Genomic DNA, 107,863 nt, shown 5'->3' on the forward strand with positions numbered 1-107,863 from the left:
GACAAAATTATCCAAAATCCTTCCAAAGTTCAAATCGACTTAGGGAAAAGTTACTTGCTTTATAAAAAATGTCTTAATCTATCGGAGGAAAAAATGATAATTCGTCTTTTAAAGTTTCGTACAGTCGTGAGGATTTATGAAAATCTGATATTTCTTATAAATTTGTTTTTTAAAGGTTTTGAGTGTTGTAAAAGTGTTGGCGCTCAGTGAGGCAGCACTGGTCGACCATTTTGGGCCTTGATAAATGAGGTATGACATCTGATTGGGATCAGGAATAGAAATTATCCATCAAATTTTTGAGTCAACTGTGGCTGATGGATCTTGTCCCTTTTCCGGTTGCGGTTATCGTTCTGTTTATCGTTGTGATTAAAAGTTTGGTTCTGATCAGAATAGCCTCACCCGCACGTTTATAAAAGAGAAAAACTTAACCCCTTCGTCGTTCTCGACCAATCGATAGGTAATTCTTCGACAAGCTCTGCTTTCGAAAGTTCTGGAGTAAGAAAAGAACGTACAGTTGTACTGTAAGTTTGGCGTTTTAGGAAGACCATCTGCAAACGTTTGACTCGATGCAAACGAGTTGTGGAAACGCTTTGTTTGGAGTACGAAATTTCATTTACGACTGTGTTAATCCAGAGCGGCTTCAAAGTAATGACCATAAAATACTTCCGCTAGTTGAAATTTTTCAGTCCGGAAGCGAGGGCGAGTCAACTGCCGCCAGAAAATTGCGATTGCGAATATTCGACCTCGATTCCGATGCAGTATCGATTCGCAGCTACTGTCACTATCTCTGCTCAGTCCTCAATTAGCCCACTTCTGATTTATATCTCGCCCTGGGAGACCCCATTTTACGCAGGTGAACCATCGATTCAACAAATCCCGCCGCGTGACACCTCCATCAAGAAAACTTTGGAAATTCGTGGCCTTTTTTCTTGCTTTTGGAGAGTGACTGAGTTAAAAAGAGTGACTTGATATCAAAGTGCCGGCTCTGGGTCCAGTCAGAAGGTGCTCGAGCCGCTCTCAGGCATTACTTTGGTAGGTGCTTTAGTAAACAAAAGTTTGATTAAAAATTCAATTTTATTCAAGACTCGAGGAGCGAGTGGCGCCAGAAACACATTCTGGCTGATAAGATACTATTTTACTGCTGTGGCTCGTAACAGCAATCAAATCCAGCCCCTAATGTCGCCAATTAAACAAATGTCATAGCTGGATTAAAGAAATCCCGAAGCGCCTCACATCCCAGCGAATAATCGTTTTGAATATCGTCACTTTCTTCCATCGCAAAATTTCAAAGGCGCCCGACGCTTTTTAGTCCCCAAATACAACAAAAACAAGGATCAAAAAACATCATTTTCTTAACAACCAAAGAAAATTCTCATTTTATAAAAAATCAAAATTACTCATATTATTTAAAAATATTCAATAGAAAGAAACGGATAAGACAGTTGCAAGAAGATAGATTCATTAGAAAGTGTACATTTGATGCGGGAGTAATATCAAAGAAAGGAAGGCAGGGTTGATTCGGGATGTGTGCTCGTTGACGCCCATAATTTATAATTAGCCTCGATCGAGCTGCATCGCCGCTCGATTCCATCTCAGCAGACAAAGTGGCGAGTCGCTCGAGCTCCAGCCAACAATTTTTTTAAATTTTTGACATGGTCCAACCTTCGTCCACATCTTCCCCCAAGAGGGAGAAGCTCTCCAATAAAACGCTAGAAAAATGATCCTAATCAGAATTAAAATAGAACAGATATACTTTGTACTCCTTAGAATATATAAAAAAATGGTTATTTTTTATTCGAAAAGGGTGAGTTTTGAAAGAATGAATTATGAATTTTATGATTGTCGGGGCACATTGATATCTGGCATCAATATTTAGCGTTTGCAAACCTCTAATAAAATCATTGGCAGGATTGATTATTTAAAAATGCATTGTGGCGATCAAGTCTATCCAATTTGTTGGAATTAAGAGAGGACGAGAGATCGCATTATACATTTAAAAAACGCATTTAGAAGCATACTGAATAAAATTAAAGCATCTCAGAGCACTCTTATGGCATTTTTTAGTTTGTCAAGTTATAAGCGATTGTCTATGGAATCTGTTCCCTTTGCTGGAGTTGAGGAAATTAAATTAAAAGAAGTGAGTTTATATCGCTGAGTGAGTAAATTATCACGAGCGTCTTTGAATCGGCCGGTCAAAGAAGACGCTAATCATTGATTGTGTGTAAGTAGATTACCATTGCCGAATACAAATTATTGAAAGAGAAACTCAATTACAAAGACTTGCAGTTTGCTATAATTGCATCACGAGCGACCTTTATCTTCTTATCAAGGAGATCCCTTATGGCGTCCGCGCAAATTAACGCGAATCAAGGAAACCGTTAAGGGCATCTCATACCAAATTAAACGAATTAATAAGTTTAAAGTAAGCCGATAAAACCTGTCCTAAAATTTTTGGGCGATGAAAACAGCAAATTTCGAGCTTCCTGAAATGCCTCCTTGCTGTAAAATGGCTAAAAGACGCGAATCTAACGAATTTCGAAAATAAAAATTTGCTTTATATATGGACTTTATAAACCCCCGACAGTCTGAGTTACGCCTTGAGCACTGCACCAATCTGTGCGTATCAATAAGGTTCCCGCCCGTGAACCGAAGTCAAACTACGACGGGCGGGATTAGTAGCGCGCGCGCTGCAGGGTGGAGGGTGGACTCGGATTTTGTTACTCTCGAACTTTGGTTATTTTATGAAATAAATGAAAATGGATAAATAATTAAACTGCTCAATAATGATTTTAAAAACAGTTATTTTTCATCGATGAATATTTTTCCCCAAGAAAGTTTAGAGCATAATTGAACAAAACTTCGCTCAATAAGTTATTAGAAGTATCGAGGATCGTAATTCGTCGTTCCTTCCCCTTGATCTGGCGGCGGTTGAGGCGCGATTAGCCGCGACGAGCGCCAAAGTTCAGATGACTTGGGTAAATACCAGATCGCTCTCTAGATCAACGCAAAGACATTCCCATTCACTCCTCGCATAATCCCTGCTACTCCATCGAGACTCTTTTATTTGAAATGGCACCTTTCAAGCGCGGCTAAACATGTCCCCGTCTAAGCCTCCAAGATAGTATCAACTGCCACTGACTAAAAACAATCATCAAGCGTGAAATATACTCAAACAATTATCAATAAAATGTTACCAATTAAAATAAGCTTATTCTAACTGAGAATAGACAGAATTGACTTCTAAACAGAATCAAGAAGCCGCTTGCGGCTTCGAGCAAAAAAATCTTTCAAGAAATTATACTGACAAATTTTTCTTTTTATACGTATTTTTTAATTCTGAAAGGAGAGAAACGGGAAAGAGAGCGGAGACCTGCGTACGGCGCAACAGCGCCATCTCAGTTTAATCTCATTTTGATATTAAAAAGCGCAGCCAATGAGCAGGCGCACGGCGCTAAAGCGTTTTTGATATCAAAATTAGAAGCGCCATTGGCTCCTGTACGTTTCGTACTGCTATTTTTTTACGTCGTAAGTGCTCAAAATTATGATCTCAATTTGTCTAGCTTTTAGTTAGCCTTTTAGATGAGGCGAAAGAAAAAAAAAACAATTTTGGCATAAATTTGCGTGCGCTTTGGAATTTCCCGACTTTGGAAGCGCCTTTCAATCTCGGAAATAGTGACAGGTACTTGAATCACTTGTTTCTTGAGCAGATAGCACTAATGACGACATATAGCTTGAAAAGTCGCCGACGTGATTGCGGGCGCTCATCTGGAAACAAACAATTTCTGAAATTTCAAATTTCCTTGGCCCAAAGTGATCAAGTGCCAATCACTTGTGCCATGATTAATATTCAACAAAAAATAGTTAGCAGGGTGAACCCGCTGTTGTCGTGTTTGGGCTGGTGTTGCTTTGCGGCGCAAGTTCTGCTTGTTTGTTGTGTTGTTTTGGCGTTTTCATAAATTTGCGCTGGATCGTTAATGGACGAGGTCACAATGAGACTCCGGATTGCCGATCGCATTTGGGCGAATATGCAGCATCGCTATTTATTAAATATACAACGGCAATTGACAGCTTCGCATCCGAGCTCGTCAAGCTGGCGACCCGTTATAATTATGAGAGCGAGCGGGGTCAAATACCGAAGCGCCAAAACATTTTTGATTGTTTTACCAATTCCAATGGACAAGAAGTAGTCTGGCAGCAGCGCCAGTATCACCAGTAGATTGGGCAATATCGGCGGAATAAAATCCGATTGGGGCTGTTATACTACACAGCTTGACTATGCCAAACTACATATGAGCGGGATTAAATATTTAAACTGGTAATATCTCTTTTTCGTGTTGGATTTGCATATTAAAGGATCCGCCCGAGTGTGATTCAATTAGAAGCGCTACTTCCACTGAATTTCCGCACCCACAAAACGAGTCCACAATCGATTTTACAAGCGTATACAATTTTCCTCCCTCCCAATCCAAATAAAGCCCGAAATAAGAAACAAATGGCTAGTTTTGGTGCCTTCTTTGAAAGTTGCTAATTTGGAAAATTCGTCGTTAAAAAATTTGAATCACTATCTCGCCTTTGATGGGCTGAAAAAGCCGCCGCCTCTCGACATTAATTGTATCCGATATGCATAGGTCGCATCCGCCACTTCTTGAACTGGGAAAAGGTTAATCGAGCTGCCACCAATTGCTTTGTGATAAAGAATGACAAAATTCTTGAGCAAGGACAAACGCCCCGGAACCGTCTTTATTCACAAAACATTCGATTATTCTTTTTAGCAAGGAGTTAGAGTTCGGGTTAGTATAATGCAGAAGATGATACTTAAACGATAACGCAAAGCCTAATCTTACTACAGTAGCAATTACAGTAGTTGATTTAATTTGATTTGAATTTGATACTGGGACCAGATGGTGTCACTTTTGTTGATTGTTGGTGCACTGAATGGAAAATTGCGGGATCGGAAGTTGTTTTTTGAGTAACATTAGAGGAGGCAGCGGATCGGAAATATCTCCCTCTCGATTGCAGATAGATGGTGATTCTGCTGGGTGTTTGGGCAAACATCCGCATTTCGCCGAAAAGTCTTTTCAAAGCTAAATTGCACCTTCCAAATCGCAGCAGCATCAGTTCTGCATCGCCACACAGCCCAAACAAATCCCAATCGAAGATCTATTTATCTATTTGGAAAAAGACTTCCGCCAAAATCTTATCACTTTCTCAAATTAAGAAAAGAACAGTGGAATAACCCACGAAATTTCGATTCCACGATTTTGCCTAAAAATATATACGGCCGCATGCAGAGCGGTTTTCAGAACCTGACTCAGGTTTTCCACACATGCAGCCGAGTCTGCTGATAAGAAGTCTCTTTTGCTAAGAATAGAACAAATGGAATGGATTTTATTGGGCTGATTTCATTCGTTTTTTTCTTGTTTTGAGAATGCATGTGCAGCTCGGCGATAGATTTCTGCGCTAATGACATCTTGTTTCTGTCGCAGTTTGAAATTGATGGGATCGTGGCAGCAACAAAAGAAAATAAAATTTGTGGCTCGGCGACGGTGCCATTGTGCCTATTATTCGACTCTCACCGCCAATCGAATACCCATTCATCATTATTCGCGGGTGCAATTTTGAATGCACCGCCGCCTCACTCTCCAGAGCAGCGTTTTTCGCTCCTTGTTTTGTCCACTCTAGCCGCAGTTATTTGAATCTGACGGCCACAAGGGCCACCACAGCCTCTGATGGGCCACAGATCTGGTAGCCATTAATCCGGCGATTTGTAAATAGCCTGTTTTTAGCAATAATCAATCCAAACTTCTAAACTCCAAAATGTGGCGCCCGTTAAGTGCCTCGCAAGTCGGCTTACTGTAACTTTCCCCCTGTAAGTTTTCCAAAGCGAGAGAGAGAGAGAGCGAATCAATCAATGCTTCTCAAGGTGCATCCAAATCGCCGAATTCGCCTGCCCGCGAAATTTCTTTAAACCCTCGCGCTAAGCCCCTCATGAATAAAAATCCCATTTCACCCCTAAAATCGCGAAACGCTAATCAATTTACTACCGCTCCATGAAACAAACCAGCGCTGGAAAGAAACAAAAAGTTCTTCCTTTTTTAAAAGATTTTTTAGACTTCGACTCAGGTTTTCTATTCAGGTTGCCGAGCCCAAATCGTCATACTTTGGAAATAATCGGTGAACCCTTATTTTAGGTGGATATTTTGATTCCGCGCACGTGGGAAGAACAGTAGGCGATTTGGAATTCAAGTGGCAGATTTCCGTGTCTGTGTTTGCCTAATCGCGACCTTTTGGCAGCAGGCGCGCGCTAGAATTAGAATATCTCGACAACAGAGGCAGATACATTTAAACAATTCTCAGCCTGTTGACCTTATCAAAAACCAATAGTCAATCCTTTTCACCTGACTTTCCCATTCGCTCAAAAGCGATCAAGAGAAATTTTAAATAAAAAACAAGTATTTTTTTATGTAAAAAATGTTTTTTGTTATAAAAAATGGATTCTGCGCGGTGGTGATGAGTTTAGGAATAATATGCAGCGAGTAGTGTGGAGCTGTTTGGCAATTTGGCGGGTACTTGCAAAATGGAATTATCCCAAATTTTGAAATTTATGCTTTTCAAGTCACCACTCGAGTATTCATTAGCCTCGTGCATGTCGCAGAAATTAAAATTTTGGAAAGAAGAAAACACTTTTAATTCGCAAGGCAATTTATATGCGTGTTCGCGAGGGCCACTTTGTTCAATGGCCAGACTTGTGTATACTTTACCAATACACATGCCTATCATATTAACTTGCCGCCCGACAATCATTTATTCTTCCATTTGCAGAGATTTTTTTCTTGAGTTCAGCCTTTTTAAAGCTTCGATTTTTGCGATTTTCGCAAAAATGAGATTTGGATCGCGCGCGTGCGGCACGATTTAATTTTTTCCGATTTTTTGCTGTTCCCTTGGAGCGGTGAAGAAAAGGATTCTAGGATCTTCACGCTGCATTCTCCTCTCTATAATCGAGACTACTCATTAACAAGGCCACTGTCCTCTGATCAAGAAGAAACTCAACTCAAAAGATACATACTGTGCCACCTAAATTCAATAAACATTCTATTTTTCCATTCTTGTCTGGTGTGCTTCATTCCTTGCCCAATAGTGGTACCTAGCCCAATAGCGGCTCCCAAGCCCAATAGCGGCTAACTCCTAGCCCAAAAGAGGCTCTCCGTTGTGGAACCTGAGTCCTGATAACTTGAAAAACCATCTAAACGTGGCCTGCGGGCCCCTAGCTCTCAGATCTTGTCATCTCTGGATCACCATGCACTCGAACATCCATGTTACACCCTTCTCCAAGGACCAACTGTATCAATCCCCTAAACAGCGCAAAATCGTAGGTCGCAATGCAGGAAAGTGGACAATGAACTCCGATCGACCTCTCAGATACAACGGTCAAGGTAATGATGACGTAGCCACATCAGCCAATCAGCGAGAGGGGCGGAATAATTCGAATTTCTCACATCCCAACGGTTCCCGCGAAACAACAACCAACGGTCCAAATGAAGTAAACAAGGTCAAGAGAGTAAAAGAGAACATCAGAAGAAGGATTAGGAAGAAAATGAAAGATCTGGCCCAGCTTAGCCAAACCATTGTTTCTGTCGACAAAACCAATAACTTCGATCCTGAATCACTCTCTACAACAAATTACTCTAGTCACAAGCATTTCAATAAACAATGTAGCTTTAGACTCTCGACATCGGTTGAACCTGGGAAAATCCCCGAGAAGAACAAAACAAATGCATCTGGAGACACCCCGTTTAATGGCAGTTGCACGGAAAAGTTTTTCATTCCACCAGAGAACCAAACTAACAACAGTAAAAGCTGCAGAAAATCTTTAGCGGCTACGTTTGAAGGTATGTCACGACAATTCGGAGCAATTCCGAAGAACTCCAACCGCTTTGAACCATACAACAGAGGAGGCAATAGACGCAACGTGGGCAACACTACAGATGAATTTCTGGATACATTCAATGCCACTGCTCTCGGTCGCAAAAATGATGAAGGTAAGTTTAACAGCCAACCGGTTTTGCCCCAGAACCTTCTTAACCATTGTAAGGAAGTGCCACCATATAAAAACAACATAATTCGGCAAAACACAACACCGAAAATTGACAATTTAGGATTTGGCGAGGAGGAAGATCACATGCCTCTACTTGACGAGTCTGAACAGGTGGACACAGAAGTCATGCAACTCGCCGAGGGAATAGCCATCTCCACGAAAAAAGGCTCAGAAATTAACGGAGTCTCCTCCAAGGTCGTCAATCTGGAATTCTTCGAGGATAACTACCAAATCCCAGCGTCAAGAGAAATCAGAATAACATTGAGCAGCAACGAAAACAACTCCATCTACGTCAAGAATCAAGGGGATAACGTTCTTCAGCGATCTTATATGGGGGCCCTTAACCGACCAAGAGACTCCCTTAATTTCGCTGGCAAAATCTTCATCTCAAAAAACTTCCCTCGGGACCGCGCGTTTGAAAACTTCTGGGAACAAGATGACCTGCTTCACGGATACAAGTTTCCGGATGGTCTACCCCGCCCAATAATGTCGAAAGAACGAGGCCCCTTCGTGTGGAGAGGCAAAGAATGGAGAAATCATCTTCAGGTTAACACAACAACCAGTGTCCTGATTCACGCTCTTTTCATACTCGGGTTTGACTATCGGAACAATAGGCAGCGCATTCCAATGGAAATCATCCAGCTTTCTGACGATGGAACCGAGGAACTATGCATCGATGTGGAAGAAGAGGGGATCCAACTCGGGAAATACATTACCGGAGTCAGATTTAAATCAAACTTCATGACATACATATTCATGTACTTCTTCCCAAGCCTCCTCGCCCAATGGGAACCCCTAGGTCTTCTCATCAATTGCGAACTGTTTAACGCTAGCCTTGGATTGGTAGACGATCAGAGCATCCGAAATCAAGGCCAAGTTACTTGGCAATCCGTCATCCATCCAGCACTCATCTCGACAGTAATCAACCGGGTGCTGAACGTTGCTTATAAGATCCTGGACAACTTCCCCACGAGCGTCACTTTCGACTCCCCCCAATTTAACAAGGCGATTGGGGTTACTCCCATTTCAACCCTCCTTGGTCCAAATTCAGAGCTAATGGTAGGACTCCGAGTCCCAAATTCAATTTACCCAGGGCTGAAAAAGATGCTCCATACCTTCTCGAGCTCATTCAAGTCCACACTCAACCGCAATACCGGTCTCGAAAGCTTAAGCCGTGCGAAACAACCTCATCCCCGTTTCTCAATGGTCTGGACAAAGGAGCGTTACTTAGGCAAAGGAATCCCAATGAAAAGCATCATCATACGTGAGATCGAAAGGCTACGTAAAGAACGACGGGGAACGTCCGGACGAATCCCATACAGAACCATCGAAGAATTCCTGGAGATCGAAGAGAAGGAAACCAAACAAAAAGTTCAAGCTCATGCTTCTACTCACGTCAAGGCCCTGGACAACCTTAACGCCAAAAGCGAATTTCAGAACAATCAGCTAGCCTGGGTCGAACTCTCTAAGCAAAACGGCTACGAAACCCTAACTGCCGAACAAAAGAACACCCGAATCCGCGAGCTAATGGCTGAGTTAGGTAACGAAAAACTAGTCAAAATTAGAAACCTGAACGAGGCCCTACTCATAATCAACTGTTCAGAAAGCAAAGCGGCTCCCAACTGCAGCATTTCCGATCAGAACATGGAAACGAACAAGACCAAAACCTTGGGCGACCTTCCAGAAGGTATCTCCGTAATCGAAGAAGGGAGCGAACTCGGAAGTAGAGTCACCCTCGAGCGGCACAATGGCTGCTCCCCTTCTGAAATCTCGTCGGACCAACAAGGAATTGGGAACAACCAAGGCAACAACACTTCAGCACGGAAGTCTTCCTTCAACCAGTTCCGAGCCGACCATCCTGTGAGCACTTCGGAAATGCGGCAGGAAGCACTGCCAGCGGATTTGCCTCGTCCACTGGACCTGATGCCTCGAGATACCCCCAATGAAGATGCCGGAATGGAGTCTGAAGAACAATGCACGGAGTCGGAACAAGTATCTGCTAACTCAAAAAACTAATTCAGGAGCCTGACAGTGAAGCACAGTCAGGCTCCGCCTCTCTCTCCTCGTTGGCATGCCGCCTCAACGAAATGCAAACAAGCTCGGAACAATGGACTCCGACAAGAAAATCGGCTAGAATTAAGAATCGTAAGACACCGAAGCCAGGATCACCTGGACTCAAATCCATTCAAGAAGGACCTAAATGCCCCAGGGCTAAAAGAGCGGCTCCCGAAAGCACCGATGACAACGTCCACACTGAAAAGAGGAGCAAACTTATGGGTAACCCCAAAGAAGGTAGTTGTAAGTTCTCCATTCCTCCCTTAACACCTTTTGAATTAGGACGCCCGGAAAGGAATGTTCATACTGAAGTTAATCCCCAGATCCCTGACACTATAACAGCCCTCGACAACTCCAGGGCACCCAACGCTCATTCGGAAGTGACATTAACCGAAGCTGAAGCCCTACCATCTGCCGAAGACCTGGACGACTTTCTCTCGACCTCCGAAAGCGACCCCTCCATTTTAAGCACCATCAGCTCGAGGGACTTGGAAGATGTACAAAAAGAAATCCAAAGCAGAGCCAACTGCCTTAAGGCCTCGACGCCACTGAAAACAAGACAAAGCCGAACTTCGAAAGCGAAAGTGCTCCTGGTAAATGAGGCGGAAGTGGAGCAATTTATCAGAGATAAAGCCGTTGACAAAAATGGACAAGATGGCTCTCCAGGGAAAGCCGACCCATTCAACAACTCAATGGCGCTCCCATCTGAAGATGTTGAACAACTCTTAGCTCTCCTTGGCGAAATCAGAACTGTGGAGGAGGTCTGTGAGGACGATGGCAACTTGGTGATTGCTAAGTCCTATGATCTTTACAAAAGAAACCTGGCACACGCGCATAAAACTCGCAAAAGTGTCAGCCGATTCTTCAACCAAGTGGCGCAATTCGTAGACACGAGACGAAGATCTAGGTCGAACTGGTACATTGCATGCTTCCTGGCTGTAAACGACACTATCAAAGAACTGAAAGAGATTTGCAACCGAAAAGATGATGACCCCTTTTTCCCCGCCAACCAACTAGACCCAACCTTTGACAAGTTAGCGCTGAAAGATATACTGGAGAAGCTCAAGAGTATTCAAAAGGTGAAGGAGAATGCGCGGGCAGTGGTCGAATTCCACGTTGTCAATCCTGACCTCATCTTCAGCATGACGCCCATCCCCAAGTCAATTAGCGTTTTTAATCTTGTTGAACGGTCGGCGGTAAAAGCGAGAAATCGTTACGGCTGGAAAACGAAGGATATTTCCAAGGGTGAGGATGTTACAAAGATCTGGGCAGCGAACTTCAACTTGAATTTCCTGAAGAAGAACGGAATTCGCTGCGCGTTTGGCCGTTTCGACTCGGAACATAATAACTTTCACCTCCAACAGCGATTTTGCCTAAAGGTATGCCCCAAAAGGAAAGAAGGAGCATTTTCCAAACGAGAAAGCAGCCCTGCAATTAGTGATGCGCTAATAGTAGAAACAGTCAGAAGTAAACTCATAAAGGATTTTCACTGCCCCATCTCGTTAGACAATGTGAACCAAATCAATTCCTCTTTTCTGAGCGGTAAAATCTCCCAAGAAGGACTCGATTGGATCGAGTCCCTTGGTCAAAACCCCAAGAAATCACTGACAAAGCTCATCCTTTCCCCTGTTTCCAATATCTCTCACATAAATCTCATTAGGTCCGATCGGGAATCGAACAAGAAGGGGAGGGAAGTGAAGAAAAAGGAGAAACTACTGGAGGACATTAAGAAAGGTAAAATCCCCAATTGCATTTATCCAGAAAACTTAATCAGCCCTAGTGAATTCGCCAAAGCAACAGTCTCCAACGCCCTTTTCCAAAAAATTGATCAAGCGCTTCATCACCCAGCCCGACACCTCAAAAAGAGAAGAGTCGTGAAAGAAAAACCTCCACATGGATGTACACATTTCGAAAGCCCCTTTCTGCCCTGCATTGACAACCCGTCAAACTCTGACATTCATAAACTGAATTCTTACTGCAAGGAACTGAACACATTTAATAAAAATAATGCTCGCAAACTAAATCTAATCAACATAAACCCAGGCAAAGCAAAGAGCACAGGAGAAACGCTACGACTAATCAGCAGCCAAAGTGATGAGACTGATTTATTCATGATCAACGAAATCAGGCTCGAAATGGACATCCTACTCACATCCGATCTGTGGCCCGAAGGCTATACAGTCTATTCGCACAATGAAAACCCCCTGTACAGCACGGCCTACACGGCAATCATGACCAGGAACTACAGCCTCAGCGATAGGGTAATCAGGCATTTCAGTTTCGGAATCTTTACAGGAGTCCATATCAGGAATGAACTCGATCAAGAAGTACTGATTGTGAGTGTCTACAGACCGATTGCCAAACAAGATGACAGTTGCTTTTATAAAAAATATCATAACAATAACCAATTGATCTTTGTAGACTGGGTCAGAGAAGCGATCAAGACTGCTGGTGATTTGAACCTGCCACTGGTTATTGGAGGCGACTGGAACCTTGATTTTGATGGACGGCCTCAAGACGACTGTGAACTTGTGGACCAACTCAAGGAAATCCTCAGTGGCTACACAGACATCTGCTCGACTAACACATTCTTCAGAGGTAACAGCAACTCGAGAATTGACCACATCTTCACAAAATCTATTCGATTTCATAATTGCAGAAACTTACAGTGGCATAAAAAGCTATCCCTAGATGGCCACAGTGGACAAAGCTTCCAGTTCTACTTCCAAGTCCCGAAGCACAGGATGAAGGTCGTCTTCAACAGGAAGCTTGATGAACCGGAACTCATCAAGAAAAAAGCCCTGGGTAAGTTTGATGCAATCTGGGATAGAATAAGGCTAACTGAAGAGGCGGAGGAGAAGGTAAACCTCATTTTCAACGAAACCCGCAAACTACTAATGAGTTGCTCGAAACCACAGGCAAGAATAGTGGAAGACAAGTTAGAATTCACATACAAACAGAGCAAAGAGCAGGTTAGCTTCATTAATCTCAAAAACATCTGTAGGAATCTTCTCAAATCAGCGAACGACCGGGAAAAAGATGAACTCAAGAGGCTCCTTTCCAAAGTGGGAAGCGTAATCGCTAAAATCGAGGTGAGAGACAAAAAAAGAACAAGACAGAAATTATCTCTTAGAGCAACCGATGACAAAAATGCCGTATGGGACATCTTCAACAAAGAATGTAAACCGAATCAAGTATGGGATGTGGACAGGACCTACACCCCGAATGAACTAGCTGACAAAGTCACAAAACTACAGGAATCAACTGCCTCAGACAGATGGCTAAATGAGCCTCTAAATCGGAACCTACCAAGCGACATGATGGAATTCTTCCCCTACTGCTTTAATGGAGAAAACAAACACCCGTCAATTCTACACAAATTCAACAACCTAAAAGACTCGACAAAAGGCTGGTCTGGTGTAAACAAAACATTCTTGGACGCGCTACCACTGGCATTTCTCCGCATCTTCCTCTTGCTTCCGATCTCAACCTGCCTGGAGAATGGAATCTACCCAGAAAGCCTCAAAACGAGCCGCATCACTATCCTGCCGAAGAAGAACAAAGGAATTCGCCCAATAGCTATAGGGGAAGTTCTCACATCTGTACTTGAAAAAGTGATCAAAGGAAGCCTCAACCAATTCCTCGAATGTGTCGGTGCGTTACCTGATGCCCAAGCAGGATTTAGAAGTGCAATGAGCTGTGGCACAAGTCTCTTCGAGGTAATCAAATTCAACGAATGCGCTTATACGGAAGGCAACTCCTGCTCCACAACCTTCCTTGACGCGAAAAATGCTTTTGGATCCTTGGGGCATAAATCTCTAGTAAATATTTTAAAATTCTTTTTCAAGGGAAGAGCCCTAAAGCTCCTAAGCGATTCTCTTCATAGATTTTTCGTAGTAAATAGCAATGGGTTCTACTCAACCAGAAGAAGCGGCTCCCCGCACGGAGTACCGCAAGGTGGAAGCCTATCCCCTTCGCTTTTCTGCCTATATGTTTCGCAAATAACTTCCATTTTCAGTGATACTCCCGCAGTCAAGGTAATCCTCTTTGCTGACGATACCTGCGTCCTTTGCAAAGGAAAATCCCAATTAGAAATGGCCAGGATCACAAATGAAGCAATTAACAAGATATCGATAACCTTCAAATCAATGGGCCTGGAGCTGGTCCCACAAAAAACCCATATTCTAGTAACATCTCCAGCAAAAACAAGAAATTACGGGCGGGACTTAGAGTTCAACCTCAATGGCACTATTCTTAAACCCTGCTCGTCAGCAAAATACCTCGGCTCGACCATAGACACCATTAAAGGGCAACTCTCATTCGGAACCAACACTAAAAACATCCATAAACGAATGAAAATATTGAATAGCAAGGTAAGCTGCATCATCGATACAATTAACCTATCCCAAACCAGCGAATTACTGAGGGCCACCTCCATGGGCACCTTTCAACACAACCTTCAAGTCACGCCCCCCCTCTCCATTGCAGAAACCGCGAAACTTCAAAGAACATACCACAATGGTCTAAGCGCCAAAATGAGCAGACGGTATGGAAACGAAAATAATCCTTCAGCTGATAAAAGGTTCGGAATGGATAGTAATAAATACGAAAGTGTAGTAAAACTCCTTAAAGCAACAAAGCAGCCATCCTTAAGCGGAATCAAGATTAGATCGGTCCTTTGTCACATTAACAGCGTAATGACCAATGACAGATCCGAATCCCAATGCAACTTCCTTTGTGAAAACTCGATTTTTATAATTAATGGGAAAAACACGAACTTCAAACTCATTCCACTCTTTAGAGAACGAATGAAACTTAGGAAGGCCTCAACTCTCGACGGACTTAATCTTTCTTCGCTTAAAGCTGGAATCAAGGTGAATAGGAAGATGCTGTTTGCGGAGATTTTTCTAAGCCTGCTGTTCAACTTCAATCATATCTCTTATGCCATTAAACCAAATAGGAACACTGCCAAAGGTAGGTGTAAATCGATGATCTGGCCGCTGTTTGCAGCAGATTGGATAGCTGATCTGCCGGTGGATGTAAGAAACTGGACCCTTCTAGAGGGAAGAAAATCCGACATTAAGCGTTATCTTAAAGGTTTGCATCTGCATTTGGAAAGAATGGTCTTCTGCAACGATTGTCTCATCAAAAAGTACGAACCCTGCGTTCATAAAGCAAAAAGTATATATTCTATCTCCTGCGAAGCGCTGTTTCAATGTAACAAGCTACTCCCCAATCATATCTCTCCTCTTTCCAGACGCGAAGCTGGTATCAACGCCATCGTGCCATTCCATCATAACAGGGAACAACTGCTGGAGTTCATAAGTTCTCTTTGCATTTCCTTCTCTGAGCAAAGTCATTCTTTCGCTCTCTAACTGTCTCCAAGTCAATATCAACAACTGTACAACGAGACGCTTACTTTATCCAAGATGTTTTAGATGAGTTTATCGAAACTGGCGTTTGACGGCTGCGGCAGCTGGTCTAATGCCAAAAACTCCGAACCGAAGGTCTTCGGCTTCCTCAACTCGGTCCTGGATACAATCTATGCGAGGGACATTGATGAATTAATGGAGTCAGCGAACTCTGAGCTTCGGTTAGTACGATAAGAACTGTTAAAGAAAGCAGGAGCCGCTGGCAAGCCATGGCACCGAGCCTCACTCGCTGATCTAAAAATAAATAGTTGCCTGCCGAATTTCAAAAGCTTTTCAGACTGCTCGAGGATGTCTTGACAACCCTTGGGATTGAACAACTTCTGAATAACAACAATGTCGGGACACTATTTCGCATCATGTTGGTCGATCTCTGGGTACTTGCAGTCAAGAATTGTATTCCCCCTTGCATGATCTTCACGTATTTGAAGATCTCGCCTGCTGGTGCCAAGAAGCAATTCCTCAGCGAAATTTGTGTCAAAAACGACGGGTTACTTCCGACCGTCTCTGACCTTCGTTTTAAAACTAAACTCTTGGTCCCAAGTGGTCTCATTCACACCAATCTTTTCTCTGAAGACATAGGCTTACCATCCAGCGAAGCTGCGATCAAATTCGTCCACCAGCTTAAATCACGATGCTCATGGGGTGAACTAATCAGTTATGTTGCCAAATTCGGAAACGACAAGGACTCCATAACGGAAGACGAAGTAGAAGAAACGCTCTTGAGTTGGGTCAGTCAGCAGGAAAAGGATAACGTCCTACTCAGAAACATAGCTGACTGCATGACGAAAACTCTGGGAGGGGAAATTAACGATTCGAACTCCTTCGCTTTGTTCTCGGGCCCCTACTCTTACGCCAATGCATGCGCCTTCGACGGCTTGAAGAAGAGTGCTCCCTTCATGGCTGACGACGTAAAAGTGGAGCTAGTAAACGCAGCGGGGATCCCAGTCAATAACAGTATTCTGAACAAATGCAAAGCAAGGCATGGCCTCAGGGTCAACTGCCCTTTAATTTTCCATCCACTTCGAATGTTCCACTTCAAGAATGATCGGGAACTGGTTGGCGCGGCTACCACCATTTATAACCACCTGGTCAGATCTCTTGGAAATGCTCTAGCAACAGCTCAGCTAAACTTCAAAGACGCTTATCTTGGAAGTAGCGCTATTGAAAACGCTGCACCTTCGGTCATGGAATTCTCCCTGGCCAAACTCACAACCAATCTTCTAGAAGCTTCGATCCTCACCACCCAAAACTCATTAAACGGAACGCGAGATCTGGTTGCGAAAAAATTCTCCCTCTTACTCACGGAGCACTGCAAAGAAGAGGTAACAATCGAAAAACTCGAGGAAGCGGAGATGGCCGAAGGCATTTCCACATGCTGGGCAACTTTCCTGCTAAACACGCTGCAAATTGGGACAAAGGGCCTAAACTTTCTGGAAGTCATCGCGAATGAAAGAAACATCTCTCTGGCCAACTTACTACACAATTGTCTCGGAACATTCTTTTGGGGAAAAGGAAGCATCGGCCAACGACCCACTCCAGGCCCTCGTGGGATTCATCTGGAGAGGAATCAGGATGAACTTCAGGTTAACATCTACCTTGCCTTGAACCACCTGACTGCCAACGGCGAAGAGGTGGAAAATATTATCTCCAATCTCTTTGACATTACCCCAAGAATGATCTTGAAAGAATTCAAGCTCTCAAAGAAAAGAAAAAGACTTTCGAATGATTTGCTGCCACCCCTCTCCCCAGTGAAGACCAGCAAGTCCCTCAAATTTGCAGATGAAATGGACTCACTCATCCTAGCCGAACCGCTAGCACGAAATACCGCCGAGCAAGCTCCGATTGCTGGACGCAACAAGATTGGATCACCAAGGATGGGAATGTCAGAGACAACCAATTCGTCGCCACCAGGTCCATCAACCCAAAGCCTTCTCAAGCCAGACGCTAACAATGAGGAGGCGAGTGAATCAAAGAACTCCGTCTCAGCTGAAGATGAAAGCGCTGGACTCGAGGACACTCCTTCCTCGCATGATGACAGCTTCTTGGACGAAGAAGAGCCCACGGGCGGAGTAACCTTCCACAAAGAATCCGCAGAAAGTTTGAGGATTAACCTAGCCGCCCTTTGCGCCGAGGACAAAGAAGTACCATCCAGTGAAACCCTCGGAAACCAGCCAGATCCACTCGACAAGAACTAAAGCGAATGTTATGTCACGCTTCTCCCCATGTCAACTTCATCGGTAAAAGTTTCTAGCTAAGCAATTTCCCTCTTCTATCATGATATCACCCACGCAGTTCCTTCACCTGCAGTTCAAATACCAAATCAAGTCTTACTCACACACAGCTAAGTCAAATCATACTAATAAAAGTTGCGCTCGAAATCCTTTAACTAGAATCCCAGTAGTTCAAAACCATGATGCTTTCAAGCCGCCCCACTGTTTCAAATAAAGCGCCAAAATAAATTAACTGTAATTCTGTCCAACTCTTTTCCCGAACCCTCTGCACTGCAAATATTTAATCTTACTGCCAATAGACTCTAAAATCTCATTAAGCTCAGCCACCGGCATTAACCACAACACTTTTAGAAGCACCTGTGCACTATGGCGAATCTTGGACAAGGGACACGTAACTCGGTGACATGGTCGCGCGAGGAATTCCGCACGCTAGCCACTGGCAACGCGGACCCGATAAATTGGCCCGATTTCTGGGAGTCATTAATGATCGATTTGGATGAAAAAGAACGCGCAGCTCTCGCAAATAGTGGGGGCTCTGGCCAGCCAGCCTGCCCTCTCAAAGCTTGGCCTAATCAAGTAAATAAAGTCACCATCAATCTGACTAAAAGCACTGTCGAACTAATCGCCGACAAGGGCATGATCGCCTCTAAGGGTGATGAAGAGATCGTCTCCACAACTGTCTTTAGCAATGACAGCTTCCCACTTGTTGACCGAATCAACCTCAAGGATGCGAAAGACAATAACGCTTGGTGGAGAACCAAAGTCAGAGCAGTCATTGGCCAGGCTGAGCAGAATCTCCGTGAAAGGCTCACCCTAGTGAACCTAATAATAGAAGCCGAGGACAAGAAATGGTCCATCAAGAAACTCAATGATTTGGCTGGCACTATGAATGTCCTCCCAACGCGAATCTCACCCGATCAAGCTGCAATGCTCATGGATATCTCGAAAGCCCCTGGCCGGCCTCTTCAGGTAATCTTGCCTCACGAATCTGACCCAAATTGATTTGACATAGCCTCCCCAACCCCTAGATGTTGAGGCCCTCCATGCGAAATGGCGACAGTAGAAAGCTCCTCGAATCGACAAAAGGATCTGCACCACTAAAGTATTCTCATCTACCCCGAACACACTGCACTCTCCTCTAGCGACTAACTGGCGCAGCCTAACGAACATCTCCAACTGAAACTGAGTTAAATCCAACTGACCCCCTGTCCAAGTTTTACTGCATCTCGCATCGTCCGCTAGTCAAGCAAATTCACTTATTCTGGAGCATCTCATCAAGATAACCCTGACAATCTCCTATGCCTCCCTACCTACCCTTTAAATTTGAAACTGGAAGATCCACACCCCTGAACACCGACCTTAACATTCACTCTTTATAGATTTCTGACGTCCGGATTCCGGAACACAACGGGAGTAATGAGCGGAAACCTGTGCCAACTACTGAATCATATGCGATGTCGCATCTGCACATTCATCATGGACGATTCTCGGAGATCGGAAATTGCCATATTCCCGTGTGGCCACAGTAAAATCTGTAAGATATGCCTGGAAAAGCTGAGCAACTGCCCCATCTGCAGAGGCGAAGTGCAGGGCTCTCTCAAGCTGATAAATGATTTCGGAACACAAGGGGAGATGGGAAGAATTCTCGATGGACTCGAATTGGACTTGCTGAAGGATGAAACCAAAGAAAGAATCGGCGACAAGCATGGTCCAGGATTTTAACAACACCCACTTCAGAAACGGCCAACTCACCCGCTAGCGACTTTGAGCTCACCCAAATTCAATTCTCATCTACCCAGTCACGGCAAAAAAATCTTCCCCGCTCACCGACATCGTTAACAAACCCTCCTCCTGACTCTAATTTTGACCATCCAGAACGAACCCGTCAACTGTCCATCTCCTTCAATAAATCTGCACTGAATTAACAACTCCTGATAAGATGCTGACCTTACTCTAACCCTTTAGACTGAAATCAATCTGGACATGATCACAGAAAACATCTCACGCTCACCAGTTGAATTAAAGCTCTGGATCAGTGCCACGTGCCTCACTCTCTTTCACAATGGGGGCTGCAGCTTCTTACAAGAAATGAATTACCTCGCCAGCTATCTCCAGATGCAAGCAAGGGCAGAAGGCATTGTAGTCCCTCAAAGTCACCAGCTCGGGATAGTCTTCATGGTGCAAAACTTAAAACAGATCAACTCCTGCATCAATAATCTGCACTCACCTGACTACCTGGACAGAGTGATCATCTGTTTCCCGGCGGCTAAAGAATTCATGATCCTCAATGAAATGGAGCTGAATAGCCCAGATATCAAACACCGACTACACCACACGATGTTTATGCCAAGCGGTCTGATTCACACATTACGGAAACAACAACCGTTTAATCCGCCAGAAAGTGAAGTATCCTCTTGGGAGCACAGGTGGAAAATAATCCTTGAAGGCACCGACCCACTAGCGCGAGAGCTGTACTGGGAGTATTTCGGGCTAAATAGCCTCACTCAGGAAAACACTGAATCCGCCTTCAAATCGCTCCTCTGGGCGAGTGAACTCAACGTGAAAGCATTATGGAACCTAATTGAAAGTGGTCGCAAAGTGAAGGTAGTAACCACGACGGGAATGGAGTCACTTCAAACGGATCCCAAACCTTGCAAGGCTGAAGCCAACATCACCGGAACTAGCAAAATCAAAGCGCGAATCATCATCCCAGGTCAGTGTTCCTATGAGCTTTGTTGGAAGCCAAGAAGACCACTCCTTAAAAGAGACCATCAAATTGATGAATGGCTCGACCAAAAAGCCTTCATAAAGATGGAAGCATGGACGAACCGGAACTTTCTAACACACGAGCGGCTCCAATCACTAGACGCAGAGGTGCAGTCAATGGACATCAATGCCACTCCAATGCTGGGCCTAGAGAAACGCCCGAGAATGTTATCGTTTGATGAACTCAACCTCATCAAGGATGTCTGGTTCAGAAGATGGCAGAATGCTGATCTGTGGAACCCCAACTACTCTCTTACAAAGATTCTGGACACCTCAACTCTCAAATTGTGGAACTGTCTACATCGGATCCTAATTCTTGAGTTGGAGGAAGACCTCCAAAAGCGCGGCAATAGTTTGGCGACAATGATGAACCTGTACTCGATCTCCAAATGCTTGGAAGTCGTCAATGAATGCGGAAAAGAACTGAGAACAATTAGCGGCTCAGGCGGGAGTTCTAACTTGATTAACTTAACATCACATTTCCTGTCAGTCGTTTTCTAACAAACGTAGAGTTCTTGAGGAAAATTAATTCCTTAGAATTGTTATCTCTCGATAAGAGAAGTACCTTATCTTGCAGCTAATTCATTCAAGGTCCGAAAATGATCAACTCTGAAAAAGCAAGTCTGGGAAGACTAAACGAAGCGCCAAAACTCCATCTTGAAGCCGCAAAGATTTTGAAAAAAGCGATTTCCAAAACCAACAGCTCCAACTCCGACCTCCTGATTAACCAAATAGATGGTGGGGCGTCAACTCTAGCCATAGTCCAAAGAAGAAACCAATTAAAAGCCCTCTTTCCGGGTCGCATCAGCACCCAAACAAATGGCACTATCTCACCAGAAGTTAGTGAAACTAACCCAATAGAATGGGCTGCGAAAATCCTCACTAGACGGGGGAAACCCTTATGGAAAATCACTAAAGTGGAATCGACGACTATTCTCACCAAGCAATGTGGATTCCAATGCCGGAAGAACAAATTGGGATGTTTTGGTGCCTCACTAGCGCTGATATCTCCGGACCTGCGACTTGCACATAAAAGCTGTGAATCCTACTGCTCGACAGGTGAAGAGGAAATGGTCACGAAATTGGAGAACGATGAGTAACACACAATACGATAACGCTGCTGAAGCCGGGCTGGAACCCGAAAGATCGACCTAACTTACATTACTTCCTTAATTCCTGCATTTCCGCCTCTTTCAACTTACTATACTCTTACTACTTGTTTGCCCAGTTAATGTGGAACTAAGATTAAACTTTCTTGCGAACCGAATACACCACTCAAATGTCTTTACTCTTCCTATGGCTCGTGAACCTTGAGTTTGAAATGCTGAACTAATAGTGTCAAGAAAATGCATAATCCTACTCAATGTTAATGTTCTGGTTTGCTACTTGATCTTGCAAAGGCTTGGCTTGTTATATTTTCTTTCGAGTTTATTGGGTTCTTCTTAGCTTTTCAATAAAACGGCAGTTCTTGCATCAGGGAAACAGAGAACGCAAAAGAGGAGAAAGGTGAAGGGGGATTGGACTGTTGAGAGGTGCAGGGTTCAGGAATGTTGTTTCAGTAGTTTTCGTGCAGGGTAGCGGAGTTGTGAAGGCGAGGTGAGGCGGAAGGGATGAGTCAGCACTCGAGGTCGAAGGAGCGCAACTTGGCGAGGAGAGCAAGTCGTTCAGCAGGCGTCATTGGAAGGACCAAGTTGGCTTTGAGGATCGCCAAGCGTGTAGCTGAAAATCACTGGTCAACAATTGAATTACTTCGCAAGCGGAAAGCTCCATCAAAAGTTTAACTTACAGTACTGGGCGATTCGGGCACACTGCTTTTGGAAGTTGTAACGCTTCTCATGAGATTCGGGGGAGTACCAGGTGTTCCAGGAGTCGTCGCATTCTTGGATCTGCAGGTCGATTGGGCAGCTCAGCATCTCCAGACCAAAGTGATGAAGCTTGACCTGAGAGCGAATGGAGGACCACTCGTCGAAAGAGTTCACCCCAAGATAAGTCCATCTTGGATCAGTCTGATTCCTGAAGGAAGGATTGACCAGGGCGTCGATGAGGAGATCCAAGTCGAACTCCGCGTTTTCGCAGACTTCTTTCCAGCATTTATTGAAGAAAAGTCGGGATCGAGGGGAGGAGTAGCTGACCGGAGCCTGGCAAAGATGCTGGGATACGTTGGTGCGGTAATCGGCTCCACAAATGATGTTGACGTTGGGGTTGTTCTTGAGCCATCGTCGAAACTCACCCACAGTGAAAAGGTGACCCTTGCCGGTGCGGATGTTAATCGCACCATATTGTATGGCGAGCTCTGGGTTCACATTATTCTGAACCAGGGTGTTGATGTCCTCGGAGATGGCCAAGCCAAAAAGAGCGAAAACTCGCTGGCAAGGTGGAGGAGGAGGAGCAGCCGAGTTGGTGATCGTGACCAGTTCGCGCCAGATCGAAGTCATTTTGGCGGACATCTCAGCGAAGGTCTGGGCAGAGGTGTTGAGGAGGACGCTTTGTGAAGGGCTAAAGAGAAGGTGCCGGTAAAAGGGCGGGAGCTGGTTGTGCTCGAGGTCGTGATTCTGGAAGGGAGCGAGCTCCCCTTCGCGCCACTCCTCAGGGAAGTCACCGAGACAATTAGCATCGCCGAGAAGCTTGAAGTGAACCATTCCGAATCTAAAATATATGAGGGTTAGAACCTGAATACTTCCAATCTAAGGCTAAATAGAACTCAAGAATTGAATAGTTCCCATTTAGGGATACATCATAAAGGAACAGGTGAATTAAGAAACTTAGTAATCTGACAAGCGAAAGAGCGTCTGATGCAAAGGGAAACTGGTTAAAACATAAGCTAAAGGACCAAAATCAACGAGGAGCATTTGACGAAACTCAGGAAATTGAATGGCGAGGGAAGCGAGGAAACTCAGCAGCAGTGAGACGATAATCGATCGACTGGTCTGAATCAAATTCGTCAAAACAGCACTCTAGTGCTCTAACTAACCAGTATCCTATGGCGAAGCAGATTTAGCGGCGAGGTGAGCATCTCCGTTGGGTCTGAGTGCCTCGGGAACGTCGAACTCGAGAAGTAGGTAATGGCTGAGTAGTAACCGCACCTTGATAAGAATATCTGCGGGGACCTAAGTAATTAAAGATAAGTATGGAAACTCGGAAACTGTAGCTCTCACCGGTCTGGGTTGCCTGATCGAGGTAATAACGCTCCGGAAAGAATCGTAGGGGTGCACTTAATCGAGAACGTCTTGCATTTTCAGCCGATTGGAGTCGTAGGGCTCCGGGGGTGAATAACACCGTCTCTTCACGAGAATTCCTTGGTGTAGCTGATGCCCGGCCGGAAGCTGAACTTGACTCTTCCTCGTTGCTGTCGGAACAGGAAGAACTGGAAGAACTGGAAGAACTGGAAGAACTGGTAGAACTGGAAGAACTGGAAGAAGAAGACGAGGGCCTAAGTATCTGTTAAATTGGTGCTTCCCTTGACTGTACCGAATGGAAATCCAAGAGCCCCCACTAAAATAATATCCTCCAAACCCTCATCTCTACTCACATTTGATGTCGCCGTCGATGAGCTAGAGGCATAATGCTAGCCCAACCGTTTTGAGCTGCATACTCAATACGATCTTCCCGGACCGAGTGGTATGGGCTACCATCGTAATGGATGACTCCAGGTGCAATGGCAGGATATCGCTCTGGAACAGCGCTCATAATGCCATACTGGCGGGCATACTCGAATCTCTGGCGCTCTGGTAATCGCAAAGTATCGAAGTGTGGAACTTGAGTAGTGGCTCGCTCATCATCATCGTCAGAAAAACACATTTGATCTGTAAGTGTTTGCGGAGCAAGTGCGGAGCAAGTGCGATGATTCTGAAGGCTTCTGCCGATCCTGCTTTTCGTGGGCGCGTGGGCTGCTTAGCGCCACCGCTATGAGCCATTCAGAGTTGCGCGTGGACTCAGGTGAGAACTACTCACTGCTAATGATTCAGCTCATCTCGGTTCGATCCCTGCTCAACTCGGTACGACTTGCTAACTCATCTCAATGTCACAAAAACTCCCGGCCCTGCATTAACAACCTAAACCTGCTGAAAGAACGAGTTGACGGGGAGAACTGGAGCGGCTCAATCAGCAATAAGCTCTTTCACAGATCTCCTCGGATTCAATCAAATTAACGCAACATAAACTGTATTAGTATATTTCTTTTCGTAGTGGTCCAGAATCATATATGTATAACTTTATTAAAACTAATACAATCTATTCCTAAAGCGAACATAGTGGCATAATGAAGTCAAAAGGCACTCGCGATCCCCAATTCCTTCTTCAGTGCTGCGGCACTCCTCCTGCTCATTTGAAGCAAGGGTTAACTCTGCAAGGCCTGGTGCTAGGCAGAGTGGACTCACATTGCGGATTTGAGCTTTTTTCCTCCATGTCGGCGAGTGGTCTACGGACCCGACCCGCTTCTACGCTGCAGTCGGTCTGCTGTGGTGGTTGGATGGTTGGACTGGTATTTCTCCGCTCATTTCGCCTGGACCGGTCCACAATTCTGACGCCCTGTGCTTTAACACATTCCTTCTGTATCTTTTACTGCTCGTACATCGTTAATGGTTCTTTTTACCTGCAAATAAATTATAATGAATTGAAAAAATTGAAACGGAAAATGAGTTTGGCTATTGGTATTTATCAGGCGGCGCGTGCGCTTGATCTTATGGCGTTTTGTAACGAGAAACGCATTTCCCCAAACAGCCCCAGACTCGCCCTTTGATTATCATAGGCGTAGACTTTGACCCGTAAATTTCAAAGATTTCGATAAACACCCTTCCCAAACAAATATTTAAAAAGATCAGTACTAAACGCGCCGCCGGAAAATATACTAATTCGCAAGCAAACGCATTAATTAGGCGCCAAAAACAAAAATACGATTTCTGCGATTTGCTCCGCCGCCTGCATCAGAAAATTATTGGACGGGGGGCTCTGATCAATCATTCCGTGTCACTTACTCTTTCGTAAATCAAGAAGATGTGGCACATTGTCCAGCTGCAACAGAAAATTAGACCCCTAAATGAAATATCATCGCGCTGAATTCCCCTTTCAAACAGACACCTTTTCAATTATTCACACATCGGATTATTTTCGGCTCTAACTTATGAGCAGATGATGATCAACTATTTGGTAGCAAAATTACAATGCACCGATTTTTTAGCTTGAAGAAAAAACGGCAAGCCGCTTGCGGCTTCATGAAGAAATAAACACAGGAAAGCCGCGCTTTAACCTAACACTAACCCTAACCCTAATTTTCTGTAAAAAAAATGATTGATTTGACTTTAGAAAAGAAAGATGAATTATCGCAACTTTGGGTGCAACTAAGAAAGACCCGAATGTAATAATTAAAAAGATAATTGTAGAAATAAGAAATGGGAAACGAGTTGACTCGGGCTTGTCATACTTCTGACCGGTTAATGGTAGTATTTTGGCGAATTACGTGTCACGTGTTTGATTTATTTGCCGAAATTAGATGAAAGTAGCATCACGTGATCGCCCTTTCTCACCCGTTTTGATCTTTTTATGATTTTTGGATTTTCGCGATTTTCTTGAGGCCGGAAATTTCGACACCCTTTCTCACGTGTCCATAAAGCCAGCCGAAGCACCGCGACGTCCGATCGACAAATTTACCTTTGAAGTCGCCACGAATTACAAAAAAAAAACTACTTTTGCAATTTCAAGCTGCTTCGTTTCGAGCAAAGGCCATTGTGGGCAAATAAGGGCTTTATCCAGTTATGTATTTAATTGGTCTGTATTTGGCGGTGCAAAGGTGGTCGTATCATCTCAAGTTGAGGTGTAATTACTGGAGAGGCAGGTGATGATATTGTAAAATCACGCTGGCGGTGGCGGAGCCTCAAGAAATACTCACTCGGTGATAACCTTTTCCAGTGGCACCAAATTAAGCCGGACGACAGCCGCTGCATATTCGATAACGGATAATATTGCTCCACCGTCTGACACTGCCTCCAAAAACAATTTGTCATTATCTGTCAAAAATATTCTGCAAATTTGCATACACCAGGTGAAACCTTTTTGCAATAATCACCATCATTCTTACACCGCCGAAATTTTCTTGATATGATTTAATTCGAAGACGATACAAACAACTAATGAAGCGAAAGAAACAAAATAGAGTCAATCAGTTGACAGAAAAAAAGAATAATCAAGGAAGCGTATTTTGGAAGAAATTTGTTATTGAGTGTCTACTTAATCAAAAGTTGCGTTTTTCTAATTTTGAATATTTTTGGTCAAAGAGGCTGGATGTCCAGCGCGGGGCTGGGCCGACATTTTAATGCATATCCGAAAATGATTTTGCGATCGAGGCCCGCCCAGCTAAGAATGTCAATCAATGAATATACAATCCAGGGAGCTTCCACTCGCACAACAAATCGTCTAGGCTCAGTACAAGGGACATACATCGCCAAGCTGATTTTCCAACGGACTTTTCTTTCTTCCAACATTTTGATCTTATAAACATGCCCCTCTAATGTCTTCTTAGAAAATTTCATCGTCAGAAAGTCTGCTCGAAATTATACAAAATCAGCCTCATTTGAGCAAGTTTTAGAAGGGCATATTTCTAGTTGTGTTTTGTTGAGGGAGCGGATTTCCATTATATGTGTTTATATATTTGGCCTCGGTGGTTGATAAATTCAAATCTGCAACAATGTGCCTCGCAAAGCCGCTTATCTTCCATTTTGCATAAATCGTTTATTTGAGCCTTTTATATTATTTGTTTTATGCGAGTATTATGAATTATATTGGGAAAGTGTGAGATTCGAACTGCTGCGACAGATTGGCGGGCGGCGCGCAACTAATATTTAGCAGTTACTGAATTTAATAAGCTTAGTCCGTTTGTTGTGAGCCTCGATGCCAACTCAAGTCAATCGAGAATCAATCTTGAGAAAGAATAGATCCGGCTACTGTTCTAGCGGCGAGCGAGGAGCCGGCAAACAAGAAATCTTTGAATCGCCAGTTTATGTTCGATTACTTGCCTTCTGCTCGCCTCGCTAGAATTATGATTCAAGCTTATTTTCGACCTTTGATAGGTTCTTGTGACCTTTGAGTCTCATTCTCATCTTTTATCCTGAGCTAGCGTCTCAGCTGCGTTGTCGCGCCCGGCTATCGCCTAATTCGAACAAGCTCAGCTGCTTCCCACTCTCTGTAAAAGCACATTGACGACAAAACGGATAACACCATTTCTTCCGCTACACCTGCTTAGCCTTCCTCTAGCAAAAAAAAAGACAGAAAACGCGATAATTTCAAAAAGAAAATTTTCAATTTTGAAATCAACTGAATAAAAAAATAGTTGTTTTATTAGCATCTGATCCAGATAGTAATGTAGTAGCAAGCTTTCGCTTAACGAAGAGTTTGAGGTGCGTAACACAGCTGAAAATAAATGGTATAATTGATGACATGTTTCTATCAAGTGGGAATTTACCTCGTTTCTTTGCCTTTCGGACTTGCTACTTCCAAGAGCAAGAAGTGAATGAAACTTATTCAACAACATTGGCCGCTGAGGCCTAGTTCTAGAAGCGATTTGGATGTTACTGACTGTCTCTCGATGAGGAGGACAATAAAATGCGCTTTCTGAGAGCTGAGTTGTCGGTGTTAGTAAGCATGATGTGAAGCGACTCGTAAAGGTCGTATATTTGAATCAAAGGTCGGTTAATACGCGCATGTCACTCAATTCTTGAGATAGTAGGTAGATCAGCCTAAGACCTGCCGGTGACATTTAGCCTATATGGAATGCTACGACTGACACCGACACTCACCTTTCAAAATGCTGGCAAAAAGAGTTACTTACAAAAGTAGATTTACATCTGTTTTTTATTTGTTCTAGAAAAGTCATTACATACTGCAATATAACTTAGTTATAAATTAAACAAAGAAACGGAAATTTGTTGCGTTAGTAAATGTGCGACTATGATACGCTACATAGAAGGTAGCAATTAGGATGTTTCGCTAGTTAGACGAAGCACTAGCTTTATCGGCCACAAAGGGATTCAATCTCATAAGTGCCCTATCACGGAGGAATGTATTTTGAGGTTTTTGGAAAATGGGAAAAGGAATTTATTATCAAGCAAACAGGTGTGGATAACAGCTAGGGATGATTTTAGCCGAACATCTCAGTCGAAGCGTACGTCATGTAGAGGAAGTTGTCCTCGTCTTGAAATCTGTGGTAGAGCTCCGCCACGGACATTTGCATCGACGGCACTGGAAGACGCACAGTAAGAGAATTACAGTTGTATATCGAAACTAACCTTGTTTGCCGCCAACGATAAAGTGAAGACTCTGGCTCGGCCGGATCATCATGCGACTGCGAACAACAACGACAAATTGAGAGACGCTCAGCTCTGAGAACCGTTAATCACCGAAAGCAGCTATTTCTCACCTTGTGGGACTAGAAACTTAACACGATCTAGGCGGGGCAATTCTTTTTCTTTCTTGTAGCGTTCAACTATCACGGGTACTTTTGATGGAAACTGAAAAGCATGATTATTGCAAAAACCATAATATAAAGAATTGCTGTAATTTAAGATTGATCTTTTGAAGAAAAAGGATGATAAAAAGAGTCCGATCTTTTACCTTCACGGTCACAAATTACATGCGCGTCTTGCATATAAAATAAAGTACTCCTAATATCTTGCCACATATATGCATATAAATAAAGTAGGCCTTACTCTCTGCCTGATGTTAGAGGCTTCTTCTGCACGAACATCTGCAGGTCTCCTCTCTTTGAAGGGCACATAAGTAGCGACGGATGATATTTGCGTGTTTGTCCTGTTTCTCGCCATATCAACCGGCAAAATGCAGGCTCTCTTTTTTCTCGCCACCGATTTCAGATCTACTTTCGCGTCAACGGACTTTTTCTCAACAACAAATCTTTTTTCGTCGTCGCCCGCGCCAAACAGCCATTTTTCAAATTATAGGTCGCAGAAAAAGAGAACAACCGGTTATTCCTTCTTTTTACAATGCCCTACTTCAAGTTCAATTCAGTCAATCATTGATTTTTAATTAGCTTATTTATTGAAGAATGATTAGTCGAATCTTCCTTCGATCAGGCCGTCGAATGCAAAGTGTCTCTCCTCCAAAAAGCGGTGGCCAAGCGGGTCCGCTTTCCTGGCCGGCCAAGGTCACAGGCAATCCTGCGCCCAAAAAGTTCGTCACTTGCAAGTCGTCTTTTTCAATACATATATTTTTAGACCGGCGAAAAAAAGCGGTTTCTTCCCTTCGCTTCGAAAGAATCTCCTGGCTGACCAAGAAAAAAATCTTCTCAAGGCAGAGCAAAATCGATGGTTTCCATTTCTCAGGAACAGTTCTATGCAATCTTAAATATAAAGTGAACGAAATATTTTAAACTTAATTTTTAAATTTTAAATAGATTCGACATAAAAGTAACTTTTTCGAAGAAAATCTCAAGATGAGTCGCCTTCGCCCTCGAAAACGACCTATTCCGTCAAGACAAACCAAAAAGACAAAGAAGATGATCTTGTCGTTTGGTGAATATTTCAATATTTTAAGTTGCAGAATCTTTCCCATTTTAAACTGCCAATAAATTCAATAAACATACTGTCGTCGTCCGAGAAAACTCATTGATCTGAGATGCCAATTTACTGTTCAACTTGCAAAAAGTCATTTAGAAGAAATGCGAAATAATAGCAGAAACTGGGCAGTGGGATGATAAACATTATTCTTAATTCGCTGGGTCAATATTTAATCAGATATATTACACGATGCATAACTGACGAGGCTAAATTGTCATATTGCATAAAGGATTGTTATTTGTCAACTCTATCGAACAAGAAGTCCTGAATCTTTTATTTCTTGGAGCGTTCAGAAAGCTTCCAAAATTGCGGATTTCGAAAAACCACACTCAACGCTTTCCACAGCAATAAAGATGTTTTTGAGCTCGCTTGTAAAGAGAAGAGGCACCCAAGGACACTCTTTCCCATCAGGTGATACTTCAATACCTATATTTTCTGGTTAATGAAATTTGCTTTCATAAAATCTAATTCATAAAACATTTCTTTACAGAAAGAACGGTAAGTTATGAGCAGAGACGCACGCCGACAACAACGAAGAAGAATCGAGGACCAAAGATGCTCAACCCGTATGAAGTGAAACTTTCTCCGTGGCGTCGATTGTGGGTTACCATCCGGGTTTCTGGTCTAGAATAAGATACATAAATCACAGCTTAGATTTTCATTCGATGCCTTTTGAGAACCAGCGTATAGTCGCACGAGTCGAGCCAGATCATCATGGCTTCAACGATGACACTAACCATCTTTTCGATGATGTCTCTTATTTGGGTAAGTCGACATGTTTAGCAAGCGTAAAATGTCTGATTTCAGACATCTGTTACTGTCATTCCGTGGTATGTCTCGAGAGACTACGCGGAAGACTCCTGCAAACTCGTCTCTATTCAAGGCTGGCCGAAGCGCTGCGAAATTCCAAGGAATTCATCCCATCTCATAGGAAACCGTCTGCAATTATAATCACTTAGTTTGATTATAAGCAAAATAATAGCTGATTTCAGATACCATTTAATGAACGGGTAATAAGAAAGCCGAAAATGCTCGGAACACATTTGTCTGCAAGTTCACGTATCGAGTGCCAACTCATCCGATCATATCATCCTTGGCGACGAGCTAGAGCTGGCAGGCCTTTGTCAACCAAATTGCACCAAAGCCTTTGCAGGACGAACTAAATGCAAGACTTTTCTTTCAGAAGTAAGCAACACCTTATATTGAAAGATAAAAAATAAACAAACATCAATTCAGACGCTTCCGATGGTCAAGCAAATAACGGATACTCCCAGCTTCACTTGCTATACAAGCTTCCTGGAGAGCAAGTATGCACTCAAAAACAAAATTTACAAGAAGCCATTTCCTTGGAGGGTCATCTTCTCGATCGTTATTCCAGTTTCTGGAACAGTAGTAAGTGATCCTCGTCATCGAAATAAACAGAAATAACTCTACTTCTAGTGCGGAGTAGGAGGAATGCTGATCTTCATCTGTCAAAATAGAGGTTCACTCCTTTCCCTGACAAAACTTTGAATGCACAACTATTTATTTTAAACGAAATTTAAGGTTTCCACTTTTTTGTATGCTTGCTTTTCGCTGAAAAATTCAAAATAAACTCGCAAAACACATTTCGTAGCGGTACTACAAAAAACAAGTTTGCACGCTCAGGTTTATGGATGTTCATCCTAACAACTTCTTTCAACAGCATCTTTTCTTTGCTCTCCGATGTGAGATTTTCGACATTGGTTTTTTCATTGTGAGATTTAAAAAAAAAGAGAGAATATCTTAACACCCTAGTAAGGTACTCCTAAGTAAGGTAATTACTTAACCCTTTTTTGCGTATTTATAAAATATTCATCAATGTAAAGATAAGTTATGTTTCCCTCGCGAAATATCTGGCAATTTTTTGTGTTAATAAGATTATGCGATGATGGCTTCTCTTTTGATTAAGTAGGTTGATGGGGCAGAAGGTCGTTTTACTTCTAGTCAGATCTTACCTGTTTGCTCAGACTTTCAATCTCTCATTAATCAACGATTGACCAAACTTCATTGAAAGAGAAAGGATGTTTGAGCGTTTTAAAATTTTAAAATTGAAGTGATTCGCAATGCCTCGCAACTGGACATTCCTCCTTGTCCCATGCATCCAACTCTTCATGCACGGATTCGCTAAGCAACAAGCATTCGTAAAAATATGCACAAAGAGAATCCAAAGAAAAGAAACGCCGTTGTGGGAATAGATCCGTCAAGTGAATCATGTGATGGACTTCTAGGCAAGGATTTTAAATCATAACAATTTTGTTAAAAAACACTAAAAACCTTGTTTTCCGCCTTTCCATCACGTGGAATTGATCATTGTCGAGCAAGATGTGCAGCTTCAGCGTTTTGTTGCGTTTGGCAAATCGTTGGTGATGAATGTCGAATCAGTACTGGCGTAATTAAAAAGTGTCAAAAAAGAGAGCACCCGGTCAAAGCTGGTGCTATTTTAAGACCGTTGATTTACTGTGAAAAGGTCAGCAGCTTCGAATATAAAAGTAACAACTAAATAATTTGCAGCGCTCGAGAATGGTTGGAGCGATCGTGGTGACTCGGCGAACGTCTAACAGCGTAAAACTGCGCTGGAGTCCTCCAGGTGATTTTTAGTAAAATAAGTTTTATACTGTTTTCAAAGTGCGAGATAAAATAAAAAAGGGAGCATTTATAAATCTCGGGCTGTTTCACGATGACACTCTTTAGACATCCCTGCTGATGGGTACTTGATCAAATTCCAAGAGGTGGCCACACGACGGCGGCGGAGTCAGCGAGTGTCTTCGACTGAAGTAGTATACGGCGGTTTGAGGCCAGGGACGACGTACGAGTGCGAGGTCAAGTCGATTTACAACGATACTGGACTTGGGAAACTCTCCGCGAAAGCCAATGTCCAAACACAGCTACTTGACAAGGGTTCAACGCCGCTCTGAGTCCATTTTAACAAGTTCGCTTCTGAAAATTGATAAAAACGAAGACAGGAATAACCAGCAGTAACTTTCTTGAATGAAGTTGAACCCTTTTGATCGCGCCCACGATTGAAAACGTTTTCGTAAATATGACAAACCTCAATTTCTCGTGGATTTACAGACCATTGATCGAATCAGCTGAGGATGAACAAAATAGTTTCGTCATTACTCTGGGCCCGGTTCGCAAACCTTGTGGCCGATTTGACACCTCAGACATAAGGTTTGTAAATTATTCTGATTCCAGTTTGATTTGTATGCTTCAGGAGGAAAGTACTTGATTCTGAAGCAAGAAACACAACCTTTGATGATTTACGACCAGGAACAAGTTATTGGATCAACTTGCAGCTTCATCGTGGTCTTCGGAAATCAGCCGTTGTATCTGCTAATTTCACTACAAGTGAGCGAATTTTCGAATCCTTCCAACGCTGCGTCCAAGGGGTTATATCGTTTGTTCATTAATTTCGCGTTTTCTTTGATTAGGGGTTGAAAAATCGAGAGAAATTGCATTGATTGCGGCGCAATATCCATCTGCGCCTTTCTCATCCATCAAGAAGGCCCCCTAGCGGCGCGTGTCTAAATGTTTATCGTTTTAATTTTGTTGAACATTCCAGTTAAAATTATCGGATTGTCCCTTCCCCGTCCTTTTCAATTCGTGCTTTCCTTTTTTAGTGAGAGGAAACGGTGCCAAATTAAAGTTACCCGTGAGCCCTAATGTGACTGATGCGAATATGGGGCGGATTCCAAACCTCTAGCTAGTGTCTTTACTTTAAATAGCTTGCCAATTCGGGCCTTATTTCCAGCGTCAGCTCAAATGATAACACCATGATTTCATACCGACAAATATGTTTATATTTTTTGCCTTTTATAGGCGGAGAGATGGCGAAGATAGATTCAAACTATATCAACTACCCAGGTAACCTTGAGTAAACTATGGCTGAATACGCGTATTTCTACAGACATTTTCAACAAGAAGCTCGATCTCGTCGTTTTGATCGATAACAGCTGGTCGATGGGGAAAACGAACTTTTATTATCAGGAAATTTGTTATTTTGCTTTTATTTCTTTACATTTGATTCATCGTAAAAATCATTTTTTAACAAAATGCAAGAAAAAATTCCTCTGGGAGCTGACAAAAAAACTTGATATGGAAGCAGTACGCCTTTCAGTGTGGAGTTATTCGGGAAGACCGCGGCTAGAGTTTACTTTTGAAGAAAAGTATGTTCGCTCAGCACTGGGACGTTTGAAGTATCGAGGCGGCGAGTCCATGCTCGGCCGCGCACTCAATGTGCTTGATCGTTTTGGGTGGAAACGAGCGAGACAGGAACTGGTTCCCTTTTTTGCGTATTCAAAAGCATAGATAAAATTATACTTTTGAGCCAGTTTACAGAATACTAATCGAGCCTTGCTAGTTATTACGGATGACGGTTCTAAGGATGAGTTCCAAGCTGCAGCGACAACTTTGAAAGACAAAGGAGTGCAAGTCATCTCTGTAGGGCTGAATAGAGCTCGGCAAGATATGCTTATGCGTAAGTTTTTCCTACGAATCACAGAAAAACTGGTATTATAGAACTTGGAACTGAGAAAAACGCGTTTTACTCTCACAGTGGATATGGATTGACGCAGCTGGTCCCGAGTTTGATTCACAGACTTTTTGAGATTGAAGCCGAACACGAAAATGTACCGCTGAAGATTCACTGGCAATATGTGCAAGAAAAGCCAAAGACAATTCGTATTAGCTGGCACGGAGCAATCGCGGATGTAAATGCCTCCTACAATGACCGCGTCATCAAGACTATCCAACAAAGAAGTCCGCCGTTAACTTTCAGTCATCTCTCGCCATTTGCAATGTATCACTTTAGTGTAAATAGTGTTAATGCCTCCACGCCTGGTTTCGAGTTCCAGCTTTCTTACGACTGGTTCAAAACAGAACACGACATCGGCGTACTGCTTGATCAATCTTGGTCTGTCGGCGCCATCGATTTCTCACGCCAGCTTGACTTTGTAAAGCTGCTCTCTCTAGGAATCGACCCTCTCGCTCAAAAACTCATGGTGATGTCCTATTCGCACAAAGTTCGCATGCTGAAAACTTACGAGCAAGATATTTCCATTCTGGATATGGCGAAATACGAATCGGGAAAAAGATTGGCCGGCTCAGGAAGATGCTTGAACAATTTTCGCATTTTAAAATGATTTTTATGATCAAAATAAATTTTGAGCATTTTAAGGCGCGAAAAAAATTTTCAACTTGATGCGAAAGAAAGGAAGTAAAAAGATACCAAAGACGATTTTGATGATCAAATGCGGCCCGAGTCTGGATAAATTGGAGCCTGTGCTGAATCGACTGCAGAAACTCGGGATCCGAGTTATTCTAATCAGCGCCTGGCCAAGGTCCAATGAATCAACTTATAAAGACAACTTCATCCATCTAAAGTTCGACACGGTCGCAAAGATTTTGAATCTGCAGCCGAAAATACTCAAGCTTATTCTTTCTCAAGAAGACGACAAAAGAGTCAGTACAGAAACTCATACTGCTTCGGACATCGAAAACGATGAAAAAGATAAAGAAGAAGTCACGACTTTAAAGTCACCGAAGAAAACAACGAATCCGATTACGACGTTATCAACAATTGAGGACGGCGCAACCACAACAGTCTATAATATCGAAACGACAACCTTTTCGCCGACAGAATCAGACAAAAGTACAATATTTACAACTGAAAGAGAACTGACCACCAAATTAACGGACATAACGATTTCAGAGGATAACGACGGCATTGCTTCGAACAACATGTTCACAACTTTAGATGTATTTTCAACGACTACTGATAATTATGTCGCAAATACAACTGGTGATATCAACAAGATAAACTCTCAAACAACGGCAATGTTTTCTTCAAACGAAAAAGAATCCACTTCAAGAGAAACTGTGGATCCAGCAAACTCACAACCAATAACGCCAGTGATTACAAATTCAGAAGCCGAATTAACTAAGGAAATAAAAGCAACGATAACGTCAGTCGTATCAATAATCCCCACCGAAACTGGCATCTTGAAAGAAATGGAAGCTGCAACATATGGATCAGCAGTAACTACAGCTCAGACGACAATGTCGGAGATGTTTTTGACAACTGAAATAGCTACTGAAGAAACTTCTATGGCCTCAATTTCTTCAACCGCCTCACCAGACACAAATGAATCCATAGTATCGAATACAACATCGTCAATTATTTCTACAGCTTCAATAATGCCTGAAATATTACCAACTGAAATGTCCACAACAACTTCGACGAAAACATCAACGACAACATCAATGCCGACATCAACCAAAGCTTCAACAACAACTTTAACAAGGGATTCAACATCAACAACTACAACAACGACGAAGACAACAACTTCAACTTTCATTTCGACTACGCTACCAGTAACGCCGCCAACGATAATTCCAAGTACACAATCAACAGCACCGGCCACCTTATTCTCAATAACCCTACCGCCAATATCTACAATGATACCAGATAGAACAAGTACTGCATCTACCGATTTGGAGTCGCTTGTGCCAACAACGTATGCAACTGATGGGCCTGAGATGAAATTCGAGTACTCGACAAATATTTTTGAAACTTCTCAAGCAACGAATAGACTCAAGGATATAACCGAAACAAATCCAGAAGCATCCACGTCGCCGACGTTGGCACCATTAGAATATACCCTGACGGATGAAAATACGTACATTCAGTCTTCAACGAAAAATCAGTTCACCCATCCCTCAGAAACTACAACAGCTGCTAATACGATAGACAATAAAAAATATACTTCAACCTCAATAGATTATTCAACAACAGAATCTATTACAGCTAAGATAGGCGATACTACTACTGCTAGTGAACTCATTGGTAAAGAAACTCATGCTCCAACGGAAGGATCGATAATATCCAAGGCTGAATCGTCAACGGAATCTCTTTCGAATGAAATTACAAGTATGAAGACTCTATTAATTCAACCAGAAGACTCCACTATCAATTTTGATGATATCTTTGTTCCTGAGGTGGTATCAATCGGTAATGATCTTGACAGCAATGAAGCGTCCGGTTCTGGAGATACAAGTGGAGAATCAACTTCAAACAATTATGCAACGGAAGCGGCAGTTGTAAATTCTCAAACAACACATCTCCCAGCAACAACAGCGGCTAAAAGTAGTCAAGTAACGACTGCATTTTCGACAGTAGCTACAGATCATTTATCGAAAAGGTTTTCTTTAAATTATAGCTTTTTAGTCGAAACTAAAGAACTTAGAAAACTTAGAAAACCTTGACATAAGACAACAAGTGATTCGAAACTCAATACGATTGGAAGTGGTTGCGGCGAGGATGAAGACTGTGTTGACGACGACCTTTACTTGATCGATGAAGAAGTACTCTTGTTTGAGTCAAATTGTGGCCCTGGAATGGTTTGCTCCGAGAATGAAATTTGTACGGAAGGAAGATGCGTTTGTAAAGACGGCTTTGGCGGTGTAAAGTGTGCAGTAAAAGTTTCGTGTGCCAAGGATTGCTCCAGCCATGGGAAGTGTATTTTGCCACTTGGGAGAGAGTGTACACATGGAAACTGCGAGGGTAGCTGTGAATGTCAAGACGACTGGGGTGGTGAATCTTGCGATGTATCGATGAAAGATTCACCAAAATGCCAGCTTGACTGTGGCGATCATGGTGCGTAGCCTTAATAGTGCTTCAAAAAGCCAGAACTTGATCGATAGCCTGTCAATCACAATCGCTTGTTTAGGATCGTGCGAGATGTACTCTGACAGCGAATTCAAGTGTATGTGCCGCGAAGGGTTCACGGGTGCGCGCTGCGAGATAGAAACTACAGAAGCTGTGGATGCATTTTTAGACGTGAAGAAAGATATTAAAGAAATCCAATCAACAATTAGTTCAACGAGCACTCTGCAGTCTACGAATGGGTAATTGATTTTTGTCTCTGAAGGAGAAACAAAAACGGTTTAAGATTAAAGACAACGATGAGTACCTCAACTACTGCTTCGACGCTGCTTTACGACGAAAATTTGGAAGCATCCGGTTCGGGAGACTTTGAGTCATCTTCCGATCCGCTCTACGACCCAGTTGACGACACTGAAGATGACTCTGAGGACTTTGACGATCAGCTGTTTGAAGAAACGTTTCTTTTTACGACAAAGCCATCGAAACTGAAAGATGAAGATTTCGTGACTGAAGATCTTGTGATTCCAGGTATAGAGCAGGAGTGATTGCGGTGTTACCTTCTAAGTTAGATCGCGGCGATTGGGTTCCGATCCATTCGTCCGATTCGTCAAAAATGCTTTCGGAAATGTCGCCCGAAGATGAAATTCCAGAGCTAGAGCTTCCCGACATAGCTCGAGGAGACAGTGTTTCGAACAACTATGACACTGTCTATCTGGTTCCTCCAGAACAAGGTTATCATTAACCTGAAAATTTTTCAAACTAAAAATTTGCATGATTAACACATTTGAGTGTGGATTAATAAGCAATAAAACATCTTATCGAACATATTTGACGAATAAATTAAGGACCACAAGGCGCACAAGACTCTTTCAAGTTCATGGAGCTGGATCTACATTTCGAAGTCGATACGGAAAGCGCTCATGACTGGTCGGAAGCTGATATCCACCAGATCTGGAAAACAATTCTAAAGAAGATTAGCTTCCCAAACGTCGAGACTATAAAAATTTCTCCACCGAGAAAGGTTATTTTTAAACCAATATTCATCACTCAGATTCTTAGATATCTTTGCATTCAAACGCAATGTCAGCACAGTTGGACATTGAGTTCGAGAATGAGGTCAAGAATGGAAAGAAGATTTTTGACGCAATTCTAACGGAGCTCGGATTAGATTCGCTCAATCGAACTATCCGCGAGATTGACTCTGAAGTCTTCATTTATGTTAAAAAAAGAAGCTCGTCTTTTGAGCTTCTCAAAGAGCTTAAAAATATCGAGCCAGGTACAGTGTCAATCCATTTTTTCATAACGTGATTCGATAAGCTCCAAAAATGACTGAGATGAAGACGACTACAGCTTCTACAGATTTCTCAACCTACACAAGCGAGACAACAGCAGCAAAAAAAGATCGATTCAGTACATTATCACTTGCAGAGATGACAACAACTGCCCCTTTTTACAAAAAGAGTGAGCAATTTGACGTCATTATTGAAGGCAGCGGCGAAATGGAGGACACTTTTATCTCCGAAAATGATCCACTCGTATTCGATAATTTGGAAAACGATGGTCTCAGAACGACACAGATCACATTTTCAGACGATTTTGATCTTTTCGAAGATGATGGAGAGGTCGTTTTTAAAAAACTCGCTACGGAAGCCATAATCACCACAACAATTCCTACGACAACGACAATACGGTCTACAATCTTGGAAGAGATAACTACTCAAAAAGTCAGTGCGAACGATCCCTTAGGCTTCGTTGGAGAAGAAGAAGAAGTCGTTGATGATGCCTTTATCGAAGTGCCCGGTGTTTACGAAAGCGGGGATTCTAGTGGCGACTTTAGCGCTGATTTTAGTGGTGAATCAAGTGGGCAGGAAATCGACGATGTTGTTCTCATTGAAAACAGTGGTGAAGGCTCGGGACTGGTCGAAGAGATGGTGAGAGGTTTCCTGGAAACAATTTTTATTAACATTTTTCAGTTTTTAATCACGATGCAAGACACTGAAAACGACCAAATAACCACACCTCAACCTGGTGAGTCTTTTGAAACATCGTTGATTCCTGAGAATTCTCCATCAATAATTACGAACACGGCTAAAACAATCGAAACATCAAACACTACGAGTTCGCCATCGTCTAGCACGTCAACCAATTCTATGACAAATGATTACATAAACACTACTTCCGCTCCGAGGCACTCTTCATTTACGACTACAGTTGCTATGGCATCTCCATCGGAACAAGTGATATCTGAATTGGAGTCTTCTGGAGACATTTATTACGACGAGGTTTCAGATGACGACGAGATCTCTTCTTCTAAGGAATGCAGCTGCAAACCCCAGGATCTTCTCGAATCAAGTCTCTTTGTCGACTACATGGAGAAAATGCATGCTAGCTACAGAAAAGAGCTCAACTCTCTTGTAAATGGAATTAATTTGTTACATCAAGAGGTAGAATTATTCAAATTGAAAACAAAAATAAATAATTTTTTAAAGATTGACCATCTGAAGTTACAGCTGGAAGTAGCATCCAGCACTCCAGTCGATTCAAAGGCGGCTACGCTGGCGATCATGAGGGTAAGTTTCTCCAACTAAAAGCATAAAAATTATTTCTTCCAAAGCATCACGTGATGAAGTACCACGATCCAACGAAAGCACCTTACCCCTATCATAACATCGTCGGACCTCCAGGAATCCCAGGGCAGCCCGGTCCGCCTGGTCGTCAAGGACCCCGTGGATATCCTGGAGTTCAAGGTCCTCCTGGAAATCCTGGCCCTCAAGGACCAACTGGAGAAAAGTAAGATGTCAAATTAGGGGCGGAGTAAGCATTTCTTTTAGGGGTGATTTAGGCGATCCTGGCTTCGGAAACGTTCAAAACTTCCCGAAATCCGACTGGCCGACCTACAATGTATAATTTAAAAAGCTTGTTACATACTGTAAAGTTGCATTTTGTTCAGAAGTTACGTGCAGATTTCCGAGGGCCCTTTAGTAATAAATTGACGGATAGTCTCGTGTTTACGCTCAAAAAGGAAAATTAAATTGATGTTCCATAAGCTGAGCTTCCATCGCTCACAAATCAATGAGTCGTGACGATTTTTTTACGAAATGTGTGCGCTTCGCCGTTGCCTACGCTTGGCTGAATATTTTATCCTTTTGTAGCGCTCGAAAAACGAACAAACTTTGAAACGCACACGGGCACACTCGCCTCAGGCCCAAAATAACCCCCTTGGACGAAGTTTAGAGAGAATTAGAAAGAACTAGAATGAAACTTGAGCTGCGTGATGAGAGAATCTATCAAGGAACCGACAGGAAAGCGTTTTTTATTCTTCTCAATATGATTTAGTAAGTTCTCGAGAAAAAGTAAATATGTTGATGGCCAAAAACATCAAATAACATGATGCGTTTGCTTATCCAAAAACGCTCATATAGCACGATGCATGGATTTCTGGTGCGAGTGACGAAAGAAAAACCAAAGTTGGAGACTCATTTAATAGAATTTGAAGATGATACGTGTGTTCAGTTTTATGCCGGGACTCTTCGTCTTCACGAAGGTATAATTATTTTTTCATAAATAGAAATTATTATTCGCTAAATATACCCATAGAAAATTTATTTTCAAAAATAGAATTAAAATTAAGGCGAGGACAAAGCCTCAGTGATGATAAATTTAACCCTGGATCCGAAATTGAATAAGATCGGAATGGAAATGGTTACCTTGGAGCCCACAACGGTCGACATTGAGTTTGCCATCATCGTCGGACGCGCAATAAACAGCCGTCGAATAAAAGGTGTTACATTCTCAGGCGCCTTTTTGGAGAAAGAGCGCAGCCCGGAACCCACGCATGAGAAGTTCGAGACCTCCGCCGAAATGTATATAAAGCACAATTACTTGGTACGGAAAGGCGGGGTTAAAAATAGTATCGAATACATATTAAGAACTTGCTGGTAGAGCACTCGCACGGAGCACCGGGCGGAGGACATCTATCCCTGCTTCTAGGACGCGATTGTACAATTTCGAACGTAAAGGAAGAGATCGCCAGGAGAATTCTCGACTGCAACGGACCGAAAGAGTTTACTAACACTTCCTGTCAACGACTGATTCACGGCGGACAAATTCTGGCACGGGATAAATAATCAGAAACAAACGATCGGTTTTTTTTTTTAAATTCAGAACTTATTCATTGTTTGATTGCGTTTGTCTATTCCTCTTTATGGGCAGCTGATAATTGCAGACTTGACGACGCAATCGGACCTTCAGTGGAGAGACACATTCAAGAAGGGACCGTGGTCAACATTCTCATGCATTACAGGCAGATAACAGAAGCCAACAAAAACGAAGAGGACAATATGCCTCAAAATCTGCAATGCTCGCAAACTCACCAGCGCTTACGAAGCTGCAACATCCTACAGGTCAGTTTTGTCGCCAAACTTTTTATCTAATAATCGGCGTCAAGAGAAATTTCTCTGAATGCATCCGAAACGCGCAACTCAACAAGAGCCGCGAGCAACGTGAGCGCTACAACTCGGAGGAGCGTGATCAAGAAGTTCCTCAAATTCCAAAGCTCCACGACATGGGAAAGATGACGGAGAGATTGTCGAATGACCTTTTAAAATGGGCAAACCAGCTCGAACGACTTGGTGGGTATTGATTTCCGACAGCTTCTTATATCATTTTCAGGCGAATTGCTAAAAGAAGACAGACCCTTATCTGCCGGTTCTAGTCAGTTCAATTTTCATCAGAACCTAGTCCAGAACAACATGGACGGTGCGAAATACTTGGGCCATACTTGCGAGCACCTGGTCAAGCTAACGATACCTTTACACGAAGCGCCGCCTCGAGCTCTTTCCTCGCACCAGCCGCAGCCAAATGCTCCTAATCGACCCACCTAATAATTAGGTCGTAATTCGTTTAATCGCCAAATTCAATAAATCAACACTGATAAGCAAGTTTGCTCTTTATTTGAATCTATTTGAACCAGAGAGATTGAGTTTCTTTCGCTTCTTGAATTCAACTGGGCGACGAGGCAACACGCGAGCAATCAAAGACTTGTGGAAGAAAAGTAGGTTTGCTTCAGTTTTAACGCAATATTTCAAGTACAAATACTTTTAAATGATTTATCAAGTGATTAATTAAGTCATTTCCTCTGGTTTAATAGAATCATTTCCTTCGGAAGTCGAATCGTTGCGCAAAGTAGGAACCAACTGATCAGCAAAAGTTGGAAGAGGCCGCCGAGAAACGGTCCTCCTGGTAGATAATGATAGTCTTCGAGAACAACATCCAGCCGGCCATTAGTCCACACTGTATTGATATTGTGCTGGACATCCTGATACTTTTCAGTAAAAACAGCGATCAGGATATTGAGAAGTATAAGATTCGAGCAGAGCATGAAAAAGGCGGTCACCATTGTCGACAAAACTGTTGTTTCTGGACAGCGAGGTAGGTCGCTAGTGTCCTCGAGGACTCCGCGGCAATCGTCGGGATTCTCGTATTTGTCTATTGTAACTTCGGATAAAAAGGCCTCGCCATAAAGCATGAAATATGGCTTGAATGCAGCTTTTAACACGTACTTCAGCAAGCCCAGATTTCCGAAGCTCTGTCCATTGTTCGGTAAGATCAGATTTTCGAGAACAACTCCAATCGGCAGCAGGAAAACAAGGACAACGATGAAAAAGTGTCCAACGCTGACTATCGTTTTGTAAAGAGCCATCACCATCGGACCCAAATGCTTTGAGTACAAAAAGTATCGCATCAAAGTCAACGTTTGAAAAAACATTGTAAGGTTGATGAGAAAGTAGCTAAGAAAAGCAACCCATCGCAGATTTTCTTCGTAGCAAACTTCCTTGTCACAAGAAGAGGAAGGAACAGTGAAAAATTGTCTGAATCCATCGGAGAAGAAAGCCAAGGGATTTTCATGACTTGTAAAAGATGTTCAAAACTTCAGTGTTTTCCGAAAAAAACACACTTGTCGGATTCCAGAACGAGGACAACTTGAGTTGTTGTTATTAATAAATTCTTGAGCAAAGAAATGTCAAGGCTTGTTGTTAAGTTATGGTCTCGTGATGTGTTTAAAACTGTCTCTAGAATGTTGTTGAGGATCACTCAACAAGTAGCCATTTTCATTTTTTTGCTCATTCCACTCTGGGAATTCTCAGAGTCCGGACCCGCACAATTTCAAGGTAACTTTTTCGAATTTGAAAACTCGATACTAACGACAACTTTTTAGTCCTTCAAAAGGATTCAAAATCTACAATTGCCGAGGCAGTTGTAGTCAAAATGTATTTCCGAAAAGGGAGCTCTCTTCTTACTCAGGCTCCAAAGCCAGGGGCCTGAATAAAATCAATTTTCCTGAAAAGGAAACTGCATGCATCAAAATCAACCTGAATAAAATCAATTTACTGTACTAGAAAATCATTGGTTTAGAAGTCGAAACTTTCTTCTATACCTTGTTAGTGTTTTTTGTTCTTTTGCAGGCAACTTTTGTTAGAAAAAAAGGTCATTATGGCAGTACAAATTAGACAAAAATGCGTTTTAGATGAGGTTGTAGTTTAGAGGTGAAAATTGACCACAACAACTAGGGTGGTCCGCGTTCTAGAGAGTCTCTAGTAGAGACAGCTCAACTCGTAGTGTTTTAGGAAGACTGTTTTGAATTATCCGGCCTTTTGAGACTGTGGTTTGATCCATAAAAGTCTTGATATAGTTTTTGATATGAGTTGTTTGGAAAATAGATTTCTTCTGAAGTCGAAAGAGGTTCTCCTTCGAGAAATGACTCTGTGAAAACTTCGTCGGGAGTCCATTCAGTAAATATTTTACGGCAAAGTATTGCTGCCAGGTAAATGACGTAAGAGATGCCATAGAATATTGTAAAATATGATTTCGAGGTTCGTTTTAGATACATTTTTGTGGCGTTAATTTTCCTAGACAACGTTGGCCGCAGCTACAAAACAGGTTTGAATAGAACTTCGTCGCAATAATTATAAATCAAAACTGGTAAGTATACCTTTGAGAGAGTAACAAGAAGAAACAGGAAAAAAATCGCGGAGTCGAAAAACGTCCATCTGTATGAGGATGCGGCAGTGGAAGCATAGAGAGCGAGAATTAGGACGAAAATGACGTCGGAAAGGCAGTTGTAGGTAACCATGACGCGGTTTGAGAAGTGCCAGGTGTAGAAGCGGAACTGGATACGCTCGAAAAAGGTGCGCGTCATAAAATTATCGCGCTCCGCAAAGTCGAAGCATTTGAGGTCTATTTAAATTGCAATAGTTCCGCTGTGTCCCTTGAGTTTATGACTCACCTGTACGATGGAAACTCACTGAAGGATCAAACTCAAAGTAGCCAGGGCCAAACATATCGCCCCACATTTTCTGGTTATAGAATTTCAAAGAGTCCATTTTGAAATATCCGCTAAAGAAATATAACTTTTAACACTAGCTTTTTTGAAAAAAAAACCTGTATAAAGAGTCTCCGAAAAGAGCAGGAATGGTTCCAGCACTGACAATACCAAGCCAGAAGCGAAGTTGATCCCTAAACCTTGCGCTTCTTTTCAGCCCACCTCTGAAAATAAAGCCGAGCTGGCGTTGGATGACCTCGTCCCATACGAATCGACTTAGTTTGCCGATCTTGGCGATTTCCAAAATTGTAATCTGGTAAGTCTTCGTTATAGCGATCAGATCATTGGGAAGGAGTGAAGCTCTGTTTTCACTAGGCATGCCTGGTACAATTGATCCATGTCGATTTGCGGGCACTCCCTTTTTGTAGCTCGGATCAAGATGCGACTTCGAAATGATCTCAAAGGCTCGCGACGGTCGGCACTGTAGGAGCTCGATAGCGAGCTCCTCGTAAATATCGGAATAGTGAACACAGAATTTTTGAGCATTTTGAAAGCCTGTTTTGCCAAAGAACTTGGCATTGTCACGGAGCACGAATGCGCTCACCGCCGCCTCCTCCAGAAAGAGCTTCAACTTCTTCTGGTGCTCTTCGTCTCGCGTGTTCCATTCGTTCACCTTGCGACTCTGGTTTGTTTTGAAACTCTTTGCACAGTCGATTGTTTGTTTTATCGATGATGCCACTTTTGCGAATTGTGAAATATCATCGTCTTCTTCCAGAATAGTGGCCATTCCTGCTGGAGCTTGAGCAAAAGAAGCTCCCATAAATGATCGTCGGATTTTAGAGACCTAGAAGTAATATTAAAATGAGTAGCCATTTATATTCTGAGTATCTAACCCGCGTCTTACAAACTTGTCTCTTCCAAAAATAGCACCACTTGATTTAGAGTTTAAAACCAATAACGAACACTTAGATTATACCTGATATTGTCGTCTAACATCATCCTTGAAGTTGTTCATCTCCACTTCTTCGAATCCAAACGCGTCAATCATGATGTCCTTTGCCCGTTCACAGAGACTGGTCAGATGTTCTTGAGGATTAAGCAAAACATGAAACAAGTTTTGAGTAAATTGATATTCTCCGTCGTCATTCTTATCAAAGCTTTTAATATTCTGAAAAAACTAAGGAAGCTCTCCTTCAAAACAAGAAAGAAACTGTGAATTTTTGTATCTAAAAGCGCTGCCTGTGGGAGAATTAGGCTAATCTTGCTTTTGAGCTCTCCATGAATAAGATTTTCTAGGTGCTGACGTACAATGACATCTCTTTTCGATGGGTTTATAGTTCATACTCTTGCATACTAAACACATACTAAATATCTACCCATTGGCTAAGCTCGCCTTCTGGAGATTTTCGCTCGACATCGTTCGGATCAATCAAGGGAACATTTAGTGAGTCGGTATTCACGTCGTAGATGATAAAGTACAAGTTCGCCAAGTTGACCTCGCCGACTCCTTCGCGCGCCCTAAATTTCCTCTTTTAACAAGCTGCTAAAATGAGCTGTCACTTTTTGAGCAGACGAGTGCAACTGTTAGAAACAAGTTCTACAGTCGCGGGATCCAGCGCCGGGCGGAAAGGCTCTTGCTGATCTATAAGCGGAGTTCGCAGCGATAAAATACTTAGATTCTAGGATTGAATATATACTGCTTCAAAAATTATATTGTTATACGCAGAGGGAGATTTTTCTGAACTCGGGCCTCTATCACACTCGGCTAGCTCCATAATGGGCCGTAATGTTTCGCGCGTTCCGTTTGCAGAAGCTGCAGTGGATCGCCATAAACCTGTCTTGAAACTGTCACTTCTTACCGTGCTTCGAGTTGGCGCAGCCGCTGCTCCACTACAAGTGCGATTTGTTCCTCGTCCATCCAAAGGTAGCTATTTGTGGCTCATCTCTTTGTCGAGTTCGTATTCTGAACGCTTCCGCTATGTTTTGTGGTATCAGTTGAGCCGGCCGACTTTACGCCAGAATCACGCTCGTTAACCATCAATAATGACGCCTGTTTCTCTAAGACCAGTAGAAACTTTCAGACAAAACCAGCTGTAGCACCTCGACACCGCGACGGCTCAAGCGCTTTTATGGCGTCAATAGACTGAAGAGAAAGTAGAAATATGGCCTCCCTAAAGGTCTTCACAAATCCCACGTTGGGATCTCTCCTAGAGCGAAATTTCACTTTGATTGATTCTCTGGGAATTCATATGTGAAAAGATTGTATCTGTACCTTCTAACTTTAAGGCGTCTCTTTTTGAGAAAATTAACTCTTTCAAAAGAAAAAACGGAAAAGGCACAAAAAGATAGGTAGTATGTTCGCTGCAGGGATCAATCCTAAATTGCTCCATCTTAGGTTGCTCATTATTAGATTAAAGTCGAATTCTCCTGAATTGAATTTTGGCAGACTGAATTGAACTTGAATTTAACAGATTGAATGTCAGAAGACAGGGGACAAGTTGTTGATTGCGGTTTCAGCGGAGTAGCGGCCAGTCTACCCAAAGCATGCACCCGCTGAGAGAATACTGCTTTTGCATGAGGTGAGTTTTGAACATTCGACCAGAAATGAAGTTGATTTCTTACAAGTTGCTGTAGCACGAGAATTCGTAAAAACACGGAACCACTTTCTCCTCGCGCCGCTGTTCATGTTCGACGGAGGACTCTTCCAGCTCTTAGCTCTCCAGGAATGATAAGCTAAGTTTCCCTTTCTTCGTTGATTGCAGTTTACGCGAAGAACTTATCAACTTTGAGCAAGGAATTCGAAAGATATCCAACATGGCTGGAAAAATGCGTTCTTCTATTTTTATTCCTCGTTAGAGTTTTATGCTGTATTTTAAACCAATAAAATTGAAAATTTGAGAGTTGGCAGTTGCGCTGAATGTTTATTAATAGCTACCAATCAAAATGATATAGTAAATTTCTGACAAGTTTCCATGGTTGGAAGTTTTTAAACAGACAACGTGCGAGGTGCTGAAAGTCATGTCAAGAATTTTAAATTTGCGAATCTACCATTAACAGGGGAGCTCATTGACCTGAGACCCCTTTCAATGTCGAATTAGCACCTGACCACTCTTAAGCTCCACACGTACAAACTAAATCATTAGATTTGCTCCGAAGTCTGATACGTCATTCTTTTTAAAACATTGATTATTTCAAATTTTCAATTATCTTCTTCTTTTTTGCCGAGGAAGGCAAAAAAATATATGCTTTTCGTGTCGAGCGCAAGAACTTATTTATGGGCTCATAATCGCCATCCTCAACTTATAGACGTCAATTCAAGCATGTGTCCTCGAAAGTCACTTTCAGTAATTTTTTGTCTGATCGGCTCGATGCTACGCAATGAAAAGGTTTCTCTTTGAAGGTACTAATTATATCGCTATTTGAGTAGTTGTACCCTTCCAGCTCCACTCACTTTGTTTGGTCTTGTATCGCTCTGATAAGTCCCGGGTCCAGATCCTGGGCAAGGAGCCTAAATCTCATTCATCAACTTCCGAGAAACAATCTCAAAATGCCAAAAAGTAGCGTTTTCTATACAACAACATTATCAGAGAAACCGCTTAGTGAGTCGGAAAAATCTTCTCTTATAAATAGGTACAAAAAACATGAAATAAAACGAAGCCATCTAATCAATCCCGTTAATAGAACTAAAAGTTAGAATTATTGTAAGCATTTAAAAACCTCTTTATTGAAGTTATCCGACAGTTTCCTTTTAGTGACTCGATGGAATATGCCGCAAACATAAAGGCAGATCTTACCGGATGCCACCAGGGCGCGTTGAGCCCACCTCTGAGCACATGTAAAAGGTCGTTTTATATATCCGGGTAAGTGTGTATCTTACTTCTTGCAAGGAGAAACTACAAGTAGCAAAAATAATCTCACAATGATACTATGATTTTCATAAGAAAATGAACTTGAGACGAATTGAGATATCGTCATAAATAGAGGTCTAAATCGCTTACTTTATTCATTAACTTTCTGCTTCTACCAGTACATGAAAAGAGCAATAAGGAAAGCGAAATCGTCAGGAATTAGTGGTAGAATGACTGAGTAGATGATTTTCTGCGACAGTCACGATTTAGTCAGAGAACTAATCTTTGACTTCTGAGATGCTAAATAAGCGAAATGACTTATCACAGAACCCATGGTCATCCGGCGTGGAGTTGCCCAATCATTGATACAGTAGGGGAGGTAGTCCCAAGTGCCACTTTCAAGGAGTGCTATATAGATGTCGAGCTTTGGCAGCGTGCAAGGCCAAGAGAAGTAGATCAAGACCCAAAATTTGAATAGTTTTTCAAGGTGCCCATAATTTTAAAAGTGTTTGGATCATTGAACGGGGTACTAATCCGAGAGAAAAGCGCCACTCTTCGCACCCCGCCAAAAATGCTATATGCGCCCCTAGTCGAGATTTTTGACCATAATGATCGGCAGAGAGACAATTCACTACTTCTTGAGTCACACTGCCTCTGATTTCTGTTCTAATTGCGCCGGCCAGAAATTAGGGCCGATTTGGCGCGAATTAACCAGCTAGCTTCACCGACTTCAATTTTCAGTGTGCACAGTGCGTCAGAGAAGTCGAAGATGACCAAGAGCTACGAAGAGCGCGTTTCTTCCTACCGACGAACTTTTGGCCCCGAAGGTCCCGGCCAGGCCCAGGCCTCGCAACAGTCCACTCGCTCTGAGCACGTTTCCTACAGGTAACCATCAATCAACTACTTCCGAATCAGAAAGAACAAACTCGCGAGTAATGCCATTTCAGCACTTCCAATCTTCTCGGCTCATCAATGGGCGGTGGACGCACCACTCCAACTGGCACTTCCGGTACCAGACGAGTTCAGCGATCACATGAGCGAGCAAAGTCCTCCGGAGTCACTCGACGAGGTAATTTTTTTTTCTTATGAAACATTGATTACTTATAAGTAAGGAAAACACATTTCTTTCGAAATTTATTTCTTTCAACCGCTGCGACTGGAGTAACTTTAGTAGGGATAATTGATAACGACCTGTTGATGACGATCCCATAGATCGCTCTCTCTTTTCAATACACGCGAGCTGCCAGAGCTCTGTGAGGTCAAGTTCATTAGTAATCTTCAAAGAGCGTCAGTTCTGTTAAATACTTTTAGATCTCGAAAACTTGGCTGCTCCTATCGGTCCCCAGTTTGTCTCCCAGAGAACCAACGAGAAAGAAGAACTCAAGACCTTGAACAACCGATTCGCCCGATACCTCAAGCGAGTCCAGGATCTCGAACGAGAAAACAAAATTCTTGAAGCACAGCTCACTCAGGTAAGAGTTTTTCGTCAATTTCCGCCGTCAGTAATCAATCAAATCATCCGAATTATTGTCGGCAAATTAACTCAGAAATTGTATTCAATTTACTCTTAATTTTTCAAATAACGACTAAAAAAGTTTAATGTAAATCTAGCTCAAATCTCGAGGACCTTCCAACCTTGCTGAAAAGTATGAAGAAGAGCTCCGACGACTCCGCCAGATGGTCGACAAGCTCACTCATGAGCGAGCTAAGGCCGAGATGGAGCGAGACAACTTCGCCAACGAAGCCGAGCAGTACCACGAAAAATACGAGGAAGAACTTGTAAATCAATGATTTCTTGGCATTCTCTTACCAGTTTTTAGGCCCTCCGAAAGGACCTCGAAGCTGACCTCGCTCAGATGCGAAAGGATTGCGATGACGCCACCCTCGTCCGAGTTGACCTTGAGCGAAAGATCGAAACCATGGTCGAAGAGATGGAGTTCCTCAAGAAGATCCACGCCGATGTAAGTCAATAATCGAGGTCCAAGGTGCTCAATTAATATTCAGGAAGTCCGAGAACTCAAGGATCAGCTCAACTCTGTTGAAATCAAGATCGAGGCTGCTCCTGGACCAGATCTCATGGGCATGATTGACGAGATCCGAGCTCAATACGATAAGCTCGCTGGTAAGTCTGACTAAGATCGTAATTTATGACCTCGAGAGATTCTCTCTTCTGCTTTCTGCAATCGTGGTAATAAGTATATAGTTGCTGAAGTAATTACGTAAGCAGAAATTAGGATTTCCGTGAGGGTTAGTGCTAAGTATCTCGAGTGTTCTAGTTTTACTAACGATATAAATAGCTCAGAACAAGATGGAGGCCGAAGACATGATCAAGGCCCGCGTCGCAAAGGCCACCGAACAGTCGAAGAAGGACGCCGAGGCTATCCGAGAATACAAAGACCAAGTCGGCGAATACCGAAAGACCGTCCAGACCCTTCACATGGAGATCGACTCGCTCCGATCTGCGGTGAGCATTTAGCAAATTATCTATTGATACGTAGATTACACGCGGCCGGGTGGTAATCCACATTAGCAATCCACAGGGCGCTGTCAAAATGTACAGATTAGGAAATTTTCATAATTCGTCGTCTCACATTCAAACGCATATTTCGTTCAGAACGACTCTCTCAACAGAAACTACTCCGACTTGGAAGGACGAAGCCGACAAGATGCTAACAACTTTGAGGTTGACAGATTTATGTAACGAGCTGTTATATAACAACTATTCTAGGACCAGATCCGTGCTCTCCAGAACGAAATCGAGGACCTCAAGTCCCAGATGGCCAACCATCTCAGAAGCTACCAGGAATTGATGAATGTCAAGGCTGCTCTCGACTTGGAAATCAACACATACCGAAATCTCCTCGAAGGCGAAGAACAGAGGTTCGATCAAGCTCAGCAGAATGCTCAGCAATTTGCCCAGCAGTCTCAGTTTGACAAGCCCTTCTAAATTTGATTGTCCATCTATTGCAGAGACTGCTTAGTTAGCCCAATTAACCCCACTTCACCCGTTAACTGAAAAACTAACCTTCTAACTAAATATCGATAAAAATGAGCCAGGACGACCCTGTTCTTGGAACGGTCCGGCGGGCCAGAATGCGTTCCAACTCCAAAGTTCATATACGTATTTAAATGTCCCCTTTTACCTAAAAAATACGAAAAAAATCTACAAAAAGATAGAGAAGCTTCTGTTTAGATTGGATTCCCGACCCAACAATGCCGATCTTATGTCATACGCTCAGTCTACTCTCCAGGTAAGCTCAAATCAAATCGACAATAAGCAATCAAAATTATTAGCAGAGCCAACCTGTTGCACAGCCTGAAGAGCTCTCGACGGTGACGCACAAGCGAGTCGTTGTTCGAACTATTCAGACCCGAGATGGAGAGGTAAGCGCGAGATTAACCCTTGAATGTGGCTTGTTGATAACATAAAAGTGTAGCAGACCGAATCAACGGAATCGACCACGGTTAGCGCGGGTGAGGTAGAGCCAGTCTCAGCCTCACTGAAGCCTCCCATGTCCCCGAGTCCAGCGCGACGCGCGTCCGGGGAACAGGCAGGTCGAGACCGCACTAAAAAATCCAGAGTCGGAAAGAAGGGCTCGCAAAGTCCCCAAATCCCTCGCAAATTGCTCCAGCGCGCGCGCTCGAGCTCCCGGGATTCCCTTCACTCTCTTGACAGTGAAGAAGTCTTAGTCCGTCATTATTCTACCGAAGATCTTAGTGTAAGAACAAGTGCTAACAGTCACAAGACACGCGTTAAAATTAACTCACCCGCACCAGTGTCGAGCCTGTGATCCGGTCTTAAACATAGTACTTCCGTTTTGTAAAACTTCAATCAGCATGTTCGAGCCTGGTTCGGCTTTTTGTGCGTTGAACCGTTTATTTTGCATTTCGAAGAAGCCTTCGAAAATCTCACTCTCTTCTTAAGGTAATTGCTCAGTCAGAGGATGTCCGTGAATCCAATGAGTAAACCAAAACAACGCAGACAGAAGCCACCCTGATTGATACTTAAAAGAATGAACTATTCGTCAGTAAATATTACCCTTGTAAATCCATATTATTATCATTTATACCATTACTTGTATACATGTTCCTGATTTTTAAACGGCAGGACGATTGCCATGAAACTAACAAAGAATAAAGCGAATAAACTGCACTATGACTGGAATCAAATGAGATTGATTTATGTTATATTTAAAATTTACCTGGGCGTGCGTTCTTGAAATTGGTGGAAGCCGTTGTTGGTACGCTCCGTTCAGTTCCGCTACTAGTTATTTTCCGTTCGTAAAAAGTGTTTGATTGCACTCGGCAAACATCATGAAAATGAAATTTTCATTCTGCCAAGGACGCTTGAATCAATAGTTTAACTGAACTAAGGACAGAGATGAAAGTACTGTTGGCAATAATAGCTGCTGTTCGCGGGTAAGAATCAGAGGTGTTATGAAATCAAGGAGGACAACTAACTTTATTTTCTAACAAACATGAACTTTTGATAGTCTCACTTGCGAGGATGGTCAAGTGAAGACTTTTTTTAAAATGACGGAAGCGGAGCGAAATGCGAATTGGGACGATGTTTCCAAGGATCTTTTGAGAAACACCCTGACTAGTGCCTACAGGAAACACGTATGGCATATAGCAAGAGTTCGTTATCTATCTGTAGCTAGAACAACGACCAGAATGCGGAAATCGCTTGGGGCGAAGAGACAAGACGGGTTTCATTCTGTCTTCGAGTCAAGGATAACGTCAACAATGAATCTGCAAGAAAAATCCGCGAAGCCATCTACTACCTCAAACGTAATAGAACTTTGCATGAATTTTCTAAATAAAAATTCCAGCGAATATCTACGGAGCTATGCAAACAAATGAGAGTGTGCTTGTCTTCGACGGTGTCCCAAAGACATACGTTATCGAAGAGGAGTCCAGTAAGTTGTTTGGCGCGTCCAAAGTATTATTTCTGATTTAGGACAATGGCTCTACCCTTATTACGCGTTTATGGGACTTGGACTTATCGGTATTGCTGCTTCTCTCTACGCATCGGCGAAAGAAAACAAGGTCGACGAAGCGGAAGAAGAAGAGATGGAAGAAACAGAGAGAAAGTCATCCATCAGGTGCACTTATCCTATCTTGAAAAATTGAGAACAGCAATAATTTTAGCCCGTCCGACGTTAACACGAATTATCAGTCGATTGAAAAGGGCGATGGATTCGAAAGTCACGCTGATGATGGAGAAGCTGCTTTTTAAATCTATCGGACATTTGTATAGAATAAATCTAGTATAAACAACTTAATTTTGTAAATATCATTGGCATTTATTTGTTAATATTGCAGGTTAATTAATTTTTAGTATTTTGAGGAAAGAAGTGAAGTGATTTCTTTGACCCTCTTCGGGTCGATTTCGTTTTCCCAATATCCGTGTTCCTTGAACTCAGAGCCAATGATGAATCCATCAACCGACTCAGCATAGTGGAGAATATTCTTGGCGCTAGTACCAGAGCCGATAAAAACCTTCTGGTTCACTGATGCGCGCACTTGAGTGATATCGTTCTTCTCCACTGGTGTGCCTGTATGCTGCCTGTAATTTGACTTTGAAGAAGTTGAATGAGGAGTAAACCTTACCCGGTGACTATCAGGCCATCAGTTAGAAAGAAATCTGCAGCTACAGCTACGTCCGCTATTGAAAGATCTCCTGTTATAGCATGCGATGAGTGTTTCTTTTTGATGTCTTATTTTATGATTAAAAAGAATTATTTTCTAAATCAGTTGCATTTTTCTTTCTACAATCAAATTCCTGTGAAGATCTTAATATTGTCTGCTCCTATGTTGCGTCTATACCTAAGCAGTTCCGCTGCATCCGACTGCGCAAAGCCCTCGTCGCCGATATGTCCGAAGACAAACGATTCGCATCTAATGCGACGATTACCATCGACTAATCTCAACAAACGCGGTCAAATCACCTGATAAAATCTAGATCCGCGGCGAGGGCTATAGACAGAGCTTCTTTATTTCCGCAGCTTAGGACTTGCACTCCAGCGGTGACTGTGGGAAACTGGGATCTGAATTGCTGCGCGATCGCCGCTCAATTTGGGTTTTCTCTGTTTCTAATTTCAGTTCTCAATTTGTAAGATTGCTACTAATTGCGCTCAAAACCGGACCCATTATGGCAGTTACTTCCGGGTTCCGATGTTCCGGCCTCTGATATGGGACATCATGCATGTTCTCAATTATGATCCCATCGACCCCATTGTTTAGAAGGGTATCTACCTCTTGGAGCGCTTTGTCGGCTATCTGGCGGACGGTAAGTTTATTTCGGGGCGCACCTGGCAGCGCACGCTAAAGAGAACTGGGTCAATCATGCACACATCACCTATCACTAGGTATTTACCAGGTGTACCATGCCAAAGATAAGAGGACGCTGCATGATTGAAACCTGAAATGATCTTTGCTTATACTGGATCACAAAAAATGAAACTCCTCGCAGCAGAAGGAAAAATCTCATTTTGAATAAAATTGAAATGTTAAATTTCAGTATTATTATCTTCGAGGGCAGTGTTGCTTATGAGCAGACGCGATGTATAAATGCGATAAAATGACATTGCATGTCGTGCTACAAGCAAAAAGAAATGTACAAGATTTAAAGAAAGATAAAAATAGGGGAAATTTGGAAAATGGGACATTTGTAATTGAAAAAGTGAGGGTAAATTTGAAATAACGACGTAATTTGCCAGTTAGATTGATAAGGACGGTCTATCAGTAAGATGTGCCAGCTTCTTGTTTTTCTTCCTCGAGCACAACTTTGTTTTTCCGGTTCTCCTATAAAAATAATTAAGGAAAAAGTGAAAAAAGTGAATGTACCCAGAGAATTCGCTCCTCGTAGAACTGGAAGACCAAGTGAGGACATTTTGCCTTCGCTTCTTTTGCACTAACGATATCTGCAGTCTCGCTATTCTCCCTATATACCGCGTTTGTTTTCTAAGTCAAAAAGGATACTACTACCATTTAATCAAGAAGACAAGCTCTGCATCAGTACTAGCCTTCTTTCCATTTTCACCCTTTTCGTTGATCGTGGCCGCGCCGATAATTCTTTCTGGGACTAGCCCCCTTTCGAAGCCCTTCTTCTTGGTCAAGTCGACCATGTCCGTCAGTTTGCCCTCTGCACCTCGTTTCTTTCGGTTCTGCCACTTTGGATCGCTCTCCCTTTCCTTGCGCGCTTTGGCCAGCATCGCTTCTTCAGACTTTTTGGAATCTAAAAGTTATTCATTTGACTCCTTTGTTTGTTGAATTTGCGTTACCTTCCCAAGCTTTGATGATCCCAGGGCAATCGAGGTTCTCTACTGGTTCCCAAGTGTCATCCTCACTAAGAATATAATATTTTTCAAATATGAAAGGTAGATCATACGCATCATAACCGCGCCATCTGATGAGGTATTGCAGTTGGCCCTGATAAGTGCGCTGGTTGAGGATTTTCTCAACTTCGAATTCATCTTCTTTGAATTCTTCCTTAGGCTCAGTCTTGGATTGGGGCTTCGACATTCTAAAATGATTGCGACTAAGTTGTGGGTCCGGTAAAACTGTTGGAAGCGCGAATAGAAGGCCACTAACTCATGCTAATGGGCTGTAAACTTGGATCAGATACGGGTTTTTACAAGCTCCAATAAACACGGCGATTCTGCCTCCCCATCGCCACCTGGGAGCCTAATCATTACGCGAATAAATAGTCGACGCGCTCTCCTCCTTGGTGAGTAAATGAGCATGTTTAAAAAACAGCTAAAATACAGGGTCAGTTTGCCTGAAGAAAAGCCCATTCCCCCTCCCAGAGACTACGAAAACAACGACGACTCAATGCAGTACGACTATATTCCCTCTGAATCTTCAGAGAGTCTGAAAAGCTTCAGCAGCTCCTCAAGTAGCAGCATTAGCACCAGAGCACAAAGCAAACGGCTCAAGGTCAAACATTTTCTCTGCTTTCTCTAATACTAGTATTATCAAAAATGGTGTAAATAAAACGAAAAATTATCGAAAAGAGGTCGCTGTTTTGATCGATTTTTCTCAATCAAGCTCTATCCCGATTTAAAGAGTATTCTCACGATTTAGCAAGAGTTATTTTAATTTTGTTTACTATTTCAATACAGCAGAGTTTGAAATGCTCGCAAATGCTCGCGAGCGCAAAGAGCGAGAGCGAAAATATATTATTGCTCTGAGAGCAGGGGAGCGGGAGCATGAAAATGAATATGTTCGAGAGCCAAAAGAGCGAGAGCCCAAATTTGAAACCGCTCGCGAGCGCGGAGAGCACGAGCGCATTTGTCGGCAATGCTCGGGAGCTAGACGAGCGGGAGCGGCTGCTCTCGTGCTCGCCATGGAATCGACTCACGAGCGGCTCGCGAGCAAAATTAAAACAACAATTTTTTGCATTATTATTCACTTTGATGGATAAATTTCTCTTGTGGATCAATTTTTCGTTTTTCCGTTTTGTGCAAGCTTCATTAGATCCGTTATCTCGGCAGCAGAACGCGAAAAGCCGAGAGTAAACAGATAAAAGGTGCCCACCGCGAAGTGCTAACTCCTGTGAGAGGGACTCATTTGGAATTTGTTACGGGGTCGTCGAATCATTTTAGGTTCTTGAAAGCTGCTCGGGAGTCAGATTTTTCAGCTCGGGAGCCAATCGAGCGAGAGCAAAATTTGACCAGTGCTCGGGAGCCAGGAGAGCGAGAGCGCGAAATGAAATCCGCTCGGGAGCACAAAGAGCATCATGCTCGTGCTCGCTCGCTCTCAAGAGAGCCGCTCGCGAGTCACGAAAATTTCAAACTCTGCAATACAGTATGTTTTCCGTTTTTATATGGTAGGAGCAGGACAGAAATTATATATTCATAAATTTGGGAGTGGTTAGCTGAGGTTTTGCTTCACTTTGGGACCGTCCCAGAATGACTTCAATTCTTTGCGACAATAACCAACAAGAGCGACGCCAATGCATGTACTAGGGACGATGAAAGCAAGTGCAGGCTGTCCGGATTCTGATAAAAAGCTCTTTATTATTCACCACTGATTTTTCATCCGAGGATTTTCGAGCTGTTCCTGTAATGATCAGCGCAAGGAAAGTGAAGATCAACCCAAGTGCGTAACTTCCAACAAACGTCCAGAAAAACGGCATCCTCGTGTAGCCATTGGCCCGATCAAAGATCGCGCAGTAAGTGCCTTGAGTGATCGTTAATTCCTTGGAGAGGACAAAATTTGGTGTTACCTAGAACGCCTGGCAGAATGATGTCGCCATAGCCGAGCATTGACTCGCGCGTCCCGTCGGAACAGAGATCGTCGTAAATAGAAGGAACTATGTGCGGAACACGGAATAAAAAGGGAATCTTCTCTTTTGAAGCCGAATTCGAAGCGCCGCCAGTTGCAACGTCTAACATCACGGAATCGCCGTTCTTCGTGAAGAAAGGAGTAATGTATACCATGAAGATATCGTACAAACAGAAGGCGATCTTGAATCAGCTATTATTACTGTATGCTTGAAAAACCTACTTGAAGAAGGTAGACATTAGCTCCCTTGGAGACTCGAATTTCGGAAACGCACTCGATGCAGAAGCAAAAGCCAATGATATCCTGCAAAATCCAAGACCAAGGATAATGCCGACATACGGCCCAGGTGATACCAAGCCCCATCGAAACAATGATAGCGAATACAACTAAACTCGATTAGTTTTTACTCAGAAGCGATAAGGTTTATTCTTACGGGACCACGGTGCACCGCTTCGACATATTGCCTTGGGAATGCAATCTAGATAACGCCAGTGGACATCTTTGGTAGGCATTCTGTATGAATGGCTGCAATTGAATCGGAGTAAAATTTGATTGTACAGAACTAGAATAGGTTAAACATTCGATTCTGGATAGTAGGTACCTGAAAGAACAGCGAAACTGCCGCTTATTGTGAAAATGGCGATAGCGAACCAAACCATGTAATCGTAGAAAAAGTAAATTCCTAGAAGGGAGCAACTTGCGAGAAGAACAGCGACTAGTAGATTCAATATTTCTTGATCTGAATTGAGCGCTTCTACCTAAACTTTGACGGGCAGTGAATTGATCTTTCTCTTCGTCATCAGCGGGCAGGATGATTCTTGTTTCGTCGGAAGTCGTCGAACTTGTGCGTGCTAATTGTGGTCGATCTGACTGCGAGTCTGAAATTCTCGTTAGATTAAGGACGATAGGAAAGCTCAACAGATGATGCACAATCACGCACGCACGCACATTTACAGAAGCAACTACAAGCGAACAATCGAATTAAAACATGCTGGCGAATTCGCTGTCAGCCTCTTTTTTATTCAGAATGATCTCTGATTCTTTAGAAGAAATCGTAGATTCAACGCAGCACGAACTAATATGCGAAATTATACCTATAGTCGTACGCGAGGGCGGACCGGACTGCTCTGCAGCTAAAATTGGAGCGTTGCGAGTACCTGATCCACTGAGCCAGCCGCCGAGAGTGACAGAAGTGAGAGCGATGAGAAACATGGGCAGCAGAGTCCAGTCGACCAGTTTGTGCGCCGGTGCATACAAAAGTCCTTTCACAAGACTTCCATCAGCAACCAACTCGTGTATTTTCCGGTAACTATAATATGATTGGGAAAAAGCGCGATAGCGGGACGACATACCTTGAATTTGAAAGAGTAGCAACGAACATACCAAGGTGATCCGCGTTCGAAGTGTTACCTGGCGCAGATAAGGGCGTCGTATCGTTGTTTACCTATGAAAGTTAATTAACTTCTTTGTAGTGGATATGTTTAATTTACGCTGATAAGGCCGTATAAAGAGCCGCCAGCGGACTCTTTCGCATTACTGGATTTGTCCTGGAATGAGCACATTCCTCTTTCGACAAGTGTGGCTGTACCAGCTTCGGCTGTAGCCTCGGAACCATTACAAAACGCATTCTGACCGAGGGAGTATTTGTCGGAGAAATGAATGAAGTTGTTTCCCGTGGGCGTCTCGGGAAGCTCTTCAGAAAACCCGAACTGAAAAGTATTCTTACGATGATGAAAAGATGGACAATAGTACCGATCTTGCGAAAGACGTGCATATGTCTATTTGCGTCAAACCAGCGTCATTTGCGAGTCGTATAATCGCGTACTCCGCCACCACGGCAGGTATTAAAGACAGCTTCATTCACCGCTCCTCGATTTTTGGTCCGAAATCTGAAACCAGAGAGTTTTAAATTTGGATGATGAAGAATGAACGGGTTGAAGAATCAATGAACTGGTGAATAGTTGGAACAGAAAGGGATTTAGAATCAATTGAATGGGTTGTTGGCGTCGTTTTCGTCCTCGTCGTCGCCGAATGGGTTCCCTGCGTCTCCTGAATCGTCTTCGCCGAAAGGATTTCCTTCGCCTTATGTGAGGGGTCGTTTATACGGCATTATATTGAGATATTTCTTATAATTCTTGTTGACCTTTCCTGGACTTTCAGAATCATCATCGCCAAACGGATTCCCACTTGGTTCGCTTGGTGACTCGCCAAACGGATTACTGAATTCGAAGTTTTTCTTTTTCTCTGCAGTTGGCTCGGGCTCATCTGGCTCGCCGAAAGGATTCCCTTCGTTCTCTGAAGAAACTTCCTCTCCAAATGGATTCTCAGCGGGTGGAATCGTCGCTGGTTTGTTCAATTGGATATCGAAAGGTTTTTCCTCTGGCGGTACTTCCAAAATCGCTTTCACCGAGTTTGTCTTTGGACTTCTGGAGTCTTTGGAGAAGGATTTAGGCGTTTCTGGAGTCAGACCAAATTTAAGTTCGCTTGCTATCCGCGCTCTGTTCGCCAGGAGCTTGTTTGAGACGGGTTTGGACTCGGTTACAATTTCGTCTTTAGGCTTCTCAATTTTCCTCTTATGAGTTATAATTTCTCCACGCGCGAGCATGTCGATAATTGTCCCAAAGCTGTCCGAAGACTTGCTCACTTGCCCAAGAAACTTTTCGTCCGACATTTCGCCACTGCTGGCGAGTTTGAGCGACTGAAGGACCTGTCGGTTCTGCTGCGCGCAGATCGGACACTCGCCATCCTGATCAATGTAGGTAGTGAAGCAATGACGATGAAAGCTGTGGCCGCAGAGGAAGTGCACGCTTGGCAGTGAAAGGTCCTTCGCGCAGAGCTTACACTTGCTTAATTTGAAAATGCTCGCTTGTTGTAAAAGATTCTTGCGCTTCTCTTTCTGCTTTTCAATATTTGAGGAGAGTTTTGAAATGCGGCTTTCGCACTTTCGTATATCTTCGTCGTCCTTTTCCAGCTTCTTCAAAATCAGAGGCTTTAGAATCGAAATTGGAGCGGAGGAAGATTTCAGCATATTGATTAATGAGCTCAAATCTATGCATTCGGACGCAGCAGGTATCGCTTCGGTCAAGATTGCTTGAACTCCGTCGTAATTAGACCTACTCGACCAGTACAGGATCGCTTTTCTCCAAAGATCTGGCTCGTTTCGACCATTTTTCTTGCACAAATTGAGAGCCTGCTCGTTTTGTCCACTTTCCAGCAAGACGGAGAGTAAGTCCGTAAGATCGCCACCCGCTCCACTTTCTAGCAGTTTAACAAGTCCGGCTGTGAAATTGAATTGTCTACAGTAGACTAACGCTTGTTTGTACTCTAGCTTCTTGCTTTCAATCAAGCTGATTATGCTTTGCTCGAGGCGATGGATTTCTGCTTCATCGTTGGAAGAAGTAAGTCGACGAAGTTGCATTTCCATGAACCGCTGTGATAGAAATTTGAGGCCTTGGCATTTTCGTATAGATAGGCAGTACTCTGTGAATTCTAGTGCTAGCGAACTGTCTCCTTCGAGAATATCTAAGAGGTACTTGATCGATGGATATTTCTTTTTATTCTTTCTTGAAAGCTCTAAAAATGAAAACATCCATGCCTGAATATTCACTTCTGTCGACGGTGCCAAATCTAAATCATCTTTATCAATAAATTGAACTCTTCTGGGTGGAATTTCCTCGCCAGGCGATGTGACAACAATATTCTCCGCGTTGACGATTTCTTTCAGAGCGACCAGAAACGCTTTGCTGCAGTTTTGAACAAAATAAGGTCCATACTTTCGGAAAAGATTGAGTCTTTCCTCCAGAGAAAGGGATTTCACGTAGTTGAGCGCGTCGATAGGATTGGATATCTTTTCTGTCAAGATCATCATCACAAGGCTTTTAAAAAAGATGAAAACGGCTCATGCTTATAAATTTTGAGATGATTCGAAACGATTTCACCCTTTCCTGTGATTCTTCGATGCTTTGGCGAAGCTAAGGGCAGCTTCAGTAAGGCCTGATTGAAGCAGTACTCCCATCGCATTTTCAAGCGCATCTGAAGAAGGAAGCGAATCGAGCTCAAGAAGACGTTTCAGATTGTGCTCGTCTTTTTCTTTCGCGTAGCATGTGATGAGCAGACTTCTGTGTTCTGTGGCACCATTAACGATGTTGTGCTGCGAGTTATAGCTGACCAGGGCTTCGAGGTAGAGAGTAAGCGGTGGCAAGCGCTGAGCATCCATCAGTTTGTGCAGGACGTACGAAGGCTCTAGTTTGCCCAGCGTTTCGACATACTTCTCAGCTGCTTGCATCAGATCACCCTTTTCGAACAAGTAGTCTGCCCAGCGTTTGTTGACATCGGCCAGGCCACTCTCTCCGAATCCCTGCTCGTGGCAGATCGACTTCGCGATGTCAAAATGGTTTCGCTGGAAAAGCGTGTCCAGCTTCGCGTCAACATCGCACTCAATCAGTCGGGTCAGCTCTGAATTAAATTTTCTAACTGGAAAAGATAGCTTCGCTACCTAATTCTTCAGTGCCGCTGAGGATGCATATCGATGTCCATTCGCAGCAAATTGCGTGCACATCCGTGAAAACCGACGTAAATACAGAGAGACGATCTAAAAATTGAAAAAGAAAATAATTAATGATGATTGAAATTTATTTTTGGGACGCGTTTCGGTCTCAGTGGACCTTCGTCAGCCCTAAGTACAGATTTTAAATGAAAGTTCAAAAACAGGAAAAAACAGTCTCTCACCTAGAGTGGACAATTTCGAATGAAGGCAGAGATTGAAAACATAAAAACATAATTCGCTTTCGCGGGCAGATGTAATGGAGCGCCAGAAGAAAGCGAATTACAAATGCTCCATTACAGAAATTTAACTTCAGCGAATTTGATCTGCTTATTCAAGCAAGGATCATTTAACTTGATCGAAAACGCTTCACAAAGGACACGGTCTTTGTAGTACGGTTGGTTGGAGATAACAGAAATAAAGTTCTTTTCGAAACAGAATTTGGTTTTGATTAACGCTCTCGATGTAGTAGGCTTGTATTTTGGAGTGTCTGGCTCACTAAGATATTTATCATATTCCTCTCTGAATTTTGGACACTTCAAAGAGTGGAAAAACATAGGACTACGATAACGTGGCTCAAAATGTTCACGAATTCTAGTTCCAAGCTGTCTCTTTGTCTCCCCCTGGTAATCCGTTTTCCCACATGGACATTGGAAATGGTACACCACTCCACTTTTCTGCTCAATCGGTACCGGGCGCTTCCAGGTTGGGTGCAAACATTGTTCTATTCTCACTGTTTTCCAACAAAGTCTCAGAAAGAACTTCGGGGTAACTTTTTAAGAATAGCACGCATTTTGCCGCCAATACTGTCGCACCGGGGACCAGTAAAGCTTGCGCAAAAATTGTGAACTATTTCCCCTTCCACTTTGTTATCATTTTTGGGCTTCTCAAGGAGTTTTATTTTATCATCGACCAAACCTGGTGGATATCCATTGAGAATGAATTTCCTCTTGGCTTTTCGGAAACCTTCAGTTTTGGCCTCTTCGCAGGATGAAGCATTTTTCACCCTATGAAGATGCCCAACTAAGAGACTGATCTTTTGTGACTTAGGAGCTACATTTGTGCGAAAATTGGGAAGGAAATCCTTCGAGGATTTCTTTTCATAATGAAACATCTCAATTCCATTCTTATGAATTCTGAATTCAGTGTCTAAATATGCAAGTTTGCCATCAACCATCTCTTCCTTGGTAAATTGGATATTTTTGTGAAGTCTATTGGCCTTGTCAAAAATATACTGTATATCCGATTTTTGCACAATAAGGGCACAGTCGTCCACGTACCTCCGGATAAAAATGGCTCTACCTTCTCTTATCAATTGATCGAAAAACGGGGTCTCCAAAGTGTGCATGAAAATGTCTGCCAAAATAGGGGAAAGCTTCGACCCCATAGCTGATCCGTCTTTCTGTCTAAAGAATCCATCTGGCGTGCTAAAGCTTGTAAGCTTGAAAAGGACAGTATCTACTAAATTTTGAAAATCGGATCTTGCCGGGAACTCCGAAACATGTCCGTCTTCTAATTCCTCCGGACAAAAATATGACTGTGGGTTAGCATAAATAAGATCTACTACTATTTTGCTTATTTCTTTAATGGGAAGAGAAGGAAACATACTCTTTATGTCTAAAGAAATAATAGTATGTTTATCTAAATCAATTTTGTCACGAATTTTAAGAAAACTGTCTTTAAGCTCAGCAGTATTCTTTAAATTGTACTTGACATGATCTCTAAGCTTTTGTAAAATTGGTTGTAAGAAAATTTCCGCACCCTCGGCAATTGATCCCCTTGTCCCAATAATCATCCTACTTGGTTGACCAAACTTATGTGTTTTAGTCAAAGAATATGCTCTTTTGAGTGAATGTCTGGGACGGATAAGATTATAGGTAGCATTAGAGAGAGAAGATTTTAATGGTCGAATCGTCTTTTCATATTCGCTTATGTCTCTTTTTAATGGATCGACCTTCAATTTCTCAAATTTCGATACCGGTAGCTCATTTCTAATTTTCCGATTGTAAGTATCTTTGGTCCATATACAAACTTTCAACTCCTTGTCCGCTTTCGTGATAACTAAATTTTGACCATTTTCGGAATCAAGGAAATCTCTCAAAATTTTAACGGATGTGTCATTAGAGTGTACTTTGAGTAGGGAATTAAAACAACAAGCCAGCTCAGAATAGACTCGAAAAATCTCGAGCTTGGAAATATTTTCCGACTCTGCATGAATTTTCCAATTTTCAAAAAGCTTTTCAAATTCGACTAGAAGTTCGAGTGGCCGGGGCCTTCCACCAACACTCCTTTTCAATCCATGCTTTAATACATCTAGAACTTGAATCGGAATGGTAACATTAGTAAAATTACAGATTTCAACAATAGGACCAAGGTCTTTAGATTTGAATTTCAGTAATTTACGAAGTTTACGTTCACGTCTTTGGTCAGGTAAAAATTCGAGCCGGGAAACAGATTGATTTAAACGAGATAAATACTCGTTTTGTGATTTTGGAGACATAGAAGAGAATAACGAAACTTTTAAAGAGTCAAAAGAATTGGTGAGAGACCGTACTTTTTCAATTGAATCTTCATAAGCTCTGTTAAGCATTTCCATTCTTTTCGAAAAGATAGTTCTAGGACTCCAATTGACGTACCGAAGAACTCTTACTGGTATTTTAGTCCATTCGGGTGTGATTCGATTTAGTAATTCGATTTGTAATTCGCTTTCTTCTGGCGCTCCATTACATCTGCCCGCGAAAGCGAATTATGTTTTTATGTTTTCAATCTCTGCCTTCATTCGAAATTGTCCACTCTAGGTGAGAGACTGTTTTTTCCTGTTTTTGAACTTTCATTTAAAATCTGTACTTAGGGCTGACGAAGGTCCACTGAGACCGAAACGCGTCCCAAAAATAAATTTCAATCATCATTCATGAGAGGTCAACACCGACAATCTTGAAAATAATTAACTATTCTTTAATGATTTTTACCGTGAAGGCTAAAGATAGTGACGCGGAAAAGTTTCTTGTCTGCGGAGCTGGAGTTGTCTTTTGTCAAAACGACGAGATATATCCCAAAGGAGATGAGCTGGAATTTCTCTCCGGATATAGGATGAGACGTTACTCGCTTAGTTTCACGATCGTAGCTGAAAACATCGTCCGATCTGCCGACAATAAGCTCATTTGACGAAGACAAACACGCACAGTTCGGCGCGCAGCCCTTTTCGTCCAAGTGCTTTCTCCCCGGATTCTTCTCCTGCATTTCATAAAGTTGACTGTCTTTCACTGTAATCACATACAGCCTGTTTTGATCAAACGACAGGTTCGTGACTGGATAGGCCGAAGAATGAAGCTGCGATATTTTTGAATGCTTTTCCCGGAGAATATCGCCTTTTAAAAGCAGCACTTTTCCGCCAGTAAAGCCGATCTACAGAAACGTTCACTCATCATGAAATTCAAATCGAAAACAGAGACACTGTATTTTTTACTTACCGCAGCTTGTGTCAGAGCAGAGTTTACAGCCAAAGCGGAAACATCTCCAAGAAAATCCTGCGCCGTCAGAACCCGCGAATGGACGCATTTGGGTTGGTTCTGGGCGTCTTCCGCGAACTTCTCGTCGTAGGTCCACACTTTCAACGTGGGCTGCGAATCGTCGATGCCGACGGAAATGAAGATGTCCTTGGACGGCGAGGCCCATATTTGAAAGACTCGCCCTTCGTGAGCGCGGTACAGATTCGATTGATAGTGCCCGTTCAACAAGTGAATAGACCCTGTCCGTTCTCCGATGAATAAAAGTCCCTTTTTTCGACTGATAAATCATTCTTTTTCTGCATCTTTATACGCTTTATCATGATTCAGACCGATTTCCTTTGCAGAAGTAAGGGCGAAATCTACCGGATCAACAGCTGGTAAAGGAATAGAACTTGCGGACGAGAAAAAGGCGAATTTCCTCCAATCAAGCGACATCGTAAATTTCCAAATATCAATTCAAAGATGCATTCTAATATTTTCGATTTTGGATTTCAGAGAATTCTATATTTAGACAGAAGAGATGTATGAATGAGAGAGCTTCTCTGGGGAACATTGATGGGGGCATTCAAGTCGGAAAATCGGCTCCAATGGGCGGGCTCCCACGGAGAAAGGAGCCAATCAGCGCCACTGGCTCCGCACTAGCGCGAATGCTGCGTCTTCAACACTCCCTCCGAACGTTTTACAGGTAAAATTCACAACCTAAGAGTACCCATTGGCCCCTTTAACCCCTTGGCGCACAGATATCCGCGCGAATTCCGCCAGTGGAAAGCGCGCTAGAGAGGCTCCGCGCCGATAAACTTCCAGGGGCGATTTTTGAAGGAGAAACTAAAACAAGCTAAATTAGAGAAATGGGAAAGCCAAAAGTGTGTTTCGTTCTGGGCGGCCCAGGCGCGGGCAAAGGTACCGCCTGTGAGTTCCTCGTCAAGAAGCATGGCCTTGCTCACCTCTCCGCCGGCGACCTCCTTCGCGAAGAAAGAAAACGAGCCGGCTCCACTTATGGAGAACTTATCGAAAGCTGCATTGTTCAGGTAAACGCCTAACTATTCAATTTGGTTCCGTAAAAGAGAGTTTTTTTTTCAGATTAGAGTCGTCTACCTGAATTTTGCGTTGTTGCTAAAATTCTGGCTACTTAACTTATTTTAAAAATTCGTTTCTAGGAAGGACTTTTTCTAAGCAAAATTAGAGTTTTAAAAAGGGTCGTTTTGAAAATAATTTTACAGTGCATCATTTGCTTCTGTTTGCTCGCTGGAAAACGAGTAAACACTAGTTCAGATGGCTCTTGTCTTCCATTGTCGATTTCGAAATTGAAATCGCGTCAGATTCTCAGCATGAGACTACGCTTTCTTTGCGATTAGCTTTCGTGATATGCGTTTTCTCATGCTGTATCAAAATGAGGCAAAAGATGGGACATGGGAATTGTTTACTTTTTCCTTCTCAAATGTATCTTGTAAGAAATATTCATTAGGGAACGATTGTGCCTGTAGAAATCACATGCAAATTGCTCGAAAATGCGATGAACAAAATCATGACCGAGAGCAACGGCGAACAGGACAAATTCCTGATCGACGGATTCCCAAGGTTAGTGACCATGAATTCGCTGGTTTGATTGACGAGTTAAGAAATTTGGACAATCTGGAAGGATGGACAAAGCAAATGGATGGAAAAACCGATGATAGAATAGTTTTGTATCTGAACTGCCCCCTGGAAGTCTGTGAAGCGAGAATAATGGAAAGGGCAAAAACCTCCGGCAGATCGGATGACAACATAGGATCGTTATGAGCTTCATCTAAATAATCCAGATGCCACAGTAAGAAAACATCGTATGGCTACCTTTCCTCGTGAACGTAGTTAATGAAAGTTTGCTCATGGCGACTACAGAGGCCCTAAGAAAAAGGTTTAAGACATATGAAGAATCAACCAAAGGAATAATTGAACATTATCGTGGCATAGGAAAAGTCAGAGAAGTTGACTCAAGGTAAGATTTTTAATCCTCAACGAGATGCGATAAACCATCTGTAGTCAATCGAAAGAAGCTGTTGGAGACGCCGTCTCAAAATTGTGGAGCAGGACTTTAGCGATGTCCAGCAGCCATCTGTTTCTGGTGATCATTAGTTTGCTTTTACTGGTAGTTCTTAACTCTGTTCCAGTTGACACACTATGGACCCGTCCTTACTCACAGGACACAACCTGGTGACCTCTTTATGCTCATACCCCTCGCATTACACTTAGATAATTTCCAATTCTCCTATTTTCTGTGCTTCTTCCAGGTTGATGTTTCCGGTGGGTTCTAGCTCCTTCAGTGCAGCTAGTAGACGCGTCAATAGTTGAAATTCAAGAGTTGCAATCCTTAAAACATACCACCGTCTATGCACGTCTACTAAGTGCTCTGGCCAATCTTAGACAATGCTTTCTTTCGTAAACACTAATAATTAGCACGTGGATTCTCTCCAATAGCAGTCGTCAGTTGCTTAGCGGGAAAAATAAATCAAAATTCGCTTTCAAAACGATAGCACTTTTTTGCTTTAGGTGAAAGTCTTGCATCCGAAGGATTTAGTTCTTTAATGTAAACTGCAGACAACAACGATTTTATATCCTGCAGATAACTAGTAAGAGTAATTCGAAATAAGAAGCACTAGAAATTGATCACTAAAAATGAATGGCAAGGAAAAGAGCATCCGGCAACATCTAAAAGTTATCATAAAGTGGAGGAAAGTCCTGACGATCAAAAGAAGCAGAAATGCATGGAAAGTTTGCCTCAAGTCTGGATAGCATCAAGCCTTCTTCTTCATGCCTTCATCCTCACTACTGTACAATTACTATGACAAAGAAATACAAGCAACAAGAATTCACAGGGAGTTAGACTGAATTCCTTTCTTCTGCAACTTTCATTAAACATATCGTAATCGAGATACCCCTTTTGCTAGATTCGATTCTAGCAATCAAAAGTCCGTGTCAACACCTAACACTTCTGATATTTATGATAATTTCAGCCCCTAAATATCAAAAGGTTTTTCTCATTGCGAATTTATTTGTGTCCACAATCTTAGTTGTCAGAAAAACTTATCCGAGTCGGTTCTCTTTTTGTGGAGGAGAAGTAGGCTCGTCAGATGAATCTTCTGTATCAGCGTATGGATCAGCGCTGAAAAGCGGTTCAATTATCGGAGGAGCGAAGCTTTTTCCAAAGGCAAGCTGAGGGTGAGCCACAGAATGGGCGAGGAATTCCTCTCTTTAGTCAAGGTTTATTGCTTCCATAATTTACCTTTGATCCGTAGTTAATCATCACATCATTTTTCTAAAAATAAGAGAATCTTGCAAACCGATCCTTGCATTTTCATATTCCATTCTAGCCTTGATAAGATTAAATTCAGCCGTTCGTATGTTGTCAAATTTTTCTTCTTGTGTTTTCTTCAACGTTTCATAAACTTTGTTGAAATCTCCTTTGACTTTGAGGAGATAAAAGTAAACTAACTATCGGAACAAAGTAAAGTGTTTTAACTCTTCTCTTTCTCTTCACGGTTAGCCTTAGAAAACATGGATTGGAGTTTCTCTTCCGTTTCACGGCCAAATTTGCGAACAATATCTTCGATCACGAAATCATCGTAGGTTGCGTATTTATTCCCGGACATTATAAAAGAAAAGCCCTGGTTTCGAGAAATGAAGTCTGACTGAATTTTATGAAAGTAAAGCGTCGCTTCGCTGCAGCCTGCAGGTGAACCTGAAAAACACGGCATTTCCGTTGAAAACAAGATATTTTTTTCGATAAAAACTGTTCGATGCCATTTATCACTACACATTAGCAAACAGATTTTTTTAATCAGAAAAGCATTTTTGTCAAAAATATATAGCTAGAATATCAAGAATAGAACGCGTTTGTTATTTTTGGACGCCATTTATTTTAAAACACAAGACGGTAAAGTGGTTTTGTACTTGGTTTTTGGGTAGCCAAAGGTGTACGTTGAACTGGTGAAGAAATTCGTTACTTACTGTAGCCTGCTGAAATTCAAACAGCAGCAGTACTCAAGCAGTCGAGAAGAAGAAGAATAGAATTATGTACAGGAAGAGCTGGAACAAACAGATAGAAAAAGTGAGAGGTCAATGTTCGGTCAAGTTTTTTGACAGGGTTCATTTGTCTGATTTAAGTTAGGCAGTTGAAATATTTGAAGAAATTACGCGCGGACACTTGCCCATCGAGTTACATAAAATACTCCTTGTTGTTTTTTGACATATCTGATAGCGACGGCACGTCTTCTTCTTTTAACGTTTCAGTTTTATAGATGCCAGCTACAAAAAAATGTTATTCCAGGGTACCCTTCGTCGAGAATATCTTTTGATAGTTAGCCAGAAAAAGATAAAAAGAGGTTCTACTTACATCTACGTTGCTGAATCCAACGATTAAAGAGCATACAAAGCGCGACGATCATGACAACTCCGATGACTCCAACAAGAGCCCAGAGGAGACCCAGCGCCCCTGCCGCATTAGGAACATCTAAACAGGCTCGTGAGTTAACCGAATCATGTTCGAAGTGTGATTTCAAAGCAAATTGTAATTTGACCAAAGCAAAGCACTTAATAATAGTGCTCACATCGGGCAGCGCGACGAAAATACCATTTGCGATTTCTCGCCGGCCAAAATAATACGACTCACGTAAAGATCATGAGAAGCATTAAATATGCGCTGTTTACCTTCTACAAGTAGCCGAACATAGTCGGAAGTGACTGAGCCGTGTCGGTTGGTGGTGGAGCAGACGAACATGAAGTCCTCATCCGATTTCTTCAAGCTCGTGGTTGAAATGTATGTGCCTAAAGTCCACCGTCAAATAAGGAAGAGAAAAGGTCGCCCGGTTTCCGGTTTTGAGAAAAGCGGCGGAGCATGAAGCTATTTGAATATGATATTGTTCCTGGAGAGAAGGCAGAATAACATTCGACTTCCAGGGCTTATCTATCTTCGACCTCTATTGTCTTTATCACAAAAGTGGAATTATTTGTGTAGCGGAGGTTATCACCGCGGCGGGTCACTTTGAGCAGTGCGCACTCCGCTTCCGTCGCATTCCCACCTGGACAAGCTCGGGCCGAGGATGACCTCGCAATCGAGAAAGAATCTTACCGCTCTCAGTGGCTTCCTCCGTCCAGTGCGCGTACTCATCTGCTGTCTTGTTCGCGATACTCCAGGAAACTCTCGGCAGCGGGTTGCCAGTGCTTGCGCAAAGGAAACGCACGCTTGAGCCAACAGAATGCGTGAAGTTCGACTCCACGGGGATCTCCTTATTGGCATCGATTGAAAACGTCGAAATGGCCGTGATCTCGGGCAGGTACTCGACGTTCATCGCTTTCGAGAAGTTGGAAGTGTACATAACGGCGCCATCTTGTGATATTTTGCATCGATATCGCCGCTGAAAATTTTAAATAAGCTTTCAAAAGCAATAGCCAATTTCAAAAAATCTTTGTTGTAAAAGGTAGCTTCTTCATTCTATTACCTGTTGGTGCTGGCTCCTGCGAACAGTATCGATGCGAAGCTCGGACGAAGTTTCGGCGGTCAAGCCCGCTCTGGTGGTCTTTTCGATTGCGGTTACGGGCTTTCCTAAATTGATTTGAGTCCCCATTTTGCGCCGTTGCCAAAAACTTGACGCTTGAGTTATAGCACCCACTTGCCGCGAGAAACCAAAACGCATAAGTCAATTACGCGTCTTGGCGCAGTGTGAGAATTTATGGGAAGGTACCTTTATCATCTTCCCACGTTATGCGCACGGCGGGCTTTGCATCTCGTGCTGAGCACTTGCCAACGTAAAATTGGGTACTTCCGCTTTCCACTGCGAAATCATCGGCGAATAATGATGACACGTTTGGTTTGGCTAAACAAAAATAATAATTCGAAAGAAATTTCTCAACTTACAAATGACGACGACATTAATCGTGTTGATGATTTTCTTGGTGACATCTTTGCAGTGATAGACGCCCTCGTCGCTAAACTGTGCTTGAGCGAGCTCAGTAATCAGTCTCGAGTTGTTGTCGTCCGCGGAGTAGCGCGACAGGGCAGCGTTAAAGTTCCACTGGCGATCCTTGGTGTCTATCATCATCACATCCTGATCTTCAATTCTGAGAAGCAGAACCGAGGTCGTCGATCTCCTGCGACTTGCTTCTTTGATTTCTCTACTCAGCTCGACGTAAACGCCAGAGTAGTCGCAGCTAAGTCTCAGCCGCTTTCCAACTTCTACTTTAACTGTCTCCGACGCTGCATTTGCCAGCTGTGTCAAAGCTAAAAACGAAAAATTAAAACATGATCCAAAAAGAAATGGAAGCGATGATGGAAACTGATTCGCGATGTACATTAGAGTCCAAATAACTTATTAATTACAGTAATAATCGAGTACACGGCGCACAGCGTGTAATTGAAATTCCACGGGCGATGGAATGTAACGAGCGCTCAGAATTGCTGCATGTGCACGGATGCGCCCATCGCGTTCTTGATGCAAAACAAAGTACTTTTCCGAAAAAAAGCGACTTTCAGATCAAAAACTGCTAGAGATTAGCTAAAATATCGAATTTATAATTGATAACAAATCAACTTTAAATCGCCAAATTCAATCAAAAATTCGAAATGTGAATATTCTAAATTCCATTTAGAACTTGGTCGATTATTTATTAATTAACACTTGAACTGGAAATGCTTTTGATAAACAACGTGTGATTTTAACAGCGTTTTTGAAAAGTTTAGTGCGCGGGATTCCTCGGAGCATGTCTAAATATCGGCCTGGTGAAGAATATCTCGAAAATTTCCAGCTTAGCTGACTGCTGCGGGCGCGGATCAGTCGCAATATCTAGAGGCCCATCAGCCACTTAAAACTCTCAAGAAGGAGAAGATTAAGCTTATCAGAGAACACAAAGCGGATATCGCCATTGCCCATAATAACTCGTTCTAAGAAGGGATAGATGCCTTCGGACTAGAGCCGGGCGCGATTGGGACATTCCAGCGTTTCCGGTTGACTTGTTTAGACAAATTTGCAGGATTATCTACTCATTGCGCTAAATATTTGGACGCGTTGCCGGACACTTTCGATGAGCAACGCTCGGCAACTTCCAAGCGCTCCGTGGTTGAAGATACGCCACACCTGAGACTCCCTCTTTTTCAGTTTTTTTTTTTTGAAACGTTATCTGGTCTTTTTATCGGGCGCGCAGATACCCTGCTTCTAAAGACAATCTAGCTCGCCCTTCCTAATCCTGTGGCTAAGGCCGCTCTTAACTTGTGCTCTGAAAAAACTACGCGTTTTGTTCCTAAAATCACATAACAGCATTCACACGATTCACAAGCCCTCTGGAAAGATGACATGCTCCCCTGCTCCTTTCTCAAGAATCTGAAAAATTAGAAATCGAATCAAGAATTTCAGAGCTTTGATTGTAGCCGGGCTTGTAGTACCTCGTACTTGAGACAATTAGACGACCTGGCGAGCCCGCAGAACCCAATTCCGCGGCTCGCTCCGGCCTGCCTAACAGTCTCGGCTCAATTTGAAACCACAGCCAAGAAAAGACGAAATTCGCAAATGATGTTCGCTTTTATACCACTGCTTGTTAGCCCGCGTTCGTACCTACAACTCGCCTTCAAAAGGCCACAGCGGTGCACCTGGACGCGCTCAGGGGTTAAAGGTTTCTCAGCTGAGAGATTACGAGTGTTTCTTCCCCAGTATCACTTCCAGTGCTGTTCCATCTAAGTGCCTGTTGAAGTTCAATTTCCGAAAATCCAGCTGCGCCATAAAAAGGTCGAAAGTTGGCCAAACCAGGCTCATAAATCACCCGCGCTCCCACCATTCCCAAGAGCACTAAGAAAATTTGGGCACCTGGGCGGAAATGGCCTCAGGAGGCCGCAATCGGAAATGTGAGGCTCTATCGCTTCACGCTGATTTTATGGCTGCGGCGATATTTCGCGACGTTCAATTAACAAAAGCATAGTACCCCCTTATGGCTTTGAATTTTTAATCTGCATCCGTTGAGCCCCCCTTTCTCGATTATCTGGGCTAAGCTGCGTGCTGCGGGCGACTTGGCGCTGAGCGATTCAGGTCTCTGCTGGATTGATGAATTTCCGACAAAAACGAAAGAAAAACGCAAAAATGGCTCCGCAAGGCCGATTAGTTTCACCCGATTTAGGTTTCAGCGCTTTTCTTTGCCATTTGTGAACTCATTTACTTTTACCAATATTTCTCATTTCTAAACGCTTTTGAACACACAATTGCTTTCTAAAGTAAAAGACACAAAAGTCGGCTTAGACTGTAACTCTTACAGTCGCTAGTTTTGCTTTGCTTCCTTGTACCGGTTGTTATTTGGACTGTTGCTTCTTGCATGCTGTATGCATATTATCCGTAAGTTGGAAATAACTTGAGTAGGTGAAATTCGCCGCTAGAAGGTCGGCTTAGCTCGCAACAGAGCTCGCCCTGTCTTAGGGTCGAGGGTTGCGTTTGTATTGGCAATCGGCGATAAAGAGTCACAATTTCTGTTTCCAAACAAGGAGAAAGGCCCGATACTATCGCCGTGCAAGATGGAGGGGAGCGTTGTTTAGAATATGCTATTTTGATTGGTAAACAGTAAATCTATCTCTCGAATCAACACAAGTGTAAACAGCTCTGCAGGAAATAAAGAGCGATAAGAGCGACTTCCAGTCGCTGGATTCCGTGATTTCTTGAATATTTACTCTTAATTGCTGCCCCGTGAGAAGTTCGGCGCCGGCTTATATTTGGTTTTTACGGGAAAGAGGATATTCTAGCGCATGTATATGGATATGCAACTCGACAGGTGCAATCAGCTCGTGAATATTCGCAAAAATGATTTAGCAAAGAGAAAGTCACGCTGCTGCATTACAAGTGGATTACCCGATTACTACTGTGAGATAGTTCCGCTACTGGCCGTGAGAAGCGTCGCATTCTGACCAAAACGAGGTCGATCCGATCTATAAGCTGGCTTGGGGTGCGCGATTAGCCCCGATATACCGATTTAAGCGGCCCTTTCATTACCCCAAAGCCCGTAAGTGTGAATCGGCACTGCTAGTTAAGTACATACACCGTTGCAGCCGCACAAATCGCACTGAGCTCGTAACTCTTTAATGCCGCCGCTAGAGCTTTCTAGTCCTCCTTATCACGCAGATAGAGCAACAAGGCGCATCTATCTGCACTTATATACATATTATCATTAAAAATATAGCGATCAAATTCTGGGAATCAAGCTTGGTAACGTTTTCGATAATTGAAAGAAGGCTCGCAAGTTTAGCCAGTTTATCGAGGTGGCAAGTCGGCTTAAATTTCATGAGAGAGAAGTTTTATAAATCGCGATAAGTTGGATTGGCGCTAATTGGAGGAAGTGGACACTTGAGTTGTTCCTGGATGCAATGTTGGTGTTTTGGACATAACCAGCTCACAAGTGTTGCTCGTCGAAAGAAATTGATAAGTGTAAATTTGGCGTTAGGTGCGAAGAAGTGTGTCTTATCGCGGAACGGGCAGAGGAGTACTTGGAGGGCGGTTTGTTTCAATAACACTTCTGCTCAGTGTGCACCCAAAGCAGGGCGAGCCCAAGAGATTCATTTTTATAATTTGGAATGTTAATTTGATTCCGGCCTTGTATATTTTATGTAACTCTCACTTTTCGCCCGAGTAAGTCCTGTCTCGATGAAAGCCTTTAAAACAAGTAGAATGGCTTAACTATATAAGAAAATTAGGGTAGGTAGCCTGCTAGCTCTTTTGAAGAATGTTCCGCTTAGCGTGATCACGTGACACCTCAAAAAGCACGCCCGGTTTCAATTGAGGGATCAATTAGGGGCATCCCGACCAGTGACCACCTGCTAGCTAGTGGTCACTTGCCGAGCTTCAAAAATCCTCGAAATTTTTTGCAACATTCCAACTAATTAGAGCCCCAAATCGCGACACTTGGCCCCGCATGCTCAGCTGATCAAAATACCACATGAAGGAAATGCCTTGATACCACTTAATTAGCGAACCTGCTTGTTGAAAAGCTGCTCAGTTCAGTTCAAAGACCTCATTAACATTTTATCTTACAGATAACCTTTTTGCAGTTTGGTTAAATGAATAAATGAGCGTAAATAGCAAAAGCTCGTTTTGGAGGCCGTATTGGATTTTACACGTCTTCAGTTAAAAAAAGACTCTGTTTTGTTATAGATTGACTTTTATGGTTTTCCCATGAAATAAATATGCTGTAATCGATTAACGATATTGTCTATCCATGTGATTTTTTTTAATTATCAATTATTGTTATTACTAATTTATTTTAAAAATATACAATCAAGAACATTATAAGGTTTATTTACTAAAAGTACTCACCAATAAATGTGGAGAGCTTCATTCTTCGTCGCTTTAAGAATAGCTCGGATTTCTTCGTTGAAAGTCTCTTGTTTCTTGAGTTTGTTTTTAAGCTTTTAATAAAACTGAGGAACGTTGATTTGTGGAATTTCCTATTCAATGTTTTCAGTTGTTGTGGGTAAAGGGGCGATTTCAGCGCGGTGCTAGCGCGTGCGTTCTCTTGGAGGTGGCGCGCGTGCGCGCGCTCGGTGGCGGACCTGCGCGTTATGGGGTTAAAGCGTCCGACTAGCGAGCCTAAACAGGGCTGGGTCGGATACCGTCTACAGGGAAAACATGTGTTCTAGGTTTTCGCCGGGGTCAAATGGCAACTCGGCCGAGCCCTTGCGCAACAATGGAACAAGGAACATGCGCCCATGTGCCAAGAATGCCGCCGCTCGACACACTCAAACATCTACGCGCTCATCCGGCCGCCACAAACGTCCGACTGACGGAAGCAAAAAGTTTAATTGTCGAGCTGTTTGCCAAAGAAAGAGGCAACGGTAAGAAGCTGCACATAGTCCCGCTGCATTATGAAGCAGATCAAGTGAAGAAACAAGGAGCCTATCGCGTCAAATAAATAATTATTAAGGCAACAAGGCTTATGCCGACTAGGAATTCATTTATGAGCCCTGAGTTGTCAGAGTTCGTGGTAAATTGACTTGAGTACCAGTAATTAAGAGCTCGTTTCCTTTTTTTACCGTCAGCTTTGCGGGAGGATATTGATATATTATATATAGTTATTATTTAGCTTACGGAACGAAAAGAAAAGTTGGCTATTAAGGTGAGCCGGGATTAGAGCGGGGGCTTAGGAAAGGTGTTAATTACTTGCTCTGATTGTTAAATATCGTCGGTAATCTTCGATGACACGAGTTGACAACTGTCGGCAAAGGCCTTTTCGAAACGGCCGGACGCTGACATCTTCCGCCAAATATGAAAATATTCAATCCGTCAGCTGACCTCGCCAGATTGAATAAAAACAGTCATTTGACCAAGAACTGATTATGTACTTCGTAATTGGCGCTTTGAATTTACTCGTAAATATTTTTGCTTCTTTGTTACAAAGCTACGATTTTTCTACGAATTTTTTATCCCTCCCTGTTTCGAGCTAAACAAATCAAAGAATGTTTTGGTTACTGCTCAGAAAAACCTCAAAACATAATGAAGGCGATGTTTTACTCCTTGCTTGCATATTGGGTAATTTTTTAGTAAATCAAGTCACAAATCTTTCTATTTATAAAAAAAGGACCGCAGCGATAAAAAAAAACCCGTCTTATCCTCGCATATTATCTATAGTCTAACAAGTTTCAAAGCCTTGGTTGATTCGTGCGAAGGGGTTAAGAAAGGAAGCAAGCCTGGCTCTCCGGAAATTGCAAGGTTTTCAAGCGGGCAAGCTAGTTTTACAGTTATTAGGTTGATCCCGTCTTATTGCTCGAGTGGCGACAATTCGCTGCTAATCGTTTGAGTCTTCCGGAGTTCTGTTTCTGGCTGAGCAGGAAAAGGGTTAAACAAAATCGACTGTGCCCTGGCCGTGCGCCAGTCCCGCTCCCAGATGATCACACGAGTAAATAATGTTTAAAACGGGCACAACACAGTTTCTTCCATATTTTAATAAACCAGGACCACCTTCTCATTTCCATAATGCAAGTTAATAGTGACAAGCTTGGGGGCGGCTCCACCACCGCCATCAAATGATTTTACGCTCGCCAAGGAAGGAATATATTTCGAGTAATCTGCCAAAAGCCCGCCTCTCCCTGCTTACATGTATATTAGCCTTGTAATTTTTTTGCTTATTTCTGAAATGATATTTTCCTAATTCAATGTTTCTGAAACGGGGCCAAAGGTGACATATGGGTCCGAGTTTTTAAACTGGTTTCGCTACATATTGCCCAGAGCGAGTTAATAGAGTCTGCATTTTGTAGAGCCGCATAAGTTCAACGGTAAATAATACAATTTTCCCTTGCTTCTTTCATTCCTCAATCTCCACTGCTCAAGTTTTGTTTGGGGCTGTTGGCAATGCACTCGGAAGTGCGTGAATATTTTCCTCCCTTATCGCCTCCGAATCGAAATCAGTTCCTGTGGAGGACTCGCCAAGGCGCCAATTTTCGAGCAACTCGGTGTCTCCTTCGTGCACCGGCATCCTTCCAACTTTCTAAACAAGAATGTCTGCCAGTTCTTCTTTCTGAGTATTTGCCGGACTGCTCAAGTGGCGCGAATTTTCATTTTGCGGAATCTGAGTTCGCCACTTTCCGAATCTTTTATCACAACCGCTTGCACTCGAGATCGGAGAGCTGATCCTCCCCTCCCCCAGAAATTCTGCCAGAAGATCAAACGCACCCCGAAGATCGCTTTCGCGCAATTTGGGAGGAAGTCTCACACTCTCACTGCAAATTAAGTAACTCGTTTTTCTGACTAAGACTTATTTCCGAGAAGATATCACTGGCAATTAGGGTCCTTTTTCTTTATAAAATTAAGCGATTTTTGTTTTGAGAAAATCACTTTTTCGCCCAAGAAGGTGTTGTTAGGAAGGAGCTCAGCTGGATGGATTTATTGTGCGTCGACACGCGCTGCTATTTACAGTAAACACTCGGGTACTTGTGAGGCTCTAAGGCTAATAAGGGTTGCCTGTCCACTCCTTGCTCCACCTGTGCATAACCGAATTTGCACAACACTTGCAATTACATTTCAAATTAGCCAGTGAATGTTTTCTTCCAAACTTCTAGGCAGTTGGCACACAGGATCAAAGCGCGCCGCAGCGAAGAGAAAACACGCACTGTATGATGATGGTCGGAATTATGCCCTCTTGCCAAGAAAAATTTATAATTCAGCTTCGGGGCACTCGAGGGCGCCATAAATTCCTCGTCTTCCTAGTTTTGACTTCGATGGAGATTTATTGAAGCCGATCAATGCCGGAATTGCGCTCCAACTTTATTATTAATTCAAATTACAGTAGCATGCGTTTGGCATGGACACAGAAAGCTGCAATGCATTGAAGAAACGCGTCAATATCGTCCAAATGGGATCAATTGATTCAAGGCCCGCTCCTTGGGCAAACGAGGCGGAACTATGCAAAGCGCGTTTCTTAGAAGTCCGATTTTATAGCAGTCCGCCCACCGCAGCGATCAGCTCAGTCTGGACTTATTTACTCGCTTGTTAACTTTCAAGGCGCACACTTGGGACGAGCGCGGGCACATGTTCCGATTCTTTCGAACGCCCATAAGACAAATGCCAGTTTTTTATTCTTCGCATTAAACTAAGGCTCTGTTTCATCCCCTAATTTATGGATAAGATGACAAATACATATAAACAGATTGAATTGAAGGTGATTTTCGAATTATAAAATAGCCGCACGCGACTTTTTCAAAATTTGTCTATACAGTTGTCTAACTTTTGATAAATACGCAGGAAAAGGTTAAACTTATACTTCGGAGGTTAATTGTAACATTTGAAAAGATCGCTAGGAAAAACCCGGGTTGAAAAGAAATTGCAGCGGAATTCACGCGGCATCTGCAAGTTTGCCATTAGAGGGGCCCGTGTTTAGGTTTGTGGAGCAGCCGAGATTTTGGTAGAATTAAAATTCCTCGGCTAATGAATACGGCGGGTGAGGTTTGCGAATCGCCGCGCAACGAGCTCATTTTGCTCGGTTTGTTTGAACCTGATTGTGGTTAGTATTCGAGCGCCCCAATCACCCCGTAGCCGCGCGTGAAATTCTATACAAAATCCGGCCCCATCTGACGTTTACTAATTTCAACAACTTATTATCTAGTTAAATAGCGAGCCATAAACAACCCCGCCTTTCCATTCTGCATAATCGAACTTTCAATAATATCTAAATCATCAACTTTTTCAGCAGAGATGCAAAAGCATGAGTAAAATTATCTTGAATAAAAGTCTCATGTCCGAAAATTGGCCGGTATTTGTTTAAAGGGTTAACTTTATGTACGATTTACAGGGTTAGATCGATTGGGTGATTGGCGCGACCTTAATTTGTTGGTTAGTGGGTTGTTTACTTTGCATAGAATTGATGGCTTTGTCAAGAATGCAAACGGCGCAAAGCCGCAAAATATAAATTCCTGGGGTGTGTGCCCCAACGACGACGGAAACGATTAAAATGACCCCTTTCCCGGCGCCAGTTCGATGGTCTCCCGTCTATTGTAAATTCAATCTTTCCTCATAAATCGACGCCCGGCTCTCTTGAAATTATTAAAACAAACATAATTAACTCCAAGCTAGAAAGTAGATTCGCCATAATCGCATTGGCCTATTTCTTGTCCAAAATGAGCACCACTGGAAAAAAAGTATTTGAATCGCGGCGCTCCAAAGAGGCGATCTCGTTATCCAAAAAGAGCCACTTCCGAAGTTTTATTCACCTCAAATATTTATAAACTATTGACAGGTGCTCAGGCGAGATTGTCGAAATTGGATTTTTTGTATTTTTACTTTTCATCAAAAGAACCACCACAACCACAGTAAATTGATCATATTTTTCCTCGCCCTGTTTTTTTTTCTGAATCGTGCCAAATATCTGGCCTCCAGATTCTGGAGTCTATTTAGGAATAAAGAAGATGTATAATTTGATAAGGGGTAGCTACAGATACTCATTACCTTAGCATTCAATCAGTTTAGCACTTGCGAAAACAAACAATACCACTCCCTTACGGTCATATTTAGTAGCATTCAAACTGAAGGAAACTAGCGCCTCTTTCCGGAGATCTTAGGATATGTCGGAGCCGAGCTAATCCCCAGGATATGATTCGTATAGGTCGCCTCATTGATAAAGTAGCACTTGAGCAAACATTTGATAATTTGAAATGTGAGCACTCGAGAAAACGGAAAGCGCGGCGCTTTTATCGCTAAATTTACTAAAAACAATTAAATCCCACTTGCGCTCGATCATAAACCCTTAACAGCACTCGAGCAAGTTGAAAGGCGAACAGAAACTTGGCCTCTTTGTTTCTAAAAACAGAATTACCGAACCCTTTCTGCTTAGAGTTAACCCCGGTGTTGAAAATTTAAGGGATCCCCCCCCCGATCCGAAAAATTTTCCCAAAAAGTATCGAGAGGTACATATTTGGATTCCTCGTGATCTGAGGGTCATTTTTTACTATAATATCAAGGGCCCTGGATCACGTGATAACCCGTGACAGCGCTTTGAAATTGCATTATAATCTATACTTAGAGAAAATTTTCGATTTTTTCGAAATTTGTAAGTCTTGATAACGAGGCAAATAAGGGCTTATTTGAAAGCATATAACGCCCTTATCAAGAAAAAACTAGTTTTAGAGAAAAAAAATTATCACTTGGTGGTGCCAGAGAGCAAAAAGACTCCAAAAAATGGCTAAAATTACGGCCGAAAGTTTTACAACGAGAAAAATTTTGTCTACTTTTTCAATCATCATGAACATGCATGCAAATGTAGCCGAGGGTCTTAACTTTATAAAAATCAAGAGATTTTGGGAATTCAAAAGGCCAAAAAAAAGTAGATACAACTTGAAGTTGGCCCAAAATGGCCATTTTTGCCAACTTAAGTCACTTAAGAGGCATCAAATGCATAAGTGAATGTTAGAACCTAGGGCTTATCATGCATGCGTTTGTTCAGTAAAAAACGGGCTTTAATCTGCGCCCAAAATCAGCCTCATACGTAAGGCGAGAAAAAAGTAGATACGGGTCAAAGTTCAGGAAATTTGGGGGGGATCCCTTAAAATATAATTATTCTTTTATTCCAAGCCGACGCGCGGCTCCGTGAAAAAAAAAGCCGCGTTGGATTCTCTTATAGAAAGAGATCATTTATTCGTTTTTATATATTTTCCGGAAGTGGCTGGTTGCTTTAATTAAACAATTTTTGAGGGAAATCAAAGCTGTTTTATTTACAAGGGAGAACGCGTAAATACAAATGCTCGTCATAAATATTTTGGCGGAGAGTTACAAGCCTAATCCCTTCCCGAGTAAACACGAGCGTCTGTGGATATACACATTATAGAATGCGGCGCAGATGGGGCCAACAACATGAAATTGTATTTGAAGTCGTTTACAGCTTGTTGTGAGTCTCGGAGAAAAGATTCTAGGGGCACGTGTTAACCGCCTTGTCCTGTAGCTGGCTAAATATTTAGGAATCCTTCGCTACCCTGCTGGAAAGGCGGCGCATTCCGAGAACGCGCGACCGCCAACGAGGCGAGCGGCAATTGTGGCAGAAATTGTACCGCACGGTTAGACGCTAATTTTCAACGACATGCAAGTACCGCTCCCGCACGTTCCAAGGAAAGGCCTTGTCATGAGGCCACATCCAACAGCTACCGGCAAAGGTCCTAAACAATTTAGCTGATATAGTCATATTATATGAGTAAATTCACATAAGAAAAAGCTGCAGAAGAAAAACAGTTCTTAAAAGTTGTTGTAAAAATCGTGAGTCTCTAGAATCAAAAATGTTGTCTGTCCTTTTTTCCGAATTTTATCAGTCTTCAGGATTTTCCCAGTCTGAGAATATCAATATCCTAGGTAAATAGCTGACTTTAAAGAAAAGGAGAAAATTAGACACTTTTTTAGAGAACAAGTCGCAGACCTGATCGGCAAAACCGTCAAATGTGCTGACCAAACAGTCAAAGAGACGACCTACAGAGAAAAATTTCTCCTGAATAAAATCAATTTGTATATTTATCGTTGTGTATTTGTTTCAAGAGGTTGAATCGTAGAAAAACATGGTTGGCTGAGTCAATTGTAGTCGGTGGTAGTAGAGAGGTTAGAAGTTTGTTCGAAAGTGGCAACTAGTACACTTCGCTGGAGCATTTGATGTGGCTTCGTTGGTACCACATTTCGGCGATTCGAGAGTTGAAATCTTAAAGATGCGAGCTTGGCAAAGTAGCATCAGATACCTTTAATGTTCTTTCCAAAGCGATCACTTGTGTAAACTTCTTTGTTCTCACTGGGAACACAATTATTTTTATGCAGAATCAGGGGTTTGCTGCACCAGGCTACTCGTAACTCTCCAATAGCATCGATAAAGAACTCACGATGTCCTTTATTTTCGAATTCTGGGTCTTAAAAAACATAGGTTATCGAAAGGTGATTTCGCTGATTTTGATTTACCGAAGCGAATTTTTCCAACAGTATTTGTGCGAGCAAGGAAAAAGTTTTCAATAACATCGACAACCTGGCATTCCTGCTCAAAGCCAGGTAAGTCGAAGTTTCTGTATCTTTTTCGGCGAAAACAGTAACCATCGTTTCCTGATCGTATGTCGATAAAGTCTTCTTTCGCCCAGCCACCTCGGACATGACTTAAAAATTATATTCAAGTACCGTCTTATTTACAGTAGTTAACATACTTGTCTAACGCGCCACCAATAATGTCGAAACCTGTGCTTTCAGCAACATAAACCATATATTTCAAGTCTGTTTCTTTCGAAAAGACGAAGTCGTCGTCAACCCAGAGATAGAATTGAGTGCGCACTTGGCTTTGCGCTAGTGCCCTTCCTGCAAACCAGCCTTCTTTTTCTGGCATTTTGTATTGTTTCACGTTTGTTGACGAACTCCTGATCTGCTCGAACTTGCTGTCGGGATTGTCGTCGGCCACGATTACAGTGATCCCCGGATAAAACTGACCGATCGACTCGATTAGCCTTTTTAGGCAAGGGTAGCGGAGATAAGTTTTTGTGATCACAGTAACTCTATCAATGATGGCCTCTGTTTTTCGCTGAGTGAGAACAGGTATTTTTGTTCTTTCAATCGTCACTGGAAATCGAATCTTGAAGCTGACCTCTCCAGTCACTTCTAAAGTAACAATGTCTTCTAGCTTTCTGCCGTCGTAGATTTGCGGAATGTATTTTGTTTCTTGAAGTTTCGCGTTAAAATCTTCAACAGTGATTTTCTGATTGAAGGTGGAATGATGCTCGTCTTGAATTTCGAATGTCGAGAAGAGAGGGCAGTCGATGATGCCAAAATAGGATGAAAACTTGGCGTTTATTTCTTTTGTTGGAGAATCAGTGATTTTGATTTTTAATTTTACTGATTCAAACGGCTGGACTTTATATCCACTTGAGACGAATTCAACTGGCAAATTTGAAGGCGTCATTAAAACAGCTGGTTTAGCAATTTGAAAGAAGTTGTCTCGCTCCCATAATCTGTGATCATGAAGATGAACTTCTGATCGATGGCCGGTAAAGCGTTCTTTTCCGCACTCACAATTTTCATGCTCGTTTTTCTTCGTTGCAAAGATATCGGGTATTTTCCTCGACCACGGTCTCAGCTTTGACGGCTCTATAATTTCGTATTCCAGAATATTTAAACTCGATTCGTCGCTCTGTTTTCTGTAATTATAGAGATCTTGCGTACTCGGATTGTAGTCAAACATCCCTTTCAAAGATTTACAATTCAGATTTGATAAAAATTATGCTCTGGCTTTTGTAAATCATTCCTGGAAAACATGTTCCCAAAATGAAGCTAGCTAACAACAAGAAGTATTCTCTCATTTTTAGATTTTTACGAAAGTTCTCTTTTTAGTTGATTTGAAAAAAAAAACGCCGGATTCTGAACGTATACTCTGAGACGCCCGAAAATTCTAAATCTGTCACATCGGCGAATTTGCCTTTCTCCGGCATTTTTATCAGAGAATCTGCGCTCAGGATATGTCTAAAGAGAAAGTTGAAATATCATCATAAAGCAGGATCAAATTTAAATATTTTCATTTTTACTTGAATAGTTGCTAATGAGGCTTTTTAGAATAGCCATAGATTCCTTTCTATGATGAATTTCCCAAGTCTGTAATCATAAATAAAACGCGGCGGCTCCGAAATTCCGCGGTCGTTTTTCTGTGATGCTTCTCCAATCCTCCGTAATCAGCGCGAGTAATAAACTCTCCAAACTGTGGTTATTTGCCGAAAACATCATTTACGGTCTTGCTGGCATCAATTTTTTGAAGAAGCGCCCGGGACAAATCCTGATAAGCTCGTTTGCGGATAAATATGCTTCTGAGGGATCTAGGCCCTTTTTATTGATGATCGCTTGTGGCAACAAACTTAGACTAGATAAGTATGAAGTGTTCCCTTAAATCCGCCTTTATGGATGTCAAGTTTTCCGTGTTGGAAAAGGCGTTTACTTTATTAAACTTTATTCTACTCAAGCTGTGATGGGCGATCATCTCCCATGACTTCCTAAATTAAGGAAAAAAAACTCGATCGATCAACTGACAATTTATATTTAACATTCTCAGCCAGAGTAACAAAATAGCCCCTTTGTTTCTGATGATATTTGAATTCGCCGAATTGAGGACTTGTTGATTTGCAAAGTGCGTGCAAACATCGCATCCTTTGTTGGCCTCTTAAAAGCGTACCCACGTCGAACTCACGTCTAATCATCCCTTTTTTCCTGACGTCATCTGGGCTTCCTAAGTATTAATGAAACCCACGCGATTGATGGAAACATGATTTTTTGCTTAGAACCAACAATAATTTGTTCTGATTGAGGATCCACCGACTGTTGTCAAAGGAAAATATGCTGATAATATTTTTCTGCGAAAAAAGCACGTGAAAAGCATTATTCTGAGAGTTTTTCAGATAGCTGTTACGCCCTGCGGCAGACATTCAAGGCTGAATCTAGCGCGCTCGCATCCTCAGAACATCCATCCTTGAAGAGGACGAAAGACGAAAAATTAAAAATATGAAATTTTTGAAGACAGCAGTCACTATTCCTGCTGTCTTTGGCAATGAGATTAACTTCGACCCGTCGATGTGCGATGGCACCGAAATGGCTACGACAAGAGAATATCGCCCAGTTTGTGGTACAAACGGAGAGACCTTCAGCAACCCAAGCGTCGCAAAGATGAACTACTGTATGGGCGTTCCAGGGCTGAGCGGGATCAAGAGCTTCGGTCAGTGCCTGGATTCGGGCTGTCCTGCCTTTTGCCCGCGCGATTTCCGGCCTGTCTGCGGCTCCGATGGAGCTACCTACCCAAACGAGTGTGTACTCAAAGACATGAGCTGTAGAACGGGTCGGTTGGTGATCAAAGTATCCGATGGGCCCTGCGCTGAAGTCGACAATGTTGACGTGGAGCTACTTGAAGTCGTAAATCTCAAACAAGCTGGCAAGCCCGCCAAGAAGGGTAAAAAAGGCAAGAAAGGCAAAGGAAAGAAAGCTGGAAAAGGCAAAAAAGGCGGAAAAGGAGCCAAAGCACCAGCTAAAAGAAAGTGTGCCCACGTCGCTCAAGATGCAGAAGTCTGCGGCTCAGATGGAATCACATACCAGTCAGCATGTCACCTAAAGCAGAAAAATGAGGAAGGCCTCACAGATGCTATCCGAGCTTATAAGGGAAAATGTAGAGAAGAAGTGGAAGAGGAGGAATCCGAGAGTATGCAGATGGATGCTACCTACTACGAAGAAGAGGAAGAGGAAGAAATTCTTCAAGGCGACATCGGCCTTAATAGCTGTGAGCAGGGTTCTAAATTTGAGGCAAAATTTAAAAGTCTAGTCTGTCCGTGTCCGTGTCATCCGCCAAAATCCCAAGTCTAGTCTATCCGTGTCCGGATCGAAAACGGATTTTTGTCCGGTCTAGTCCCGGACATGTCCGTTTTGTCCGTTTTTGTCCGTAAAATCCTGACACATTTTTTTAAAGAAAAAGTCTGGCCTAAAAAATCTTGTCCGTAAATGTCCGTAAAATTTCATGGGTAAAAAACTAATTTTTATCGAAATAAACCCGACAAGACCAAAAAAAATCTTTGAAAATAATTTCGGCAGAGAATACATCGAAATATCGAGTTCTTTTCAAGCCAATTTAAGAAAATCAAGGGACTTGCCTGGGACAAGAGTCGCAAGTTTATTGCTATTTTTTCGGAAGAAGATACGCTCAGCTCAAAGACTTCATAAAATTTCTAGCTAAGCTCAGCATCAACTGGTTAAAACCAGCCCGTCTCAGAGTCTCGGAGTCAGAGAAGATAAAAATTTATTTGAAGAGAGAAATAAGAAGTGATTTTCTCAAGTTAGAGAATAGTCTTTTTGAACAAGACTAGAACTTTCACAACGATTTTTTTAGCTAGGACCTTTTTCTCAAAGCTGAGCTAAGCTGTATGAAAATTTGCGAAACTGAGCTGAGCTTGCGTTTTCTTAATGTCAGCTGGTGTTATCCAAGCTGACCTTAGCTGGCGTTATGAAAAAAATCATTAGTCTGAGCTGAGTTCTCTCAAAATGATCGAGCTGAATGACTGAGCGGGCTAGCCCGACCGCTGACCCTCAACACGTTGAGCTGGCTTTTTCCGATAATTGCTGTGCTGAAAGTCCCAAATTAGGACTCGCAATGAATTAGCCGAATAATGAAGGACCTAATATAATATTATTTTTTAATTTAATTTCTTATTTTCATTGAGACTCGGTCCTCAAAGTTCCGGCTTCGGACCAGCAAAAAGACATATCAATTAAAAGTTATCATCGATATTTTCCGGCAAAAAGTCAAAATTTTGATATTTTCAAATTTTTAACTGAAAACCTGGCTTATATTATCAAACAATGACGTTGGTTCAGGCTTTTTTGAAACGAATTCGAACTCAAATCGTGCTTTTTTACGGATTTTTTCGGATTCTGCCCGGATTTTACAGACACGGACAAAAGTCTGGGGTTGTCTGGATTTCACGGACAAATACGGACAAATACGGATTTTGTCCGGATCGTGACAAAAGTCCGGTCTAGGCTGTCCGTTTTTTCCTCAACCAATAGACTAAAAGTCTAGTCTGTCCGTACGGACAAGACCGGACAGACACGGATAAAATCCGTACACGGACATGTCCGTTTAGAACCCTGGCTGTGAGGAAAGATGCCCTATGATCCACTCGCCAGTTTGTGGCTCAGATTATCAAACGTATTACAATGAGTGCGAGCTCCGAAATGCCGCTTGCAGAAAACCTGATCTCAATATTTCCATAATGGAAGAAGGTGAATGCCCATGTCCCGGATTCATGTGCCCACGAATGTACATGCCTGTCTGCGCTTCTGATGGAAATACATATGCCCAGTAAGGACGAGATAGAGTTTTTTCGAATATTTTTTTTCGAACTGTCTCTTATACTTTTTAGTCCCTGTCTTTTCAAATCAGAAGCTTGCGCTTCTGGCACAGAAATGGAGATTCTAAGTGCTGGCGAATGTCCCGAAGACATGGCGCGGATCGAGCTAAAAGGTGCCTTCTGTCCATGCCCTCGAATTCTCGCTCCTGTTTGTGGTGAAGATGGCAAAGACTATAGGTAAAACGTCACGGGTAATCATTAATTCTAATAGGAGGTTGTAGCAACGAATGCGAGGCAGAATGCAACGATGTGGAAATCAAGCAGCACTGCAGCTGCGAGTTCGACAGTTGCGCAACTATGCTCGACGATTTCAACATGATGTTCGGAGGTTTCTTCGATGACGTCGAAGAAGAGACAGTAGAGGAAACCGAAGAGGAGGAAGATGCCGAGCTCTGCTCAAATCAGGCAGCACGAAACTGCAACGCCAGTTCAGGTGAAGTTTGCGGCTGGCGAGAATCAGATGGATACCAGTTCTATCGCAACCATTGTGCCATGGTCAGACAGACATGCAGAGATGACGACCCCGCAGTGCTTAAACAGGAACCAGTTTGCGTCAGAAAGGTTTGTCTCAAGAAGTAAGCACAAGACTTATTTATTGGTTTTAGCCAAATGGAAACTACCGCGAGATCCGTTCTATGTGCCTCTTGATGAATAAATTCCCAGACGCCGAAATCGTCGACGATTCTAATTGTGGCCTTGGAGCAAATGGATTCTGGGGCTAATGGATTTTTCGACCCTCTTCGCTTTATATTTCAATAAATCATTCCTTCATACTTTTTGACTCATTTATTCGAAGTCAATAATAAATGTCCGCAGTTCCATCGGGGCAATAACGACGGTTTTGCCAGTTACAGGAAGGCTATCATCCTCTTCTGCGGAAGAGTTCTTCGGCCAAATGAGTCGATTTCGTGATCCTTTGACAACGTTCCCGATAATGTTTGTTTCGGTTATTCGTTTGATTATTCTGTATTCTCCATAGAGAGCAGAAAAATCGAAATTCTCAGCTAATGAAGGAATAATGTAACGTCCGCATGGTAAACATTACCTCGGTTAAACTTGTCACAACTTTGTCCAGGGGCACACAGATGCTCTAATCGAATCATATGAGAATTATTTCCGAGTAGTTCCAGGCTTGAAACTGCCACCAACGTATTTTCTTTTTTGAATTTATAAATTTTAAGTATATTAGTACAAAGTATTTTTAAAGTGCATCTTCGCTTATAAAATCATTCCTTTCGGCATTGAAATATCGCCAAATCTTGTTAATTTGATTTCATTCTCGTTTGACTTTTTAAATGCAACCCATGGCTCATTGAAGACGAATTTTTCTATCATTTGGTCTTCTATTCCTTTTAGAGGATTAGACGATCGTTTTTGATTTTTCCCAGTAAAGAGGATGAGGTGCTTTCCTTGAACTATCAGCCCCTTTCCAAACTGTCCTGGATCATTCAGAGGTTCGTCAACTCCTCGACCGTCGTCTTTCGTCGTCTCTCTAAAAATATTTTCGAAAATTCTTCAATCAACTTTTCTTCCTTTTACCTGAGGAGCATCAATTCAACTGATCCAGATTTAACTGAGGATCCTCCTTGAGCTCGATCTGGAAAAATACTGACACTTCTTCTAGTCGACTCTTCATTTATACGAATCTTGCTTGTTACAGGATAGTAGTTTCCGGCTATTTTCTCCGTCTGATTTAGTTTCCATGTTTTCCGGGCATCTCGCGTTCTGACCAGTTCTCCTCGTCCATTCGTATCTTAGTCTTACGATGTATTCAAAGAAAAGAATAGTCATCTACCTGTTACGAAGGATTTTCCAGTGTTCAGCTTTGTGTCAAGTCGGAAGATCAATTCCATGCCTGGATGAGGTAGTTCGCCGATGATGAATTCATGCTCTATGATTGGATGATGCTAAATAGCGAAGTTACTGTAACTGTAAACTCCTTTGAAAATGATTACTTCAAAGAATCGGAATCGCTGCTCAGCCCAAGAATTATACTTTAGCCGGACGTCTGTAAAAAGTCGGCCCTTAGTTACTGCAACTCGCGGTTTGCCAACGCAAGCTGCTTTGTTTGAGGTGGGACGAAAAATGTACGCTCCAGAAGCTTGATCAGAAGCAGTAGAAGATGCATAACTCCAGAGATGGCACTGAGAACGCATAATAATGCCATTTATTGAACGAATTCCAGCACGATCAATTTCAAGCTTGTTCGAGCCCACTGTAAGGCGGACTCGTCCCCGTGACCTCAGTTCTACTGGAGACATCTGGGCTGCTGGAACGATGCTACGCCTTCTTCTCATTTCTGGACGGCTCTCTTGTTTTTTAGATGATACCTAAAATCATTAGTTTTTTTTGCATTATAAGAGCATTTACTTTAAAAGTGTTTATACTGAAAGGGTCAAGTTGCCCGGTAAAAACGTTAAGTTGAAAACCAGTCGCACCAGAATGCCCAGTTTGAACCTTGACGAAGTTCTCCATATTTGACGAAATCTGGAAAGGTTGATTCGCCCCATTAGAAGTTATAATGTATTCTCTGCCACTGTCGTAGTTTATCGGGATGGGAAGAAGTTTAGCTGTCGGAAAGCTTCCAGGATTGATGACAACAAATTCAAAGTCGTCATTTTGTGACGATACATCACAAACAGAAATATTCAGGAAGTCGCAACGTGTGAACTCATCTCCAAGAGCAGATTGAATGACCTCAGTGCACGCTTTGCTCGGGTTACACTGCTATTTCAATAACTAACAAATAGTATGATTTTAGTGTCCCGAGTCTTGGCGCCCTTCGTATAACCGTTGGGCATAATCAGCTGCCACATGCTGCCTCTCTGTTCCACTAACGGCGTCGTGATGCTGGGCCACAGCAAATGCACGTTCTAGTATTTCAACTTTATCCTTCATCTTTCCCTGGAGATGAATGTCAGCCAGTTTGCAAGTAGCCAAGAAAACATTAGTCTCTCGCACGTAACGCTTCAGCGCTGCTCGAGAGGTAAAATAACCAGTCTTGATTTCGTGTTTTTGATTTTGCTTCTCTTCTATGACATCAAATTCAAAAAATCAAAAACCATTCCCAAAACATGTGCGGTCCATCTGCATACGGGAAGAAATCATCAACGACTTCTTCGAGATCGTTTAGCTCCTCGTTTTTCGCTTTCATGTAGCAGCTTGGAGTTGAGTAAATCAAATTTAAGCCGACATCGGCGGCATTTACGTATTTAATCAATTTGTCCAAGTTTTTATACCACATAAACGCATTCCGGTACTTTTGGAAGATGAAATATTGATTCATAAATGCAAATTTTTGATAATTCTCATCGTTCCTGAAAATCAGAGCCCATCGTCATCATAATATTATTTCCTTTGAAATGTGCACGCTGCTTCTCGGCTTCAATTTTGAATCTTTTGATGACGTCGTCAACATTGTAATCATGGAGGCGCTTGTCGTCCATGATCGGTTGGTCGCCCTCGCAGACCCAATCAAAACAAAATCCAGGTGGAGGATTGTATCCATTTTCGTTGAGTCCACTTTCACTTGAGTCCAAATGGAAAGTATCAAAAAATGGCTACTTTGGAGATCCTTTGCCTGAACAATGATCCGATATTGAAAGACCCGGTTGATCTTGTTTGCCAAAGAAATTCCATCCTCTTGTCTTTTTGCCGCTGCAGTTTGTCTTGATAATCCGCTCGGCCGAAGAAGAGTCCGTCAAAACCGGCTAATGCAAAAATCTCTGCTTGCGTTTTTGAATGGCCAAACGGGTCAATCTGCCAACCGACCCTCGGCTGACCACATTCAGAACCGAATACCTCGCTAAGATATCTTTTCGAGGACGAAAGACCATCAATGATTACACTTTCATATTAATCACGGTGTCACCCTTTCACTAACTCCAAGCGAAAGCTGTTGGATCATCCCTGTGTAGTGAACAGTCGCCTCGTCATTCATGCACCATCCACCAAGAATAAATTCAAGTTGTCCGCTGAAATTCATTAAATAAATCGCTAAGACCAAGTACTACGTCTCAACCAATTTGCGAACGTTATCTTTCATCAACTGCTCTTGCTCTTCCCACCATCGCCAAAAGTAAGCAGTTTCCACGAAGATGAATCGTTTTGACGGATCCGCAAGGAGATTCGGCACAACAGTGTCTAGAATGTACTGGACTCCTGCATTCGCCCATTTGATCGTGTCGTTTGACCCGTAATAATATTGATCTTGGTTGTAATTAATTTCTCAGAAAAACACAGCAAATAACGTTTCCATACCTACTGTTTTCAGCCAGCCGACGTCATCGTGCGTGTGTGGTACAAGATGTACGTTAAGCTTATCCGCGACAATGTCATGGCAGTTTCCGTAGAAACACTTTGATTCTTCTCCCAACGAAATCCGCAAAAGAAGAAAGTAAAAAAGACTCTTCATCGAAATCTATTTCTCTTTTCTTTTAAATCAAGACGGCTGCCAATTCGACTAAGAAGGAAGGAAACGGCGAAAACAACAACAACAGTCCAAAATGCTGACATTCGAGAATATTTTAGCGGGGTTCAATCTCCTTCTAAGTCAGTACTTTCCTCGTTTACATAAAACAACAAGAGGACGTGACAAATTAGCACTTTTACGATTGATTGAAAAAGATGTTTATTTGTATGAACTTGCAGAAAATTAAACTCAAAAGACATGGAGTTGTTTAAAAACACTACCTACAGACTTAGTAATCGAGCCAAGGTGAATTGCTTTGTTTTGTATCCGTAGTCATAAATTAGTGATAGAAGAATTGTACATCTAAAAGCTAAAAGGTCTTTTCGAAATATAGAGCAGAGATGTTCAAAGTGGGAATGAGATTAATCTGTCAGGGAAATCTACTCCGCTTGAACATTTTAGGGCACCAACACCCGATGATCCAAAAGATTCCTATCATCAGGTCAAAATGTCGGTTGAGTCAAGGTGGAATAGAGATTTCCTGCATAATTATTCTCGTCACTCATTCATATTCTGATGATCCTCATTTCTCAGAGACTCGCGATATTTTGTTTACAGTTTGTATAAAATACATAGATAAGGGCACTTGAAAATGATAAATGTTTTTTAGTTAAAGCCAGATACACAATCAACTGACGAGCACAATAAAAATTAAAGTACGGAAATACTGTATAATATGGTTTTATCCTGAGTACGGCCGTCGTGATCGGTAAAAGTAACGATGCTTTAGTGCGCAGATATCCCAGCCTAGTCATACCATGCGTGAGTTGAGCAAGTAAATGTGCATTAGTGTCAAGAGGCTCTAAAAAGTTAAAGAGTGTTTTACATTGGAAAAATCTAGGGCCGAAAACGAAGAATTCCAATATATAAACCATCGCTCAGGTAAAAAACCCTAAAGGCATATGTGTATATATTTCGCGTCGCTGTTTCTAGGGCTCGAAATCTTGATCGTTTCAAAGTGGTATTTGAATTTCCAAGAGCCTTTCCTTTTTACAGGCATTAGTGGGCAGTAGTGTTTCCGTGGTGTGCAGAGTTCTCGAGCTCTTTGCTGACGATGATGTAAGTCATGACCGTCTGGTTGAAGATGCCAAACATGATTAAGATCCAGGGTAGCATCGTTTTCAAACTCAATCTGCGAGAAACTAGTAACAATGAGCTAAAAATTGACCCTACTTTTTGTCCTTGTGGCAGATAAAGATGAAAAATAGTGAAGGGAAGACGATCATGAGGTTCGTTGCGGAAATCTGGCCTCCCATCGCGAAGAAGATTTTGAGATCTTCAACTGACACCACGATACAGTAGATGATTGCCATGATGGTGACAGTCACACCGTAATGGTACTTGCCAGCGATCTAAAGATTGACAACTTAGTTTTTTCTTCAATTCTGTCACTTACAAATTCAGGCTCTTCTTCTGGGAAAATGTTGAGGAAGATCGACTTTCGGAGAACGAAGCAGAAAAGAGGCGCGGAGAAAGTGACAACGAGGACCATCATGAACTAAGTAAACGTGTTTACATTTCCGAAATCAACTATGAACGAACCTTGGCAATAACAACTTGGATCTCAGTAGAAGCACTGTCCATTTTAAGGTATTCGAACATAAGCAGGAATTCGGCGTTGACGTGGTTGAAGAAAGAAAAGTAGCCAAACACAGCAGTAATCGTATAGACGGAAACGACCAAGAGTAGAGATGCAAGGATGATCTTCATCATTTTTCCTTTCGACTTGATAAAAGAAATATATGATTTCATTAATAAACACAAGATCAGTTACTTTTCGGCGAAGGTCGCAGTAGATCGGCAACATCGTTCCATGGCATTCGAAAGAAAATAGAAGAGTTGGGAGCGAATAGATAGCCTAGAATTAAATGTAAGTGGAGAGGATATTTAATCTTCGCACGTCAGAACTGAGTCGGAATGGATGAGCTTCGCATTCTTGTGTGGTTTCAGGGCAATGTTCACAACCTAAATTTCTACGATAGAGCCTAATAATGTGTATGTCTTTCATTACTTTCAGGATATTCCAACGGACATTGGCCGGCAGCAAAGTCTTTTTGGGTGATGACAGTAACGACGAAGAAAATGATGGCGAAAATGGCAATAGCGGAGGTGTAACCAAGATTTTTCACGTTTCGAAGACAGGCGAGTGGTGTGATGATGAAGGCGATAAACAAGCCGACGAGAGTTTTTTCGTTTAGGTACCATCTCTAAAAAGCCAAGTCAGTCTTCTATGTCTGCATTGATAGACTCACTCCTTCGACGCCACCGTCGGATCGTAGGGTAGCAAGATTTACGGTTTCGCTTCCAGAGACGAGGTTTATTAACCTCGCTAGAATGGGGCCGCACTCTTTGCGGATGACGAAGGAATATGCACAGCAACAGGTGAACGTGTGAAACATGACAATTGCGGAGACGATCCGTTTACCTTTTTTTATCAATTTTAAAGAAGCTCTTTGGAAAGAAGGACTTACCCAATATTTTGTTTCCTGCAGCAAGGTATCCTAGTTCTTCGTAGCCAGGAATAATTAAAGGATCTATCCTCTCTAAGTGTTGAGCGGCTTGATTATTATTAGAAAGGTGTTGAGCCAGTGAATTAATTACCCGAAAGGTTGAAATACTGCGTACAACAGGCAATAATGACGACCGTAAATATGGCCATCGTGAAGCCAACATAGCCAAACTACAAGTGTTATTGAGGAGGGGAAGCAAAGGATTTGTACTGACTTGTGCGGCAGCAAAAGGAAGTCCGATCACACCGCCGCCGATGACCAAATTCATCATGTTAAAGACGGAGAGTGCGATGCTCCTAGCATCCTTCTTGAAGTCAGGCTGGGAAACATGAGTCGCTCTCGATCTTCTCGACGCGATAGATTTCTTAAGAACGGCTTAAAAACCAACAATAAAGAGATACAAAGAACCCTAGATTGATCTGGTTTGAATCGAGATGTTTCGTTGAGATCGTCAGCGATTCCTGTGAAGGAAACGCCAGATCCCGCTGGGTTTTTTGTATCAACTATGTCATCTGGGTCTTAAAACGGGATCAAAATGAATAAAAAACGAAATTCTGAAGAAAACGGAAATCAGCAAAGAGTAAATACACTCTCATAAAAAAATTTGGGAATTACTGCTTGATTCAAAATCACTGATAAGGATTGTTTTAGGTAGTTAATAGTTCTTTAGTCTCTTCTCACCTCTGGGTCAATCATTATTTGGGATTTTCCGAATGCGGCACAAGCGTGAGAAGGGCAAAGTACACGCGGAATATGAAAGACCCAATTCTAGCACTTCTATAAAAAAATTCTTCCTAGACCCAGAGGCGTGTTCATGAATCAATGGGGAGTGAGCTCTCTCATTTATTGTTCGCGATGTCTGACTTTTGCTTAATGCATACGATGGCTTATTTTCAATGATTATTAACTTTTTTAGCCTGTCTAATTTATTCATTCAAAGCCTTGACTCAAAAGGTTGATTTTTAATCTTCTCATCTGCAATATTTCAAAAGAAATAACTGCATATACCTATTAGGAAAAAAACTGAAGGTGCCCGAAAAGGTTAACTATCTTTCAGTCATAAATCTTTGGAGTCAAATGCCTCTTCTTATCAGCATCTGTTTCAGATTCTTGTATATCTCTAAGGGCGATTTAAGAAATCTCTATCTCCGACAAAAGGCGGTTTGGTCCCGTTTTCTAATCCCTCCAGAAGGTTTTGCTGGTTTAGCGGAATCCCGTTTTGCATTTTTGTGAGGAGCGGATTATTCACTCAACCCTTGTCAAACTTTTTTGCTTACCTCCTTCGAAGAGCCCCCTGGTTGGACTTCGTGTTTCTAAAAACCATAAATTAGAAGATTGACAGCGCACACGCCCTAGGCCAGATGAATGTCGACCTGAAACCCAAAGGACCTGTCACGTGATCATGAATCCAAAATTCATCTTCAAAAGGTCACTCGCTAATTTTGGGAAATGAGCAACTTGCTAACTAGATTTGACAAGTTAGTCAAGGCCAGGAGGGTGCTTTGTTAAGGATACCTAATTAAAGCAGTTCTTGACTTACACTTCCTAAGAGAGTGCGTGAATTCTCAATCAAATCTCTCTCCACAAAAATAATATCTCAATTCAAAACGACATATTTCCAAAATGTAGATAGACTACAATATACTGTTAATATGAAAATATAGAGATTAATAAAATATTATTAATACTATCATTTGAAATACACCAAGATATACGTACTTTCTTTCTTCATTCAAATTTATTTTGCTGTGATTGAAAGAATCTACATTGTAGATTCCACAATCTGCATTATGTAGCGCTATTTTATGTTTTATCCGACTTATGCAGCTACAATAAAAGCAAAAATACAGAAAAAAGTAGTCAAGAAAAAATCAAGAGACTTACCACAAGTGCAGCGGAGGAGTGAGTGACGGTGTCGAGGGAGGAGACGATATTGTTGGAAGACTGGTAGCCAAAATCTTGGGAAATCATAAGTTCGTCGTTCGAGTCCACGATTTTTTGTGAGGAGCTTGTCATCGGAAAATAATCGATATTATCCCTACAAGTTGATTATGCTCTGTTTTCTTGTTTTTTCTGAAAAGAAAAGCGGAAGTTATATATGAGGCCTCGCCCTTTTTCCTTTGGGTAAATTTCTGGCAGTTTTGAAAAAGGAGGGGCCATCCTTTATGATCGATTCATCGTCACATGATTTAGCTCAATATTGGTCGATATCATCGCGTAATATTCTGGTTAAAAATATAATGTCCAATGGGATACATCTTTCGTCATGCATTTTTAAGAATATGTCAAACATTTTCCTTCTGCTCAACTGGAAAAAGGCAAAAGTCCGACTAGTAATAAATTCGAACCAACAAAATAATCATCAAGCTATTTTTTACCGTTGACGGACATTAATACGGCTGCGCCAACTTTTTACGGGGTTTGCATCGATTGCTACGATTGAGTCCTTTTTTACGGTTATAAATGCATTGTAGGGACCGTAGCAATCAACGCACAGGTTAGGGTGGGCATCAACCAAGGCCTAGATAGCCTCAGAGTTTAATAATTTTCTAAATGAGCGACAAACCCGACCTTGGTTGATGCCCAACCTGGACTGTGCGTTGATTGCTACGGTCCCTACAAGAGATTCATAGCCGTAAAAGAACGCAACCGTAAAGGTAAATCCCGTAAAACGCAGAAAAGGCGCGCAGTCGTATTGACCAGCTTTTTAGGTCAGCATTTTTATAACTTTTTTGGCTTGAGGTATCTTCAAAATTTAAATTGGAGGATGATCCTTGGCCAAAAGAAAATTTTCCACCGGTCGAATTTTTTGAACCGGCCGGTTAAACTCGCGGTAAATCGCGGTTCAGCCCCTTATGACCCTAGAATACCCCTAATATGGGTATCAATCGACTTCCTATGAAATTTCAAGTCGAATGAAATATGAACCGCGGTCAACCGCACTTAACCGGGCGGTTAAAATCGCGGTTTAGCCCTTTTTGACCTTCAGAGACCCCTAATACGGGTATCAATCGACTTCTTATTCAATTTCTTATCATAATAAATAAAAACCGCGGTTAACCGCGATGAACCGGCCGGTTAATTCGCGCTAAATCGTGGTTCAGCCGATTTTTTTATGCTCAAACCCCCCTTCAGCAACTCACAACCTTAACTAAAAACACTTATACAAAAAATGAATAAAAAATTTCTGAAAAACGAACACCATAATAGATAAACAAGAAGGGGGAATCTGGTAACAAGTAAATACGGGTGAGGGTGGGGTTGGGGACAGAACTAAGACTGATCACCTTAGTTTTAATCGCCTTTATCAAGCCCATTTTTAATAAAAAGCCAGGGACGGGGCTGAGACGGCCCTTCGGGCCGTCAAACCCATTTTTAATAAAAAGCCAGGGACGGGGCTGAGACGGCCCTTCGGGCCGTCAAACCCATTTTTAATAAAAAGCCAGGGACGGGGCTGAGACGGCCCTTCGGGCCGTCAAACCCATTTTTAATAAAAAGCCAGGGACGGGGCTGAGACGGCCCTTCGGGCCGTCAAACCCATTTTTAATAAAAAGCCAGGGACGGGGCTGAGACGGCCCTTCGGGCCGTCAAACCCATTTTTAATAAAAAGCCAGGGACGGGGCTGAGACGGCCCTTCGGGCCGTCAAACCCATTTTTAATAAAAAGCCAGGGACGGGGCTGAGACGGCCCTTCGGGCCGTCAAACCCATTTTTAATAAAAAGCCAGGGACGGGGCTGAGACGGCCCTTCGGGCCGTCAAACCCATTTTTAATAAAAAGCCAGGGACGGGGCTGAGACGGCCCTTCGGGCCGTCAAACCCATTTTTAATAAAAAGCCAGGGACGGGGCTGAGACGGCCCTTCGGGCCGTCAAACCCATTTTTAATAAAAAGCCAGGGACGGGGCTGAGACGGCCCTTCGGGCCGTCAAACCCATTTTTAATAAAAAGCCAGGGACGGGGCTGAGACGGCCCTTCGGGCCGTCAAACCCATTTTTAATAAAAAGCCAGGGACGGGGCTGAGACGGCCCTTCGGGCCGTCAAACCCATTTTTAATAAAAAGCCAGGGACGGGGCTGAGACGGCCCTTCGGGCCGTCAAACCCATTTTTAATAAAAAGCCAGGGACGGGGCTGAGACGGCCCTTCGGGCCGTCAAACCCATTTTTAATAAAAAGCCAGGGACGGGGCTGAGACGGCCCTTCGGGCCGTCAAACCCATTTTTAATAAAAAGCCAGGGACGGGGCTGAGACGGCCCTTCGGGCCGTCAAACCCATTTTTAATAAAAAGCCAGGGACGGGGCTGAGACGGCCCTTCGGGCCGTCAAACCCATTTTTAATAAAAAGCCAGGGACGGGGCTGAGACGGCCCTTCGGGCCGTCAAACCCATTTTTAATAAAAAGCCAGGGACGGGGCTGAGACGGCCCTTCGGGCCGTCAAACCCATTTTTAATAAAAAGCCAGGGACGGGGCTGAGACGGCCCTTCGGGCCGTCAAACCCATTTTTAATAAAAAGCCAGGGACGGGGCTGAGACGGCCCTTCGGGCCGTCAAACCCATTTTTAATAAAAAGCCAGGGACGGGGCTGAGACGGCCCTTCGGGCCGTCAAACCCATTTTTAATAAAAAGCCAGGGACGGGGCTGAGACGGCCCTTCGGGCCGTCAAACCCATTTTTAATAAAAAGCCAGGGACGGGGCTGAGACGGCCCTTCGGGCCGTCAAACCCATTTTTAATAAAAAGCCAGGGACGGGGCTGAGACGGCCCTTCGGGCCGTCAAACCCATTTTTAATAAAAAGCCAGGGACGGGGCTGAGACGGCCCTTCGGGCCGTCAAACCCATTTTTAATAAAAGCCAGGGACGGGGCTGAGACGGCCCTTCGGGCCGTCAAACCCATTTTTAATAAAAAGCCAGGGACGGGGCTGAGACGGCCCTTCGGGCCGTCAAACCCATTTTTAATAAAAAGCCAGGGACGGGGCTGAGACGGCCCTTCGGGCCGTCAAACCCATTTTTAATAAAAAGCCAGGGACGGGGCTGAGACGGCCCTTCGGGCCGTCAAACCCATTTTTAATAAAAAGCCAGGGACGGGGCTGAGACGGCCCTTCGGGCCGTCAAACCCATTTTTAATAAAAAGCCAGGGACGGGGCTGAGACGGCCCTTCGGGCCGTCAAACCCATTTTTAATAAAAAGCCAGGGACGGGGCTGAGACGGCCCTTCGGGCCGTCAAACCCATTTTTAATAAAAAGCCAGGGACGGGGCTGAGACGGCCCTTCGGGCCGTCAAACCCATTTTTAATAAAAAGCCAGGACGGCTGAGACGGCCCTTCGGGCCGTCAAACCCATTTTTAATAAAAAGCCAGGGACGGGGCTGAGACGGCCCTTCGGGCCGTCAAACCCATTTTTAATAAAAAGCCAGGGACGGGGCTGAGACGGCCCTTCGGGCCGTCAAACCCATTTTTAATAAAAAGCCAGGGACGGGGCTGAGACGGCCCTTCGGGCCGTCAAACCCATTTTTAATAAAAAGCCAGGGACGGGGCTGAGACGGCCCTTCGGGCCGTCAAACCCATTTTTAATAAAAAGCCAGGGACGGCTGAGACGGCCCTTCGGGCCGTCAAACCCATTTTTAATAAAAAGCCAGGGACGGGGCTGAGACGGCCCTTCGGGCCGTCAAACCCATTTTTAATAAAAAGCCAGGGACGGGGCTGAGACGGCCCTTCGGGCCGTCAAACCCATTTTTAATAAAAAGCCAGGGACGGGGCTGAGACGGCCCTTCGGGCCGTCAAACCCATTTTTAATAAAAAGCCAGGGACGGGGCTGAGACGGCCCTTCGGGCCGTCAAACCCATTTTTAATAAAAAGCCAGGGACGGGGCTGAGACGGCCCTTCGGGCCGTCAAACCCATTTTTAATAAAAAGCCAGGGACGGGGCTGAGACGGCCCTTCGGGCCGTCAAACCCATTTTTAATAAAAGCCAGGGACGGGGCTGAGACGGCCCTTCGGGCCGTCAAACCCATTTTTAATAAAAAGCCAGGGACGGGGCTGAGACGGCCCTTCGGGCCGTCAAACCCATTTTTAATAAAAAGCCAGGGACGGGGCTGAGACGGCCCTTCGGGCCGTCAAACCCATTTTTAATAAAAAGCCAGGGACGGGGCTGAGACGGCCCTTCGGGCCGTCAAACCCATTTTTAATAAAAAGCCAGGGACGGGGCTGAGACGGCCCTTCGGGCCGTCAAACCCATTTTTAATAAAAAGCCAGGGACGGGGCTGAGACGGCCCTTCGGGCCGTCAAGCCCATTTTTAATAAAAAGCCAGGGACGGGGCTGAGACGGCCCTTCGGGCCGTCAAACCCATTTTTAATAAAAAGCCAGGGACGGGCTGAGACGGCCCTTCGGACCGTCAAACCCATTTTTAATAAAAAGCCAGGGACGGGGCTGAGACGGCCCTTCGGGCCGTCAAGCCCATTTTTAATAAAAGCCAGGGACGGGGCTGAGACGGCCCTTCGGGCCGTCAAGCCCATTTTTAATAAAAGCCAGGGACGGGGCTGAGACGGCCCTTCGGGCCGTCAAGCCCATTTTTAATAAAAAGCCAGGGACGGGGCTGAGACGGCCCTTCGGGCCGTCAAGCCCATTTTTAATAAAAAGCCAGGGACGGGGCTGAGACGGCCCTTTGGGCCGTCAAGCCCATTTTTAATAAAAAGCCAGGGACGGGGCTGAGACGGCCCTTCGGGCCGTCAAGCCCATTTTTAATAAAAAGCCAAAGGGCTAAACCGCGATTTTAACCGCCCGGTTCAGTGCGGTTGACCGCGGTTCATATTTTGTTCGACTCGAAATTTCATAGGAAGTCGATTGATACCCATATTAGGGGTATTCTAAGGTCATAAGGGGCTGAACCGCGATTTACCGCGAGTTTAACCGGCCGGTTCAAAAAATTCGACCGGTGGAAAATTTTCTATTTGGCCAAGGATCATCCTCCAATTTAAATTTTGAAGATACCTCAAGCCAAAAAAAAGTTATAAAAATGCTGACCTAAAAAAAAGCTGGTCATTGATGCCCCACACCGGTAAAATGGCTTGATGATCATTTTCTTAGTCCGAATTAATTGCTAGTCAGACTTTTGCTTTTTTCAATGCAAGTAGAAGTTCTGAAATCTTCTATTCGCCCACCCTTACTTTCCTAAACGCTGTTTCTAGGACTTACACTGAAATAAAATGATAATCGTTCAAAATTTCGAAGTTTCTCTAAGTCGGTTTATTTCGGATTAGTTTGAACGTTCACGATTGGCTTAATTAATTTCGCCCTGTGCAAAAATATCCCCTTCTAGAGAGTTTACCGATGTCTGCTCGAGTTCTTCCTCTCCCTGACCATTTTCCCACTTCTCTGATCGAATGTTTTTACGCAATTTTTGACCTAGATAATAAAAAATATTCCAATTGTCTAGTGAGTAGTCGTAAAATTCAGGCCTACTTCAGTATGAAGTTTTGTTTGGCGCATTCTGACTAGATGACTCATCAAATTAAGAAAGGGCTCATTGTTCTTGCGCGGATGATTGTTTCCGCTACTCCAATTTATATTTAATATAATTCCTGTCATTTCTTACGTACCTTTATTAAAAAACCAAAAATCTCTCTCCTCTTGGAAATTAAAGATGAACTTCGAGTTGTCATCGTCGGTCATGGGGGATGATATTTACTTGTTTGATTAAACTTGGGGAATTAAACCAGGTCCACAATGGGGACCTTTTTCGAAGCTATCATGCGTTCATTGTTAGCTTAGGCTAGTTTGAAATATCTAAGCGAGTATTTTTCCATTTTTTTGAAATGGAAAAGCCGTTTGAAAACAACTTTTATACGAAAAAATCGGCAAAAATGGACCTCTTACCTGTATCTCGAGCAAGAGTGATTCTGAGCGGGATCCTTGCTCTAAAGCTCGTCTTGAATGCTTGCTATCAGTCAATTTCGTTGATAAGGATTAATTTCTCACAGTCGTGGCAGCAGCAAAGAATGGAATATTACCAGAGAGGGGCGAAATTTCAAGTGTGTTTTTGAGCTGCATTCAGCTGTGAATCTTGAACTTGGAGATTGGGCCCTTTCTTTTGATCTCAAAGCCAATTGCTCCCGCGGTGTATTTGATCATTTTAAAACGAAACTGATGATTTTACTTTTGCATTGAAGGTCAATAAATAAAGACGTTCAGAAATAACCTTTCCCTGATCATGGCAATATTCGCTTACTGTATCCAACAGTAAGCTGTTTCCTAATTGAAGAAGGTATTCTTGATCAAGAATTATCATTTTATCCAATATATAAGCCAGTTTTAAGCTCTATGCCGTCAATGAATGTAGATAAAACTTCCGATACCGAAATTCTAGTGCCAGGTCGCACATTCTGACCTTGACTAGCCGTGGAACTCGCCCTGCGGGAAGGCAATGGCTCCTTCTTTTTAGCGCGGCAAAATACTTCCAGCCTTGGCTTAATTCTGTAAGAGAAGAATTTCAACACGTGTGATGGAAACAGGATAGAAGTGGGAGAATGAGCAGGTCACCTAGGCGCAAACTGATAGTGTGCATCGCGTACTTCTACGCTGGAGTGGCAGGCACCGTCTACGCCTTGCGCATAAGGAAAGGTCACTGACTCTTTGATTAGCACTTGATTGCGCGATTATCAAACGTGTAGCTTTCGAGCAATGTCAGAACCCAGGAAAGACGTGATGGCCGCGGAGTTCTCGGACAAGGTAGAGTTCATCAAGCTATCAAATTAGTGCGAAAAAGACACTGCTAAAATGCCGTAGCTCTAATTGAATCTCATTGAACTCAATTCAAGGCGACTCACGACCCTCTGTCATCAAAGCTATCGGCCTTGCCCAGGAGGCGGATGAAGCAGAAGAAGATGTTGACCCATCGGGTCAGAAGAATATGATTCTAGCGATCTCGGTCATCATTGCATTCGTCTTTGCCGTAGCTGGCATATTCATCGGCGTTTATTTCAGAATCGAGCGCTTTTTGAAATGCATCGACAGGTAAATTTCAAAAACGATAAAAGAGCGGCTAAATACTGTATCTCAAGAATCGGGGGAACCTCAGAACTAGAAAGGCCGCTCTTAGACGACGACACTAAGTCTATCATTGGCGATGATGCGATGAGTACACTGAAGACTCAGAATGAGACTGGCTTCGTTCACTCATGCCCCGCAGAGTCGTATCCAATGAAGAAACAAATCTATGAAAAGGTAAAATTTTCAAGATTAATTCGCACAAAAACATTTTCAGGCAAATCGCACGCCTCATGTTGCCCGACGTTCAATCGGACCAGATCTTCCTCAAGCAGATCCGCTTATGATAGGTACAGTTTTATTTCGCTACTGTTATCTAATAATTCTTATAGCAACACCAATGACACGGAGAAAGCGAGAAGGATCCATCGCTGGAGACACGATGTCGCTCGCTTCGTTCAAGTCCGAATCAGGCCGGTCTATCCGGTCTATGTTCTCAGCCCGATCTATTGGAGCGAAATCATTTGGCTCAATGTTTTCAGCCACCTCAAAGGACTCGAAATCCTCTTCAGCTCTCAGAAACAAGATTAAGTACGACGTTGAGTTTTACCTTCAATTTTACTGACAATTTTTAAAGCATGTATCGAAAAATGCGCCAGGATAGGAAAAAATTCAAAGACGATGATACTGGTTCCGTTATTTCCGAGGCCAGATCACAAAGATCCATGGTCATCGACGGAAGTTCCGTAAGACAAATAGCTTACATATGAGACTATTTTTCATCTCAATATTTTAGCGATCAGTTTCTGGCTCAAGCAGACATCGCGGAAAACGAGGAAGCAAGACCGAAGAACATTCAGGAGCTTCAGCTGGTTCTAACTTTGGCAATCGACCACAGGCAAGTTTTTAATCGAGCTAGCAAGTTCCTTAAAATTGATGACCCCCGACTGTGGGAAGCCACCCTGCCCTTCGTAATAAAATGAGCGATGAGTTACCTGTCTGGGAACGTTAAGCAACTGCTTCACGGATAAATTATATAATGATTTCAGGAGGATGACGTGATGTCGATGAGATCCGCTCGATCGACGGCTTCACGAGCGTCCAAGGTGTCGCGTCGTTCCACAACATCCGTGACGTCGAAGAAATCTACGATGTCACTGAAATCGCTGCGGTCAAAGAAGACGAAAGAGGAACCCGCGCAAACCGAGTTCTTGAACTTCGGGAGTTACGTCCAGCAAGAATACAATGACGATCATCAAGATGAGCCGGCTGCTGGCAACTCGGATATGCTCTTCTAAGCTGACCCTTATCCAATCCTGTAATTGTATATTTCAACGATGAGAATACTTTACAGCTACAAATCTTTTGGTTCATTTTCGAGCACTAGCGACTGACAGATATTCTAATTCATATTTTTGTTCCATGTCCAATTTATATACTGCATCTACCAATATTGCCATCGAAATAAACTGCATGATATAATACTGACACGACATGTTGCGATTAATTCCAAGATCGACATTGCATTTAATCCATTCTTTGTGTCCATGTCCGTGCATTTACGCATTCGCAAGCAAGAGGAATCACGCAGAAAATTGTGCCGAAAAGGATTCAATGAAAAATGCATATGGGTAGGGTGAATAAGTTCACCGAAGCCTAATACTTTCCGTTGGCATTCGTCTTACCCTCGCATTAAGAGAAATGGGCTACAACTTTGAGATGGGACCCAACGGCCTCGCAATGGTTTTTAATAAAGAAAATCATCTCATAAGAAGACTTCTGTGGCTAGTTGTTGTTGTTTTTGGCTTGTTTTATTCCGCCCAGAATGTTTACAAAAATAGCATACGGTAACAATGCCGTACTTTTATTCATTATCGTGTTTTTTTAAAGATATCTGTCTTATGCAAGCAGTAGGAAGCCAGTCGCTTCATCGGGAGTAATTCATAATACCGATGAACACACGGAGGACTCTTTCGGTCTCGGATTTCCGAAAGTTGTTGTTTGGAAAGGCTGATTTTGATTATAGCCATTCCTATTCAGCTAGATCTTTTAACTTCAAAATCTTTCTGAGTTTAAATTCAATGCATTCGATGACAAAGCTGCGAGATTACCACAAAAAGCAAGTAGAAATTGGAAAGACATCAGCAACGATTGAAGGTGTTCTATTTTCAATTGCTTTAGAAAAAACTTCTAGCCTTTTTGCATTCCATGGCACTTTACTATGTTGGAGATTCCACTGGTGAGGTGGAGACCAAATTGAATATCAACTACTCTGATTTTGAAAGGGTTACGAATATGATTTCGCACAAATATTTCGAAAATAAACCCGGCAAAGATGAAATAGACATAGCGGACCTCTACCGTGAGACCTATCCAACGTTGCAGATAACAATTTGTCAGGTATTCCCATGCATCAAATACCTGAATCATCTTCTAGGTCGGAGAGACTGACTGCCAGAAATCGTGGAGAATTGAGAAGACTCACTATGGGTCTCGGTTAATGCTGGTTATCAGACAACCTGAATGTGAAAGGCATTAACCCTGGTCAAGAATGTGCCAAGTTCTCAAAATAGCAGACATGCCCGAGCATCAACGAACGAAGGCTGTTCAAGGACGGCTGAAATTCATCACGACAACGATCAAATACAACGTTTCCGACTGGGCATTTGGATGGCAGCAGCATATAGGAAAGATCGAGAACGTAGACACGGTGTGAAAACCACTATGAAATCGATCATCGTTAAGATGGACTGACGCTGTATGTTGCTGAAGATACAGACGAAGTGATTAATGAAGCATCGGGCATGAAACTGAACTTAGTATTGGGTTTCGAAGTTCAAATAATTATGCGCAGCGAACTTCTTTGAACCCTTCTACAGAAAGTATCGGTTACATAGGTTATCAAGATAAATGGTATTTTAAGCTGAAAAGATAATTAAGACTATAAAAGATTCCATACACGTCTACTTGGACGACCATACTCAGATTGCGTCCCCTCGGAGAACACAATGGATTTCTTCAATAAATACAGAAGGTGAAGCTGTCCTCTCCAAGAAAATCATATTTTCAGAGACCACTGTCTTTTCGAATGCATGGCCAAAGAGATCATTAAAAACTGCGAATGCATACCAGGAAAAGTGATCAGTTTTGAATCTTGGCTACACAAACAAAATTAACGACTCTCCAAAGCTCTTTTCACGGTGAAGGAGAT

At 42.7% G+C, this 107,863-nt stretch overlaps 19 protein-coding genes and 1 long non-coding RNA gene across 24 annotated transcripts; 8 read left to right on the plus strand and 12 right to left on the minus strand.

Moving 5' to 3' along the window:
- Positions 1–28,640: 28,640 nt before the first annotated feature.
- LOC145710503 (microtubule-associated protein 1 light chain 3 gamma-like) lies at positions 28,641–29,435 on the minus strand. Its single transcript, XM_081788266.1, has 4 exons — positions 29,276–29,435; positions 28,987–29,077; positions 28,856–28,948; positions 28,641–28,808 (listed from the first exon to the last, which is right to left on the minus strand). Exons 1-4 carry the CDS (start codon positions 29,387–29,389, stop codon positions 28,708–28,710), a joined length of 399 nt encoding a protein of 132 aa, XP_081644392.1. The 5' UTR covers positions 29,390–29,435; the 3' UTR covers positions 28,641–28,707.
- Positions 29,436–37,365: 7,930 nt separating this feature from the next.
- LOC145707011 (uncharacterized) lies at positions 37,366–40,828 on the plus strand. Its single transcript, XM_081784485.1, has 11 exons — positions 37,366–37,814; positions 37,888–38,065; positions 38,110–38,351; positions 38,393–38,554; positions 38,669–38,844; positions 38,883–39,099; positions 39,141–39,754; positions 39,797–40,267; positions 40,313–40,393; positions 40,438–40,613; positions 40,655–40,828. Exons 1-11 carry the CDS (start codon positions 37,556–37,558, stop codon positions 40,728–40,730), a joined length of 2,652 nt encoding a protein of 883 aa, XP_081640611.1. The 5' UTR covers positions 37,366–37,555; the 3' UTR covers positions 40,731–40,828.
- Positions 40,829–41,249: 421 nt separating this feature from the next.
- On the plus strand, positions 41,250–41,950 carry LOC145708896 (uncharacterized). The gene is made up of 3 exons (XM_081786594.1): positions 41,250–41,367; positions 41,455–41,708; positions 41,753–41,950. Exons 1-3 carry the CDS (start codon positions 41,250–41,252, stop codon positions 41,948–41,950), a joined length of 570 nt encoding a protein of 189 aa, XP_081642720.1.
- An 86-nt stretch (positions 41,951–42,036) lies between these two features.
- Positions 42,037–42,764, plus strand: LOC145708025 (uncharacterized). Its single transcript, XM_081785634.1, has 3 exons — positions 42,037–42,226; positions 42,271–42,454; positions 42,495–42,764. The coding sequence occupies exons 1-3, from the start codon at positions 42,116–42,118 to the stop codon at positions 42,704–42,706; spliced, it is 507 nt and encodes a 168-aa protein (XP_081641760.1). The 5' UTR covers positions 42,037–42,115; the 3' UTR covers positions 42,707–42,764.
- A 2,333-nt stretch (positions 42,765–45,097) lies between these two features.
- On the minus strand, positions 45,098–46,287 carry LOC145708897 (uncharacterized). The gene is made up of 3 exons (XM_081786595.1): positions 46,121–46,287; positions 45,264–45,988; positions 45,098–45,218 (listed from the first exon to the last, which is right to left on the minus strand). The coding sequence occupies exons 1-3, from the start codon at positions 46,190–46,192 to the stop codon at positions 45,098–45,100; spliced, it is 918 nt and encodes a 305-aa protein (XP_081642721.1). The 5' UTR covers positions 46,193–46,287.
- Positions 46,288–49,613: 3,326 nt separating this feature from the next.
- Positions 49,614–53,145, plus strand: LOC145709952 (desmin-like). Of its 2 annotated transcripts, XM_081787635.1 has the most exons (13): positions 49,614–49,877; positions 49,940–50,061; positions 50,304–50,464; positions 50,604–50,771; positions 50,813–50,953; positions 50,997–51,114; positions 51,290–51,456; positions 51,607–51,675; positions 51,721–51,872; positions 52,186–52,243; positions 52,287–52,376; positions 52,430–52,711; positions 52,918–53,145. In XM_081787635.1, exons 1-13 carry the CDS (start codon positions 49,762–49,764, stop codon positions 52,957–52,959), a joined length of 1,686 nt encoding a protein of 561 aa, XP_081643761.1. In that variant the 5' UTR covers positions 49,614–49,761; the 3' UTR covers positions 52,960–53,145. The 2 variants fall into 2 exon arrangements, with proteins under 2 accessions (XP_081643761.1, XP_081643762.1); XM_081787636.1 differs by lacking the exon at positions 52,430–52,711 and having other exon boundaries at positions 49,615–49,877.
- A 188-nt stretch (positions 53,146–53,333) lies between these two features.
- On the plus strand, positions 53,334–54,272 carry LOC145706638 (uncharacterized). Its single transcript, XM_081784059.1, has 6 exons — positions 53,334–53,411; positions 53,486–53,612; positions 53,654–53,783; positions 53,825–53,911; positions 53,953–54,097; positions 54,144–54,272. The coding sequence occupies exons 1-6, from the start codon at positions 53,374–53,376 to the stop codon at positions 54,229–54,231; spliced, it is 615 nt and encodes a 204-aa protein (XP_081640185.1). The 5' UTR covers positions 53,334–53,373; the 3' UTR covers positions 54,232–54,272.
- A 26-nt stretch (positions 54,273–54,298) lies between these two features.
- On the minus strand, positions 54,299–55,442 carry LOC145706640 (uncharacterized protein F13E9.13, mitochondrial-like). The gene is made up of 6 exons (XM_081784062.1): positions 55,372–55,442; positions 55,142–55,319; positions 54,944–55,064; positions 54,778–54,893; positions 54,606–54,711; positions 54,299–54,561 (listed from the first exon to the last, which is right to left on the minus strand). The coding sequence occupies exons 1-6, from the start codon at positions 55,405–55,407 to the stop codon at positions 54,330–54,332; spliced, it is 789 nt and encodes a 262-aa protein (XP_081640188.1). The 5' UTR covers positions 55,408–55,442; the 3' UTR covers positions 54,299–54,329.
- A 54-nt stretch (positions 55,443–55,496) lies between these two features.
- On the minus strand, positions 55,497–56,543 carry LOC145706641 (chromobox protein homolog 3-like). The gene is made up of 5 exons (XM_081784063.1): positions 56,386–56,543; positions 56,279–56,343; positions 55,983–56,232; positions 55,842–55,938; positions 55,497–55,799 (listed from the first exon to the last, which is right to left on the minus strand). The coding sequence occupies exons 1-5, from the start codon at positions 56,517–56,519 to the stop codon at positions 55,737–55,739; spliced, it is 609 nt and encodes a 202-aa protein (XP_081640189.1). The 5' UTR covers positions 56,520–56,543; the 3' UTR covers positions 55,497–55,736.
- A 256-nt stretch (positions 56,544–56,799) lies between these two features.
- Positions 56,800–60,172, minus strand: LOC145706639 (signal peptide peptidase-like 2A). Of its 2 annotated transcripts, none has more exons than XM_081784060.1 (11): positions 60,036–60,172; positions 59,774–59,992; positions 59,636–59,727; positions 59,378–59,592; positions 59,042–59,161; positions 58,885–58,998; positions 58,717–58,845; positions 58,506–58,669; positions 58,225–58,465; positions 58,059–58,178; positions 56,800–57,997 (listed from the first exon to the last, which is right to left on the minus strand). In XM_081784060.1, exons 1-11 carry the CDS (start codon positions 60,141–60,143, stop codon positions 57,870–57,872), a joined length of 1,650 nt encoding a protein of 549 aa, XP_081640186.1. In that variant the 5' UTR covers positions 60,144–60,172; the 3' UTR covers positions 56,800–57,869. The 2 variants fall into 2 exon arrangements, with proteins under 2 accessions (XP_081640186.1, XP_081640187.1); XM_081784061.1 differs by having other exon boundaries at positions 56,804–57,997; positions 59,441–59,592.
- A 27-nt stretch (positions 60,173–60,199) lies between these two features.
- LOC145709954 (vacuolar protein sorting-associated protein 11 homolog) lies at positions 60,200–62,154 on the minus strand. The gene is made up of 3 exons (XM_081787637.1): positions 61,879–62,154; positions 60,444–61,815; positions 60,200–60,377 (listed from the first exon to the last, which is right to left on the minus strand). Exons 1-3 carry the CDS (start codon positions 62,149–62,151, stop codon positions 60,367–60,369), a joined length of 1,656 nt encoding a protein of 551 aa, XP_081643763.1. The 5' UTR covers positions 62,152–62,154; the 3' UTR covers positions 60,200–60,366.
- A 63-nt stretch (positions 62,155–62,217) lies between these two features.
- On the minus strand, positions 62,218–66,625 carry LOC145708898 (vacuolar protein sorting-associated protein 11 homolog). The gene is made up of 4 exons (XM_081786596.1): positions 66,297–66,625; positions 65,796–66,231; positions 62,779–62,874; positions 62,218–62,738 (listed from the first exon to the last, which is right to left on the minus strand). Exons 2-4 carry the CDS (start codon positions 66,064–66,066, stop codon positions 62,218–62,220), a joined length of 888 nt encoding a protein of 295 aa, XP_081642722.1. The 5' UTR covers positions 66,067–66,231; positions 66,297–66,625.
- A 260-nt stretch (positions 66,626–66,885) lies between these two features.
- LOC145709955 (UMP-CMP kinase-like) lies at positions 66,886–69,191 on the plus strand. The gene is made up of 7 exons (XM_081787638.1): positions 66,886–67,020; positions 67,180–67,363; positions 67,801–67,913; positions 67,955–68,101; positions 68,212–68,310; positions 68,355–68,436; positions 68,483–69,191. Exons 1-7 carry the CDS (start codon positions 66,923–66,925, stop codon positions 68,624–68,626), a joined length of 867 nt encoding a protein of 288 aa, XP_081643764.1. The 5' UTR covers positions 66,886–66,922; the 3' UTR covers positions 68,627–69,191.
- Positions 69,192–69,657: 466 nt separating this feature from the next.
- LOC145709492 (uncharacterized) lies at positions 69,658–70,024 on the minus strand. Its single transcript, XR_014134896.1, has 2 exons — positions 69,832–70,024; positions 69,658–69,772 (listed from the first exon to the last, which is right to left on the minus strand). It is a non-coding gene; the product is annotated as an uncharacterized LOC145709492 (long non-coding RNA).
- A 403-nt stretch (positions 70,025–70,427) lies between these two features.
- Positions 70,428–76,794, minus strand: LOC145710652 (uncharacterized). The gene is made up of 8 exons (XM_081788448.1): positions 76,649–76,794; positions 72,226–72,588; positions 72,053–72,184; positions 71,810–71,913; positions 71,440–71,725; positions 71,019–71,135; positions 70,705–70,821; positions 70,428–70,616 (listed from the first exon to the last, which is right to left on the minus strand). The coding sequence occupies exons 1-8, from the start codon at positions 76,668–76,670 to the stop codon at positions 70,528–70,530; spliced, it is 1,230 nt and encodes a 409-aa protein (XP_081644574.1). The 5' UTR covers positions 76,671–76,794; the 3' UTR covers positions 70,428–70,527.
- A 7,166-nt stretch (positions 76,795–83,960) lies between these two features.
- On the minus strand, positions 83,961–85,007 carry LOC145708900 (beta-1,4 N-acetylgalactosaminyltransferase 2-like). Its single transcript, XM_081786597.1, has one exon. It carries the CDS (start codon positions 85,005–85,007, stop codon positions 83,961–83,963), a length of 1,047 nt encoding a protein of 348 aa, XP_081642723.1.
- A 1,277-nt stretch (positions 85,008–86,284) lies between these two features.
- LOC145708901 (uncharacterized) lies at positions 86,285–89,474 on the plus strand. The gene is made up of 5 exons (XM_081786598.1): positions 86,285–87,100; positions 88,435–88,652; positions 88,714–88,878; positions 88,923–89,262; positions 89,307–89,474. Exons 1-5 carry the CDS (start codon positions 86,312–86,314, stop codon positions 89,421–89,423), a joined length of 1,629 nt encoding a protein of 542 aa, XP_081642724.1. The 5' UTR covers positions 86,285–86,311; the 3' UTR covers positions 89,424–89,474.
- Positions 89,473–93,251, minus strand: LOC145706388 (lysosomal alpha-mannosidase-like). The gene is given in 13 exon segments (XM_081783781.1): positions 89,473–89,705; positions 89,747–89,857; positions 89,934–90,193; positions 90,241–90,454; positions 90,497–90,608; positions 90,657–91,031; positions 91,072–91,699; positions 91,767–91,962; positions 92,021–92,223; positions 92,282–92,515; positions 92,580–92,675; positions 92,715–92,910; positions 92,962–93,251. Coding segments are annotated over 13 exon segments (2,997 nt in total). The 5' UTR covers positions 93,116–93,251; the 3' UTR covers positions 89,473–89,487.
- Positions 93,252–94,161: 910 nt separating this feature from the next.
- LOC145707292 (solute carrier family 38 member 6-like) lies at positions 94,162–103,118 on the minus strand. Of its 3 annotated transcripts, none has more exons than XM_081784797.1 (14): positions 102,995–103,118; positions 97,567–97,720; positions 96,960–96,995; positions 95,897–96,046; positions 95,774–95,852; positions 95,644–95,730; positions 95,425–95,597; positions 95,184–95,379; positions 95,073–95,137; positions 94,947–95,030; positions 94,715–94,897; positions 94,569–94,670; positions 94,346–94,524; positions 94,162–94,304 (listed from the first exon to the last, which is right to left on the minus strand). In XM_081784797.1, exons 1-14 carry the CDS (start codon positions 103,027–103,029, stop codon positions 94,172–94,174), a joined length of 1,656 nt encoding a protein of 551 aa, XP_081640923.1. In that variant the 5' UTR covers positions 103,030–103,118; the 3' UTR covers positions 94,162–94,171. The 3 variants fall into 3 exon arrangements, with proteins under 3 accessions (XP_081640923.1, XP_081640924.1, XP_081640925.1); XM_081784798.1 differs by lacking the exon at positions 102,995–103,118 and adding an exon at positions 102,862–102,916; XM_081784799.1 differs by lacking the exons at positions 96,960–96,995; positions 97,567–97,720; positions 102,995–103,118 and adding an exon at positions 96,364–96,427.
- Positions 103,119–104,192: 1,074 nt separating this feature from the next.
- LOC145708902 (uncharacterized) lies at positions 104,193–106,120 on the plus strand. Its single transcript, XM_081786599.1, has 9 exons — positions 104,193–104,261; positions 104,337–104,394; positions 104,484–104,679; positions 104,727–104,889; positions 104,930–105,002; positions 105,045–105,243; positions 105,290–105,398; positions 105,449–105,550; positions 105,702–106,120. Exons 1-9 carry the CDS (start codon positions 104,193–104,195, stop codon positions 105,948–105,950), a joined length of 1,218 nt encoding a protein of 405 aa, XP_081642725.1. The 3' UTR covers positions 105,951–106,120.
- Positions 106,121–107,863: the final 1,743 nt, after the last annotated feature.

Source organism: Oikopleura dioica, chromosome XSR, assembly GCF_907165135.1.
Source record: "Oikopleura dioica chromosome XSR, OKI2018_I68_1.0, whole genome shotgun sequence".
Taxonomy (NCBI): domain Eukaryota; kingdom Metazoa; phylum Chordata; class Appendicularia; order Copelata; family Oikopleuridae; genus Oikopleura; species Oikopleura dioica.

Excerpts from the sequence above, each read along its gene's own strand:
- LOC145706638 (XM_081784059.1), top strand. The coding sequence starts at position 53,374 with ATGAAAGTACTGTTGGCAATAATAGCTGCTGTTCGCGG. Across the intron at positions 53,613-53,653 it reads CTAGTGCCTACAGGAAACAC|AACAACGACCAGAATGCGGA; the intron begins GTATGGCATATA and ends ATCTGTAGCTAG. Across the intron at positions 53,912-53,952 it reads CGTTATCGAAGAGGAGTCCA|GACAATGGCTCTACCCTTAT; the intron begins GTAAGTTGTTTG and ends TTTCTGATTTAG.
- LOC145709952 (XM_081787635.1), top strand. The coding sequence starts at position 49,762 with ATGACCAAGAGCTACGAAGAGCGCGTTTCTTCCTACCGACGAACTTTT. Across the intron at positions 50,772-50,812 it reads AAAAATACGAGGAAGAACTT|GCCCTCCGAAAGGACCTCGA; the intron begins GTAAATCAATGA and ends ACCAGTTTTTAG. Across the intron at positions 50,954-50,996 it reads TCAAGAAGATCCACGCCGAT|GAAGTCCGAGAACTCAAGGA; the intron begins GTAAGTCAATAA and ends ATTAATATTCAG.
- LOC145707011 (XM_081784485.1), top strand. The coding sequence starts at position 37,556 with ATGGTTTGCTCCGAGAATGAAATTTGTACGGAAGGAAGATGCGTTTGT. Across the intron at positions 38,066-38,109 it reads ACTCTGCAGTCTACGAATGG|ATTAAAGACAACGATGAGTA; the intron begins GTAATTGATTTT and ends AAACGGTTTAAG. Across the intron at positions 38,555-38,668 it reads TCTGGTTCCTCCAGAACAAG|GACCACAAGGCGCACAAGAC; the intron begins GTTATCATTAAC and ends GAATAAATTAAG.
- LOC145708901 (XM_081786598.1), top strand. The coding sequence starts at position 86,312 with ATGAAATTTTTGAAGACAGCAGTCACTATTCCTGCTGTCTTTGGCAAT. Across the intron at positions 87,101-88,434 it reads AGCAGGGTTCTAAATTTGAG|AACCCTGGCTGTGAGGAAAG; the intron begins GCAAAATTTAAA and ends ATGTCCGTTTAG. Across the intron at positions 89,263-89,306 it reads AACCAGTTTGCGTCAGAAAG|CCAAATGGAAACTACCGCGA; the intron begins GTTTGTCTCAAG and ends TATTGGTTTTAG.
- LOC145707292 (XM_081784797.1), bottom strand. The coding sequence starts at position 103,029 with ATGGTCAGGGAGAGGAAGAACTCGAGCAGACATCG. Across the intron at positions 97,721-102,994 it reads AAGAACTCGAGCAGACATCG|GGATAATATCGATTATTTTC; the intron begins GTAAACTCTCTA and ends ATCAACTTGTAG. Across the intron at positions 94,898-94,946 it reads ACTGCGACCTTCGCCGAAAA|TCGAAAGGAAAAATGATGAA; the intron begins GTAACTGATCTT and ends TCTTTTATCAAG.
- LOC145706639 (XM_081784060.1), bottom strand. The coding sequence starts at position 60,143 with ATGAAGCTGTCTTTAATACCTGCCGTGGTGGCGGAGTACGCGATTATA. Across the intron at positions 59,593-59,635 it reads GCTACTCTTTCAAATTCAAG|TTACCGGAAAATACACGAGT; the intron begins GTATGTCGTCCC and ends ATCATATTATAG. Across the intron at positions 58,999-59,041 it reads CACTGCCCGTCAAAGTTTAG|TCGCTGTTCTTCTCGCAAGT; the intron begins GTAGAAGCGCTC and ends TGAATCTACTAG.
- LOC145708896 (XM_081786594.1), top strand. The coding sequence starts at position 41,250 with ATGCATGGATTTCTGGTGCGAGTGACGAAAGAAAAACCAAAGTTGGAG. Across the intron at positions 41,368-41,454 it reads GACTCTTCGTCTTCACGAAG|GCGAGGACAAAGCCTCAGTG; the intron begins GTATAATTATTT and ends ATTAAAATTAAG. Across the intron at positions 41,709-41,752 it reads ATATAAAGCACAATTACTTG|AACTTGCTGGTAGAGCACTC; the intron begins GTACGGAAAGGC and ends ATACATATTAAG.
- LOC145706640 (XM_081784062.1), bottom strand. The coding sequence starts at position 55,407 with ATGCAGCGTCCTCTTATCTTTGGCATGGTACACCTG. Across the intron at positions 55,065-55,141 it reads GGAAGTAACTGCCATAATGG|CGGCGATCGCGCAGCAATTC; the intron begins GTCCGGTTTTGA and ends ACCCAAATTGAG. Across the intron at positions 54,562-54,605 it reads GATGGCCTGATAGTCACCGG|GCAGCATACAGGCACACCAG; the intron begins GTAAGGTTTACT and ends GTCAAATTACAG.
- LOC145708898 (XM_081786596.1), bottom strand. The coding sequence starts at position 66,066 with ATGCAGGAGAAGAATCCGGGGAGAAAGCACTTGGACGAAAAGGGCTGC. Across the intron at positions 62,875-65,795 it reads CACTATCTTTAGCCTTCACG|ATCGTCTCTCTGTATTTACG; the intron begins GTAAAAATCATT and ends TTCAATTTTTAG. Across the intron at positions 62,739-62,778 it reads CAGCGGCACTGAAGAATTAG|AGCTGACCCGACTGATTGAG; the intron begins GTAGCGAAGCTA and ends AATTTAATTCAG.
- LOC145708902 (XM_081786599.1), top strand. The coding sequence starts at position 104,193 with ATGAGCAGGTCACCTAGGCGCAAACTGATAGTGTGCATCGCGTACTTC. Across the intron at positions 104,262-104,336 it reads ACGCTGGAGTGGCAGGCACC|CTTTCGAGCAATGTCAGAAC; the intron begins GTCTACGCCTTG and ends TCAAACGTGTAG. Across the intron at positions 105,399-105,448 it reads TGGTCATCGACGGAAGTTCC|CGATCAGTTTCTGGCTCAAG; the intron begins GTAAGACAAATA and ends TCAATATTTTAG.
- LOC145710652 (XM_081788448.1), bottom strand. The coding sequence starts at position 76,670 with ATGAAGCTCTCCACATTTATTG. Across the intron at positions 72,185-72,225 it reads GATTAATGTCGTCGTCATTT|CCAAACCAAACGTGTCATCA; the intron begins GTAAGTTGAGAA and ends ATTTTTGTTTAG. Across the intron at positions 70,617-70,704 it reads TTGGATTCAGCAACGTAGAT|CTGGCATCTATAAAACTGAA; the intron begins GTAAGTAGAACC and ends ATTTTTTTGTAG.
- LOC145708900 (XM_081786597.1), bottom strand. The coding sequence starts at position 85,007 with ATGTTTGACTACAATCCGAGTACGCAAGATCTCTATAATTACAGAAAA.
- LOC145710503 (XM_081788266.1), bottom strand. The coding sequence starts at position 29,389 with ATGGCGAGAAACAGGACAAACACGCAAATATCATCCGTCGCTACTTAT. Across the intron at positions 29,078-29,275 it reads CCTCTAACATCAGGCAGAGA|TTTCCATCAAAAGTACCCGT; the intron begins GTAAGGCCTACT and ends CATGCTTTTCAG. Across the intron at positions 28,949-28,986 it reads TAAGTTTCTAGTCCCACAAG|AGCTGAGCGTCTCTCAATTT; the intron begins GTGAGAAATAGC and ends AACGGTTCTCAG.
- LOC145708025 (XM_081785634.1), top strand. The coding sequence starts at position 42,116 with ATGCATTACAGGCAGATAACAGAAGCCAACAAAAACGAAGAGGACAAT. Across the intron at positions 42,227-42,270 it reads GAAGCTGCAACATCCTACAG|AGAAATTTCTCTGAATGCAT; the intron begins GTCAGTTTTGTC and ends ATCGGCGTCAAG. Across the intron at positions 42,455-42,494 it reads AAACCAGCTCGAACGACTTG|GCGAATTGCTAAAAGAAGAC; the intron begins GTGGGTATTGAT and ends TATCATTTTCAG.
- LOC145709955 (XM_081787638.1), top strand. The coding sequence starts at position 66,923 with ATGGGCGGGCTCCCACGGAGAAAGGAGCCAATCAGCGCCACTGGCTCC. Across the intron at positions 68,102-68,211 it reads GGCAGATCGGATGACAACAT|AGAGGCCCTAAGAAAAAGGT; the intron begins AGGATCGTTATG and ends CATGGCGACTAC. Across the intron at positions 68,311-68,354 it reads GTCAGAGAAGTTGACTCAAG|TCAATCGAAAGAAGCTGTTG; the intron begins GTAAGATTTTTA and ends AACCATCTGTAG.
- LOC145709954 (XM_081787637.1), bottom strand. The coding sequence starts at position 62,151 with ATGATGATCTTGACAGAAAAGATATCCAATCCTATCGACGCGCTCAAC. Across the intron at positions 61,816-61,878 it reads CGACAGAAGTGAATATTCAG|TACCTCTTAGATATTCTCGA; the intron begins GCATGGATGTTT and ends CCATCGATCAAG.
- LOC145708897 (XM_081786595.1), bottom strand. The coding sequence starts at position 46,192 with ATGATTGACGCGTTTGGATTCGAAGAAGTGGAGATGAACAACTTCAAG. Across the intron at positions 45,989-46,120 it reads ATGTTAGACGACAATATCAG|GTCTCTAAAATCCGACGATC; the intron begins GTATAATCTAAG and ends TATTACTTCTAG. Across the intron at positions 45,219-45,263 it reads TTCGGAGACTCTTTATACAG|CGGATATTTCAAAATGGACT; the intron begins GTTTTTTTTTCA and ends ATATTTCTTTAG.
- LOC145706641 (XM_081784063.1), bottom strand. The coding sequence starts at position 56,519 with ATGTCGAAGCCCCAATCCAAGACTGAGCCTAAGGAAGAATTCAAAGAA. Across the intron at positions 56,344-56,385 it reads AGATGGCGCGGTTATGATGC|TGAGGATGACACTTGGGAAC; the intron begins GTATGATCTACC and ends TTATATTCTTAG. Across the intron at positions 56,233-56,278 it reads GATCATCAAAGCTTGGGAAG|ATTCCAAAAAGTCTGAAGAA; the intron begins GTAACGCAAATT and ends AATAACTTTTAG.